This window comes from Engystomops pustulosus, chromosome 8, assembly GCF_040894005.1.
Source record: "Engystomops pustulosus chromosome 8, aEngPut4.maternal, whole genome shotgun sequence".
NCBI lineage: Eukaryota > Metazoa > Chordata > Amphibia > Anura > Leptodactylidae > Engystomops > Engystomops pustulosus.
This window is the reverse complement of record NC_092418.1, coordinates 80,387,741-80,498,837: the sequence shown is the minus strand read 5'-3', so window position 1 is coordinate 80,498,837 and position 111,097 is coordinate 80,387,741. Positions and strand designations below refer to the sequence as shown.

At 40.9% G+C, this 111,097-nt stretch overlaps 3 protein-coding genes across 16 annotated transcripts; 2 read left to right on the top strand and 1 right to left on the bottom strand.

The window, feature by feature from the left end:
* The first annotated feature begins 23,422 nt into the window (after positions 1–23,422).
* Positions 23,423–87,062, top strand: MLPH (melanophilin). 11 transcript variants are annotated; one of them, XM_072121441.1, is made up of 18 exons: positions 23,423–23,695; positions 61,322–61,464; positions 64,774–64,995; positions 65,885–66,021; positions 67,429–67,467; positions 68,719–68,807; positions 69,518–69,643; positions 69,787–69,988; positions 72,667–72,893; positions 75,583–75,666; positions 75,744–75,923; positions 77,767–77,943; positions 79,484–79,639; positions 79,716–79,808; positions 80,858–80,953; positions 81,968–82,025; positions 84,353–84,444; positions 85,215–87,062. In XM_072121441.1, exons 2-18 carry the CDS (start codon positions 61,355–61,357, stop codon positions 85,236–85,238), a joined length of 2,112 nt encoding a protein of 703 aa, XP_071977542.1. In that variant the 5' UTR covers positions 23,423–23,695; positions 61,322–61,354; the 3' UTR covers positions 85,239–87,062. The 11 variants fall into 11 exon arrangements, with proteins under 11 accessions (XP_071977542.1, XP_071977547.1, XP_071977545.1 ...); XM_072121446.1 differs by lacking the exon at positions 23,423–23,695 and adding an exon at positions 51,290–51,348 and having other exon boundaries at positions 72,748–72,893; XM_072121444.1 differs by lacking the exon at positions 23,423–23,695 and adding an exon at positions 51,290–51,348 and having other exon boundaries at positions 79,484–79,591; positions 80,861–80,953.
* A 4,181-nt stretch (positions 87,063–91,243) lies between these two features.
* Positions 91,244–98,537, top strand: PRLH (prolactin releasing hormone). Of its 3 annotated transcripts, none has more exons than XM_072121438.1 (4): positions 91,244–91,371; positions 92,612–92,767; positions 94,218–94,259; positions 95,917–98,537. In XM_072121438.1, the coding sequence occupies exons 2-4, from the start codon at positions 92,620–92,622 to the stop codon at positions 96,081–96,083; spliced, it is 357 nt and encodes a 118-aa protein (XP_071977539.1). In that variant the 5' UTR covers positions 91,244–91,371; positions 92,612–92,619; the 3' UTR covers positions 96,084–98,537. The 3 variants fall into 3 exon arrangements, with proteins under 3 accessions (XP_071977539.1, XP_071977540.1, XP_071977538.1); XM_072121439.1 differs by having other exon boundaries at positions 91,258–91,371; positions 92,584–92,767; XM_072121437.1 differs by having other exon boundaries at positions 91,275–91,371; positions 92,581–92,767.
* Positions 98,538–98,663: 126 nt separating this feature from the next.
* Positions 98,664–108,530, bottom strand: RAB17 (RAB17, member RAS oncogene family). Of its 2 annotated transcripts, none has more exons than XM_072119732.1 (6): positions 108,450–108,530; positions 107,958–108,089; positions 106,777–106,928; positions 104,037–104,162; positions 100,346–100,439; positions 98,664–98,859 (listed from the first exon to the last, which is right to left on the bottom strand). In XM_072119732.1, exons 2-6 carry the CDS (start codon positions 108,085–108,087, stop codon positions 98,738–98,740), a joined length of 624 nt encoding a protein of 207 aa, XP_071975833.1. In that variant the 5' UTR covers positions 108,088–108,089; positions 108,450–108,530; the 3' UTR covers positions 98,664–98,737. The 2 variants fall into 2 exon arrangements, with proteins under 2 accessions (XP_071975833.1, XP_071975834.1); XM_072119733.1 differs by having other exon boundaries at positions 108,002–108,089; positions 108,450–108,485.
* Between the last annotated feature and the right edge of the window lie 2,567 nt (positions 108,531–111,097).

The following is a 111,097-nucleotide window of genomic DNA, read 5'->3' as shown; positions in this document are numbered from 1 at the left end:
AGAATTCCAGAATATTTCTCATAAGTGTCTTCTCACTACTCACCATAGACACTCAATGGTAAAGTGAGATAAGCGACACTATCTTCCCGATAGCATTGAGTGTCCAGAATACCTCTCCCACCCCCCTCATCCTTCAGCATCCCCTCATTCTGCAGTCACTGTCTTCCTTCAGTGTGAAGAAGTCGAAACTGTCCAGAAGGAAGCTGTTCAGAACTTGGCAAATACTATATTTCTTAACTTGTCCTGGCTACTGCTGTGAAAAAGGAAAAAATAAGTGTAAAAGCAACAAAAGAGCAATATGTGGACTTTGTAGTTAAAAAATGCATCTTTAGCAGTATTCCCACAGATTATAATTAATAATAATTCTTTATTTATATAGGTCACACAGATTATTCAGCGCTGCACAGACCTTGCCAAATCCGTCCCTGTCCCCAATGCCGCTAACAATCTAATCAACCTACCAATATGTTTTGGGGTGTGGGAGGAAACCCATGCTCTGGATGGGACTTAAACTGCAAGGCTGTAGTGCTAACCACTGAACCACCGTGTGTTATTTTGCCCTTATCCTTATATAAGGTTCAAGGACTAGTAGTTCAGTTTATTAAAGTGCTAGGGAATCTACTGGACCTTTACTTCAGGCTGAGTGGATGCATTAGCACTTTCCACTAGCACATGAGCACTTGTGGGTTCAACCCTCTCCATCTACTTGGGGTGTAATCAGAGTGGCCATATTCTTGGCTTTCTACCAGGTTGTTGTTGACTATAGAGAAAGAGTCCATCTGAGAACCTCACTAAACCATCTAATTGGTAGTAGCAATAGACGTTGTGTACACTGGACAGAAATTTTTTTCAGGCTTTTGACCTGCACAGTCTGTGAATTCCTCATTTACGGGAAATCTTTTTTTTTTTTTTTTCCTGATCGTATGGATAAAAATCTTGGCATATTCTTCTGGACTTCTTTCCTCTCCCTCCTTCCGTTCTCCAGTAAGCACAGTCCTGTTCCCCTCTGCTGTATTTTATTAGGGATCTATTGGCACTGGAGGAAGAGAAGAGATTGAAGGCTCGGCAACTCTCACTCTCTCCTATTTTGGCTCTCCATAGTTTTTTGCTTGACCTAAGTGTGAGGGCAAATATCCTGTTCCAAAAGGATGGTCCCAAAGCAGAATGAGAGGTGGTTTTTGTAATTTGTATTAACACAAAAGTCCAGCAATTTAGTTAAATGGACCTTCTCACTATTCTCACTTGATTAACATACAGATGTGTTCACTCATATATTGGCTTCAATTTGGCTAAGGGCTCCAGTTTCTCATTAAACTAGTACAGGATAATGTGTCATAGTACAGTACAATTTAGAACAAGCTAGCTACCATTAGAAAGCCTGCAGTTCAGAAAACAGCCAATAGGAGGGCGCACCTACAAATACTGTATATAGAATATCCCTTCATTGTCAACAAAATTGAACATAATTCTTTGAGGAGAATTCTTACTTGATATATTTCTATCCTAAGACCTATTCTATACTTGCTATAAATACTAACGTCAAGGTACAGAATGAGCTGCAGGCACTAAACTCACCCACAACCCATGTCACCTACCTAACAAGCCTCACAAACCCTAATGGTCAGGGACTTCTGGTGTCTACACTTAATGGGTGCACAGGAAAGATGACAAAACACAGAGGGACAAACAACAAGGAAGACAGACAAGCAAAGTTAGGCAGAATCGGATCAAATCCTAGATTGTGGTGAGGTACATAGTCGAGAAGCAAAAGATAGTTGAGTAAATATACATAGAATAGCGAAAGCAATAGCAATAGGAAGGGAAATTGACAACAGAAGACTGTAAATAACCAGCAACTTGTGAAGAAACTAGGTGAATATATAAGGGTAAAACAGACACCGCCCCCAGCAGCTGACTAGGTTGACCATCCATCACTCAAGCCACAGCTGAACACAAACTGAACTAAAATCACAACCTAGCTGTCAATCAAATGCAGCCTGAAGTATAGTTTTCAAGCACAGAAGCCTGAAACTAGATCGAAATTCAGAGGGGTCTGACACCTACAACCTAGTTTGTGTGCAGGCATGGGCAAATGAAGGCTCTTTACCAGCCCAATCCCCCCTGCCCCACCCCAACTACTGCGGTACAGGAAATGCATGTTCATGTGAGAGGAATCTGAGCAGACAGGAAGATATGCCTGGCCATAGAGGGATATAGTTTATGGTCGTATCCAAGGACAACCAAAATATACACACAATCAGGACTGATAGAGACAGGTTAGAAGTATGTTTGTGAAATGCTGACGTGTCTGCGCTGCTCTTTCTTCAACTCTCAGCCCCCACATTTGTGCTCCTGTACAGCTCATCCCTCGTCCACTGATTACAGCTCACCACACTGTAGGCTTTGTTTCTGTGAAGGAGCAAGAAGGTGGGGGCTGAGAGCTGAGGAGTGAGCAGCACATAGAAGCCATGTGTTGTTTTTTGAAATGCATCCAAACCAAAGCCCAACCCCTGGTACTAAACAGAGGATTTTGTCAGGGTGCCAGGTAAGTTGAAACACACAATAATATTGTAATGCAAATGCTTATAGAATGCAAAAAGGCAAATTTGTAATGCAGGTGTGCTGGGCTCCTGTAACCTGTCTTTAGTGAAAATGAGGTCCCTGGTGACAGGTTACCCTTTCACCAACTAAGTTGCTGTGAGTGACCTTCCTAGCCATTCCCTACAGAGAGAATGAGTAATGAATTGTGTAAATGGGTACTTCTACTCAAACAAGTTATCTTGTGTGCACTGGATAGATAATAAATTGCCAATTGGGTGGGGCTAATCTGCTGAGAAGTACCAAGTACAGAACTCATCTATTCCTGTCAGTCCTGTTATAAATGACTGGCCATGGAGATGGGGGCTGGTAGAGGTCCCAGCAGATTGACCTTCTCTGATTTCCTATTACCTATATAGGTTATTTCCTATCCAAGAAATAGGAGACATGGATTTATTTGACCGTAACACATATATAAAAAGTTCCATACACAAGTACAATAAAAATATTGTGCTTATATAAATGCAAACTGCAAAATGACATTTTACCATGGTTTTTCAGGAAATCTGCAGCTGATCCATGACATAAGCTAATAAAAATAGAATTTATTTATTGAGCAGTAGTAATAGTAATTACCATTGTTAAAAGATCATTATACCTAGCACCCACTAACCCCACCCTAGATACCTATTATAGATTAATGTCTCATATTCCCAATCCTTGCAACTTTATACAGACATAAAATAGTCCAAGGTAAAGAGATTTATCTGTGAAGAAACTGCCATTGTAAATGGAAAGAATATGACAGAAAGCCAATATGAAACCAATTAACCCTTCTAGAGGAAGTTCGAAGAACACCCCACTTGAAGCTTTTCTCGGTAAACATTTAACAAGAATACACATAGATGTCCCAGTGGGTCGTCCTGTCAGGCAGACTTGGTAGGAAGACTTAAATTACTGTAATTATAGGGAATTCTATTCCATAGATGTCATCCCATAGATGTAACATGGAATCATATAATGTACCTGTACAACACCTATTCTAAACCTCAGGACTGTTAGGATTTATGTATGGATCCTGTTACATCTAGAGATGTAAATATAATAATAATAATAATCTTTATTGATATAGCAACATCAGATTCCACAGTGCAAATGATAGAGGGCATATACAAATATAATATTACATTACATTACAGTACAAACAGCCATATGGAACAATATTTGTGAGGGCCCTGCTCACAAGAGCTTACAGTCTATGAGGATGAGGAGGTGACACAAGAGCTTACAGTCTATGAGGATGAGGAGGTGACATAAGAGCTTACAGTCTATGAGATGAGGAGTGACACAAGAGCTTACAGTCTATGAGGATGAGGGGGTGACACAAGAGCTTACAGTCTATGAGGATGAGGGGGTGACACAAGAGCTTACAGTCTATGAGGATGAGGGGGGACACAAGAGCTTATAGTCTATGAGGATGAGGGGATGACACAAGAGCTTACAGTCTATGAGGATGTGACACAAGAGGTATAAGAGCTTGTATAATGGTCCAGTCATTCTTTATAAGGGAACAGAATAAAATAATTTAATAAATAAAATTGTTGCTGCTTGAACCAGCCATCAGCCTTCAACTTCAATGCAAAGTCCAAAGTCAATGGGACTGCAGATAAGCTTGGAGCTTGGTATCTATCTGGTGTTTGTTGGATAACAGACAGGAGGACATAGGATGGGTTATTGCATTGAGAGTTTACATTTCATGCAGTTAGCGAGTGTGATAGGCTTGCCTCATAGGTGGGTTTAAGAGCATGTTTGAAAGTTTGGAGGTTGAGTAATAGTACGGGAAGATGATCCAGAGAATTGGTGCAGCTCAGGAGAAGTCCTAGAGATGTGAGTTAGGGGTTCGAACTAAGGAAGATATTAATCTAATATAACTGGCAGATCGAAGAGCAGGGGTTGGGTGCAAAATTGTGCAGCGTCTTGTGGATGAGGATCATTATATAAAACTGTATGCAGTAGGAGATGGGCAACCAGTGGAGTAACTATATTTTAAGCCACATTTATATGCTCTGGAAAGTCTTCATTTATGCATGTACTGTAGATACTAAAATGTACATTACAGGATTTTTCCCTAGTCTGCCAATTGTGGCTATGATGACAATAGTCCTGTCTTGACAACTCTGGTCAAAGTTCAATCCCATGTGCTATTTCTTAACTCCAAATAAGTCACGTTTGGATGTTACCATAACTATCTATGACCATCTCTGCAGGGTGAACATAGGGCTATTCTCATTTCAGCTGCAACAGTTCAGCCCTATTGAATCCAAAGCTTGGTTGGTGGGGTCCAACTTCTGTGGTCACGATGACAAAGGACAAATATTCCCACATGTATTCACCTGGAATGGAGAACAGTTGTACTTGCACAATCCCAAACTGCATTCCCTTCTATAGGACTTCTGCAATTTGTTAATCAGTGCTATATAAGAATGGAGTAGTGTTCATGTATGCTCACCACCATTACATCATAGAGAGAGGATAAGCCCTTTTATGTGGAAAGTCTTATGCCGTATTACAGGGCAGTAGTAATTTGTCAAACAGACGCCCAAAGTACTCTGCTGTATTAAGTCACCTTGTAGCTAGTCTTGAGGACAAATTTTCAATTTTACCTATACCAAAGTATATCTACAACATCTCTGTGCACCTAAGTAATTAATGCCATATTATCATTGAAATCCATCTTACATTATCATGAAAATCATGGTTTTCATGGCTTTGCGGCACTGTGTGTCCCCCCTGTGTACCCTCCATATGAACTTTGAATAAAGAAGCTTACTTTCACGCTTGGTGAGTGCCACTTCGTTTTCTACTCTTATGGATTATGCTGATTCACTTTTGGAAGTTCGTGCACAACCATAGTGATACAAGCGACTACCTCCGCTTATACCCACCCACTGTTCCCTCTGACTGACAGCGACCCGCTGACTTTAAGCTGGCTGTGCCCGCAGCATCCTTCCTCTACATAAAACATTCATATAATATGTTCTTTACAGTTCTTTAAATCTCCCCCAATATGTATATATTATACACTGCACAACCTCCACTCTAACGTGTGTCTGGTTTGGTGGCTGGGCCCCAAGACACTGTGGGCCCCATAGCGGCTGGTATGGCTGCTACCACTGTAGTTATGCCCCTGGTACTGCACTGGTATCATAAAACTGGAGTCTCTTCTATCTTTACAAACTTTACATGTCATGGAATCTATTTGATCATTTATTTAACTTTTCACATATTTGGCAATTGATTTCCATTCTATCCATAAGTCAAATTAGTCAGTTTTATTGGACTCTATTCTCAAAAGTTATGCAGTAATGTTTTGCTTAATGTTTTGTTCCTTTCCCTTTCCAACCCAGTGAAGGATGCTGAAAGATGGTTCATTGCAATATATTCTGAAAACATCTGCCTGAATTCAAGCATAACTGCTGAGAACGTTGAGATGGTAAGAGTGGGTACCGCTAACTAGAAGCATATGATCGGCAACTGTAAAGCAGATGACAAGAACAACATATGTGGTAGCATAGTACACAGTAATGCAGCTTTCTGCAGCTCCCCATGTGTCCACAGACAGACTACAGACTACAAATGACTGCAGGGTGTATTTCATGTTATTCTATAATTATAGACCTGCCAGGACATTGAATATCAGACTGTGTAATGGCTTCATACTGGAGGTAGCGGCCTTCTAACATATGTGATGCCTAAGAAACATAATATTAAGGCTACATTAAAGAGGTTTTTCATCAAGTGGTCAAAGAGCTCTGCTAACCTATAAGTGATAAAGGGTTAGATATATAGCAGGGAAGATTGACACTGGGACTACCCAATCCCATGGACAATTATCTAGAAGTCTCAGCCAGATGATACCAGACCATAAGTGGGGCAGGGGATACCCTGGAGTAATAAAGTGGTGCTCTATGGGGAACCAGGGAATAAACAGGTTTTTATTAGAGATGAGCAAGTATACTCGTCCGAGTATACTGCTCGGTCGAGTATTAGCATACTCGGACCGGCTCGTTACTCGGACGAGTATCCCGCCGGCTCAAGATCGAGCAGTAAATTAATAAAATAAATTGAATAAAAGTATTTTTATTGTAAAAAAAAAATATTACACATGTTTGCAGATGTTTTACTTGTAAGAACACATTGAAATAACACTATTCTTCACTTTCCAGGTGTTCGCGCGTGTCTCCCGCTAGGTTCGGAGATGTTCGGAACATCTGGAATGTGAAGAATATTGTTCTTTCAATGTGTTCTGCACTTAAATGCTCCTGTGTTCACTGTTTTTAATGTTTTAATTCTATTCTTCACTTTGCAGCTGTGCGCGCGTGTCTCCGAACCTATCGGGAGACACGCGCGCACACCTGCAAAGTGAAGAATAGAATTAAAACATTAAAAACAGTGAACACAGGAGCATTTAAGTGCAGAACACATTGAAAGAACAATATTCTTCACATTCCAGATGTTCGTGCACATCTCCTAACTTAGCGGGAGACACGCGCGAACACCTGCAAAGTGAAGAATAGTGTTATTTCAATGTGTTCTTACAAGTAAAACATCTGCAAACATCTGGAATTTTTTTTTTTGCACTGTTCTTTTACTGTTCAGTTTTATTAAAAAAATGCTCGGGTCTCCCATTGACTTCAATGGGGCTCGTTATTCGAGACGAGCACTCGAGCATCTGGAAAAGTTCGTCTCGAATAACGAGCACCCGAGCATTTTAGTGCTCGCTCATCTCTAGTTTTTATCTGAATTAAGATTACCAAAATTTTTTATATTTGCCAAATGCCATAAAAATTAGAGAATTAGACTTTTTAAGGCAATTATTTATATTTGCCATATGCTATAAACATAAAAGAATTAAACTTTTTAAGGCATTTTTTTATAATTTTTATGTCTAAAAATACATTATGTATATAGTATGTACATAGTATTTAATAGCATTGCCCGGAAACTGTGACTTAGGTTAAACATTTTGGATATCCTTCCACAAGATTCTCACAATAGTTGGTAGGAAATTGGGGCCATTCCTCCATACAGAACTGGTGTAGCTGAGCCATGTTTGTAGCCACCTTGCTCTCACCTGCTTCTTCAGATGTACCCATAGGACTGAGATCAGTGCTCCAAAACATTGGGGCACATTTACTTACCCCGTCCAGTCGCGATCCAGCGGTGCGTTCTCCGACGAGGATTTGGGTTCTCCCGGGATTCACTAAGGTCCGTGCGCCCGATGTCGCTGCTGTGCCGAGGTCCGCCAGAGTTCACCTTCTTCTCTTCGGTGCATTGAAGTGCGTTTCAAGCGACACAAATTATCTTTTAAATACCGCATTTTTTCGGAATCCGTCGGGTTTTCCGACGGCCATGCCCCCCCCCCCATTTCCGCGCATGCAAGCCGACGCGGATGCAACACAATCCGATCGCGTCCTCCAAAAACCCGGGGCAATTCAGGGAAAAACTGCGCAAATCGGTATTATTCGGGAAACCCGACGATTCGGCCCCTTAGTAAATGAGCCCCAACGTCTTTGTTATCCTTAAGCCACTTTGTAATCGGTTTGGCAGTATGATTTGGTACATTGTACTTTTGGAAGAACCATTTCCACCCAAACTTTAACCTGGCTGAAGTCCTGAGATGTCAGGATTGCATAATGTTCTTTCCTCATGATGAATAAGCATAAGCAAAGCTTCACTGGGCGACTGGGAAGGGGGAGTCTAAAAAATAATATGTACGTTCCTGTACCAGTGGCTCCGCCACCAGTTTCACCATTTATACTCCTAAATGGACCACAAGTCACTTGAGTGCTGCAAAGTACACCAAAGCAGGGTTAGTACATTTTACTTTTTTAGCTTCCCCCTGCCTGGGCACCCAGAGGCTTTCCATTGAACTTGTAGGATTGCCTTAACAGATATTGGGGTTGGAGCTTGTGTTTGACAAAAAAAATCTTTGTCACAGACTTGCCGGATATCACCATCCAGGGGCATTTACTGGTTGTCAAGCAAAGATATGTTTAGGGGCTCCTTTCTAAATGTTAGAATAGGGAATCTACAACAATGGCATTAAAGAGCATCCCGCTTTACTGCAGTTATGTCTAGGGGGGCCTTTCTTATGTACTACTCTGCTCCAAATGACAAAACACTCTATTGTTCCCTGCTCTTCTATAGCTGTAAGTCATATATAAACTGCCTGCATTTCCAGTCTATACTGGCATCTGACACCTTACCCTGGCATGTGGCATGCCAAATTTATTTGGCTCTGTAAAGTTAAAACGCTTACACCATAATTATTTAGGGAAGGCCTTAGGGCTCAGTATGTTTTGCAGTCTTTTTTTTGGGTTCAAGTAAAAGGTGAAATAACAGAATATGAAATCCTGTGGTGGTACAGCTTTTTACATTCTATCTGAGGCCTAAGATTTAAAACATTACAAGAAGCCATCAAGATTATATTAATTTCATTTTACACTTGAAATCAGAGTGTGCGGCGGCCGGCACACAATATGATGACAGCGGTGGCCGGACCAAAGAAGAGAAGAACTGCGGGGGGCACTGGAAAGGTGAGTTTTGACCTTTTTTTTTTCTTGACTCGAGTATAAACTGAGTTTGAGTTTTTCAGCACATTTTTTGTGCTGAAAAACTCGGCCTATACTCAAGTATATATAGTATGATGAAAGCAGTATCGATTGCATTTTTAATAGATGTCTCAACCAGGGTCACCTGATGGCTAAAATTTTTAATGGATTCCATAGTTACTGTGCCAAATGACTGGGGCAAGGCAAATGTGGTGCCAATTTTTCAAATAGGGCTGTAGGTGTTCACCACGCAATTACAGACTTTCTTTGATAGAAAAATAAAGGAGTATGTAGCATCAAATAGTATAATAAGTGATAGCTAAAATGGTTTTATTGAGACGCAAGTTGTCAAGCGAAACTGATTTGTTTTATGAAGAGGTGAGCAGATGACTAGGGATAGGAGCTGCTGTGGATATTGGGGGTGGAGAGCCCACGTGAATCTCCCTCTTCCAGCCAGGCAGTGAGTGCAGCAGACCAGGGTGGGAATCACATTTAGTATGAGCAAAAATTCTGCCAGTTCCGATCTGGTCTACAGATATGTTTGAGCCCATATTTAGTAAGAGGCTAGCGCCTCATAGTGAACAGTTCTGCAGGAAGCCAGCGGGGGAAGGGGGGTTAAGACTAGAGTTCTAAATGCCAGTCTTAATGAATTCCCCCATGGTGTTCTTGGACTTTGCAAAGGCATACAACACCATCCCACATGTGACCAAATGAATGAAATAAGGTCCATTGGTGTTGAAAATACAATCTGTGGTTGGATTGAAAACTGACTGAAGGATCGTATCCAGAGAGTTGTGGTCGATGATTCCTACTCAGAATGGTCACCAGTTATGAGTGGTGTACCGCAGGGCTCTGTGCTCATCCCACTATTATTTAACGTGTTTAGTAATGATATAGAAGAAGGGATTAATAGCCTGAGAGTATTTTTGCAGATGACACCAGAGACTAATAATCGGCATACAACAATGTCCTTGGGGGAGTAAAGTCTCTTGTTGAGAAGGACCTGGGTGTAATAGTGGATCATAAATTAAATAACAGCAGGAAATGTCAATCAGCTGCCTCTAAAGCCAGCAAGATCTTGTCATGTATCAACAATGGCATGGACTCTCAGGATAGGGATGTAATATTACCACTGTACAAGGCACTGGTCCGGCCTCACCTGGAATATGCCATCCAGTTCTGGGCTCCAAGGTATGATAAGAGGTATGGAGGGTCTCAGTTATTAAAAAGATCAAATGTATTAATTTTATTAAGTATCAAGAAGAGACGACTTAGGGTCTACATGACTACTTTATATATTAATCTGTTATTATATTTTACATATTTATATGGATACATTCAGTTGAAGTATAAGAAAAAGAAGGTCTGCCCTCTTTGACTTCTAGGGTCTTACTCTTTTGGTCACAATAAAAAGAAAAAGTCATAAAGATTAAAACAAATTTCTTTGTGTGAGATACATAAGGACATGTCAGTTTTTTTTCTGTGGTTTGAGTTTACTCACTTTTTTTGAAAACAGACACACACAACAGTGAAATGCTTAAAACCCTGACGTAGGCAGATAAAAAGGGCAAATACTCCCAAAAAGGCGCAAAAAATATAAAAATGTGCAAAAAGAAAAGAAAAAAATAGTCAAAATAAAGATACATGTCCCCCAATGAGTCCTATTTTTTACATTTTGTCCAGCACATCCTTTATCTAGAAATAAAAAATATTTTGGCTGACATTTAATGATGCTCCATATCTAATCCCATATGGTTTGCATTCATTCTATTGGTATAAACATTTGCAAGGGCATTAAAAGTGGGTCTAGAATCAATAAAACTTTTATCACGTTTAGCATAGTATACTTTACAGGGGGATTAACATCAAAGCACATGTCACAAACAATTACTATCTGATCAATAACTGGAAGCAGATGCCATAGTATATACAATCAAATTCTATATCATTTAACTTTTATCACGGCTGTGCACTAATGGGTAAAATCCTCCTGTGAAAGAAACTTGAGCCTGGTCCTGCCAGCGCAAAATGAAAAAACCTTTTATTATAATTCTTCATTCTAAAGTCACTTTACAGCAAAATGTTCAGAGAATCCTATTCACTATAAAATTCTCTTCCCACAGAAGAGCAAAAATATCTAAAAGGTTAAAGAGAATCTGTCATCAGTTTTAGCAATAATATACTGCAGGCATTGCTAGGTATAGGCCGTGGAGTGCTATTTAATCGTTCCTTTGTGTGTGTAGTAAAGAGCAGTAAAAATTAAAAATGAACTTTTAATCCAGGTTTTGCAGATCCTGCAAGTGCTCTGAATGGGTCTTTTAGCCTGAAGAGCTTTCTGTTCTTATGCAGTGAACTGTTCCACAGCCCCTCCCCTCTGCTCTGAGTGACTGCTGTAAGTATCAAACTAAATCCTTATACAGCTCCTACTTCATGGTAGAAAGAAGGGGTTTGGGAGCAGGACAGTGCAGAGAGCAGAAAGCCCCATCCACAGTCCTTGCAAGAGCTTCAGAACTGGATTATAACTTTACTTTTTACAATCTTGTCACTACTAGCAATATACACATAGGGGCATATTAATCAAGGCCTCTGCACATCAGTGACGTAGAAGCCCTGAAATAATCCCAAATGCTAGCGTATTGCTAGCACTTGCAATTATTTAGCCCTCTCAGCCACTTTCACACCAGTGGGGCATGAAGGGGCGTGAAGGGGGGGGGGGTGGCTGAGTGGAGGGTGTGGCCGTCTGGGAGTGGGCCAGTGCGAGTCATACGAGTGCTGGCGTATGATAAACATCCCTCATTGTTCAGGATTCAAACCTCACCAGGAATTACGTTTTAGGTCAGTGATGGCGAACCTATGGCACGGGTGCCAGAGGTGGCACTCAGAGCCCTTTCTGTGGGCACTCAGGCCATCACCACAGGACAGACCAAATCCTCCTGCGGTCCCAGGCAACTTGCTCTCAGATGATGCTCTCAGCGCTATTTTAAAGAGACACTTTATTGGCTGTTTGGAACGGCAGGAAAAGGGAGGTGGTGTTGACAGAACTGCGTCATCTTTGGAGGTCATCCTGCTGGACCCACCAATCTTCCTCTACAGAGAGACCCTCTTTCTTTCAACTGTATTGGTGGCCTCAGGGGCTGATACGATTGAAAGATGTGGAAGAAAACGTAGTAATAAGTTACTGCTTAAAATACTGGCACTTCACAGTAAATAAGTGGATTTTGGTCGTAGTTTGGGCACTCGGTCTCTAAAAGGTTCGCCATCACTGTTTTAGGTTTTGTTCACATCTTGATTGGAGAAATCATTAGACCCCATGATAATAAGAAACTACAAAATGTTAAATGTTACAATAATAGTGACAGGCAAGATTTATCATTAGGCGGCTCCTTGTGACAGTTCTATATCTGTCCACTGCCCGTCAGATTCATTAAAATGGCTTTGGCCTTTTAATAAATGTTCTTATTTTCTACTTGTGTCTGGGATTTTTCTTTCAAAAAGTCGCAAATAAGATACAAAATGCATAAATTCTGTGAGAAGAAGGTGAGCCTTAACGAGGGCCATTCATCTACATCACTTATCATTAAAGGGAATGGCCACTTTTAAATAAATCTGTTCCATTAAACATGTCTCTGCATGTACCTGTACCTTTGCCTCAGCATTTCCCTGTTCTCACCACACTGCCCTATACATATATAGAAAACTTCATGTCTCTCAGTGCTCCATCCTGTCCTCATGGCGTCTTCCATTGTGTCTCTCTCTCACAGTCTGTCTCACTGACTAAGAAATAGGAAGAGGGAGGGGGAGCAGGATGAGTGATAATATCCTGCTGCAGCCCCTCCTATTCATCAGACATGTAAACAAAAAATCACACAGCACAAAAAGCAGGAATGTTAAATTACTTGATTACCATTCAGGGTTTATTATCAAGGTTATATTATGGCAGTAAAGACACATGTGCAAACTTTGTAAAAGAGTGGCCAACCCCTCTAAGGTATAAAAGCTGTGACCCAATGAAAAATATTTTATAGTAGTGTATGAATGTATGCAAAACATTTATGTTAACCTCAATCAGTATATTTTATGAGTATAAGGGTACTTGACAAAAGTACCTGCATGTGTTCCTTCCTATATCTGTAAATAATAGCTGTAGCTCCTCCCCTTTCTGAAGACCTAAAAACCTGATGATGCCAGGAAACATATCAGGGGAGATTTTTCTCTGGGACAGTAGAGAACTTTAGAGTTTGAGTTGACCATTTAGGTTTCCTCTGTCTGAGGACAGCTGGGAATTTGGGGATGCAACATCAGAAAAAAATTGCAGGACATTGGGACCTGCTGGTGCCGGCACTGTACTGTGTTATCACAGCCCAGCCCGACCACTACGACCCAGGATTGGAAAAGCTTAGGGAGTATAATGCCATCTATCTATCATCTGTGACCATTTACAACTAAATAAATAAAACTAAACAGCAGGATTCATAAATGTGGACGTGCCAATGGCATTTGGGAGGTCTGTACTTCTGCTGGGTGATTCAGTTGCTCCTGGGATACTCAGACCTTGGGTGGCTGACCGAATCACCTATTTTATAATCTGCCATTGGTGATCGTCAGGACCACCATTAGAGTGGGAATATTGTGACTCTGGGTCCCCCATTCAATGTAAAACTGTGACGGGAGTTACAATATTCTTCCCTTGATGTTGGCTTTCAAAAAATGTAAAATTCACACTACGTCACAGATGTGAGCTCAGCCTCAACATGTTTACTTATTGGAACAAGACCCTATAGGATTTTGTGTCTGTACACAAGTGGTTAACAACTAAAAGAAACTCTGCAGATTATCCAAATTTGCCATAAAACAATCTCGGGATGAGTCATATTGTCCAGGTCCTTCTGAAGTCCATTATTCTTCTGAAGACAGTAGATAGATTTGGAATGTTCAGTCCGCCCCCAGTGTCTCCCCATCCTCCTCTATGGTCTCAGTTTCCATCCGCAAGGTTCTGGAGCAGCCTGTGGCGCAGGTCCAGCAGCCAGCTGCAAGACATCAGACTGACACATAGTGAAGGAATAAGGGGATGGGGGGGGGGGGGTGAAGGAAGATAGCTGCACCCTTGGGAGGAACTGAGGCTCATGAACACAGTAACTAGAGGGTTACTCTACCACCTTACCCTCACATCACTTGTAAACACCTTCTTCAGCTGGATCGGTTCCCACATTTTAATAGGATAATGGTAGCCACAGGATAATAGATAGTTGGTAATCCCTGCGCTTCTCTCCTGGACTTGCACTCTCAGCTTATAATTGCAGAGGAGCACAGAACATAAAATAATAATAATTCTGTGAAATGTTAATGACGTGGAAACATCTGGCGGTACAGCTAGAATCACAACGAGCATCCTGTATAATTTACTTGGATTCATCATTTCATCATCCTCTCTGTAAACTGCATTCCTTATACTGTATACTTGACACCTCCCACCATACAATTTTACATTGTCTGTTACAGATTCATCCTTTTATCACCACTTTCCTGAACCTAACCATTTTCATCCCACATCATATATTCATAACATCTGTGGCTGGTCAGCTGAGCGGGGGTCTGTCGGTCCGATTAGGCAACTTTTTCATGTTTGACGATAACAGCAACAGAATGGGTTAATCTTCTTTTCGGACATATGTTTGTCAGTAAACTGTTCATTAGAAGTTTGGGATTTAGGGACATTTCAAGCAGGAAATAGGATGGAGCCAAAAACCTCATGCTAACACTCCCTCCTTTGGAGCCCCCCGATGCTATGATACTCTTAGGATATTGTGTATATCATTTGGAATTGACTAGAAACAGAATTATCTTTTCCTACTATTTCCCATGCTTCCTAAATCAACACATATTGAAGAATCTAATCTCTACAGCACAACTGGACAATGCGGTAGATGGAATTATTTTGGAAAGCATGGGCTTGAGAGCAAGGATGTAACCACAAGTATTCTTTAAGCTCCATAATAAAAGTTAGTGTAGGGTTACACTTGGTTAAATCCATTGTTAGAAGCGGCTGGGAGTTTCAGGATTTAGGTGGTGATGACATTGTATTTGTAAATCTCAACTAATGGGAGTACAAGAGTGCAAGGTCCTTGACGAGACCTCAAAAGACACAACCATCCCACTGTGCCGCCATTAAAGCATAGCTGACATCTGATGGGACATATTTAAAAGAGAGGGACCCCTAACCCCCATTGCAGTTGCCATGCTTACTAAACTGGATCATATGTGCTCATTAAAGGGGTCGTCCAAATGTTAATAAATAATATATATGTGGCTTGAGGGAGGCTATCAAAAAATAAACTCACATTTGCCTTCTCCGGTGCTCCCGTTGTCCGGAGCCACTGCCTGTCTGTCCCGTGCCCCTATTTGTACACAGAAGCAGACAAAGAAAATTTCCAGTTTCGGCTTGTGAGGAGTTTTCCAAGCTTTTATTAGCGCGTATTCAAAACATCCAATGTAGTGTACAAATAATTCATAGAGGTCAATGCATTTCAGGCAATAAAGTTGCCCGTAATGACTAAGGCAGGAATGCACCACTCCAACAACGTCCGCTCGCCACCGGTTCCCTATCCCTGTGGCTGATACAGGATTAGTTCTAATATGCATCTGGGGCAGTGATGGGTGGTCATGCCAGGCAGGTGTGCCAGGTGAGCGAAGGTTGTTGGAGTGGACCGTTCCTGCCTCTGTAAACAAACAGGTGCACGGCACCAACAGGCGGCGGTGGGGAACAACACCAGAGGAGGTAAGTATGAGTATTTTTTTTAAACAGCACATTTTTCATCTGCTGCTCCATTCATTATTAATAATAATAATAATTAAAAAAATAACTTTATAGTCCTCAAAGAGGAAATACAGTTGTTACATGCTACTCCATAAAAACCATACAATAAACAAGACAGACATTAACACATGTATAGACACAATCTCATAAAACATAAATCATAAGAAAATCCAAAAAACACTATAACCCCATAATAATCTATTAATTTATATACAGTAAGCATGACTACCTATAAGCGTTACCCTCAATGTGCAGTCTAATAGAAAATGGGACGGAACTTCATTCTGTTTTGCAGTTCCAGTGATTGTACCTACCGCTGATTCCTCATCACCAACTCCCAAGATTCCAAAGGAATTCCTACCACAGACCCGGCCTTCTTAATCTGCTGCTAAGTCTAGATCTATCATGAGTTGTGATTCCTGCACCCCACGCTGCAGCAGCAAAAACATCACACTTTTCAATACCGATCGATAAAAGCTATATAATAGTTAGCTACAAACATTGAACGATCTAAGGTAACGTAGATGATATAGCCTGCTTTGAAATTTCTTGACCTGTTGGTTAACGTGAAAGTGCCAATCAAGTTTCTGGTCAACATAGTGTCACAGGTGCTCCTGCAACCTATCTCCCGGGTCGCAGGCGCACCCGTGCCCCTTCAGTAAATTTAAAGGGCCAGCGCGCCATTAACTGGGACCTGACCATGAGAATGTCTTCCGTTAAGGTACCTCGACCTCGGCTGCCAGCGCGGGCTAGTCGCACCTGTGGAACTACCTGGTGGTACCCTGCCGCAGCAAGTCCAACCCGCTTTGCGGCAGGCTCTGGTGAAGACTAGGTGCCACATAGACTCCGGTCCCAGGTGTTGGCTAGTACCACCTCCCGCGGTGGTCCAGAGCATCCACTAATCCCGAACCCTGACACATAGACCGCTTACTATTAGTAGTACTTGTATTCCGAGACTTGCTCAACAGCAGAATCGTCTATACAAATGGGAGAACACACAACAAACTTCACCAAACATAAAATTGATCGGAAGCTTTTTTCGTTTTCCCAATATTCAGCAGTAGACCGTTTGCCTCACACTATTTTGCATAACCATTTACTGTGTTATATTCTGGTTAGGAGAAAACATTCAAACCTCGGCAGTAAAATTTGTGTCAAATGCAAAGCAGTGTTCACACAAGCCTTCATTGTTGATTTTTTTTATATCTGCCAAGTAACATGGAAAACACTATGACGGAACCAGAAGCCTCCAGACTTATAATGGGGTCCATCGGACTTCTAAGTGTCTGTTGTGTGATGCGTAGAATTCCATTTTTCTGCTCCTATTATGGAATAGAAAAACAAATCTACTAAATGGATTCTACTCAGTATTTCTCAATAGGAAACGAAGCATTTTTGGTAGTGTTTATCTAGAAATTTGCCATCTCAGAACTTGGAAGAAACAAACTTTAACTGTTCAGTTGGGAGGAGACGTGATTTCCTCTTCAAGAAAAGCCGCCAAACTTATATTCATCCTAAACCGGCGAGAATATATCTGTCCTCCGCACTGCTGGATGATCTGGGAATGATAGCTGCCAGGCACAACGTGATCAGCGTCTACTTTCACAGGCAGTGCGTGAACTATTTTATTGTAATTAGACATGGATAGAACTGATTTTGTAATATTTCGTAATATCACATAGGTCAGTAATCTGATCCATACACATAACTCCTGTTGGGTTGGTGCCTCTGCGCACATATTTGGAGTTCACTGCAAAGTATCATGGTTCTGGACTACACCTAAATCAAGAGTGCTACTTGATACCTTAACCAGGATGGATTTTCATATTAACATTATGTTTTCAGGATTTTATAGCTCAGGCACAAATGGGGGAGTGGAGGGTAATTTAGTAATTTATGACCTTGATATTTTAGATTGAAAGTGTTTCCCACCTTAAAGAGTGATTCCCATCTATCACTAGGATATTCTGTTATTTTATGATTGCAGGGGGATCAATCTCTTGTATCCACAGATCCTAATGATGATTGGCTGTCTGAGCAAATTCATGTGTAGAACAGCATCCAGTCAGCCAACAAATCAGTGATAACTCGCATATAAGTAGGGATGCATGCCTGATGTTTATCTTATCTGCCAGAATCCAATTACAGATAATGGATTGGTGCAATGTTTCCACCGTATAGGTCAGTGGTGGTGAGCCTATGGCACGGGTGCCACAGGTGGAACTCAGAGCCCTCTCTGTGGGCACCCAGGCCATCACCACAGGGGCCCCGGAGGAAGCGCAAAGAGGCTCCATCATGAGCATAAGGTAACGCGAGTGGCATATGGGACATCACCAAAGAGGACAAAAGGTATCTTCATGGATTCCCAGACAGCCAAGGACTTGCCGCACTCAGTGCTATCTTAAGAGGGTTGGCAAGAAGTTGAAAAACTTGGCTGCTTTCTTCCAAACACAGCTCCACACCTGACCATGGTTTTTGTCGGTATTGCTACTCTGCTGGATAGCGATGAATAGAGCTGAGTCCCAATAACGGTACAAACCATAGTCAGGTGTGGCACTGTTTTTGGAAGAAATCAGTCAAATTATTCAACCTCTGGACAACCCCTTTAAAGCAACAGCGCTCTCTGGAGGAATTGGAAGGGGTAGCTCTGGCTCCTGAGATCACAATTCTTACTGTTCAGGGGAACCTGAATTTGTCCTCATTCTTTTTTACTGTACTGATGTCCTCAGGGTACTGACCTGATTGAAAGCTTTGACAGAGAAGGGAGCAATAGGTTTACTGCTTTAATTGCAATGTTGGCACTTTGTGACAAATAAGTGGGTTTTGGTTGTAGTTTGGGCACTCGGTCTATAAAAGGTTCGCCATCACTGGTATAGGTCTTTATCAAGCATAGTGTATGCATACATAGTGAACAAATACACTCACCGGCCACTTTATTAGGTACACCTGTCCAACTGCTCGTTAACACTTAATTTCTAATCAGCCAATCACATGGCGGCAACTCAGTGCATTTAGGCATGTAGACATGGTCAAGACAATCTCCTGCAGTTCAAACCGAGCATCAGTATGGGGAAGAAAGGTGATTTGAGTGCCTTTGAACGTGGTTGTTGGTGCCAGAAGGGCTGGTCTGAGTATTTCAGAAACTGCTGATCTACTGGGATTTTCACACACAACCATCTCTAGGGTTTACAGAGAATGGTCCGAAAAATAAAAAACATCCAGTGAGCGGCAGTTCTGTGGGCGGAAATGCCTTGTTGATGCCAGAGGTCAGAAGAGAATGGGCAGACTGGTTCGAGCTGATTGAAAGGCAATAGTGACTCAAATTGCCACTAGTTACAACCAAGGTAGGCAGAAGAGCATCTCTGAACGCACAGTACGTCCAACTTTGAGGCAGATGGCTACAGCAGCAGAAGACTACACCGGGTGCCACTCCTTTCAGCTAAGAACAGGAAACTGAGGCTACAATTTGCACAAGTTTATCGAAATTGAACAGTAGAAGATTGGAAAAACGTTGCCTGGTCTGATGAGTCTCGATTTCTGCTGCGACATTCGGATGGTAGGGTCAGAATTTGGCGTCAACAACATGAAAGCATGGATCCATCCTGCCTTGTATCAACGGTTCAGGCTGGTGGTGGTGGTGTCATGGTGTGGGGAATATTTTCTTGGCACTCTTTGGGCCCCTTGGTACCAATTGAGCATTGTTGCAACGCCACAGCCTACCTGAGTATTGTTGCTGACCATGTCCATCCCTTTATGACCACAATGTACCCAACATCTGATGGCTACTTTCAGCAGGATAATGCGCCATGTCATAAAGCAGGAATCATCTCAGAATGGTTTCTTGAACATGACAATGAGTTCACTGTACTCAAATGGCCTCCACAGTCACCAGATCTCAATCCAATAGAGCAGTGATGGCGAACCTTTTATAGACCGAGTGCCCAAACTACAACCAAAACCCACTTATTTTACCCTGATGTGCCATTTTAAGCAGTAACTTATTGCCTATTCTTCCACTTCTTTAATTGTATCGCCCCCCCCCCCCCTGAGGCCACCAATACAGTTGAAAGGGCAAATTCAGACTCTCATTGAAGCTTCTCTCCAGGGTCTCTTTGTTTAGGAAGAATGGTGGGTCCAGCAGGACGACCTCCAAAAATAATGCACTTCTGTTAACCCCTTCTCACTTTTCAAGCAGTTCCAAACAGTCAATGAAGTGTTGCTGTAAAATATTGCTGAGCGCAGCATCTCTTAAATTGCCTAGGACTGCAGGAAGATTAACTGGATTTGTTCCTGTTTGGTGAACTCGGTCCTGGGGTGATGGCCTGTGTGCCCACAGAAAGGGCTCTGAGTGCCAGTGCCATAGGTTCGCCATCACTGCAATAGAGCATCTTTGGGATGTGGTGGAATGGGAGATTCGCATCATGGATGTGCAGCCGACAAATCTGCGGCAACTGTGTGATGCCATCATGTCAATATGGACCAAAATCTCTGAGGAATGCTTCCAGCACCTTGTTGAATCTATGCCACAAAGAATTGAGGCAGTTCTGAAGGCAAAAGGGGGTCCAACCCGTTACTAGCATGCTGTACCTAATAAAGTGGCCGGTGAGTGTATATTCCCATCCCCTAAGTGACATCACATCCTAGTAATCAAATTAACATGATCCCACCCACAATTATGCAAAAGAAGTCAATGTGTGAATACTCAAGTATAATTATACATCACAAATATATATTTATATTTGTATATGTATTTATAATACCAAGATCAACAATATAAATATGCAAAGTAAATACATTCATGCAAATATTCATCTTTATAATATAGCAATATCGAGATTGACATGCGTGTCAGCTGATCGTCCAGTCAGCTAATCCACCTGACCATCTGATAGATTGCTTGTCTAAGTGCACTCTGCTAGATGCTCAAATGTGAGAGATTTAAAGGGAGTCCATCACTTTTTTAATTGTTATCATATGCTGTCTGCATGTTGTAGAGACGCTGGGCCACATTTATTAAAGCGTTTGTACCAGTTTTCTGTCTGACTTTGGACTAGAAAGAGCGTAAAAACTGCTTGCACATGTATTTATAAAGTGTTTGCACCAGTTTTGTATAGTGGCTGCAGTGTGTCTGACAAGATAGAAAAAAGTTTGCACCTAATGTGCACCTAAAGGGGCTGTTACTGCTTAGTCGAAGCAGTAGACGTGCGCCACAATACTGTCCAACGTCCGCCACAATTCTTCAGTATGAACAAAATGCACCCAAAAAAATGGTGCATTCTGCCAGATTCATGAAGAATGTGCGCCAGATATCCTGAATCTGGCTCCCTCTGCATTGTACACAGGCAAACTGCACATAGTACAGTTTCCACTGTTTTTGATAATTGTGGGCCACAGACTGTGATTTTCAGCAAATATATTATTTCTGTTTATTATGCCATTTACATGAAATTTAAAGTTCAATCCTTAAGATCCGTAAGGAGACAGCTAGTGCACCCAGGGCTTGTTCTTAGCACTCGGAGCACTGCTATTCCTGCCTATATGACTTCACTCTTCTTCCAGTGTCGCCCCATGCTTCTCACAAGACAAATCCCCTGATTATCCCACATAGAGGACAGTGGTTCATGCAGGATAGCAGTGCTCGAAGTGCTAAAGAGTTGACCTTGGTGCATCACCTGCCTCATTAGCATACGGATTAAAATAGGAATTTCTCAAAAACGGCATAGTGGTCAGAAATAATAAAGGTATTTTGGAAATTCTACAAAATACTGATTGTAGATTATAGTTCTTGGATACATGGTAGACTCCTACTTCCATTTAAGGAATTTATGGCATTGCACCTATCTTAAAGGGAACCTGTCACCAGGCACTTCATTTTCACTAAAGACAGGTTACAGAAGCCCATTACAGCTGCAAAGAACAACACATGACTTGTCTGTGCAGCAGATTTCTCAGCTCTTGGCCCCCACCTTGTGCTCATGTACAGATCCTCCCTCTTGCTCCATCACAGAGCTCACAGCCTGGTGAGCTGACATCAGTGGGGGAGGGAAGAGCTGTACAGGAGCACAAGGTGGGGGCCAAGAGCTGAGCAGCCTGCAGCACATACAATTCATGTGTTGTTTTTTTTAAATGCATGCAAACCAAAGCCCAACCACTGGGACAACACAGAGGATTCTGTCAGGGTGCAAGGTAAGTTTTAACACACAATTATATTGTAATGTAAATGCTTAGCAAAAGCAGAAATACATATGTGCAATTCAGCTGTAATGGGCTTTTGCAACCTGTCTTTAGGGAAAATTATGTCCCTGGTTACAGGTTCCCTTTAAAATAAGGGGCAACTCATTGGGGGTCATTTACTAAGGGTCCGATTCACGCATTTTCGTCGGTTTTCCCGTATTTTTCCGATTTGCGCAGTTTTTCCCTGAATTGCCCTGGGATTTTGGCGCAGACGATTGGATTTCCATGCAAGCGGATTCGGAAAAACTGCGGTATTTAAAAAAAAGTGTCGCTTGACACGCACTTACCTGCACCAAGAAATAGAAGGTGAACTCCAGTGAACTCCAACATACCTCGGCGCAGCAGCGACACCTAGGGAATATCGGCGCACGGACCTTTATTTAACCCACTATCTTTTTTATTCCATGAAGTGTACAATATTTGAGAGTATATTTCACATCAGCTGCATGACAAGGGCTTTGGGTTTTCAAGATATATGTGGATTCCAAAGCTGGTAAATACGTTCTGGTATATCATGTGAATGTACCTTAAATCTCTTAGATACCGTGTTTCCCCGAAAGTAAGACAGTGTCTTACATTCTTTTTACCCCCAAAAGTCCCACTATGTCTTACTTTCGGGGTATGTCTTATATTGGAAAAAAATTTTTGTTTTAACCATAAAATTAACATTTATTAACAGGCTGAACAGTATGGTATTCACCACCAAACAGTTTTATAAAAGCAAGTGCCAAGAATTATACAGTGTAATGGGTGGTTATACAGTGTAAGGGAAGAGGGGGGGGGGGCATTATACAGTGTGGGAGGTTATACATTGTGAGTAGGGGCATTATACAGTGTGGGAGGTTATACATTGTACATATATACATGTAGGTGCATTGTACAGTGCCAGGGGGGATGGGTGTTTTAACACAAACCATAGAACTGTGCAAGCAAACACACTGACACACACTACATGCACACATTATAAATGTAAATAAACATGCACACAATGTTCAACTATAGATCAGACATCACACCTACATACACACTACACATAAACACAGAACATACATACTTTTCAGTGTCACTGACTGCTGGGCTGAGTAGAGGCTGGTCCAGGCTGACATGTGCTCCCCTGCTCCTCTCCCCCTCCTGTTACGACTGATGTAGCAGAGTTTAGCAGCTACACAGGAGGGGGAGGAGCTGCTCCAGTAACACAGACGGCAGCAGCACACAGCAGGCAGCTTCTCCCTCGGCTCCATGCTGCGGAGTCCACACTGTGCAGCCCTGTCTCCTCTCTCCTCATGTGACCGGAGCCTGCACGGAGTAGCTGAGCTAAGGTCACATAATCTTCTATCAGCCAGGAGCTACAGCAGTGACATGAAGAGGCTGCAGCACCCGGCTCCCGGCAGCTCTAACTATGTCTTACTTTCGGGGTACGTCTTACATTAGCCTACCCCACTAACACACCCACTACGTCTTACTATCGGGGGTGTCTTACTATCGGCGAAACACGGTATGTATACCCTTTTAGACTATTTGAAGTAGAATTTTCTAAACCAATCATTTCTTATACGTAATGGTTATTAACATCTTAATGACACAAGGAGAAACTTCAGAAACCTAAAAATTAAAAATAACTTTACTCTCTTATTGTGAGACTGCATACAGCTCCAGCCACAGACCTAGTGCTTCCAGTCCTGCTGGCCCAGAGGTACTACTACTTATAGTTGTTCTGTATGTGACAAACACTATGTAACAGCTGAGGCGAAGGACAGGCTCTAATGGCAGCAGAAGCTGTGAACAGGGAGAGCTATCTCTGCAGCTGGGGAAGTCCCTCCTGATCGGTATGTACTACTGAACACTGTCAAACTGAGATTCCATGGTCTGAATTTGAGAGATTTTTTTTGGGTAATAGATTTTAATTATTTCTCCTTACAGGCCATTAAACTCATGTGTTCATGGCTGATTGCAGCGGCAAAGATGACATCGGATGAAGAAATCTTAGTGTAGAGGCCTATTCCTGTAACTGCCACTCAGCTGTCAATTAAGGGAATGCGATATTAAAAGCAATAATAAACCCACACTTCCATAGGATATTTTAACCGGTTCGCGACCGCCCGCCGTGTATTCACGGCGGCGGTCGCGTCGCGCTGCATGGAGAGGGCTCACGGGCTGAGCCCTCTCCATAGCCGGTAAGTCTTTGCTGCATATTGCAGCAAAGGCTTACCGGTAACATCCGCGATTGGTGCTAGCACCGATCGCGGGTGTTTTTACAGCGTGGGCTGCCGGCAAAGCTGCCGGCAGCCTCAAACAGATAGCGACGCATGGGCGCCGCCATCTTACCTGGGATCGCCGCTCCCCGTGACGTCATCGGGGGGCGGCGATCCGTCTCCATGGTAGCCTCGGGTCTTCCGAAGACCCGAGGCTATTTCATTTTAACCCCTTCATTACAATGTGCTGATAGCACATTGTAATGAATGAGGAAGAAAATCCCCATATACTGCCATACTGTAGTATGGCAGTATATGATAGGATCGATCAGACAACCTAGGGTTAAAGTACCCTAGGGAGTCTGAAAAATAGTATAAATAAAAATAAAAAAAAGTTTTAAAAAAAAAAATGATAATAAAAAAACCTAAAATTTCAAATCACCCCCCTTTCCCTAGAACTGACATAAATATAAATAAACAGTAAAAATCATAAACACATCAGGTATCGACGCGTCCGAAAATGCCCGATCTATCAAAATATGATAACGGTTTTTCAATGCGTTTAACCCCGTAACGGAAAATAGTGCCCAAAGTCGAAAATGGCACTTTTTTGCCATTTTGAAAAATCTAAAAAAATCTATAAAAAGTGATCAAAAGGTCTTACAGTCCTAAAAATGATATCATTGAAAATATTATCAAATTTCGCAAAAAATTACACCACACATAGCTCCGTACACCAAAGTATAAAAAAGTTATTAGCGCCAGAAGTTGGCAAAATAAAAAAAAATTTTTTTGTACAGGATTTAATTTTTGTAAATGTATGAAAACATTATAAAACCTATACAAATTTGGTATCCCCTTAATCGTACCGACCCAAAGAATAAAATAGACATGTCATTTGGGGCGCTCAGTGAAAGACGTAATATCCAAGCCCACAAGAAAATGGCGCAAATGTGTTTTTTCACCATTTTCATTGCATTTGGAATTTTTTTACCGCTTCCGAGTACATGGCATGGTATATTTAATACCATCATTATGAAGTGCAATTTGTTACGCAGAAAAAAAGCCGTCACACAGCTCTTTATGTGTAAAAATAAAAAAGTTATAGATTTTTGAAGGTGGGGAGTGAAAAATGGACATGAAAAAACAGGAAAGGGCGCGGTCCTTAACCGGTTAAAGATCTCTGTGCTATCCCTCTTTCAGTCATGTATCATAGAAAAGGCGGACAGGGAGAGACCAAAAGTGCTCATAGAGTATTAGTTTGTAATAATGGTGAGAAATGGGGAAATTATAGGAATGAGGCTCACCAGATGTAGTTGTGCACGTACCACAACACTAGTGGAAAGCATAGGGGGTACTATATGGTGCTGCCAATTGGCTGGATCTTCAGAACACAGTAGCCACACCAGTCTGGATCAAGTAAAGTCGGTAAAGGAGTTGTTGTCGATGTGGCGCACTCAGGTAGAGAACGGAAGTGATTGGAATCTTCATGCTAAATTTTTTTATTTACGAAATCTAAATAAAACACAACGCGTTTCGGAATCTCAAAGGATTGCTTTTTCAAGTGGGATGAGACTGTGAGCTCAGGTCTTTCGGGCTTGCATGAAGATTCCAACCGCTTCCGTTCTCTACCTGAGAGCGCCGCATCGACAACAACTCCTTTACCGTCTTTCAGTCATGTATAACCATTTGAAGAGGGGTTTCCCTACATACATTTAGTTAATGCAGCAAATGTGTAGGGGAACACCTCTTTCACAATGCAAATGGAAACACCCAATTGTCAATTTAATAATCTTTTTTAAGAGCAATAATAATAGAGGATTAGTAGAATGGAGAGAAATTCTTTAACACTGTTATTTCTTTAGTAATGAATGTATTTACGGTAATAAAAAAACCTGTCCAACAACTCTGCAGCATGAAACATACCTATATATACAAAGAAGCAGCACATGTTCTGTTCTTCACAATATCATTTATTAACAGTTTTTTTTTCTATAGAGAGATTTAAAGGAACGACAGGCCATTCATACTCGTTCTAGATGCGTATTGCTCATGTAGACAACAACACAAAGTATTTATAGTTGTAGTAGCCATAGTCACTGCTACAGGACCCCAAGTGTCAGAGGAGCCGGCAGCCAAGACTATTCAACACACGACAGTGATAAGTAAAGGAAATGTAGCGGTACTGTATCCTCAGTCCTCTTCTTCCAGAGTAAACATCTTTGATGGTGGTCAAGAGATAAACATTGCAGGCACTTTGGACTGTGGTTTTATCAATTTTGTATCTATTTTTTGTCTTGGGACCTCCATAAAATAGAAAAAAATAATCTGGGGGTCACCGCCCATCAACCTTTGCAGACCCTCTAAATTGACTTGTCTTCTGCTGGACCTCTGAGATCCAATATTGAGACTTGTGCCCACCGACAAATCCTCTAGTCTTATGATGGACAGTCCTACACTGATTTTAGGTGCCCTTTAACATTATGGTACATTATGCTTCCTTGTGGGGGTGAACACATTTAAATAATGACTAGTTTCCCGGCTGACTTGATATAATATAAAGAGTAAATATGTTCTGGCATCATGTGTTTACCACCAGGATGCACTGTGTATGGGGAGCCTTAGGCCACAGAAATGCAGTGACGTGCCTTTCAATCTGCTTTTGAGGATGGGCGCCCATCTACAATTATGCCTTTCCTAGTTACTAACCTGTAGTAACCCTTGTTCCCCTATATATGAGCACACACTAATAAGAGACTATTCCGTTTCAAAATATGCAGATATTTTGGTTGAATATGTTCAGAACATAATAATAGCAGTATGACTGTGGGGTACATGAAGTTCTGCCACCATGGTATCCCAAATGGGTTGGGCTTTATGGTCTCTTGTGTTAAACAGAAGCTTAGATATTTTTTTCCAGCTGTGCAAAGAAAAAAAAGTGGAAAATTATTAAATATAGCATTGCCATGGCGAACCATAGGAAAGAATGTGTGTAGAAGGTATAACTAACAGCGACACAAATAACGTCCAATCCAAAGCAACAGCGACTGAACTTTTGCATGAATTTTTTTTTTAAGTTGTTCTATAATGAAACATTATGAACATACCTGATTTTCTTCTGGAATCCAGACCCCAAGCAATGAGTACATTTTCCAGTTCACTGACAGCTATGGAAGGATGGAAGCACATGTGAGTCACAATCCCTCCTTGATCCCACCCAAAACCTATTAAATCTTTCCTGGCACCTGCAGGTTCTGAATACAAAGCTCCGTAGTGTGGAGGGGAAAGCCTGGACCTCGGATTTGTCACAGAGTTTCCAGTGATGTTATGAGACCAGTAACAGTTTATTCAACCGTCCACCAAACTCCTCATCACTATGTTCTTCTAAATGTTACGTGAGTCACTGACCACATGATCAACGCTGTTTATGAGGAAAATCCAAACTATAACATAGTCTTGTAAGAATTCAGCATCTTTTGAAAGTGATTGTTCAGTAGTTAAATATTATGACTGTTGGATCTAAGGAGACATCATTTTTCAAATAATTTAATTAAATTCTCCTGCATCCAGCTATTGCTGTTACACACTCTTTATAGCGCCCCCTGCTGTTCTTTTGGTCCCTCGAAGAACATTAAAGGAAAACTACCACCACGGATCCACCTATTAAGGTAGATCCAGTGGCAGGTTCCTCTAATGTACAGTAGTATAGCCCTTTTTAGGGCTAATACTTTCATGGCCCAGAACCTTTATACATTTTAATTCCCCCAATATGCAAATTTCCTAAGAAGAGGCCACTGGAGTGTGGAGTAGCCGGAGCTGAGGCTACACGGCGCGTCTACTCCACACCCCAGTAGCCTCTTGTGTTCCGCCTACCAATGCATCTTCAGTGGGCAACTACGAGGAGCTGTGCGCTGAAGATGCATTGGTAGGCAGAACACAAGAGGCTACCAGTAACCTCTTTAGGAAATTTACATATTGGGGGAATACAAATTTATAAAAGTTCTTGGCCACGAAAGAATTAGCCCTAAAAAAGGCAATACTACTATACTATATACTATGTACTACCTGCCACTGTATCTACGTGTGACATCACTTTTTGCAATAACTCAGTATTGTGTGCATTATTACTGTACTCTGAAATTTGTGACCTAATTTTCCCTATTCTTTGACATGACTTTTTTTCTATGCTTCTACTGTAACATCACTATGTGCATTATCCTTCTACTGTGACTTATTGTGTGCAATAACACTGTATCATGACATCACTGAATTTATTATCCCTGTACTGTGTGCATTATACCTATACTGTAAAATCACTGTAAGCAATCAGTCCTTGTCTCGCACTCCTTAAACGGTTAGGTGCTCTGGAAGGGTTTGTACCCCATCAGACATCCAATGAAAATTCCAGGCACAAAGATTATAAGCAGAAAATGTGAAAAAACCTCTTTATTGCAGCTATTACAAAAAAATTTAACAATGCGACTTACGTGTCAGCCTTTGTCAAAATATTATTAATAGTCCGATATTGATTTTAATATCGGGAGTCCGGAGTATCTTTAGAGCTCTCAAAATACACGGTTTTGAAGCATCAGTAAGAATTTGTCAGTGTGTTATTAGGTTTATTCCCAAATGAAAGGTGACTGATTTGAATTGGGAAGCAGACACGAATCAGACTTCTCAAAAACATGGTCAAACTACATCAAGTGATGCCATGACAGTTAGAAAAATATAAAATTAATTCTGTCCATCCATTCCAAAAATAATGCATGAAAGTTTACTTGGACATACTGACTTGACTTCAACTTGGAAAATGAGGTTCAATATGGATACATGTAGGGTTATTCACCTGTGGACTTTTGGGACAGAAATGTAATATTATTATGGTAGAAAACAGTGGGATACGCCTGTGCCACATGAAGTAGGGACCCGTCAGGAATCCACCCAATGGGGCAGATTTATTTAACCCGGTCCATTCGCGATCCAGCGGATGGTGGATTCGGGTCTTCCGTCGATTCACTAAGGCAGTTACTCCGACGTCCACCAGGTGTGGCTGCTGCGCTGAAGTCAGCCGAGGTCCACTGGAGTTCACGATCCATTGCCGGGTGAAGGTAAGTTCGTGTCCAGCGACACTTTTCTTTTTTAAAATGTGGCGGTTTCTCCGAATCCGTCAGGTTTTTCGTTCGGCCACACCCCCCAATTTCCGTTGCGTGCACACCGGCGCCAATGCGCCACAATCCGATCGCGTGCGCCAAAAAACCTGAGGCAATTCAGGGAAAATCGTCGCAAATCGGAAATATTCAGGTAACACGTCCGGGCACTTCTCTTTCATAAATGTTCGATTCTTAACTGGAGCATAAAATCCACTTACAAGATTACAAGACAAAAATCTAACCCTTGAGACTAATAGTGACCTTAAAGAAACATTTATTCATCTCCATCAAGCCTTTTAGTCTTTTCTTACAAGTTAGATGGACTACATTTCCAAACTATGATAAATAATAAGAAACAAGTTTCCAGGCGTAATTTCTCCATATTCTCCAGTATATGTTTATCATAATGGAGACTGTAGACCTGGCTATGCTTGGAAGGTACTTAACAAATCCAGCAAAAGAATATAACGTCCGAACAGGCACAAGTGTGTCCATCACGTCCTTTTCAAGACCATTGGAAAATAATGTCAGAGACACATATGGAGAGCAGATGACCCGTCATCACAAAAAGGATTTAGAGAGCCTAAGTAATAAGATGACGAAGGAAAAAAAAGTAAGGATGCATCAAAGGCCTCCAGATGTGAGGAGAAAAAAAGTGACCTCATCTGAAGGCACATGGCGCCTGCAAAATTTCCAGATGTTTTAAATACATTTTCTCTGTCCTAAGTGAAGGACATGGGTGCCATCAGGTGTTAGATCTGTGCGCCTAAATCTTAAACTGTATGGAGATGTTATGGACTGCTGACACCATGTAGAGAAGATAATAAGAATGAATAACTGCTTGGTGGGAGTGTCCTTCTGTTTGTTATGTATCAATGGAATATTCCACAAGGATAAGCTCTGACCCCCACAGTAATGATGAGCTCCCCATTCAGAATTTATGTTAACTAGCCAAGGGTGCATGTATGTGAGGAAGGGGAATATGGAGGAATTAATAGTTAGCAGGGTCAGCTCCAGGTTACAGTAGGCCCCTGGGCGACAGAGCCTCAGTAGCCCCTTTGGCAGAATTCAAAATTCAGAAACTAAAGTCTACTGTCCTAAAATATTCCCTAGATTATCATATCCAACAGCATCCTCATGGTTATTTTATATACAGCCCCCTCATAGTTATTTTAATTTAAGCCCCCATCATATCCTATGGATTCAGTAGATACAGCCCCCTCACCCCCATGGGTTCCTTATATACAGCCTTATGTGGGCCCCCCCACAGCTCTGGGCCCCGTCACTTGCCCAAGTATGGCCAGCATTGGCGCCGGCCCTGCTAATCAGTCAGCTACAAAGTATTGGGGTAGCTGTGTACTAGTAGCTGAGTATTTAGCAGAAAAACCTTACTAGCCACTATTTGTACACTATTTAAAATAGAATAACGAATTAAAAATATTTATTGGTCTCTATGGATTTTATGAATCAAACAGGAGGCATTACTTGGAACAACAAGGACAGCTCTTAGTGTTAGGTTTAGAAAACTTAGTCATACCTTGTTATAACACATTCATTTATAGCGAAGCTCAATGTACTCAGACTAATATATGGAAAATCTTATTATGCTCCTGTTTTGGTGCCCAAGCAAAAAGAAGCAGAAACATGACTTATGTATAACACACAATATTCCAACATCTTTGGCTGCGTTGATCCCTAACATAACTGTACCAAAAACTAGTGAAGTTATTCTATTAAAACTTCCACCCATCAAACGTCTGCTGTTTATTTTCTGTTTATTTGTCTATGGTTAGAAACCTGCTCTCAGTTTAGGCAGTCAGAGCCTTGTCTTCAAAGCTTTCCATGAACTCTCCAGTACCTTTGATCGTTGGCAATTGGTCTATGTTTTATTTCTCCATAGTCCCAAAAGTCGGACACTTTGTTCTAGGATGATTTGCATTAATGCTGTATTTACACAGATTGGAACAATATGTAATAGGCTGTCCATTTGTTATATCCACTTGTACGTTGGCCAATATGATATCACCATTGTCCTTATTAAATTACAACCTGACATAGCTAAAAACAGACAATCTGCAGACAGTACAAGTCAAAACTTTAAAGATACCTGTCTGAGAATATGGTTTTAATGAAAGGCTTTGATATAAAAACATCCCTCTACAATGTGCCATTGTCCAATCAGTCATTCAAGTTTGAGTGGGAGGTGCTTAGACTTAAAACTGTATAAGAAAGGAAGCACTTAACCCCATGGTCACGCCCATGGTAGACTTAAATGGTAATTTGCATGGAATTGAATATTTAGATTTCTCTGTATTCAGGCTTTATAGAAGACACTTGGTCCTATGTCTAATGCCATGTGCCAGGGCCGGTTGTAGATGAAGTGGGGCCCTGGGTAAACTAATAGTGGGGCCCCAAAATAAAACTATTTTATGACCAGTCACAGTCAGCAAGAGGCTCCCTTTAGTATGGTAAAACAATCTGTAATATGGGAGGATTGTATAAGACAGTGATGGCAAACCTTTTAGACGCAGAGTGCCCCAACAACATCCAAAACCCACATATTTTTCGCAAAGTGCCGATGCAACAATTTGTACAGTAACTTATTACTCCCTGCTCTGTCACATGTTTAAATTGTATAGGAACCTGAGGACACCAATACAGTAGAGAGAAGAAGAAAAAGCTTTGGTTATCATTGCAGCTTCCTTCTAGGGTCCTGGGCTGCCTTGGACTGCAAGAGGCCTTGAGTGCTGCCTGGCAAACTCTGCGGTGGATTGATGGCAAGAGTGCCCATAGAGAGGGCTCTGAGTGCCACCTCTGGCACCCGTGCCATAGGTTCGCCACCACTGGTATAAGAGATAGATAGATGATAGGGAGATTGATAGGCAGCACCGTGGATCCGTGGTCAGCACTACAGCCTTGTAGCGCTGGTCAACATCTGCAAAGAGTTTGTATGTTCTCTCTGTGTTTACGTGGGTTTTCCCCACACTCCAAAAAATTACTGGTAGGTTGATTAGATTGTGAGCCCCATGGGTACAGAGACTGATTTGGCAAGCTCTGTGAAGCACTGCATAATCTGTGTGCACTATATAAATAAAGGAATTATTATTATTATTATGATAAAAGATAAATATGAAAGATGATAGAGATTTCTGGATGCAGAACTATAAAGTAGATTACGCATACTGTAGATACATATGAGAGATAAATACAGTAGAAGAGAAAAAGTGAGATATATAAATGGTCAGATTATATGAGGTAGATAACTAGACAGATAGATTTGTAGACAGGAGATAGATGATAAGCATCTTCACCGGGGAATTCAACCAAGGGGTATTAACCCTTTCACCGCCAGGAATTTCTGAATATTTTGTCGCGTTATTGACCGGAGCAATTTTTACAATTTTGCATTAAAGAGTTTATAGACAAAAGCGCCTTTGTGCAATTTTGATTCAAACACAAACATTTTATAAAAAATACTTAAAATTTGACTCTGATGCCAAAAAAATGTGCTCCAAACAGAAAATATTTACCTTCACATATCCTAAATGTAATAAATGAACATGTATAGAGTTCACAAATGTCCAATATGCATATGTTCACACAAATAAATCCACACAATATCATTAAAACTGTAATAACTAGATATCTGCTTATGAAATAAAAGGCAATAAGAGAGAAAGTGTGCTCTTAGATAGTTCTGCATAGAGAAGGGTTAAAAACATGAATATTAGTTGATATTATCCCTTCTCAAAATGTAGTAACATATAAAGTGAATATTTCCATTATCTGTGAGGTGTAGCAGCTCCTGTGTGCAGCAAATTCTCCCTGCAGCCTGATGGCTAAGAATCTGGAGGGGGCTACACTGCAGGGGGCTGTATCTCTGGCTCTGTGACACATAGAACCTCACTTCTTTTTCCTATGAAAGAAGAGAATCTTCTAAGCGTCAGGAAAACGAAGATATTAACTGTTAAACTGCCGTCAGGAGTGATTTTTATATATAAAAATGGCACCTGATATTCTCACTTTAAACCTGAATATCTCTGGATCCCTGGCACCTAGAAACAAAATTCAAGATTCATTTGAAAGAAGAGATTCTCTTGGGCAATTGCCCACTTTGCCTACCCATAGCGCCGGACCTGCCATGTGCAACAGTTTTTTCGAACACTACTGCAGTTTATACAAAGGCAACAAAACAAAAAGTACCTTACAGCTAGAAAGATAACTAGGGCAGCACCTGTGAGGTATCACCAGGGTGAGAGCCTAGGACTCTCAAATAGACAAATCAAATACCAAAACACAAAGAAAAGAGAGAAAATTATAGCAACAATGGGGGTCATTTACTAAGGGCCCTATTCGCGTTTTCCCACCATGTTACCCGAATATTTCCGATTTGCGCCGATTTCCCCTGAATTGCCCCGGGATTTTGGCGCACGCGATCAGATTGTGGCACATCAGCGCTGGCATGTACGCGACAGAAATCGGGGGCAGTGCCCAAACGAAAACCCGACGGATTCGGAAAAACCGTTGCATTTAAAACAAAAAATGTGTCGCGGAGCTTGCACTTACCTTCACTCAGCCTGGCTCAGTCTATTCCAGTGTGTTCCAGGGAACTTCAGCACAGCAGCGCCACCTGGTGGACGTCAGGGGAACTGCCTTAATAAATCCCGTCCGGCCCCGAATCCAGCGCAGAGAACGCGCCGCTGGATCGCGAATGGACCGGGGTAAGTAAATCTACCCCAAAGTGTAGATTTACATGAACTGACTATATACATTAATATACATGAATGTGTATATGTATGAAAACACATGGTAGAGCTTCAGTCCATCTCCCCAACATGTTTTCTCCTGATGCAAAAAACTCTATATTTTTCAGTCGCTATTGCAAAGGGAGACACCTAACATCAATACCTGCAAGCAAGCGACGGCCGAAGTGTAAAACTGGAAAATCAATCCTGGTAGCAGCAATGGAAAATACTATATTTTTCCAGAAACACTGAAAAAAAGTTAGCAACTAAAAGCATACTGACACAAAAACACCTTTTTCATGTAATAGAATTAATAACTTTCATATTTTCATTTAATTTCAACTGAGATGCCAATATTACAGGTAATTTTTCATTGAACCGGTGTAGTAGGCGGAACCGTACGCCAAGTTTGGATCAACCCCCAGCCATTAATGCCTTTAACTATGTAACAGCATTTAAATTGCCAGTGCCAGCGTGCATGCAACCGCAGGTAATTTAAATTGCCGATGGCAGTTTAAACAGTTAACAAAGATGATCAGTGCCAGACAGATTTTTTACATTAAGGTTTGGACAAACTCGGACAAAAATGAATTTCAATGGGTCCATCCAGACCAGATGATACACCTGGCTGCCTGGCCTCTGTGTGTTCTGCAGCTGAACTCCCCCTCATACTGTAAATATAGTCGTATAGGGCAAGGCTCCTAATTTCACCAAAATCTGGGAAGAACTTTAAAAAAAAAAAACTGGGAAAAGCTATTGACTTCAGTATAAGCCCTAGGGTAGGACTAGTGTAATAAAATGTCCAGTAGCAGCCGCAACTCATTAATGAATTGTCCACAGCATAGCCCCCCTTTAATGTCCACAGCAGATCCCCCTCTTAATGAAATGTCCACAGCAGATGCCCCCCTTTAAAGAAATGTCCACGTAAAATGCCCCCCTTAATAATATTTCGACAGCAGATGCCCCCTTTATTTAAATGTGCACATCAGATGCCCCCTTTTACATAAATGTCCACACCAGTGCCCCCCCTTTACATTTCCAAAACAGAGATTTCCCCCACCCTATTAATGAAATGTCCGCAGCAGATCTCCTCTTGAAAAAAAAAACTTCTTCTACCCGCGGTGCCGTCTTCTCCTGCCCTCATGCAAACACCGCATGACGTTAAGCGGCCATGCCACTGCCATGTCATAGTGTATGTGCCCATTGGTTATATTAAGATCTGCCATTGACACCAGGGCTGGCATTACTTGCTGTTTAATCTCTTTACGACCTGGCCTTTTTTTTCTTCATTTCTATTTTCACTCCCCACCTTCAAAAATCTTTTTTATTTTCCCATGTACAGAGCTGTGTGATGGCTTGTTTTCTGTGTAACAAATTGCAGTTCATAGTGATGGTATTGAATATTCCATGCCATGTACTGGGAAGCGGGAAAAAAATTCCAAATGCAGTGAAAATGGTGAAAAACCGCATTCTTGTGGGCTTGGATTTTACCGATTTCACTGTGCACCCCAAATTTCATGTCTAATTTATTCTTTGGGTCGGTACGGTCACGGGATACCAAATTTGTATAGGTTTTTCATAATGTTTTCATACATTTACAAAAATTAAATCCTCCTGTACAAAAAAAGCTATCTTCTGTCCCTAATAACTTTTTCATACTTCAATGTACGGAGCATGTCATTTTGTGTGACTTTTTGATGATGTTTTCAATGCTACCATTTTAGGACTGTACGACCTTTGGATCACTTTTTATTGAATTTTATATATTTTTCAAGAAAGCAAAAAAATGCCATTTTGGACTTTGGGCGCTATTTTCCATTACGGGGTTAAACACAGTAAAAAATACCTAATGTTTTTGTGATTTTTACAGCTTTTTATATTAATATCAGATCTAGGGAAAGCGGGATGATTTGAATTTTTATGTTTTTTTATTATAATTTTTTTAACCTTTTTTTTACTTTTATTTTTACTGTTTTTCAGACCTCCTAGGGTACTTTAACCCTAGGTTGTCTGATCGATCCTATCATATACTGCCATACTACAGTATGGCAGTTTATGGGAATTTTCATCCTCATTCATTACAATGTGCTGATCGCACATTGTAATGAAAGGGTTAAAGGGAAACAGCCTCGGGTCTGCCTCGGGTGACATCTTGGGGAACAGCGGTCGTCACCATTTGCAAGCGGCGATCGCGAGGAAAACACCCATAAACTGTGCTAGCACCGATCACGGGTGTTACCGGTAAGTCTTTGCTGCGGCTATGGAGAGGGCTCAGCCTGTGAGGGGTTAAATCAGATCTTGGCTGCTTCCTTCTCTCAGTGCCAGCTTGGCCAATCGCAGTCTTCATTTTGATTTACCCCTCACAGACAATTTTTCTCAATCAGGTACAGAATGTCATGATGATTTCACCTAGCCTAGACTACACGACGTCCCTAAAAATAACACTCACTTACACCATTGCATCTCCTGGAGAGCAATTATGTGCTAAAGTGCTCCGAAATAATATATACTTTTCATAAATGAGCATCCCTTATAATATACCCCTCACAACACATCCGTCCATGCTGTGCCTCCCACACATATCAAAGAAAAAACATACATATGAAACTCAAGCATACACTTGATTTATTTTTACAGTTACGGATGTCACCGGATCTGTGCCCCATACATACAGTACAGCACAGCAGAACCATGGTCAGGCTACAAATTATCATATCATAAATTTTATCCAGTGAATTCATTCCAGCCAAGCCACAGTTGGTCTGGATAATAGCCATCTTACATAACCTGCCTTCTCCAGATAGGAAATAGAAAAAACACAAGCAGATGACGTCAAAAGAGAGTCCCGTGAAACGCCTTTTATGGTTTATGAAATGAATGCTAATTTTTAACAGTTAAAATGAGTAAAAAATTTTTGGGATGGCTGCATGTTAATGAATTATAGATACCTGATAACTTTCCCTCTCTTTTGGCAATTCAGCTATACGTTACATTCAGAGTTCATATATAGTGCAATTTATGATATAGCGGGCTTTTATCCAAGATTTTTGGTTAATAGTAAACTCTACTGAATTATTTCCCACCTCTCTTAAACAAAGAGCCTCCCCATCAGCGTTCGGCTGTTACCTAGTAACTGTGGCTACGTTTGCCAAACCTCTGCAGTCACACCCGTTATAGCGGGAAGTGATGATAAAAATAACTTTTCCTTGCTATTTCCATAATTGCTTAAGCTTCATAGCTTTTTTTTTGCCTAAGAAGCTTTTCCAAGCTCCTCTCATGCTTCCCACACCCATATTCTCACTCCGACACCAGACACTGTACCCCAGTCACATTTCTATCAGCTGAGGACTGCTACCGAGTGACATCAATGGCTGAAAATGTGGAATTCTCTCAAAATATTATAAAGTGTATAATTCCGCTACTAACGGATTACACTGCTCAGCGAACCTTTTCTCTCTCTCTCTCTCTCTCTCTCTCTCTCTCTCTCTCTCTCTCTCTCTCTATATGTATATATATATATATATATATATATATATATATATATATATATATATATATGAAGTCCTTAAAATACATTCAACACAGTGTATGTCATGGAGTTTCTCAATAATGTTTTCTTAAACGTCTATAGAAAATACAAACCAATAATAATAAAAAATAATACTTTAGTCCTCCCAAAAAACGGGAAATGACTATTGCACATGTAACTCCATATTAATATTGTTATTATTAATAATAATATTAATATATTATTACAGTAATATCTGAAGCACAAGGGGTTAAATGTTGATCCCCCTATTTATAACCTCACAGCTCAGCTGCTAGGAGACTGTAAATATTTGATGCTGATCCACAGACTCGCTCTGGCCCTTTTAGAGACAAACTGGATACAGATGTTTGTAGAAAATATATTCCAATTGTATTCTGAGATTCTGGCTGTTACTTGAAGTCACCAATCTTTACTGCTTATGGCACCTTTTTAGATCCTCTAGAATTGTTTTCTCGGTTTCCAACTTTCTATTAATAAATCTCCACAAGTTGCCCATTTTGAGCTTTATCAGGACTATAAGAAATGTATTAGCCTAGCGTTATATTTCTTAACGAAAAGTTATGTGGTCACATAGAGAATGCCTCTAACTGACCTTCTGTCACGTCTTCATTGGTGTCCTCCCCTGTCCATGCTAATAGGTTTAGGAGATGTTGAGTTTGATTCCTTTCATTTTATCCATCAGTCTGAACTGGGCTCTAGTGGCTGACTGGTCTGATATCTGCCGCACCCTTCACTCCGTGTGCCTGTGAGTGCCTGCTTCTTGAACCTGCGGCAAGGCCTAGCCTCTACACTCTTTGCTTGTCAAACTTCTGTCAAGCCTTGTCTACACTTGCTCAGTTTGTGTATTTTCTAACCTTCTGGTATTCGATCTCTGGTCTGTATTTCTTGCTTCTCAATTGGATTGCAATTTTGTCATTATTTGATCCTGCTGTTGCTGACCCAGTTCGTCCACTTCCCTTTATTGTGTTTTTTTGTTTTTCATGTTCTGCGTGTGCACTAAAACATAAGCAGGGCTCGTCTTCTAGTTGTCTACCCTCTACTTAGGGGAGGCCAGGCAATAGGAAGGGACAACTAAAAACTGGGTTTAGTATTAGAGCGAACTGTCTGTGTCATCCGTCTGTCTCCTGAGTCTGACTTACACCTTCATAATAGATCTCCAGAAGAAAGAAAACTTATGGATTAGAGCTATTTTTCATACCTTTCCCAAGGAGTTTTGCCTGTAAGATCCACTACAGTCATAGGTTTTCCAAAAGTAGAAACAATACCTTCCAATAGATACTTCATCAGCATCTCCAACAGCCAACCAGAACATTACTCTGCATGAGAAGCAAACTTTTTAAAACATTAATAGATCTTTTGTGGGAGCACATTGACTGAAGTCCCACTAAATATTTGTTGACAAACAACCCACTGAAGAGTAACTTGTCTCCACCGTTCTCCTATTGCAGAGTTGGTGGGGATGATAGCGATTGGGCTAGTTGGAATACCGTGGCTTTAAGAACCTACCTCTCACTTTTCATTATGTATGCACTTTTCGCTAAGTTGCATGTGTATGAGGAAACCAGCAGAGATAGATGTCAAACAGACAGTGGTTTGGCCAACAGGTATCTAATATGTAGAGAAGCCTTTGTAGGGTTACTACCTTTCATTGGCACTAGAGTTAACTTCTTTTTTCTGGTATAGTGCTATGTTTCTGACAATTTTGGGTGCGCAACACTATTTAGAAATCTCAGACTACTAAGGTTACACAATGTATGTAAAATATGCCAGCACTATAAAACTAAAGAAGCCTAACAAATAGTGGGTTGAAATATTCAATTCCCTTGAACTTTTCCTAATTTTTAAGTGTTGTGGTCACAACATTTAAAAGTATTTTATTAATATTTGATGTCATAGGCCAAGCAAAATGAAAAAAGACAGGCACTACCTATATTACACAATAATGTGAAATCCGTGCATCCCATAGAGACATGAACCAGCAAAGAAACAGTCGGATGCATTCATGGGACTCACAAAATACATCAAGTAAGTTTATTGAGAAAAATCGATGAAACAAACATGTAGCATACGGGACAATATAACAACATTTAAAGATACACCCATGTGGTATATATAGCTACCAAGGGCCACCCACCAGAAGACAGAAACAGGTCAGATAATAGTACAAAAATTTGGATAGAATGCTATGACTGAGAAGCATAATAGTTCAAAACACATAAAAATATTTTTTACTGAAGCCCATTTTTTAATTATGAAGAAGTAAAGTTTGTGTTTTATATTCCAATTTTGACATCTTATGTATTTTCCTTATTGGAATTGTTTTTGTACAGTTCTTTTGTATTCACCCTCTGTACACTAAGTTTGAAAACCTCAAAGTTTTGTCAGGGAATATGAGTAAACAAAATGCATCATAAAAAAAAGGAACACGTCAGACAGCTGAGGGATCGAGGTGTGACATACTGAATTTCTAGGTTAGGTTTTAACAAAAATAGCACAAACCCAGCACAATTCTCAGGGCGCATTTGTTAACCTACCACCACCTACCACAACTATTAACCTACCAAGATATAGTGATCCACCGAGATAAGGAAAGAAATGATTAGACCACTGTCATGATACTGGGGGTCTCCATGGGCAGAATCTTTCTACAGGGTGATAAATAATAATGTTTTCTACAAAACTGGCCATAATGGAAGAGTGGAAGAAGAAGTCATGTTTGCAAAAAGCTATGAAGGGGACACATGAAGCCTATGAAAGAGGGTTGCTCCAATACTGGACCAAAATTGAACTTTGACCTAAATCCCAAATCGCATGTGTGGAAGAAAGCCTGTACTGTCCATCACCCTGAACACAACATCCCCACCATGAAGCATGGTGGTCAGGGGCGGACTATCATGGGCCATGAGCTGTATGAAGGTTGTGCCCCCCCCCCTAGTGTAAATGCTTAAAATGATTTGATAATTACTAGAAAGATATGGCGACTGAACAAGCTTACTCATACTCCAGGAGAAAAAAACTTACAACGTAAATATGGCACAAGAAAATAGCTTACTACAGAAATCCAGTATTAGAAACTTACTACATATATACATACATACATACATACTTACATACATGTATCACACCCTTCTGATATCATATTACTTTTGCGTCCCACAAAAATCGATTCAGCTTTTATAAGGTAAAGAGAGGCAGTTCTTCAAATGAGAGGTACTTTTATTTTACCTCATGCAAAATTTCAGCTCCACCATATATCCTGAAGCGTTAGAGAAGCCATATGGTACAGCTAAAACATGGAAGGAGGTGTAATATAAGAAGCTGCTGATTGTTATTCAAAATGAACAACACAGTAAAATTCCAGTATTTTAAGCATATTTCACAAATTGTATATATTCTAAAGCACAGAATAAAAATCTAAATGAGCTAATTATAAAAGAACAATTATCAAAATTAGAGAATAAAATTATAGAATACCTGCAAATCATTGGTGTTACTCTGGCCTATTTAGGCTTTAGGTGTTTGCCTTGCATTTTATATGCCCCTAGCATATAGATAGCCAAGCAAATGCCTCCAGTATGTAGGTTTGCCAGCACATACCCCAGTATAAAAGTAGCCCAACACATGCCCCGAGTATATAAGTAGCCCTGCACATACCCCAAATATAAATAGCCCAGTCCATGCCCCCAGTATATTAGTAGCCCAGCACATTCCCCCAGTAAATAGGTTTGCAGCACATGCCTTCAATATATAGTTAGCCCAACACATTTCCCCAGTAAATAGATAGACCAGCGCATGTCCCCAGTATATAAGAAGCCTAGCACATGCTCCATGTATATATGTAGCCCAGCATATGTCCCCAGTAAATAGATAGACCAGCACATGCCCCCAGTATATATGTAGCCCAGCACATGCCTCCAGGAAATAGGTTTGCAGCACATGCCCCCTATATATAGTTAACCCAATACATGTCCCCAGTAAAAAGATAGACCAACACATGCCCCAGTATATAAGTAGCCCAGCACATGTCTCCAGTTAATATGTAAATAAAAAAGAATGTATACTCACCTATACGTTTTCCTGCAGTCTCCTTGTTGTTTTCATGTTTCTTCTTACACAGGATGCTGCCAGCGTGATGACACTGCTGCCAGTGTCCTCTCTATGACCAAGGTGGTGTTGACAAGGTCACTGCTCAGGCGCTACCTGGGTCACAGAAAGGTCCCAGGCAACGAGGATGTTCAGTGTTCAACCGTATGTACATCTTAAAGACGCACATATCTGTGATTTTGAGGGTCTGGACAGTTCCCCCTAGGGTGGAAGGTGAGGCAGGCGCCCTAGGTGATCGCCTACTTTTGCCTAGCACTTGGCCCAGCCCTACTTTATACCTTAAAAATACCTGATATTTTGTGTTCCTCATGAAACATGAAACATAAATAAAAAATATACCGTATATGCTTGAGTATAAGCCAAGTTTTTCAGCACAAAAATTGTGCTTAAAAAAACTCAACTCAGCTAATTGAGGCAATAAAGAAAAAAAATCACCTTTCCGACGCCCCCTGAGGTCCTCTTCCTGCTTACAATGCTCCAGAGTCTTGGGTCCTCCGTAGTCCACTTTGACTCTTCTTCGGGTCATTCGGCTCCTCTTCAGATCCCCTCATGATGCCGGCGGCCTATAAACAATGACGTCGGCAAGCAGCCGAAGGACTGGAAGAGGACCTGAAGAGGCACCAGAGCATCCGAAGAAAGAATAAGAACGGTAGGGTCTTCAGAAAGGGGAGTACAGGGTTAATTTTTTTTAAATTAAAGTCTTGGCATGCTCGGGGCATGGGCTGGCCGGCTATATACTGGGAGGGGGTTAGGCATGCTATATACTACAGGGGCTGACAGGCTATGTACTACAAGGGGTGGTAGGCTATATACTGGGGGGGGGGGGCAGGCAGGCAATATACTATAGGCGCTGGCAGGCTATATATAATACAGGGGCTGTCAGGCAATATACTGGGGGGCAGGGACTGGCAGGCTATATACTGGGGGGACAGGGGCTGGCAAGTTATATACTGCAGGGGCTCGCAGGCTGTATACTGGGGGCAGGGGCTTCTGGGTATATACTGGGGGACAGGGGCTGCAGGCTATATACTGGGGGACAGGGGCTAGCTTTATACTTTCTGGAGGCTGTGACCAATGCATTTTCCACCCTAGGCTTATACTCAAGTTAATCGGTTTTCCCAGTTTTTTGTGTTAAAATTAGGTATCTAGGCTTATACTTGGCACATCTAATACTCGAGTATATACGGTAATGGCTGTTACCTTTAATAAAGTAAGCTAAGTTCAAGGGGTATAAAAAGGAGTCATACATTGAAGAATTATTGTTAAAAAAGAGACATTAAGAATTGATCCTTCTTCTGTTTCCACTCTGAAGATTATTCAGTCAGCCCCTTTACAAATGAAGGTTATTGGCCTTGAATGTTCTTTTTTTCTTTTTTTAATTTAATGAATTGTTGGCAGTAAAAGTTTGCAACTCTTTACCAGATTGTTTATGCTAAATGATACTCTGAAAACAGTTTAGAAACTTGATCTGGTCTGATCTAGAAGCAGTACGGGTTTAACAAGATCTGAGATTATTAACAAATATACAAGAGTAACCTTATATAAACAGTGCCAGATAAAGGGTTTCTACCTGTGCCCAAATGACCTCAAAACTAAAAACATTTTGTAGAATAAAGAATTTTAAAGCTCGTAGACCACATGTAAAGGACTTTAAAGTCATTAAGAAATCCAATGAGGGCTGCTCATGCTGATATTTGTCTCACACACTTGAGGGTTATTCAGGGACTACAGCACTGGAACAGATACAGCAGGAGTGGCGTCTACAAACTTACGGGCGACATTCTGCTCCCTCAGGTCCAGAACAGCATGACTTCTTTGACCCATTGAAGCACATCTCCACAATGTTCTCCTAAACAATCACTTACTTAGTGTCACAAGGATAACAAATATTTCCCACACTATGCTCCTAAATAATATATGCTTGGGCACCGTGGGGCATAAATGTTGTGTGTGAGAGGCTCCATAATGGTGATAAAGCACAGAGATTGCAGGCTGGTATACATGAAGGAAATAATGATGTCAACTAGGGGGAGACACATAACATAGGCAGTGGATAGCAGAGAGAGGTCATCTATCATAAAGTTTCCTCCCATGGGTAGACACATTTGGCAGTAGGAATCCTATTTTATAATAAGTGTAGACACATGGATGCTGCTTAAGATGCTGCATTGGCTGGGACAAGGTTGCAGAAAGGCTCCTGAGGACTAAGTCCCTTCTAAATGTCACAAGACTTATCGCTAGGTCCATTGTCAGGGTGTGGCAACTATTAAGATATACTACAATCACCAAGGAGCATGGGCTATGTACAGGCTTTTTATTCAAGTACAACCAGTACCAGAATTCCTGATAGTAGATTAATACTCAACTCCCAGTCTCTTCCCGCTTTGCAGTAACGGGTCACTGCTAATATCGCGCATGCGCATTGATACAGCCGACTGAGTAGAATTGCGCTGCAGATTTGCAGAGAGCTGTTGACGTCAACAGCTTTCTGCAAGCTCTGCAGGTGATGCCCGGCGACCCGGGGGCGTGCATAAATTATATCACAGCCGAGACCAGAGAGGCTCTGCAGAGCACTTTAGGCTCAGAAATGAATATTTGAAAAACATCTTTTACTCAACAGATACCAAGATAAAATTACTGCAAAGTAAGTGAGTACTAATCATCTATCTTCATGGAATCTGATGGTAGATGCCCTTTAGGTATGCTGCACCCAGGTCTGGAATGTTCAATGAAATTAACAAAACCTGAAAGGATACATAATACAATAACACATTTATTACAGTAATACATTTCTTGTAAAAATGGATAAGCATAAGACCCTGCCATAGCAAGTAAGGACCACACATTAATTCCTCAGTGTTTTCCCCCAAAATTTAGGGCGTGAGTGCCCAGCACCAATATCAGACTTTTGCCCACAGTAACCTAATATATTGCAGTACAGCACGTGGGGCGTGGTAAGGGACACAGCAAATATCTCTGTAAATCCAGAGTGAAATTTCAGTTTAGCAAAGGGATCCAGGAAAGAAGTGGAGAAAGAAGTGGAGAAAGTCTCTTATATACACCCACGTGTAGCTGTAATGCGCCCAGTATGCAATGTACATAGACAGTATAGTATCTATGATACTGCCACAACAGCAAACAATTCTGCAGCTGCATCTACTCCGCTTTGTCTGGGCTCCCTCTGGTGGCTTCATGGCCTGACATTGGGTAGATATTTAGAAAATAGGAAGTTATTTTACTACTCTCCAAACTACACAATTCACAATCAGTAATCAGTCTAATCCTTTTCCTGGCATCATCCTACCAGAACATTCCTCGTTGCAGACAGACATGGGGCTCTTTCTCATATTTGGAAAAATACAGAAAGTTTGGAATAAACAATTTACAGTAGTGTTACTGATGTATTCTAGCTTATCTGTGGCGTTTATATGTTCTCACATGTACAGTGACACATATGGTCAAGGTTTACAATGTGTAAAGGAATTTTTTACTTATATGTCTTTTACAAAACCTGTACAGTAAACTTTTTTTCATTTTTTCATGACATCATGGCTTAATGACATACTGCAGCTGTTTTTCATTATGGTGAGAACAGAGTTTATAGTCAAGTTGTATGGCCTATAGTATCCTAATAGTATTACTGTCTTCTTAAAAGAAATCTACCATTTGATTTGATGCATTATGAACCATATATACCATAAGACTGCTGTAGCTACCCTGATGCAGGCACATATCTTGTTTAATCCCTGAGCTGAGCATTTTTGCTAAAAAAAAAATTATAAAATTATAATAATGAAGCTCTGTCTGGCTGCAGTGCTTTTCCTCTCACATCAAGTATGACTGCTCGAGAGAATGATGTAATCACTGTGTAGTGCCTGACAGGAAGAAGTAATCAATCGCTGCACCATCCCCTGTCTGCTGTATATTAGTCCTGTATGAACTGTTCAGAAAGCTCTGTGCAATCAACAGCAGGTTGAAGCAATCCAGCTTCCCCAGGGTCCTGAATGTTATAATTGTTTTATCAGCAAAACCACTCAGCTGTAGCTGCATCAGTGTAGCTACAGCAGTCTCAAGGTATGTTTGGTTCATAATGCATCAAATCAAATAACCAAATTAAAGCCCTCTAATATGGACTTATTTAACCTACAGATCTCTAGAAACTGGAATTAACTGGGCGACACAGGAGCTTGGAGCTGGAGCAAGGTCAGTATTTGCTCTTTTTTTTCTTACCCCTGCCATAGCCCTCTGGTTATTTTCCACAATCCTGGAAAACCTGGAAACACAATACTGGAAAGGACTATCCTCATGTCCCATTCATCCACCTACCACCCGTTCTAGCTTTATAGGTAGAATCGTGGTGGTAGGTTCCCTTTAAGTGTTGACAGAACTATCTTTGGAGGTTCTCCTGCTGGACGCATCATTCTTCCTCTACAGAGAGACCCTGGAGAGGAGCTAGCGAGAGAAGTCTGAATTTTCAATTCTTCTTTCAACTGTATTGGTTTCCTCAGGGGGGCGATACAATTGAGAGATGTGGAAGAACAGGTAGCAAAAAGTTACTACTTAAAATGCCATGTTGGCATTTCACGATAAATCAGTGGATTTTGGTTGTAGTTTGGGCACAATGTCTCCAAAAGTTTTCGCCATTAGGGTGGGTATCATACTGTATGGGCTGAGCTGTATGAATATTTACTTCCTACATATGATACTAGAATCAAGCTTATTAAGGAATGGAACATGTGCCCTTTTTGACTGCTTTCAATTTGTGGTTTCAGGACCTTTGGAGGACCTTTAAAAAGGACTCTTATGTATATATGAATTGAAAGCAGGAACAGATGTATGAGAATTTCATGGATGAAGACCCTTCAGAGTCTAAACTTTGTTAAGTGGATTGAATGGCCATGGGCCCACTAGAAGGCTTGGGCCCTAGAATTGCCAATGCAGATGCATTGAACATTTTCTTAGTTTATTATATTATATGGTCTATGCTGGCTATTACTTTGCAAAGTAATTGCATTGTATTTTTGTGGGGTTTTTTCATAATCTAATCAGAAATTTTTTTTGTGGGTGTGAAATGGTGGATTTATCTTTTGTATCTTTTCTATAATCCTGGCGAATGTACTACTACAATTATTTTACTCTTCTTGCAATAATTTTGCAATTGTCCGGATTCAGGGGTATTGGACCGTCTGTACCACTGTGAGCAATGACGTCTAAGTGGCACCTGGTATTCACCAGACCCCGCCACAAAAGCGGGTTGGACTTGCTGCAGCGGGATACCACCAGGTCGCTCCACGACCTCACGGTGGCGGCCAAGGTGAAGTACAGAATTGTGAAACAGATTAATGGTCGGGGACAGGCAGGAGGTCAGGACAGGCAGCACAATCAAGGTTAATGGCAGAGCAGAAGGTCAAGGCTGGCAGCAGAGGAACGCAGTCAGGAACAGAACTGGGGTCACAGCAGGAATTCACCAAACAATCACAGGGCATAAGGAATGAGCTTTTCACAAGGTAAAAAGATCCGGCATGGGACACACAGGGGCGAAAATTTAATAGGAAAGGTGGGCAGCCAGCGCCAATTATCGGGGCGCTGGCCCTATAAATTCCAGGTTCTCAGAGGGAGGTGACTACCGGTGGAACGTGAACAGGTAAGAAGGGCTGCTGAGGGGACACAGGGAGCAACACGGGTGCGCCTGCAACATGGGACATGGGTCACAGGAGCACCTGTGACAGCGATTTTTTTTTTTTAATCTGAGACACGACTTTGATATTTATTAAAGATGGGCAGCAGAGCTCCAAAGGCAGACAAAGGACTATCACAAGGAGCCGCCCAATGATAAATCTTCCCCATGTCTCTAATCACTCATCTTTTTGATAGCTTCAACCTTATTATTCAGAGGTTCTTTGATGATGTCACTGGTTAACAAAGTAATTCTACTTTTCTTTTTTCTGTTTGCACATGTTCTTACTAAGTCTGACTACTGATTTTGAGGAAACTCCGTACTATTATGTACTTTTAAAATATAAAAGGGCTAAAAAAATGAGAAATACGTTGCAATATACCAGACAGAAATAAAGTGGGACTGTACGTTAGTTTGATGTGGGTTTATTGGTGATTTTTTTCTGTTTTTGGCGCAGATTTGCTCTTTGCATAGTTCTTCATGTGCACTCAGGAGTTCATCATGTACTGGTTTCTGCCTTATTTATCTTTATATTTCGCCTGCTTCCAGATGTTTTCATTTGAGTAACTAATGAAAATGTGCTAAAAGAAATCTAATCCCCTCCAGAAGTAGATAACAGTTTGGTATGGTATGGGCAAAAATGTTTGACTTCAAGGGAAGTCGCTCAATCACTGCAGACCATGAAAATATAAAAGTGAGATTTAACTATATGGCAGCCCCCACTCCCACCACCTTGAGAACTGAAAGGCAAAAATAAATGTGAACTATGGCTGACTAATAATAAATGAAAAATGTTTTCCTTCTGCAGGCAACACAAGATGAAGTATACGTCTGAAATCCATTTCCACCACTAGATGGCAAACTACTTCTAGATTTTACAGTTCTGCATTCTGTGTTGGGATCATTTTACTAGAACCTTTAGGATGGTTTATTGCTTGTTGGAAGTTTTACTGAGAAGAAACATGAGATCAAAATACACAGTCGCTCTTTACTAAAGAGATAACACTGATGGGCACTAATGTTATTATGATTATCTATTTTCATGGATTTACTAATTTACCTACTGATGTTTCATTCTAACATCCATGAAGGTCATGTGTGTGAGCATCTTAACATGCCTCAAAATTGGCTTGTCTTCTGCTGTATCTCTGGTTTCCAGTATTAGGTTTGCACCTCATTTAGGAAGCAACGGCGAAACATACGTTGGGGTGTTGTGATGATTCTTTTGACGCCCCCAGTACTAATAGCATGCAACACCCTGGTGGGTACTTTATCAAACAGAAATTTGCAAACCTGTTCCCAAAACCCTTTAAACACAGGACAGGACCATGGTAAATGGAGGAAAGTACCCAAGGTCTCAGAGAACTTAGGACAGAGGTCCGGGATCCCAGCATGAAATTTGCTAACTCTTCCAGTAGTTATGCAGGTATGCTTGATGGAGTATGTCAACCTGAGACCATATGTCCCCAAGGTTACGGGAGACCATTCTTCCTCCGTCAAAGGACCTAAGTTCATTCTCCCAGCATGCCCTTCCTGGAGCAAGTGCTACCTGGGGCTTCTAGGAGGAGAGGGGGAATGGGAAAGGAGTTATCTACCAGCTGGCCACCCGGGAACTTGCCACATCACTTGTGATGTGATTGTGATGAAGGTGGAGCAGGTGGAAGTAATTTGGTAGGCCCTGGGAGTCCTTCAGCTGCTGAAACAAGCAAAGTACTCAGTTGGTACAGATGTCCCCCATATAAAACACCCCCCTTTGCCCTCCAACTAGCTGCATTATGCACTAAGGAAAGTTCAGGAAGTGCTGGGTTATTCCACAGAAGGGTATACTTGTCAAAACCATTGGCTTAATAATCAGAGCGTACTCTTACCTATGGCAGAAGGAGCTGGCACAACACGGGAGATGATCCCCTGGTCCTCCCATCCCCCCAAACAGGAGATTCTCAGGTAAAGTAAACAGGCCAGAATGGGGACCAATAAGGAGTGCTATAGTGCATGATTTCTCAAGGTGAAACATCCAAGGGAAGTGAGATAACTGAGCTGCCCAGTAGTCTAGCTTCAAGGGGTTTTCTTACAAACAAATGTCAGGCCCTATCTGTGATGAGGCCTCCACAGATCACGAAAATAAGGGTTCAGTCGGATTCCTCTTCGCTCCGTCAGACTAATGGAGCAGACAGCCACGCATCAGCTCCATAGAGATTAACAGAGCAGAACGGGGGCTATTGGGTGGCTATTCTCGCCCTGCCTCCCCCCAGACAAAGAGGGCTGTGCAACTATGGGGTTTCTGAAAGAAGTAAGGCCCGTTCCCCACTTGCGAGTGTGATGCGATGAACTCGCATCACACTCGCAACGCAAGCTGCCGGGAACGCACGGCCTGAACGCTGCACCGCGGGAGTGAACTCAGCATGTCAGTTCACTCCCGCGGTGCAGCGTTCAGGCCGTGCGTTCCCGGCAGCTTGCGTTGCGAGTGTGATGCGAGTTCATCGCATCACACTCGCAAGTGGGGAACGGGCCTAACAGTATACAAACTGGGGAATGAAGCAAAACATACAGGATTTTGGGCTGGCAAATCATCTTGACCAAATTCCCATGAAGAGGAAGGGAGAAGGAGTCTTGACCATGCCCCTGTACGCTGTCGCACCAAGGCCAGTAGGGGGAACACATTCAGCAAGTAACAGTCTACAATGGGGTGTGTAACACATACTCCAAAGTCAGTTTCTAGGCAATTTGTTGCACAAGATGAACCCCAAAAACTCATATATAAAACAAATATGCACATATAAAACAAACACAATAATTTAACCCCTTAATGTTGATGCCATTTCCATTTTTCCAAAAGTGCAGGTTATAGCAAGTTCCCAGGCTTGGGGTCACGCCTACTTGACATGGAGCTGGGGTAAGGGAAAAAAATAATTACAGTTCCTGGCCAAACGCCTAGATTTGTGACTATTTCAGGGCTTGAAAACTGTTGTACAAGTTCTGATAAACACCCCCTTCCCCCCAAATCTGTTAATGCATTTAATTTCTTCCAATGGATTTGGGGTATTGCAGATTGTAACATTACCAGTCCATGTGCTATAAATCTAGCATTACAATGTGTGCTATTTATTCCGTATCAATCAGGAAACAGAATAAGAGGAATACAGTCAGTCCCCGGGTTACGTACAATATAGATTCCATAGGTTTATTCTTAAGTTGAATTTGTATGTAAGTCAAAACTGTATACTTTATAATTGTAGATCCAGAGAATAAAATTTTTTTTGCCCCAGTGACAATTGGAGTTTCAAAATTTTTTAGTGTAATTGGACCAAGGATTATCAATAAAGCTTCATTATAGAAACCTTACAGCTGATCATTGCAGTCTGGGGACTAAAGTAACATCTAGAGACTTCAACAGAGGTCACAGTGGGGAGAGGTGTCTGTCTGTAACTAGGGGTCATCTGTAAGTCGGGTGTCCGCCTGTACTGAAAAGTACTAAAGAACTTTGTTCTACAGTATATAAGTTTATTCCGCACTTACTGATTCAAACTCAGTGCCCACTTTGTGCCTGGCCCTATATGCATGTGATAAGGGCACCGCTGCTGCCTCTGGGCTGCCTCTGGCTATGGGAGGTGACGGTAAAGGAGGGCAGGAGTATGTGACAGCAGGGCTGGGTCTGCCCCCCTTCACAAATACACACAATCTTGTTAACACAGAATCCAACTCTGACACTCCAGCTGCAGCCAGAGATCAGGTAATAGCCCCTTGTAGCCCCTCTTTTCTCTTACACTCTTTTACATTTTCTTTAATATTAGCAGTTATATGTGTTGCATCATTTATTAAACAATGGCTATCTGATACTTTTATATAATATTTTGTCTGATAAGATCTATTGTGAGAAGACAATGAGTGACATGTAACAAGTCTGCACATACTGCAGATAGATTGTGTATAAGATATAGCTCTTAAAGGGGAAAGACTGCATCTTGTTTCGGAATTTGGTTTTGGCATCAAAGCCCCATCTAAGACATAAGCAATAGGATCTTGTGCCCTATGAAAAATACCTGAGTGACTATATAGTAGTACCTCTTCTGTTTCTAAAATTAATATATTATCCAACACCTTAAAATGTGTGTATATATGTAAAGGATTCTGTATTATCTAGTAATTTGGCTTAATAAAAGACTGGCCTGGGTACATTATCCTATTAGTAGGATTCCAGCGCTCCTACCAAAAACTGTTGTAGGGATTTTACTGCTCGGAGTCCCTAGTCCCATTGTCCAGCTCTATAGAGGAAAAGTAGGGACAGTATAGAAATGTAAGAATTCGCTTCATGTTCCCTCCTTATCCTTAACCATTCTGATAGTATTTGGTAGTTCCCTAAGTATAACTTGTATCTTTATCACAATCTGTAACTTCAATCTCCAAAGAGTTTGGTGCATTTGTTCTCTTGATGGTAAATTAGATTTTTAGAGAATGTTTTTGGCCATATTGCGGTTGTTCTAAACTGTATCACAGCCGCATACAAACCATATGGCAAACCTGTATAGTTGCATAGGGGTCCAATGGTGCTCATTGTCCTCCTAAAAGGGGTTTTCCCAAAAAAATAACAATTTACAGTTCAGGGGATAAGTGTCTGATGGCTGCATATAAAATGACAAAGATCTCCAATGATTTTGTGGAAGAGGAGCTGTCCCATGTTTGCCCCCCAGTATATAGCCAGAACCCCCTTGTCCCCAGTATATAGCCTGCAGCCTCTGCCCCCACCGAATATATAATCTGCAGCCCCTGCCCCCCAGTATATAGCCTGCAGCCCCTGCCCCCAGTATATAGCATGCAGCCCCTGCCCCCCAGTATACAGCCTGATGCCCCCTGCCCCCAATATACAGCCTGAAGCCCCTGCCCCTCAGTATGCAGTCTGCAGCCCCCTGTCCACAGTATACAGCGTGCAGCCCCCTGTCCCGAGAATATAGCCTGCAGCCCCCTGTCCACAGTTTACATCCTGCAGCCTCTGTTGACAGTATACAGCCTGCAGCCTCCTGTCCACAGTATACAGCTTGTAGCCCCCTGTCCACAGTATACAGCTTGCAGCCCCCTGTCCACAGTATACAGCCTGCAGCCCCCTGTCCACAGTATACAGCCTGCAGCCCCCTGTCCACAGTATACAGCCTGAAGCCCCCTGTCCACGGTATACAGTCTGAAGCCCCCTGTCCACAGTACACAGCTTGCAGCCCCCCAGCCTGCAGACCCTGCCCCTCCAGTATACAGCCCCTGCCCCCCAGTATACAGTCTACAGTCCCTGCCCGCCAGTATACAGCCCCTGCCCCCCAGTATACAGCCGGCAGCCCCTGCACCCCAGTATACAGGGAGCAGCCCCCTGTCTCTAGTATACAGACTGCAGCCCTGAGGAATGCCCAGCATATGAGAAAAAAAAAGTGTACTCACCTTCCGACACCCCCCTTCCCAATCAAGGGAGGTCCTCTTCTAGCTATCGATGTTCCAGCTCCGGCTCCCTGTCTTCAGGTACTTCCATTGTTCTAGTTGTGTCGTCAGCCGCTTGCTGACTTCATAGTGGGGGACATTTACACAAAGTGTCGGTGTCTGCATTGGCTTTGTTACCGGCCTGCTCTCGGTAAGAAGATACACATTTAATATTGTGGAGCTGTGCACATACATTTCTGGTGCGGAGACCATTTTCTGTCCCTGGGACCAAAATCTATACCGAGGCAGCAAACATCCTAATGTGAGTGCAATAGCATTCTTTTGGTCTACTTTCCGCCAGTATACAGTACCCAAAAATGGCTGCGACACATATTAATTGTGTCTGAGTTTCCACTCTGCCAAAGCCACGCCCCTATTCGGAGAAGAGTCGGAGCAGGCGGAAAAAGTCTTTTTTTTTCTGGCACCGCCAGCTAATAAATAGTTCGGAGAGCAGAACATGCGGTGAGAGCGCCACAAACTGGCGGAAATACCATAGTAAATGTCGCCCAGTGTGTGCCGACAGCGGTGCTTAGACTAGAATGTCAGTGAGCAGCTGACGTCACAGCTCAAGCGACGGCACCACGCGGAGACAGAGAGCCGGAGACCGAACATCGATGGCTAGAAGAGGACCTCCCGGGGAGTGTCAGAAGGTGAGTACACTTTTTTTTATAGACTCAAGTATAAGCTGAGTTAGGGCTTCTCAGCACAATTTTTTGTGCTGAAAAACTTGGCTTATACTCAAGCATATATGGTATTCTAATGAGACAGAATGGCTCCTAGAGAAGTTAGCAGAGCCTATCCATGATTTCACAGCTTTCTCCTCCTCCAACCTGCTCCTTCAGTACTTCCCACCTCCCTCTGCCTGATCTCACAGAGTGGGAGGGGGAAGCCTGTGAAGCTACAGCACAGGGGGGCCTGTCAGGCTCATTAGCATCATTTGCCAGCGGTGCCAGCGGTGACTGTCAGGCTTCAGGTTGCAATCACCGCCTCCTCGGACGGCCCCTCATGAATATGCCAGACTGCTGGTCCGGTCTGGCATTCAGGCGGCTAGGTAATACAGTGTTTGCTAGCTTTATCGATATAAAGCTAGCTATTTAACACTGCTATTACTGGTGTAGGGTTTGGGAGCTGCCCACTTTAGTAAGCAGCTCCTGAGGGTGACAGGTCCTCTTTATTGTTTATGCAGGAATTTTCTAGACATGTTCTGTGACCAATGCTTAGCTGGACTTACTGGGAATTTTCTGCCACCGTTTTAAAAAATACTTCAAATTCTAAAAATGTTCTTATGTCTTCTTATAAATGAATTGAATATTGTTCATAAAAAACATCCCCACCAAGAGGAAGAAGGTCAGTGTAATACTCAGCGGGGTTTAGCATTACATCCATTACTTCCATTATTTATATACTTCTTCTAGCCATGGTCTTGCTATCAAAGGGTGTCCACCTCTAAATCTGGATTTTCATAATTTTTCAATGTGGTTTCATCTGTAGTCATCTGCAAACATCACATGCTCTTTATAGTCCTACTGTCCTAAATTTGTGGCATGAGTTACTTTGATCACTTCTTTATGGAACCAGCATGAGGCATAATTTGTGGTTCCCAGTGACATAGTAAATAAATATATGTTTCCCTAAAGCCATTTAAAATAAGATTTATATACAGTTTGACCACCTTTTAGAGACGATATGATGTACTTCTGTAGACCATGCAAGTTAATGCAATACAGTTACATTTCGTAACTCACAGATGACGTTGGATGGAGTCCCACACTTTGCCTTTTTGTCTTCATAACTTCGGCCCGCCATGACTGCAGAATTATAAGCAAACATGTTGTTTTAACTCATTATTATTGGAACACATTTCTACCTATTTCACACACTCATCATCCACGGCACCCCAGATGTGAGACCCCAAACAGTAACTAAGCTTCCCACATAGCAAGAGTGGCCCATACAGGTAAATTGCGCCAACTGTGTCCCCCATGTGATGGTAATGGCCGTCTTTGCCTGCATGAAGTATTGCTTCCCACCCCCTTATATTAATACGCTCCTTAGTGCCCCTTAATAGTAATATTCCTCCTTTTTTCCAATAAAGTAATAATGCTCTCTTATTGGAAAAATGTTTCCAATTTGTAATCTAAATAGAAATATAGACCTTCTTTGTGCCTCATAAAGACAATATTCTCCCCATAAAATATACACCCTATTTTTACCCCCCCCCCCCTCCCCCAGACACATTACCTCTGTGGGCTTCATGTGAAATAATACCCCCCTCTGTATTCCTATAAAAAAAGTAGACATTAACCTCACCTGTCCTGAGCACAGGTGGCATACTGTTATGATGTAATCATGCTGCCTTTTTCCTGTGTCCCTCTTTACTTCTGATTGGCTGCATGCTGTGACCCATCAGAGTGTGTAGCAGTGCAAAGAGCTAATAGCTGTAAGCTTCACCACTGCCTCCACTGTTTTAATTATATGTGCATCTCCTGTAGACTTGTATACAGTTAAAAATAGCTCCGGACAACTGCAGGCCCCCCTCCACTCTGGGCCTGGTCGCAGTCGCTTGGGTTGTTATGTCACTGCTGATTCCTGCATATATTGACCTCCTCCTGGCAGCTGAGATATTCTTCTCCTAGAACAGGATGTCTCCAGGATCTACCTGCATTTTTAAGACTGAGTGATTAATTTAGAGCTGTGAAGAGATTTAGCTGAGCTATTAGCCACCACTTAGCTATCTTAAAAAGCAAACTGGAAAGGGGAAAGGCAGCTGGAGTGTATAGCACAATATGCAGTTACGGCCTTCATGGGTACATAAAGTAAGCCACTGTTGTTTTAAATTCACTTAACACTGGCTTCAGACAGTAGGGGAATGGAACCGAATTTTACCCATGTAACTGTTTAATGCTTTAGGAAATTTTGATCAGTTTCGGACACCCCTAAATATATGCCCATGGGTTTTTTTTTCACTACATTTTTTTTCCAGGATTTAAACATTGTTGGCAGAAACTGGAACTACACTCTGGTTCATTGCCTTCACATATGTATGTTACTATGTTTCACCTAGCCAAACTACGATAGTTCTCTATACTGTGCTGATGATATGCAAAAACATTGAGGCAGCGCTGTCCACAGTTGGGTGTTCCTTTTGGCATATCATGTCACAAGGCTTGTAATGCTTTCTTGATGTAAAGGGGGCTGCCTTTCAAGACAGCACTGAGGAAAAGCTTTCCTTATCCCACCCTGAGAAACAAATGTGTATATTTCCTTCACATGGATGTTAAACGCTGGAATGTTTCTGAACTCAGTCTCTTATGACAGTGGAGGGAATTCATTAAGACTGGCATTCCCCTCATCAGCGCTCCCATGACCATATCTAATTAGAAGCACTGGCCTGTAGAATTTTCTGCTATGGTTTACACTGCCCACCCCACTTCATGCCCGCTCCCTGCCCCAACATCCCCTGAGCAGTATTCAGGTCGGAGAAGCCAGGAAACTGGTGGGGAGGTGTATGTGCCTTCTGGCATTATGACTCTCCCCCATTGTGTGAAAACTGGTTGACATGGTGGCTTTAAACTTGGGTTACAGTATTTATGGATACTACAGTTCCCAAGGACTGGGGCAGTCCAAATGGGTCACTCGTCCAGAGGTCAGAATTGAGGTATTTTCTGCGGATGTACTGCATACAAATGTTGAATTCTCCTCTCTCAATCTGCAGCCATAAATAATATTCTGAAGATTAATAACCCATCAGCATAACAATTCCGCTTTAGAAAACCCGTCCTGTCTATTCCTGGCCATAAAATGCCTTAGTCCTACATTTATAAAGGGTTTTAGACAATTTTAGACAATGTTATGACTAGCACATGAAAGGGGGCATGCCCTAAGTGGTGTCCAAACTGTACCAAGTGTTTGTCAGAATCTAAACCCAGAAATACAAGGTCCAAAGTTAGATTGAACAATTGTAAAGAAATGCAGATTTATTACACAGCATCAGACACTGATGAATCTGGAGCAGTATAAGACTGTCTCATGATGTTTGATATTGTGGGGAGGGGGGGGGGATGTTGTGAAAATACTTCATTAAGAAATTCTGCTTAGTTTTATAAAGAAACAGACTGCAAACTGCCCGTTAGTTACATTGTTACTTTTACGTTAAAATGGCAAATCTGTCTACAGGATTGCAGACGAGTCTCTCCCTGGCTGTAGTATGCTATGTGCAATATATTCCAACATCAAGCTGAAAGTGACAGGGTTAATCCTCCCTTTTCAGAGCTGTTTAACAACACATTGGGAGATAAGATGTGAACTCATGCAGCCTCCATAGCCGCACACTGTAGAGGCTGGAATATGGAAGGAGAAGCTATGGGAAGGAGTAGCTTGATTTTATTTACAAACTGAGCAGAATATGTTAATAAAGTATATTAGAAATTTTCACCAAATCCCCTCATATAAAATAGAAAATTATCTCAAATGACCATCATGGCCATTTACTAGTCTGAAAGTTTGCCAATTAGCTTGTCTGAAGATTTGCCTCAATATTAATGGCTTATCCTAAGGAAGGGCCATTAATGTTTTAGTCTTGGAAAAGCACCAGGACTAACAAGCAGCAGTGGCCTGTGAACTTGTTAATTGAGTTTACAGCAGTGATAGTATGTGAAAGGACTCCAGTAAACCTGTGAGTGCTGACAGATTTGCAGGCCAGATGCCAGCATGTAGTCTGACGTTCTCCACACTATAGCATGTTTCATGGGATTTTTGATCTTCAGAAAAAAAAACACCCATTGGCCAACTGGAGAATGACTTTTGTAAGTACATCTACCATTTGTAAATCTACCAGAATAAATCTGATGATTGCCTATATAGCAGTCATGTGATATACTATTATTGCCAAAATGGCTACTTTTAGTTGTAGGCAAGTTTTTATAATTAAAGGGTTTTCCAATAATAAGAAAAAGGAACTGCATATATGTAAAAAAGTTAAAAAAAATGTACAAATAGTCAATTACTTATCTCACATCTGGTCACATCTGAAAGAATCTGGATGAAGGTACATGACATTACATGATATTAACCCTCCCAGACCAAAGAACTGCAACTAGAAATGACCCCCCAGCAGAGACTAGTACATGTATGGAAGACAACCATAAATTTACAAAGGGTAAAGGTAGTTCTTTTTTAACAATAACATTATATCACAATACAGCTAGTTAGCAGTCCTCAAATATATTCTGGTAGATTTACAATAAAGTATAGCTACATATAAAAGTAAATCTCTAGCACTATTTCAACTAATATATTAGAATACTGGATACTTGACAATTACTATACAAACAGATACATTCTAGAGGCTCAACAGACTGAACACATAGACACTATTTAGCAAAGAACCTGTTACAATGCCCTCAGGATATAGTGACAGTCTCGTAGGTGGCTCCTTTTGGAAAGCACAAGCTTAAAGGAAATCTACCATTTGATTTCATGCATTATGTAGCAAACATACCTTGATAATGCTGTAGCTACACTGATGCCGAAACATATATTGTTTAACCCCTGAGCTGAGTGGTTTGCTTAAAAGAAATTATAAAATTATGAAAATTAAGCTCTGTCACTCCTGTGCCTGGCTCCAACGCTTCTCCTCTCACATTAAGCATGCTCTGCTCCAGAGAATGATGTAATCACTGTGTTGTGTAAGACAGGCAGAAGTAATCAATTGCTGGAGCATCCCCAGCTGCTGTGTATGAGTGATCAAGCTCAGGTTGATTAGTCCTGTCTGTACAGTTCAGGAGCTCTGTGTGTAATATATTTATGTAAGTACCCAGATTTCCAAAGGTCCTCAAAGTTATGATTGTTTTTTCAGCAAAACCACTCAGCTCAGGGACTAAACAAGATAGGTTTCTGCATCAGTATAGCTGCAGCATTCTTAAGGTATGTTTGGTTCATAATACCCATTATGTAGATTTCTAATATATTAGAAATAAATATAAAGGCAGTTCCTGACTTAGGAGGACTTGTCAGCAGGTTTTGACCACTCTAACAATGTCTGCTGATAAAGGGTTACAAGTCCTCCCCATATTTCATAAAATTAGCTGCCAGTATGGCACTGTATCTTAATTACAGACATTTTTCTGATATGCAAATTAGCTTTTTTGACTCATGGCACCGAGGCACTGCCAGGCTTCTGTGGACTGAGATTTGGATGTGTGGCCCCCCAAAAGGTAAACCTGATGCTCATTATATTAGAAAGCTGCAAATCATTCCATTATACAATTATATGTACAGACGGTCCCCGACTTAAGAACACCAGACTGTACTTTAGCCTTGGGCTACAATAAACAGCTGTAACGGTTATAAAAAGGTGTATGCAATGAAGCTTTATTGTTAATCTTGGTTCTTATGAGAATCCAACTTTTTAAAATCCAATTGTCACAGAGACCAAAAAAAAAATTGGCTGGGGTTACAATGATAAAGTATACAGTTCCGACTTACATACAAATTCAACTTAAGAACGAACCTAGAGTTACTAGGTTACATACTGCCTGAATGTATAAACTCAATTTTCTACAAAACTACATTGTAAGTAGGCATCTACAAGGTATGCAGGCTTTCAGGGAAAGATTCCCAATACATGGTACTATTATATTGATGATGGAGGTAGTTGGTGCCCTTTGATTGGAATGAATTATAACAAAATATAGGGCTATTCCGCGATTTAACCTACTGCATGGCTTGATCTCTAGGTATAAGAATAGAGTTGATCTGATGTATAAACCTACAGATATTTATGCATAAGAACATTTAGGTTACTTAGATGATAAAGAGGTCGGCCACATATAGATAACGTTAGCAAAGTAAGTATAAGACCCTTATGTGGTCTTCCTTATTATACTGACTACCATATGTCATCATCATAGGAAGTCCAGAGTCATACAGCCCAGGAGTCATGTGACCCCGCCCAAAAGGCAGACTTTCACAGAATAAGTATACAGGCAGTCCCCTACTTAAGGACACCCGACTTACAGACAACCCATAGTTACAGACAGACCCCTCTGACCTCTGGTGAAGCTCTCTGGATGCTTTACTATAGTCCCAGACTGCAATGATCAGCTGTAAGGTGTCTGTAATGAAGCTTTATGGATAATCCCTGGTCCCATTACAGCAAAAAATGTTTAAACTCCAATTGTCACAAAATTTATTTTGTCTGGATCTACAATTATAAAATATACAGTTTCGACTTACATACAAATTCAACTTAAGAACAAACCTCTGAACCCTATCTTGTACGTAACCCGGGGACCACCTGTAGTATGAATGATCCTATTAGGGTCGTATATTTGTCCTGTTAACATTTACTTTAAGTGTCAAACCCCTTTAAGTTGTTAGTATTAGTTGTATTGTATCTGAGAAGTCATTTAACATTTTAAAAACCCCTATATTTTACCATGGTGGTATCACATCTATTGTTCTTGCTTGAAAAGTGCCCCTGTGACACTCGAAACATTACACTTGATCAGTGACCCTGTCCTGTATCTCACCACTGTTACTCTTTGTTTTATGATTTCTGGAACAAGTGGGATTGCCCAATGCAATGTGACTTTACTTATCCTTTAAGGGACTTTTTATCAAATTTAATTACTGAATTTTTGTCTAATGTAGAGTCCCCTGACATGGTAAAGGTTAAAGGCAAGAATAACACACACACTTTTTCGAGCACTTGGTCTCAAGGATTGTGTGACAAGGACGGTACATGAAAAGCAGAGTGTTTTTAATATACGTAATTGGAACTGACAATAAGACCATTGAGAAAAGTCGGGTTGTCCCGGGGCACATGCTATCTTCAGACATCAGCCCCTTATAGCATGACCATCAGCTGACTGCCTTGGGCACAGGCTCCTTCATGAACTGTCTCACGCTTATTAGGAGAAATGAGTCCTTTACAAAGCAGTTAAAGCAAGAAGCTAACATTTTACATAAAGTAACATCTATATATGCATTTTAACCTTTAACCTTCTCAATGTGACCCGCTTCCATGGCTTCTACACTATATAATTATCAATAACACACTGCCATGATGCTGCATTTTAAGCAGCTGTCAGCACTGATTGTATCAATTCATTTCCTGTTTTCACATAGTCGGTTTTATCATATGTCTTCAGAAAAAAATCATCTAGGTCAGATTCTGCTACAGTGTTATACAATGATAATCTGCACATAACTATATCTCATGACTCTTCTCCTTGGTCTTAAAGATTTTGCACCCGCTGCATACTGTATCTACCACCATGGGGAAGAAACTGGACTTGTCCAAGTTGAGTGATGAAGAAGCTAAACATGTATGGGAGGTTATTGAAAGAGACATGAATCTCCGTAAGAATGAAGAGCACAGACTTGAGTAAGTATATCATAAACCCAGGGGAATTAGTAGAGTGGTAGCAGCCATAGCTGCCGCTATGGGGCCCGGCAGTGTCAGGGGGCTCCATTATCCGACCTGAAGCGTGTGCACCATTATATACTGTGTATATATTATATACACAGTATATATACACATTGTACAGCATAATATGTATATAACATATATGTAATGTATGTATGCTTTATATATGTTTATCTGTGATGTGTATATGGTGTGTATATATGCTGTACATCTGTATATGACACATTGGGGCTCATTAAATAAGTGTCCGTTGGATGCATTTTTGTCGGGTTTCCCGGCGATTTCCGTTTTGCGACGAATTGCCCCGGGATTTTGGCGCATGCGATCGGATTTTGGCGCATCGTTGCCGGCTTGCCCGCAACAGAAATCGGAGGTGGGCCGACAACCTAACGGATTCGGATAACGTGCAGGATGTACGCGAGACACGCACTTACAAGCCCCGGGAAGAAGCAGGTGAACTCACTTTTTATCACAAACTTAATAGGTCTTATTGATGATACTCCCTACATGGACATGTACAAGTTCTGTACCAATGTAGGGTAGACCCTCAGAATCATCATGCCTAAGGTATCCAGACCTACTTTATCCCATAATTAAAATTATAGAATGAATGTAGCAGGAGCACACGGATATAATTTGTATATCATTCAAATGAGTTGGGTCCTAAACCCTAAACCCTTAGGTCATCTGTTATATGATATAATGATATGTGGCATATTTCTTAATCTCAGATTTTTTTAGTGCTTAAAACTCCCATATGTTAATTTAAGCTTACTAAGGATAAAGTGGCTCTACATTACAATGAAAAAAATACAATGTTTGATAATGATGACTTTTTCCATCTGTCAGGTTGTACAGTATATCAGTAGAACTAGGGCTTTGCATTAAGCTGTATAAGGACAATTAAGTAAGTGGAAGAAAGTACAGTAAATACTTCTATTTCCTCTAAACTCATCCTACTAGCCAAACATTATGCGTGCTCCACCCAGCTCAAACCCCAAAAACAAACAGCTCCTGGTATGTGCAGGTAGAAGTTAGTGATTCATCCCTGTGCTGGTAAACAGGGCAGACGCATTCATATAATGTAACACCTTTTAATACAATGCAACAGCGTATATCATTTCTAATACTATAAACAAGACTATCGATACAAAAATTGGGTTATCAAACTGCTCCACTTTGATTTACATATTTATATCATCAATCATAAAATAGTAGATGTGTAACAAAAGGCAAGTGTTATTGCTACCTGTTCTGCCACAACTTTCAATCATAACCAATACAGAAAGGAAACCAATAGAGAAAGGAAAGGAGGAAGGCAAATTTGGACACTCATTGTATCTTCTCTCCAGGGTCCCCATGTACAGGAAGAAATGTGGGGCCAGCAGGAGAACTTCCAAAGAAAATCCGTCCCTTTCCACACGTTCTCACTCTTCCTGCAGTCCAAAGCAGCCAAAGATGTGTGGCTTTAACATAGTAGAGAGTAACATATGTTGAGTTGTTTGGGACTGCAAGAAGATTCCTTGAGTCCTGGCTGGTGAATTTCTATGCCTGGGTTAATGGCTTGGGCGCCCACAGAGAGGGATCTAAGTGCCGCCTCTGATACCGGTGCCATAGGTTCGCCCCTACTGGTATAGTGTATTATCAGTTGTAGCAACAATTCTTTTAAAGCTATACGTGTGTTGTTCTTAGGGCTCATTCAGACGCATATACGTCTACACAGAGGGAAATTTCAACAAAACCACAAGAAAAAGAGTGCATTCAAAATGGCTCAAGGGGTATTGCAAAAACATCAAATTTTATTGGTACAAAAACAAATAATCCACGACAAACTAAAAACATTTAAAATACAAAAATGTACATACCAAAACAATGTCCAGTGACCTGGTGTCGGTACACCGTGACTGCCTGCTGTCAATCACTCAATAGTGATGTTGTACCTCCCCAAAGAACAACCCTCAGCCTGTTCATTGCACACAAGATATATATAAAGTGCTAAAAGTGCTAAGTACAAAACATGAAAAAATATATATATATACTGGTGACGATACAGAGGTAAGCGCGACAATGATCAAGGGGAAGAAGAGGTTCAGAGGATGAGAAGTTACCACATGAAGGTCTGCATGTTGTAAAGGGAGGTGAGAAAAGACAGAGGCACTGGGCTCCCCACGCGTTTCGTCGCCACAAAGGGCAACTTCCTCAGGGGTGTTTTGTATTACATAGAGGGAAATGGCGGCATGGGGGTGGTGTGGCACCGATCCGCGCCATGCACAGGGAAGAGATAGAGCATTATCTGCCTTTCCCTGTGTCTGCAGCCGTGACCCGCTATTTTCTATGGAGGGGTCACCTCCTCCTCCTCCTCTCAGGTGCACGGCGGTATGTGCCGTGTGAATGTACCCTTAGACTGCAAACAACGGATCTGTGATGTGTGTTTGTGGTTCAACTCAGTTTCTGAGCCGTATGTGATTATGTATAAAAGGATGACATAGGGACTGTATTTGCAGATTCACAAAACAAAAACAGAAAGGTGCCAATTGATGTCACTATTTTGTTACAGTAGAAAAACGTGGATTGCACATTGGCCCACATTTAGCAAAAATAGTGCAAACTGCACTTGGTGTAGTGTACAGGGTGCACCAGATTCAGGAATTGTGAAGCAAGTTCCTTATGAGTTTGGCGCCCCCTGCACTGCTCAGGAAGCGCGCACCATTTCTTTTTTTGGTGCACTTTGTTCATGCTGCAGAATTGTGGTGCATGGTCCAACTAAGCAGTAACAGCCTCTTTAGGTGTACATTTTTTCTGTTTTGTAGAGCCAGACAGAAAAGTGGTGCACTTTAATAAATTTGGGCCATTGAATACAGATGATCCGCATACGTAATACAACAGTTTGTCATCTATATTATTCACATTTCCATATACTTCTATGGGAAGGCACAGACCGCAAACTAGGACACGAATAGGACCTGCTCTAAGATTTCTACAGCCTCCTCACAAAACTGTGAAAATCATATTATGTGCAGGGGTCCATTGAAATTAATGTAGTAGTTCAGAAGACATGGCACACACAACTATTCTTCTTTATTTTATTTAAAATTGTAATGAATGTGTCAGTGTGCCATCCGTAAAAATAACCAAAACGATAACACAGATAGAGACAACTTTCATGTGCATGTAGTTTAATAGTGATGGGCTGTGTCCATAGCTAGGAAGGTGTGGAATTATATCAATGTAATCAGAACTTACATATTAGTCTCCTTAATTTTCTAGGGAACTAAAAGAAAAGCTGGAAAAGGAGAGCAGTAAGCGAGAGCTCCTGTGTAACCAGAGCAGTCTGAACAGTAGTCACTGTATTCACTGCCTGCAGGCCTTCCAGTTCCTGATCAACAGCAAGCGCCAGTGCAAAGACTGCCAGCTCTATGTCTGCAAAAACTGCAGCCGCTACAACAAAAAAGAACAGGGCTGGGTGTGCGATACTTGTAGAGCCTCCAGGTAAGTGACAGTCCTGTACCACTATGAATAGCCGCAATTTCTTCTACATTAGACAATAGTTTCAATACCACAGTGTAAATCATGTAAAATCAAGATAAGCCATGGTGTACCTATTATAGAGGCAGAACACTGGCATGGAGCCATTGGCAGGGAGCTCCTGGCAATGAAACACACTGTGACACTGTCATACCTCCCGCAGCTACCAGGTGTATTTCATGGAAATTTGGACCTCTTTCACTGGGTTCAAAACCATTTGCAGGCATTATTATTCATTTTTAGTATCAGCCAATGGTTCTCATTTTAACAGACTCAACAGAATGTCTGTTTACTGTCATGCAGAAAGGAGATAAGCAGCTACCAGGTACCTGTGGCGACCCTTATCTCCAAAATTTCCTTCTTTTATACATCAGCAATGTTGATATTAGGTGATGCCCCTTGATCAATCAGATGTTTGTCTTGTGACTTTAGTTAATGAGATATTAGCCCTAATATGGATGGTAAAGGTTATGATTAGTAGATAATAAAAATATATATTCATTCCACTTTAGAAATCTCCGCTCTGGTGCATAAGAGGAATGTAATACAATACAATCTGATCTGTGCGGTGACGGTGTAGAAAGTATTTCCTGCAGAAAGATTCCTGTTCTCCCTGCTCTACAATAAGCAAAAGGGACATGCGGGCCAGGAATGTTTGCCAGTATATTATGTATACTATATTATGGGCCTTGTGCACAATAACTACATTGTATTAGCAAATATGTTCTGTTTAATCAGTATAAAGAAGTGCGCTGAGCAGAACTCTATAGGATTCAGAAATTTCTGTAATGATGATCCCCATTTACGTACTATGCCCTGTAACATCTGCCTACCACTGTTATATTATCCACAGAATGGTGAAGATCGGCTCCCATGAATGGTATTACGACCATGTGCGCTCTAAATTCAAGCGTTTTGGCAGTGCCAAGGTGTTACGCTCCCTGTATCTGAGGCAGCAGTTTGATGGCAGAGGAGGATCCAGCTTGACAGGTATGTCTGTCCGAAAATACTTGTTCCATAAGAATTAGTTGAATTTGTAGCAAAATATTCCCTGGGAATGCCTACATCTACAATACGTGCCAACAGATCCAAATTTTCTGTTCCAAAATGAGCACAGGTTTATGCTAAAGCCCAAAAGAGAGTGTAGTGGTGAAGTTTGGGGCATGCACAAATTTTGTTACAAAATTGTTGCTAACTTGTGATAGGTCAACATCTGGAGAATGTTACATCTATATTTGGGGGTTTATGCAGCCAGGGGTGGATTAAGTCTGTCATGGGCCCTGGGCTTATGAATTATTATGAATTATGAATATGAGATTGGAGGATGCGTCCCTTCTGCTGCTTTCAATCTGTGCTTTCGGGACCTTTGGAGGACCTTCAAAGGTCCTGAAAAGGCTCTTGTGTACATGTGACTTGAGAACATGAACAGAAGTACAAGGATTTGATGAATGAAAGTCCTTCTAAGTATAAAACTTGGTGGGTGGGTGTCCATGGGCCCCTTAGAAGGCTTGGGCCCCCGGGCTACCACCCAAACCACCTATCAGGCTTCTGGGGTAGTGAACCCCCTGGACCACCGTGGACGATGACACAAGCCGACACCTGAGACGGGAATCTAAGTGGCACCCGGTCTTCACGAGAACCCGCCGCAAAGCTGTCTTGCTATGGCATGGTACCACCAGGTTGTTCCACAGGTGCAACTTGTTCACGGTGGCAGCCAAGATCAAAGTACACAATTCGCAGACAATCTCGTGGTCGGGGACAAGCAGTAGATCAATGCAGGTGGCAGAGGTTCAAGGTCAGGGACGGAGAAAGAGGTCAGGGATGGCAGCGAAGGAGCAGAATTGGGAACAGGTCTGGGGTCACAACGGGAGGTCAACACTAGGGAAGGAAACACAGTAGGAAGCTTTTTCATGGGCATGCAGCTCTAAGATCCGGTGGGGGATGCCGGCTTTTCAAGATTCCCGAAAGTGGACAGTTCCAATCAGCGGAGTGCTGGCCCTTTAAACCTGCACGTGCTAGAGAGCGGGGACACGCGTGCTGGCCGGCCGGGACGGGAGCAGGAACATGGAGAGGTAAGTGGGCCCAGACCGGGGTGCCGCCACGGAGAGTGCCACCGTTGTGCCTGCGATCTAAAATGTGGATCGCAGGGGCATCCGTGACACCACCTATATTATAATCCGCTACTGTATGCAGTATCTATGCTATTGTATCTAAATGATGGGCACCTCTTCAGAACCCATGGGTCCAAAAAACCTGACAGGTTCCCTTTACATGTGCTTGCTAAATAACTCATTATAGCGGGTGGTTCATGTGATCACTGTTATGATGAAACCTGCCTAAGGATTGTTATAGTCTGAATGCCCAGCGGGTAACGTACATCTATTTATTTCTATACAGGACTTCAGGACAGAGTACAGAGCCTGCCTGATATTAATCGTAAGTAAACTGTCCAGTATTAGAAATATATTCACATAAATAAGCAGATAGCAACCAATCACAGCATGAGTTTCAGTTTCCAAAAAAATTAAAGCTACATGGTTATTGGCTGCTACGTGCAACACAAATATACAGTTTTTCTGTTCCTCCAATCAACTATCAAGAAGCATTGAGCCAAACCTGTAACCTACGAATCTATTGGTTGTTGCGGTTTTGCCCTTTTCCTTTTACATAATGATTTAAACATCTTAGCAGTGTATTTGTATCATACATTAAAGTGAATTTTTCTAAGTGTAAGACAATATTATTGGCAGTTTCACTTGTATTTTTGCCATGACAGCAATTTATTGACCTGCGGTTTGCTTTGGTGCATATAAAGACTAAATTATCTATCTTTATTCATCTATACATGGTAGTTTATGCTTCATTTTCTGATATATATACCTGTGAATTTATTTTGATCTGATAAACTTAATAATATTAATAGGCTTATATTTTTAGCTTATTTACTTTGTGCCCCCTGGTGGTCATAGGTAGTAAATCATAATGTTTTAGACTCTCAATTTATACATGTTAGATAAGGAAAAATCCTTATTTTATTTCACAGAGCTCTTCATAATCAGTCTTTTATACGATTAGCCCTGCAATTAACCCTTTACTGTACTATAGTAGCACCAACAGCTCTAGTATAAAATCTAAAACACAATTCTCCAATTATCACCCCTTGTGTCAGCTTCCTCATATAGGGCTCCTATAAGATCTTGTGCAATCTCAGTCTCTGTGCTCCACATATTAAAGTTTTACTTCTGCCAATACACACAACAAGAGCTCTTGTGTCCCACTTTATAACATCTCTGTAAAACCTAGTATGGAGGAGCTTCAGTTATAACAAATTTTTGGTTACAAAAATTTCCATGCATTTTTAGTTTTACCCAATTAAAAAAAAAAAAACTTTTTAACCCAAAAATGCCTGGCTCTTTCGCTCCCATCATTCACACCAAATAGTCTATGGCAATGGCTGCTCTGTGATTAATCCCACTTGAAACACAGATTCCTAATATAAAACGTACACTTTCAAGTGGGGCTTTGCATGAAATGAGGTACAGCACAAGGTGGACTTTCTTCCGCAGACCTGCTGTCCTGGGACATCATTTCCTGAGAATATGATGTTATACCTAGAAGCAGCTATTCTATTACAGTCCAAAAAAACACATGTATTTCTATAAAATAGAATTATGTCTCTGACACCAGGAGAATATCTGCGCCAGGCCCGGGCCGGAATGTTTGCTGATGAAGATGATGATGTATTGGATGGTGCAGAAGCCCAGCGCTATAGTATGGTAACCGCATGTCTGTCCTCATCAACAGACTGGACTGTATTTTGCTTAAATCATATATCAAGTTATGGGTTTCTAAATCATTGATCACCACTACAGCGCACTGTAGCTTACAAATTATAAACCCATTGCCTTTCACCTGGAATAGAGGAATTTGATGCAGAAGACCCATACATGCCAGTTTTTGTAGATTATCTGGATGCATAAAATGCACCTGCCTAAATTACTAATTAGTCATTAACTTTTTTTAAAACTTACATTATATAGGGGAAAGTTTATTTGGACCCGCAATTCCTACTTTTTCCTGTACCTTGTGTATGTCTGCCTTATTTTTCAGCCCCTTATCACTTTTGTTCTGGAGACATCTACTGGACAAGAGGTCACACAGCAGTCCCTTGTTTCAATTCTTGGGCTCCCTCTAGTGGTGGCAACAGTAAAACAGAATGTTTTCTTTAGAATCTTCATACGTAGCATTGCAGTTCTAACCGCTATAGGTTATATTCATGAGTACACAGTAAATTATTTAGTAACATCCATATATTGATCTGTGGGGTTCAGTAGAAAGTATCACACTGTCAGTGGTTTAGATCATGATGGAAACCCAACTTTCGCAGGAATCTATTCTGTTATTGATAAAATCCTTGTGTATGTACAAATTTTACTTTTCTGCTATTTCTTATTACTTGACTGCACAATGAATTTCTCTCCTGAAGATGCGCAAGACCAAGCGTCTGCTGTCCGTTCATCCTTATGACTTTGACAATGATTCTGAGTACTCAGCTCAGTCACGTAGACAATCAGTGCAGCTTTCTCCAACTCTAGAACAAGATGTTTTCCAGGTATCTTCGGGGGTTTTGGGGTCTATCACTTTTTATGATTCAAACAGTCTTTGGGTAATGGGTCGAAATGTAAAGCTTCTTCAGTACAGTAGTTCATCAGAAAGCAAAGCTTTAATATTATTGATGATAACTTCTTCCACCAGTCATTTTCAGAGTTTACCAGTAATGGGAAAGATGTTGCACGAAAAGAATCACTGATGGCTGAAGCAGAGCTGGCGTCTGTGTTCCACCAGCTACTCCAGGAGCAAGGACAGAACGCCCCCAACCCAGACCAGGAGTTCAGTACTGAAGTTCGCTTGACAATGAACTCTCGACGCCGTAGTCTGGAAAACATCCGGAGGTCCAGTAAGTACAAGCTGAATACAGTGGATCCTTAGCAGAATATACGCTACTGCAAAGTTAATCCAGCTAATAAAACATAAGAGGTTACCTCATATGGATACTAGTTCATCACTATATAGAATCCAACGGTAACTCAATCTTCACAGACACTAACTAACTGTTGGAATAATGTGAGCAGCAATATAGACAAATATATAGATTCCATAATCTAATGTCTACAGGGATATTAAAGGGGTTATCCGGGTTTAAAAAATTTCTTATGGCCGGGCTGGGGAGGGCTATTTAAACACAATAAACATGTACTTACCTCCTCCGGTGCTGCCGATGTCCCGCGCCGCGGCCCGTCTTCTCCGTGCGCCGGTTTCAGTACAAGGGCGCACAGGGAGCTTCCAGGCGGCTGGAAGCTCCCATCCGACACCATCTCCCAGCGCTTACAGCGCTGAGAGATAGGGACGGATGGGAGGAGCCGTCCACATCGCGGACCGGAAGCTCCCTGTGCGCGGCTTCCGTGCCCCTGTAAGCAAACAGGGGCACGGATCGAAGGGACCGCGGCGCGGGACATCGGCGGCGCGGAGGAGGTAAGTACATGTTTATTATGTTTAACTAGCCCTCCCCAGCCCGACCATAAGAAATTTTTTAAACCCGGATAACCCCTTTAAATGTAATACACATATAAAGCTCAATTCAAAAGGATGTTGCAGTATGTAACAATATTGTGCACACATGGATAAATCTCAATCTAAAGACAAAGTTAAACAAGTTAAAGGGGTTTCCCAGGACAGATATGGATTTAGGTTAAAAATATACTGAATATATATGACATGACTCATACTCAATATTGATATTTCAGTTTTTCTTGTTGATGGGGTGAAGAGTGTACATTAATGAGCAAAAAAAAATTATTTTTTTGAACTTACGAATTGGCTGCAATGAAACAAAGTGAAAAATTTAAAGGGGTCTGTATACTTTCCGTACCCATTGTATGTTTGTTGTGTGTTTGGATATATTGCAATTAATTGGTCATGGAACCTATATTTGAGCGCTGTCCCAGGTTGCATTACACACAAACAGTTTAACAAACCTAGACATGAATCTGATATTCCACATACAGAACAGGAACCTGGAACAGTCAGTAATAGTATCAATACCCCTTTGTATAGTAAGAATGCTCACGGCTCCTGTATCATTCACAAACTAATATGAGATATTAATTGCTATCACCGCATATCATGGGTGATATTTATCTTATGATTTGCCCGCAAATGCATTTTTGCAGCGTGATACATCAAGAGGCTTCCACCCTCTGCTCGGACAGCCTTGCCACCCGCCCCTTATGTCGCACCTTAAAGGTGGCGGATTAGGGCTAAAAATGACGTGGCACAGAGACCCTGATAAATATACCCCCATATCTCTATATTATAGACATAAAAAGATAGATATACAAGAGACAAAAATGCATTGTTCTCCCTAATATTAATGGTTAGCACCAGGAAACCAGCCCACCTAAGACCTAAAAGTCTACATAAGTCACAAATATGGAGACAGTGTAACCTGTATTGCGCAGCTCTGTTCCTTGTGAATTAGGCGTTTATTGTGTTATTGTTTTTCACACATAATCAATAGATATCATGAAAGGTTCTTTCTGTAAATCTATTGCGTGCATGTGTTTCTGCTCCTTTTCTCAGCACCACATATAGTTAACATCAGAAATAATTCACCATGTGGTACCTCCATGTGATATTAGGGTTGATGGCTTTGGAATGAATTTGAACAATTGAACACATGGATGTGCTTTTCACAAAGCTAAAGTCCTTTAAGGGGTATTACCAACTTTGGTTTTTATCCCCTGTTCAGTCTAGCCTGTTGCCCCTTGAGCATGCATGCTACATCTCCATTCAGTAGTATGGGAGTGTTGAAAATTGCTTAGCACAGCGCTTGGCTTTCTCCAGCATTCTCATTGGCAGTGAATGCTGGAGATACCTGAGCGCTGTACATGCCAGTTTCAAGCAATGCAGTAGTATTGCAAGGAGCAGCATAATCCATGCTAGACCCTTGACTTCATTCAATTAGTGAGAACCGGACCCCAGTATCATGACTTATGAGGCCCCCCAGACTCCATCGATCAGATTGTCATCCCCTATACATTTTATAGGAGATAACAATGAAAATTTGTTCAACACCTTTACATTTGGTTAAGGTTGGCAATTTCTCATGACCAAATTGATTACAATATTTCAAATGCTAGCAAAACACCTAGAAGTGGACATACATAGGATATAACTTGTTATACCATGAGGTGTAAGATAAAATATTGTCTTGAAAATCTATTCTACTTCTAACACACATATCTGGCTTTCTCTACCCAATAGGTGTGGTAAAGAAGGACACATCTGAACTTTTGGTTATGACGTGTGTAATAAATGAAGATAATTTGTTGATATTAATTATTCTACATTACACTATTACATAACAGTCCATATAAGTTAACAATGTCATCGTAATGGTGGATCTTTTCATAAACTTTATTGGATTTTCGGCTGTAGCGTTGACATACTGGTTTGGGCATTTAGACTTTGTCTAACCATAAACATCATTTCTTATTTTAGCAAATATTTTCCATTGTAACTGCTTTCAATAATGCCCAATTTCCCCTCTTTTACCCTCCTCACCTGATTCTCCAGACCTCCCTTGTTTAACAGAATCCCAAAAACATTGTTCCATCCCTGATTCCCAACTAACTCGCACCCGCTATTTCCCTAAAGGCAGCCCCTTCCTTGTAACCAAGGGATCGCAGTACTCTGGTGACATGGACACTTCAGATGAAGAAAGGGGGGCTGTACCCAAAGCTCCCCCCAGACGACGGAGCCGAGCATCATCCCAGGAAAATATCCACCACTCAGGCACACAGGTAATACCTGCACCTAAAGGATTCCCATGTGCAAACGTCTGTATGTACCAGAGGTGGAAAAGATTAGGTATTTCTATAAAACAAACTTTTTGTTACATTGTCTAATGAATGTTTGATTATGATCCAGTCACCGCCATGAACCAGGTATGACATGGGTATAATGAAGCTGAGAGCGGGCCGGGCACGATATGTTTGTAGATGATGTCAGTAGGTCTTTTTATTCAGTCCTTACACACTAATTAAAGTGGTGGCTCGGATTCACTTTTGATGTAAATGATTTCCCTTTTTTCTCTTCCCTCTTTAGCACTTCACTTCTTTATATGATTTTGTTAATTATATTTTCTGTGTCTTGTTCTTGGAATGAGAGCCTCTTAGGAAGAAAAGAAAACAGTGTTATGATTGATTATCATTAGATGAGGTGTTTGATGGGCACCCAAGGTGAAAAAGAAAGATATGTCTGTGTATTAACCCTTTATTCCAATATCTCGGCGGAGAGAAGAGTGTTTTAACTTAGAGGGGTTATCCATATGTTCTCCTATGGCTGTACTATGAGTTGCAGTCTAAAGAAATCTAGTGTTCAGTTCCCCGTAGCTCCACTGCTTGGGAAATGAAAGAGGTGTATATGCTGTTACATATTGTACCTGAAATGCCAAACATAAAGAATTTTTTTTGAAAGATTTTAGAAATTTCAGATTTTTTGGCTTTTATAAAGTTAATGGTGAAGAATTGACATAAGGTCCTAAAGTAGACTGGTCACTAATGGGTTTGAAGTGTAGTTTTGCACCTATACCAAGTCCTAATGTTCTTGGACTGTTGTAGCCAGGTCCAGTGTAGCCAGGGGCATATGGTCTAATCTTCTGCATAGGAGAATGCCTGTCGAGAGAAGGGATTTGTGAACATTGTTTGTTCCAGAGCAGCAGTACAGGTCCAGTAATGACTGACTTCTTAATTATCAGATTTTCTTCTATTAACACATCTGTATTTCTAGCAATTATGCAGATGACATAACAGTGTCACACAGTTCCATAACCTGAAAGGGTGTGATGTACTAACCAAATAGAGATCCATGTAATGGACGGGTGTACAGGCACAAAGTACATGGATAACAAAGTGACACATTATAAAAGGTGCTACCGGAAAATACTGGAGAGGCTGTTATTATCTAATAAATCTTCAATATCATAAAATGGAGCAAAGTTGATTCCATATCAATGTAATATATATTTGTAATATATATTTTGTTAACACTATGTTGAAAGCAATGAAATTAGGCAAATCTACTTTTTCTCAACGCATACGTTAACGCAACGTGTGAACGCACCCTTAGAGGGTCTGTTAGTTGTTTCAGAGTCCAGTACTACAAAGAGTACACTAATTGAGAAGTTGAAAGCTAATTCCCTTTGGGTGCGGTCACACGTTCAGTTTTTGAAGCCAAAAGCAGGTATGGATCATCATGGGAGAGGACATATCATCAAGAAGTGCTACTTATCCTCCATTTTACTCCACTCCTGGTTTGGGCATCAAAAACTGCATCTGAAAAACTAAACATGTGGATGCACCCTTAGGTCCGTTCTTGGTGCTATTTTAAATGCAGTGAAATGTGTTTTGCACATTTTCCATGTGTTTGGCTGGATTGAATCTGTTTTCCTTCATTTCTGGAAGTGTAAACAACTGTATTAACATTTTTATAGTTGCTTAAACTTCCACAAATGAAGAAAAATGGATTCAAACCAGCCAAACACATGGTAAATATGCAAAAAGCCCATCTCTCTGAAATGTAGAGGGCAAAATGGGGCGGGTAGTAGATGGTGGAAAGACAAGAAGTTTAGTCTTTGAAAGATTAGGGGCTTATTTACGAAGGTAAGCAGATTGCATTTCCGTAGAACTTCCTGACGTTTTTGGGGATTGCACGGCTGGGACAGGTATTTAGAAGGGGATTGTGTCGCACCGGGCCGTCGGACGATCCAATGGATTAGGACTGAGCGCGGGATATAACTTTCAAATTCGGTCGCCAGACAATGCACTTACATTCCCCAAGTAGAAGAAGGTGAACTCTGGCGGACCTGAGCGGGGAAGCGGCACATGCAGGATATCAAGCGCACGATCTTAGTGAATCGCTGCAGAGTGCATGATCGTAGGAACAATGCACTTTGGGTGAACTCCTCGGACAGGTAAGTAAATGTGCTCCAAAGTGTCAAGAAAAAAGAGGGCATGATGTTAGAGACAGCAGAGAAACAGTCACAAGTGTTCTGGATTAAGGCAGGGGTGTTGTTACATGCAGAAGTAAATATCAAAATTTTATGTGACACTCCACTGGTCACTTTGCCCCAAACTGACATTGTGCCATTAGTGACCCAAACCTCTATTTTCCATCACTGAGCCGATTGCTAATCTAAAGTAACAACCATTTTTTGGCAATAAAGCTACATATCCAAAATTCCAAATTTCAAGCAATAAATCATGGCACAATAAGTAATGTGCATATTAGTAAGTACCGTAGTATGTATGCAATATGTTGCATCAGTGACATTTGTGGTATCTACATGGTGTTTTGGTGCTGGAGATTATGGCGATTCCTGGTGGTGGTTAACACATCTACGCTGTCCTTACTTTCATAATATCAGGTAATCTGGAGTAATCTCTTTTGGTGATGGGATCTGTCCTATGAATCCTTTTCCTTCTTTCACAGATTACTGATCTTAACAAACGCATGTCTGTTATTGAACGCATGCTAAACCGCTTAGAGGAAAGAATCTCTGTGCATTCTGATGAGGTAACCCCAACTCATAACCAATAAAGTAACAACTTGACATGTACCAATTTCTAATCTGACACAATATAATGGTTCAGTCCACAGGTCATGCAGTACATACCGATGCCGACATAGAGGAAGAAACACTTAAAAGAAAGCTAGGAGAACTTGCCAGTAACATAAGTGATAAAGGAGGTTCCTCTGATGAGGAGAGAGGACCAAAAATAAAGTCAACAGTGAAAACTTCCGAAGAGAATTCTACTAATCCGACACAGAAGGTAAATCACTGAGAATTACTGTGATATTGTCCGCTTTACATGATCTTTACCAATGACACTATCTAAAGTACTTTATGTCACTGAGTGCCGATTAGTTACATTCAAGTTCCTCTGTGACCTCCAAAATTTTAAAGGCAACCCATTATACTCAACCTGTACTTCTATATGCTAGTTACATGTTATGGATCAGGAAGAGCCGATCACATCTTCAGGTAGCATGTTATAGAGCAGAATGATCTGAGCAAAGTGTACATATTCTCCTACCTGCAAGTAGCATGTTAGAGAGCAGGAAGAGTTTAGCAGATTTTACATTGTTTCCTGTCTACTGGTAACATGTTATAGAGCTGGAAAAGAACTTAAAACATTATACATAGGGGCACATTTACTAAGGGTCCGTCGGCCGCATTTTGTCAGGTTCCAAAATATTTCCGATTTGCCCTGAATTGCACAGGGGTTTTTGGCGCAAACGATCGGATTTTGGCACATTGGCATCGACTTTCATGTGACACAAATCGGGGGCATAGCCGTTGGACAACCCGACTGATTCAGACAAACCGCGGAATTTAAAATTCAAATTGTGTCGCAAGATCATCACATACACCAAGAAGAAGATGGTGAACTCTGGCGGACCTGAGCGGGGAAGAGACACATTCAAGAAATCGGGCGCACGCTGTTAGTGAATCGCGGTAGCTCCGAATCCTCCTCCGAATCGTTGGACATTCCGGATCGGTGGACGCAACGGGACGGGTAAGTAAATGTGCCCCAACGTGTCCTATCTGCAGGAAGCATGGTATACAGCAGGAGGAGCTCAGCAGATTGTACATATGTCCTATCGGCGGGCAGCATGTTATAGAGCAGGGAGAGCTTAGTTGTGAATGAGCTGGAAATACAATATACAATATATATTAAACATTTTCCCAAAAAAAACTCTAAATCAATCTTCTTATATGTTCTTGTACTATAACCTGACAATCCAGACTGGATTGGGTAAACAAAATACTGTACTGTTCAGGCATTTTTTTGTAATCAATCTTTAAGGTCAGGATTGGGAATTAGTGATTATACCTTTAAAGTACTATGAAGTGCATTGGCTTCTTCTAATAACAGAGGAACTCGAGGTTTAAAAGCAAAGGGGGTAAAAGAATTTAGAAGTGTTTAATTGCAGTAGGGCCATTGTATATGTAATGGTTAAACTTAGGATTAGGTTTATTTTTCATAAGGAGCGGAAACTGCGATAAGGACCTGCTAATGGGAGCTCTCTCTCGATCCTAGTAGTTTTTTTCCGTACAGTAAAAGATTCATCATGAAGATCAAAGTGCCACTCGAGAAGGGCTCCATGACTGGGAATGAGAGCTCTTGAGGAGCTGTGCCAACATGGACAATTAGCACAGCCTCTGCCCTTTGTGCCCTACCTAATACAAACCCTTTTTCATCCATTAGGGATGACACGTTAGTAGGAAGTTGCATCTTGAGTAATAGGGACAGCAACATCTCTTTCAGTCTAATGGATCTATTTAACAGTTACTAAAAAGGAAGATGAAACATGGAGTACGTAGAGTGTTTGTTTAAGGGTCATGTGTCATATCATTGTCATTACAAGACATAGTATATACTCAATATGCACAAGCATTCGTGTTTTCTTCCTCTTTGCCCCATATTCTGCATTACATTTGACGTCTGTGCTATGAAGCCTATATTTTTGTTGGTAGTCAGCATAGTTATTTTGTCTTAGAGACCGGGATGGCAATGGAAAATGTTGTGTTGTTGATATAAGAAAGTTACCCAGACACATGATTGCACTTGGGTACGTAGAACTTCTGAAGGTAACTTCTCCCATCTACAGAGGACAGCAGCTCAGGCTCTCTGTGACATCACGGCTAAAACATTGAGGACCATAAATGCCACTGAGAGAGCCATGCAAGAAGCATTTGGTGGGGAGATCCAACAGCCCATCATGCCTTACACCAAGCCAGGAGCCAGCAGGAAGGCACAGGCCGAGTTCCAGAAATTAGAGGAAAATGTAAGAAATAGGATGTAGTGGAAAAGTGATAGTTTTTTTACGCATTTATGACATGCTAAAATAGACATTGTCATTTACAAAAAATTCAGCAGAAATCATAAGTCATGCAAATAAATATAAGTAGCTCCTCCACTGGAACTTCCAACTCTGATCATTCACTTGCATAATCATGACTGTGATATGTGAGACAAGGAGCATTATGAGGGGCATTTATTAATTTTGTCCCAGGGTGGTGCTGGAACTGTACTATATTTGTCAGTGGGATAAATGTTTATGACGCACATTTTTGCAAGCAGCACCAAAATTTTGCACTCAAAAATAGAAGAAGTTGAGAGTGTCGGAAATATTCTGGCGCCGACACTCCATAAATTAAGGCCCAAGAGGCGCTGAAAGGAAAAAATACAACACCAATATTCTGTTTGAAAGGCCATAATAAATAACCCCCTATCTGTCTACAGCTGCCTATAGAGGTCTAGAAAGGAGAGGAGAAGACATCCCCAACCTTTGGTGCATACATCGTGAGAAAATTAAATATTTAAAAATGTAGTCTATATTAAAATGACCCAATAAAGCCTTATGTTGTCAAGCAGCTTAACACATTCCAGATAATGTTTCTTTCAGGTCATTTCATCATCCAGAAGATCAACTTTAAAGTGAGCTGTGAATTAGTTGTATAAGGTCATAGCTGCAGAGAGCTTAGCACTGAAGTCAAGCTCCCCTCACCTCAGAACACCCCCCCCCCCCCCTGCCTGCTTTGACTGGGATCAAGCATCAGGCTTCAGAATGGCCTGTTGGTGATATCCCTAGAGGCAGGGCCATGAATCACAGCTGAGGTTAGGAGAGCTTGACTTCAGCGCTAAACTCTTCACCATCTTGACTTTATACAACTTATGTCACTTTAAAATTGATTTTCTAGATAATGACACCATGTTGGGCCATGAAAGACACATGATTTGGAAGGTGGTAATCTATTTGACAACATACTTATAGAGAGAATCTGTCAGCAGAAATTGACCTAATAAACCATTATGGTCCAATCAAGATTTTATTTTTTTTTTCATTTTTCATAGATGAGTTCCAGGAATCATTCCGTTGTATATTAAAGGTTTGTTTTTTGTGGGATGAGTTGTATTTTTCAATGGCAGTATTTCTGGATACATCTAATTTATTGATTAGCTTATATTATATTACTTTGGAGATTATAAATGTTAGGAAATGTCCAAACAGCACCCCTGAATTTAAAGAAAAAAAAAAATTCCACCACTACACTGAATACAAAAATCTGCCCCAGAGGATTTGTTTAGGAGCCTAAGTTCCAGATTATGCTAAACTGTGCAGATAAAAAGTCTTCCATACAGGACTTTTTTATTCATTAGAACAATGGAAGTCAGAAATGAACTTAGCCTTAGGCACACAAGGGCTCATATATAGCGTTCTCAAAGTATATGTTAGATTTATTTGGTTAAAGTAATATGTCATCTCTGCCAGGTGAATCAATGTGTCCCTTCTATAAATCTTTATGTAATGTCTTATCCTATAGGTGTACATGGTAGCAGATAAGACATACGGACTTGAAAAGAACCTCCATGATCTGGAGGAGAGAGCACGTCAGAGTGGAACCACAGATTCTGAGCTTTCAGAATTAGAGGTCAGTGTGGCATCTGCTATAGCACAAGTTCAGCAGGCAGAGAGTGAGGTGAGAGGCAAAGATCCACTCTTTCCATTTTTGATGCATTTTCCTTTTTAATTCATCTCATCTCTGCCATGTTCAGGTGTCAGATATTGAATCCAGAATAGCAGCTCTGAGTGCAGCAGGACTTACTGTGTCACCATCAGACAAGAGCAAGAAGAAGTCCAGCTCTCGGGTAATATAGAACTGAATATATATGTAGATCCTGTTTCTCCAAAAATGAGACCTACAATGAAAATAAGCCCTAGCCTGATTTTAAAAAAAATTAGGTCAATTTTGAAATATAAGCCTTATTCAAAAATAAGCCATATTTACAGTTCATAAAATAGTGTCCAGACAGCATAACCATCCTAGTGCTTGCAAATGGTAGACAAGGTGTACATTTTTATAAAGTGTTTCCTATGTTATTTATATTAATGATCTGTCCATAGAATACATTGCTAATGTCATATCATGGGGGGTGCTCTCGTCTTTTTAATATATTTTTTTTAAATTCGAACATTTCTGCCGGACAGGTGAAAAAGTGTTAAAAATCTATCGGTCAGGACAATACAAAGATACTTATTTTTTTCAACATTTCTTATTATTATAATTATTAAAGGAAATCTACCACCAGGATGAAGGATTGTAAGCCAAGCACATTTACATACTGGTGTGTGTCCCCTATGGCAGGATCTGCTCTTCCTTTAGCTTTACCAATTATGCAAATGAGCCTTAGGGGCTCTAAACTCGATAGCTGTTAGTTGAGCCAGGAGCCCCTCAGGCTCATTTGCATCATTTTTAAGGGCATAAGAAGCTAAAAGAAGAGGGATCCCATGCCAGAATGTAAGTGTGCTTGGTTTACAATCCTTGATCCTGGTGATAAATATCCTCATTATTATAACTTGTTTTGCAAGTTCTCTCTGGGACTTTACTTCAACTACTACTTGAGCTTCCAATCATACACTGCAATACATATGTTTTATAGTGTATTATTTCTGATACTTTTAGTGTCCCTTAAGATGCTGTGATTCTGACTGACTGTGAAATAAGCCACTGCCAAAGATATTTCACAACCCCCCCCCCCCCCCCGTAGCACCAAAGGATCATCATATTGAAATATATCTTGCCCTATCCTTCTTTTGGGCAAAATCAGTTGTATGGCCACGTTTTACCATAGGTATTTAAGGAATATTTGTAAAATGTATTCACTAATGTGCTAAAAAAAAAGTCTGTATCATTTAGCAGATGACTCCCCCTGCTTTATCCAGAAGTACCGAGCCAGTTTTGTCCTCATTCCCAGAGACATATAATCTGACTTCAACACCCAGTGAAGCCAAGGTAAGCTCTTCCTATATCACACCATTTTCTACCCCCGATCCCACCAAAAGACTAGATCAACTAAAAACAGGAAGCTAGAGGATCAAACTACTCATTGGGTTTACTTGTACTTGTAAGAGGTCACAGGTCTACATAGGTGCTATAAACACATAGGGGCAGATTTGCTTACCCGGTCCGTTTGCGATCCAGCGGCGCATTCCCTGCGGTGGATTCGGGTCCGGCCGAGGTTCACTAAGGCAGTTCCTCCAGCGTCCACCAGGTGGCGCTGCTGCGCTGAAGTCCGCTGGAATGCCCTGAAATTCACCGGCCTATTCCTAGTGAAGGTAAGTGCAATTTTCGCAACACATTTTTTTTTTTAAATGCGGCGTTTTTTCCGAATCCGTCGGGTTTTCGTTCGGCCACGTCCCCCGATTTCCGTCACGTGCATGCCGGCGCCGATGCGCCACAATCCGATTGCGTGCGCCAAAATCCCAGGGCAATTCAGGGAAAATCGCCCGCAAATCGGAAATATTCGGGTAACACGTCGGGAAAACGCGAATCGGGCCCTTAGTAAACGACCCCCATAATGTATAGGAATTAATTACTGTATATTCTCAAGTATAAGCACCACTCAGATTATACGTGAGTATATAAAGAAAATAAGGTTAGTACTCACCCTCCGGCGCTGACCCCCGGCGTCCTCCTCTCCCCACAGCACCTCTTCAGGTTCCTGGATGGCAGATGCCGGTCTATGCAATCTGCCAACACAGAAAATATGACGCAGCAGTGTGGTCGCTTCTTGACTTTTTATTACCAATTTACATCCCACTTCAAAGTTGATTTTCTGGATGATGCCACCACACTGGGTAATAAAGTAACATTATCTAGAAGCTGTTCAGCTGCTTGACAACATACTGGTAGTGGTTAATTAGGTCCGTTTCTGCTGACAGGTTCCCTTTAAGTAGATATACAGAATCATGAAAAGAAATAAAAAGCAAGGATTTAATTCCCCCTTTATTTGCCTGTTTCCCTTAGATTTTGGCAATGCAGGAGGTACTAAGGAAAAAGTTTAATCTTGATGCAGACATGGCCGGTGAGTATAGCATTGTCTAAACTATACAACTTTTACTTTTACCCAGATTCCACTTGACCACCATTGTCATCATTAGGGGAGGGGGAGTTAGGTGAAAGAAATCGCAATCGTCCAGTAAGAGGCTATAATTTAAGATTAGTATATTCACAATATTCTGCAGTACCGTTTCAGGTATGAATAATCAGGTTTCTGGAATAAATGATCAGGTCCCTTAGGGTCAAAAATCCCCAAGGGGCCTGAAATTTAAAAAATAAAATTGTAAAAATTAAATGTCTGAAAAAAATATTTTAAAAAACTTAAATAGGAAAAATGTCAATCTTTCACAATAAATCATGTTAGATATCCCAGCATCCTCACATGCTTGAACTTTCAAAATAAAGCTATACAATTAAAAAAAAATCTAAGTGTCCCAAAATTTTATAAAAAGTGATCAAAAGGTTGTACAGGTCGCCGAATGGCATCAATGAAAATGTCAGCTCATCTTGAAAAAAATGACACCATACACAGCTCCATACATTGCAGATATAACAGATCAAAAGATTGAAGTTTACTTGGTCTTGAAAGGTCAAGGGTCATTTCACTCCATGGGTTTTGGTATGTACTCTATTTCTCATCTTGAAAATCCTTTACAAAAACCCTCTCTTGTTGTAGTTAATTAGAGACATCTCTATATTTTAAGTTACTCAAAATATAGAACATGGAATCCACATTGGAAAACCCAAAAAGTTTTAAAGGGGTTTACATATTTTTTCTCCTTGGACCTCATATTCTGTGACATGCTTTAGTAGCTGTTGCATATTACAAGTTTCTTTCCCTATGATGTGACATGCAGTGAATGTCTTTCTGTACTCGGAGATAAAGAAGCTTCCTGACCCAGGGTTTGCACGTTGATGTAAAACCTGAGTTATGGAATGACTTGATGGGTTGACCTAAAAGGCTTTAATTAACCTCCCTATGATGTTTTAATTTCATCGAGTCTTATCTCTACAAGATTACCACTGTCCTCTCTTCTGTATATTTCTCCATCATTTCTTTATGATAATCACTAGCCAGAATGAAGTCCATCATTGAATTATATTGGAGACAATCAGCTATGACAATACAACCACTAAGGGGACATAAGAAGTTGATATGGTGGAAGCAGTAAATATGGGCAGGTGTAAAGATTGAGTGACTTGGACAGAAGCCAAACAACAAAAAATAAGAGAGTATATTATGTTTTAGTGAACTCAAACAGACTATTGATTAACATTGTCAGTGTCACTGAAAAAGAAAGAAACACAATGGGGAAGACTTATCAAAAGTGTTACAAAGTAAACCAGTGAAGAGTTATGCTGGTAATTGTGAATGATCAATGGGAACAAGGGACCTGATCTGTTTGATAAGATTTTCAGCATAGTTTAAAGGGAACCTGTCATCACAAAGGTAATTTTTCAATGATGACAAAAAAACAGCTGGAGCTGTACAGGAGCACAAAGGTGGGGGCTGAGAGCTGAGCAGTCTGTAGCACAGACAAGTCACATGTTGTTTTTTTAAAATGCAGCCAAACCAAAGCCCAACCCCTGGGATTACACAGAGAATTCTGTCAGGGTGCAAGATAAGTTATAACACACAATCATATTGTAATGCAAATGCTTGGAAAAGGCAAATGCTTACATAAGGCATCCTATACTCATTCCTTCTCCTCCCACAGCATCTCTCCTACTCCCCAGTCCCCCCCCCCCCATACACATACACACTTACGTCACCTCACCGCAAGCAGTTTAATGTATACATTTAGTAGGGTATTGAATTTATATTTGGATGCACACTAATATGGAAGCACATTAAGATTCCACTTTCATAGTAGCAAATAGGTTAGGTCTACAGACGGAGTATTAAAGAAATCCAAAGGGTAAGCACTGGTTTAAAGCCATCACAGCCTACTTCCAGTGCTACTCTCCAAGGGCCTCCTGCACCTTTCTTGCAAGAAGATAGAGCGGCCATGCTACTGCTTAATATTCCTACATTGAGCATAAATGAATTTAAAATGGACCTTAGTTTTTGGTTTTATTCATCTAGTTTTACTGTGTGATGCTCTAAGCAATGTTTCTTTTTGATCCTGGCAAACAAGTCAATGTCATTTTGACAAACAAACATCAATGCTGTGCACCGATTCACAACCATAATAAAAAAAATAGTGATACAATTATTGCGAGTAATAGTGATACTAGAGAGAAACAATGGTAGGGACGTTAGATAAGAGGTCAGATATTGAGGTAGTCAGTAAGCCAAAAACATTTACTAGAGATCTGGATTATCACAGTTGTCTCTGGTCTTGTTCATAGATGGCTCCTTCGAGCGTAATGCACTCTACCGCGGTTCCCTAACACAGCGTAATCCAAATGGGAAGAACAGAAAGCTGGACCGTGTCTTTGCAGTAAGAATTATTTAGATAAACTTAAAGGAAACCTACCACCACGAATCTACCTATAAAGGTAGAACGGGTGGTAGGTGCATGTTTTGCATGTATTGCATGTATTGGACATGAGGATAGCCCTTTTCATGCTATCTTTTTAAAATCTTTATTGCCCTAATATGTAAATTTTCTAAAGAGGCTACTGGGGCATGGAGTAGCCGGAGATGAGGCTTCACTTCGCGGCTACTCCATGCCCCAGTAGGCTCTTTGTTCCTCCTACCATGACATCTTTGGCGCGCCCTCGTCCGAGAAGTTGCTCCGGCTTCAGAGCAGTGGCCGTGCAGCCAGAGCTACCAGGAGCTACGCGCCCAAGATGTCAGGGTAGGAAGAACAAAGAGGCTACTGGGGTGTGGTGTAGCCGCGACGTGTAGCCTCAGCTCCGGCTACTCCACGCCCCAGTAGCCTTTTTAGAAAAGAGGATTAGCTCTAAAAAGGGCTGTCCTCACGTCCAATACACTACCTACCACCCGTTCTACCTTTATAGGTAGATTTGTGGATGTGGGTTCCCTTTAATAATGATAAACTAAATGTAATTTGTCCTCTCCCTTGTGTATATTACTACTGGGTCTATTAGTCATCATTAGCCTGTAAATGGAATATTGAACACCCAGGACCCAGGAGCTGAACTTGTGAATTCTGGGGATGTGTGAATGTTGGGTCATAGGTTATGTATCAAGAAAGTAAGAGTCATTATACAGCACTTCTGTCATTACTATGTACTTGTCTTGCAGAAACCTGTTCTTAGCCAGAGATGAAACAAGGATCAAAGCCTCCTTCAATTGCCATGGCTTCTTCTGCTTCATATTTACCAGAAACAATAAGTCCCAGCTTACAGCAGCAAACTTTATGTGCATAGCCACGTCTTCTATCAGTGTCTAGAACTAGGATATATTCAATCCCTACTAATAAATATGGCCACTATGGTCCTGTGTAAAGATGCAATCATATCTAAACTGTATTGTAGAAGATAAATGTTAGACTCATGACCTATAGAGAAGAAAAGATATGAATTTTCATCTAAGGAAGAGGATATATAGATGATGTAAAAAAAGCAACAGAAATGACGGAATGCAAATTGTTTGTAGCCAAAAGGATGGCAAAAGTTGGGATTGAAAGTGAACAGTGAGACATAGGTTGTAACTCTGTCCTTTTACTTTTAGGAATGGAAAGTAGCCATTAAAGTTTACATTATGAATTTTGGGCCATTTTGAGTGTTCCTTCCCTCTGGACACTGTAGCTAGGAGAACCAAAGAAAATAATGTTACATTTTTTCATCTTTTTTGTCTGTATTTGTATTGTGTCTGTGTAGCCATTACATACTTATAATCCAGGAATATCAGTGGGATGACATCCTATATATCCTATTTGTTACCTAAACATTGGTTAAACCTGCCTATTTTAATGGAGCAGGCAAATCGAGTACTGTAAATCGGTTTCCCAACTCGCACTGGGGGAGTTGGATTTAAGGTAGGGAAGTAAAAAGACTCTAACAGGCCATGGGGGATCCACGGGGGATTCTGGAAAATTAAATATGCAAATACGTTTTCCAGGATGTGGTAAGGAAAACTTTGCCTCTTGGCTACTTTGCAAAGCAGCCAAGAAACACCCGGGAAAACATATTTAAATATTTCATTTTGTTTGACTTAAAGGTGTTTACCCATGTGTTTAACCCCCTTAACTTTACAATTTTATTCAGTTTTAGTTCCTATAATTCAGTGATGGTCGGTGTAAAATCCCAGAGTGTGGGCGGGAACTCTTTAAGCAGAGACTTCATGATTCCTCTCTCTGTTATGAGATGCTGTGTGCTGACAATGTGCTTAGATTATCAGGGTGTAGGGTTTAACTACACTTTTATTTAGATTTTGAACATTCATTATTATCTGACACTTAGAAAAAGAGAGATGGGATGGATCAGAGGTATGAGATGATGGGCAGAGATCAAACTGCAGTGTGCAGACACCAGAAGAATCTGCTCTGCAAGCCCATAATCAGAGAATGAGCAACTAAGAACAGTCTTTCTTTTAGACAGCTCGATAAAATCTGTCCCAAGGACTGATAGAGACAGGTTGGAATTATATTTGTGAAATGCTGAATTAGAGAATGTGTTATTTTGTTATCCTGAGTATATTTAAGAATCTTGTCTTTGTGGGAATACCCCTTTAAGGAAAACAATACATTTATTCTTATTATTAGTATAAGAAGGGGGGAGGGTCAGGCTGGTGTTTGGACACCTGCTCAAATATCTCAATTGTTTAAGGTAGTTTAAAACAATGGAAAATATATACTGACCTCCCCACCATAAAATGAGGCCATTGGCAACAGCATAAGTAGAGCTTTTACCGCACAGGATACAACCATAACCATAAATAGTTACAAGCTCATACTGGAATGTGGTCATATCCTCTTTATATTCACTGCCATCTTGTTTTCCAGCTCCTCTAAATGAAGATTTGGTGCAACAGTGCACCTTTGTATAAGGAATTATGCAATAGGAGAGTGATATGTCAGACATGTACAGATTGGAGCACATCATTGTATGTTTAATGGATTGTTAATATTGTGAATGTAGAAATAAAAAAGAGACAAAAACATGAAAGTTGTTGTTAGTTCTTATACTTGATGCATGCCTCACTTCACTTTCCTTAATTCTTTCCTTGATTCTTGGTCCAAAATAGTTGGACCAAGTATAATTGTTCTCCCCAATCTACAATGAGGAATAAGACAAAAATTTGTTTGGTGGGGGCCCTACATCACGGAAATGGGGTAACAATTCCACCTATGGTAACTGATGGAGCTGCAGGAGAAGAATATGCACAGAGGGGGTCAGCTATCTCCACTATGAGATGTCTGGAACAAGCCAACATGATGCTCATCTATTTCTGGCACTTCTGTAGATATTGAATAAAGTTGCAGGACACCAGCTGTACCTGAGATAATACTGTGCTTTCTTTTCGCTAATGCATGGATAGTGCATTATGGAAAGTGCTTTGGTTGTAAGTCCTTAAATAATGTCAGACTCTTTATACAGCCTCCTGGAATGGAGACGGCGGCTTAACAGAAGTCAAATAAAGACAATAGTGGTGGCTCCCACCAGTGATTCTTCTTTCTTGGGAAACATGGGCTAACGGCGATAGGCCGTTTCGCACACTCCTGCGCTTAATCTAGCCGTGATTAAGTGTAGGAGTGCGCAAAATGGCCTGTTGCAGTCAGCTCGTGTTTGGCTCTTACTGTCGCTGCAGTTTTATTCTAACCCAGGCTAATTGCAGGAGAAGGACCGGGTCTGTCAGACACAGCCGGAAAGCCTAGCGAGAAGGTAGAAGCAGTTTATTACTGCTTCTGTCTTCTACTTTCTTCACTGCTTAATGCTGAAGTAGTGCCAGGCAGTGAATGCAGGAGCTTACATTGCCGCCGTCTCTATAAACCCAGTGGCCACATGACTGCCGGGTCTGTAGAGGTTAATCAGAGCTGCTTAGTCAGCAGTACAGTACAGCTGTGAACGGTCTTTATTTTGTAAAAACAAGAGCATAAAAGAAAAGCAAATCCTGCCAGAGGGGGCACACACACACACCTGTATGTCAGTGTGCTTGGCTTACAATCCTTCATCTTGGTAGAAGATTTCTTTTAACTATCCCTAGTTTTATGGCCCTTAAGTCAATAAGTCGATACTTTGCTAAAAATTCTACAGTCATAAAAGTCTTTTAAGGCCTAATCACAATAGTGACCTAAGCCTAGTGATTACCAGCCTGCTTACATATCCTTGAGGAGCACACTGCCAAATTGTGGCAGTGTACAGTTGAGACTAGACCATCTTAAAACTGCTTAGATTAAAATTGTTTTGACTAATTTTATACTTACTTATTTGGCTTAATTCATAGCAGCACAATGTGCTAAAATTATAACATTGTGGCAAACTTTTTGGCTCACAGTATATTAAGCACCTTACAAAAAAAGGGAATTCATCAACTACGTAATAAAAGTTAATATTTTTATTTTATCAAATTTAAAAACAAACCGCTTACAAATAATCTTAGAAAAATTGATCCCAAGTATAAATGGAGCAAGACAACCAACAACAACAGTCCGGTATTGCAATTTTACAAGTATTAAAAAAGTCCTATGTTTCTGATCTTAATTTATAACGACATCTCTGTCATATTAGTCCATTGCTAGGTCCTTATTTTAGAGAAGTGTATCAAAGGTTATTACCTTACTGCTGTGGCTGCCATCTGCCCCTCGTTATAAATTAAGATCAGAAATATAGGACTTTTTTAATACTTGTAAAATTGTAATATCGGACTGTTGTTGTTGGTTGTCATGCTCCATTTATACTTAGGATCAATTTTCTAAACTTATTTGTAAGCGGTTTGTTTTTAAGTTTGATGAAATAAAAAATATTAACTTTTATGACGTAGTTGATGAATTCCATGTCTACAAATTGCCTAAAACACTACACTCATAAATGTGGCTCATGCTGCACCATTTCTGGTGCATTTAGCTGAGTAAAGCTTCCACAATTGAGGGGGCACATTAATTAACTATGGCCAGACTCCTGGTGCCAATTGTGTAAAAAAATCAATTATAAAATGCCTTGGGCCACATTTATTATGGCTTTTATACCTTTTTGACACTATTCTGACTAAAAGGTGTGGCCTATGGAAAAGGGACATGGGGGTGAGCGTGGCAGGCCGCAAGTCAGTGGCTGGCAGTGTGCTGGATACATACATACTGGGGGGCAGTGTGCCTGAAACATATATACTGTGGGCAATGTCTTGGATACCTATATACTAGGGGGGCAGTGTGCTGGATACCTATATACTAGGGGGGCATGTGATGTATACTGGGGGAGCAGTGTGCTGGATACCTATATACTGAGGGGGCAGTGTGATGGATACATATATATATCGGGGGGAGGCTGCTGGGCATTTCATTACTCAAGAGGCTGTGACCAATGTATTTCCCACCCTAGTCTTATATTTGTGGTATAATTGGGAGCCTCAGCTTATATTAGGGTCGGCTTTGACTGGAGTTTATATACAGTAATTGATGTTATTATTTTATTTGTGAGGAGTGGACAAGAACTTTACCTATCTTCTGAAGGATTGAGAAGCAGATATGTAACTACAGTGTGCCCTCAACAAGAGAATGCATTGGCATGTCATTACGATGGCCAGATGGAGAAAAGGGCACAGATGCAAAGTATCAGGGGGACAGGCATGGAGTGGGGACAGGCAATGGAGTCAAGCTGGAGGTAAGCAGCTAAGGATCAAACTCTGGTTAATTGTAGGAAACATAATACAGAATCTAAGAGTCACAACGCCAATGAGAACAACGCCAATATCAGGACTTGGTGGAAACAAGCAAGGGATCAGGCCAGTTTCTTCTACCAGGTGCAAGCCCAGTGGAAGAAACGGGAGTGTGCTGGCTACCTATATACTGGGGGGAGGGGGCTGCAGTGTGCTGGTTACCTTTATACTGGAAGGCAGAGGGGCTTCACTTTGTTGGCTATCAATATACTGTGGTGGGCTTCAAGGGGCTGGCTACCTATATATTGGGCGAAAAAGGGTGGGCTACAGTGTGCTAGCTACCTATATACTGGGTGCTGGCTACCTATATACATACATATATGTGATATGTAAATGATGTATGATGTGTATATATTCTGTATGTGTGTATATATGTTGTATTTTTGTAAATGGCACTGCATGTGTATATGCTCAAGGTGTGCACATGAGAGTATAAATATGTGATTGTAACTCGCATAATATAGAAATAAGGGTAGGGGGGGGGGGCATTCAGGTGTCTGCTATATGGTCCTGCCTCTCCAAGTTGCGCCCCTGCATAGAACTGTCCCAAGGACCTAATGATAAATAACATTCTCACAACTTGGCACATGCTGAGTAAAGCTTGATGTGTTTGGGTCATGCTTCAGTTGGGTCTGAGCTTGACAGGGCAAACTTTTCAAAGGCAAAAGGTCCAACTCACCTTCTTACAAATATTTGTGCTATTCTTACAAAGTTTGTGCTATTTACAACCTAATCAGAATAAGGAAGAGGTTATGCTATTGTACTTCTATATTTATAATACATGGAGAGCAAAACCTCCAATTAGATCATAGATTTTTCTGTTGTTTTTGTGACTTTCCTGAATTAGTAAATCTCACTGTGTGTGCATCTTTATAAGCTCCTGTCAGGTAGCTATTGAGTCTTCTTCAAGCATAATAGTCATTTATCATACAATCTACTGACAATAGGAAGTTTTTCATTAAAAAAACATCTAAATGTAACCCATTTACATTGCTTTGTAAACTTACGTTACTACAAGTGACCAATCTAAGGCTGCACAATGTGATAGGACTGCTTTCTATGTAGTCTGGTATTGCAAGTGGCTCCTCAAGGGTCTTTTTTCAGTTTTACATCCTTTTTTTAAGCCTTCTTCAAACAAAATATGTACTTTCTTACTGCAACATCACTCTATAAAACCTTCAAGTACATTTTAAGAGTTATTGCTATTTGGAGAATATACAGGAATACAATATGTTCACGTAGGTGCAAATGAAGTCACATGGAGGTGTAGCGAACATCTTAAATGCTCATTAATACTATGTGATGAGAAAAGACCTGGCCTTTCCCTTCTTTTTATTAAGAACTAAATGGAACTTGAAAAGATAAGAGTCACATGTGAGTCATTAAAAGCCACTGCTTCAGTTGGTTAAAAATAAATTAACATAATGGATCTAGGGGGTAGGTAGATGAGAGGAGGATGTGAGTTGTGATAGAGGGGCAAGGGGCTGCTACTGACGTCAAGCCACAGACTGCTAATATAACCAGATTGTGAGGGGAGCAGACATAGGAGGACAGCTGGGGAGAGAGTCCCCTGTCACCAGAAACCGTGAGTATGATGGCTACTTATTTTATAAGGTGGATATACAACAACACTTAATTGTCCTCCTACCAGACATTAACGCTGCAATATGCCCACATCTATACACCCACCTAAGGTTTATGTATCAATTGAATTCATTTTCTTTATTATGATTATGCATTTAATCACTGAGCCAATTCCCCCATATATGTGATGAGTAGGAAGTCAATTGTTTAGACTTTTATATTATGGAGTATAGTTAAAAGGATGATACGCTCGGCACTTACGGTTTTGCTACTTTCTAAATACAGTCACTTAAAATCTGTTGCATATAATTCAGAACCTCTCCAGTGTGTACAAGGCGTGAGAATCTTCCTTCCAAACTGGAAATCTGTTTGATATCAAGAGCAATAACAATTTTCACTTAAAAGGGAAACCTACAGGCTCCCCCTGATAACACAGCATAATATCTGTACAGTTACCATTACATAGAGAGAATGCATTCTCTGCAGATTGGCAGCTCCTCAATTATTATATAAGATATCACAGATTAATATCTATACAGTTACAGGCATGAAATGCATTCTCTGCAGATTAGCAGCTCCTTAATTATTATATATGCTTATAAGTATTATGGCAGCAACATCCCCCGATATGACTACTAACCAAAATAAACAGTCCTACACATTCACAAACTTATGTTCCTTCATTCTCATCTATTTGCTATAACAAATACATAAATGAATCTCATTAGAACATTGATAGATTTCTAAACACTTGTAGAAAGTTCAAGCAGCAAACAAACGAAGGTGCAGGTGGGTGCAAGCTCGCTGAGACCAGGCTCCAGGTCCTTCATATGTAATACACGAGAATCAAGCAGCACTCCAGGGCGTCAATGGTTAGGTGAAGAAAGTGAAAATCCTTTATTCCATGTTCAGAAGTACAACAAGGTACAGCAGCAACGTTTTGGCTCCAAGGAGCCTTTTTCAAGCCCTAGATTTCTAGACATATATATAGTAGTTGGCGACAACTACTGGTGGCATATGGAGATTTATACATAGTGGTGTTAGATAGATAAATAGATAAATGATAGATAGATATTACATATATATGTATATATCTCACCACTATGTATATATCTCCATATGCCACCAGTAGTTGTCGTCAGTATATTTTTCTTGGAAATTCTTATCTGGATACATGTTACTGGATACATATTTGTCTACTTGACTCTAGAAGAAGACAACGGCCTGTCATTGTGTTGCAGACTGCCTGATGCCCTGCTGCTCTTCACCAGCAGTCAGAGGGTCTACAAACCGTAGAATGAAACTGGTGTGTGCCTCTATTTCTTGCTTGTTGCTGCTGTGCTTGGCCATACCTGAAACTCAAAGCCGAGTACTACAGCCATCCCTCGACATTCGAAGTGAGTATTCACAGTTACTACAGGAGGAGGATTTATCATGGGATCTTGCCAATAGCTTACTATACAACTATTGTACAAACGCTTAAAGTATAGATCAGGTTACACAACAAATGTGTTTTTACTATTTCCCTACTATGACGATGGTGATGACATGCCATCAAGTTTAACAAAATCATATTTTATTCCAAAAATATGCAGCCACTAAAACAAAAATATGGCCTCTACTCCACCACATTACAGATAAAAAGCTAGAGACACAAGTAAGATATGGACTAATGAAGCCTTAAAGGGGTTGTCCCAAGTTTTCCATGTACAAAAGTAGCGTCGGTAATTGCAGAACATAGCACTTCCTTTCCTGTATTATTTACAAAGGAGCAACCAGGCACATGCGTGTCCTGCCACTGCATAAATAAGTGAGAACAGGGACTTGTTGACAGGCATCCCCTTATTTGTTTAGGGTCACAGCAGTTGGACGCTGGGGTTTAACTACAATGGTAGCAGCCATGGCAGCTGCTACAGGTCCCAGAGTGTCAGGGGGCCCGGCCACCTGACCTGCCACACTAGAGAATGGAGCAGGCGCAACATTATATACATATTATACTGTACATTGTACTGCATAATATTTATATAACACTGCACAATTTCCACAGTACACAGCAGAGCCGACAGCTCAGACGAGAAATGTTGGGGAGGAGGAGGGGGTAGCAGGGCTAGGGATCTCTCATCTCTTCTTCCTGCAGAGTACTTCCCCCATGTGGTCAGCAGCTACTGGGCTGCATAAAACAATAAATGTGGCCTGTGACACCCCCTGGGATAAGTGAGTATATAAATGTTTGTATGAGTGTATAAATATGTGTGTGTATATGCTGTATGTGTGTTTATGGTGTATATATACTGTATGTTTGTGTGTATAGTAGGGGCCGTCTGTATAGGCTATATGTATTTATATGCAGTATGTGTGTATATGTTGTGATTTTACTGTATGTATGTGTATATGTGGTGTGCCTAAGTATATGATGTGTATGTATATGCGTATATATGTGTGTGTGTCTATATAATATGTATATACTATGTTATACAGTGTATAAATGTATATATAAGTGCATGTATGTGTGTAGAAATGTATGTGTGTGTATAACAGTATAGAAATGTAAGTATATATGGGTGTATAAATGTGAATGATTGTATAAACATGTCAGTATACAAATATATGTTTTTAAGGGGAACAGGGGTCCCATGCAGAACTCTGCTATGGGCTCTAGGGTCACCTGGTTATGCCCCTCGTCAGACCCTCACCAACCATTTTGTTATCCCCCTATCCTGTGGAAATGGGATAGCCTAAAATCTTCAGGAAACCCCTTTAACAGTTAAATTAAACACTTTTTTATAATATTTCTTCAATGACTATGAAGACCACACATCCACTCAATTTTTTTTAAATCTCTTTTAGGTCTATTCCCTAAAATGTCAACAGCTGCACACAGAAGAAGCGGTAGGTCTATCAATTTATAGATATGTTTCTGTGATGACTATGATTAAGGTTCATATGTTAAATGTTTATATGTTTCCACAGAAAAAAAAATGTTTAGTATCTACCAAATTTCTCTGGATACATTTACCCATTTTGCAGCTTTACTGTATCATTCTATAGATCACAGTTAAGACTACATGTGGCATTTATTCTTCACTTTTATGGAGGGTAGATTTATTTATTATGGATTAACAAAAATTCAATATTTGTTGCCATCACTTTCATTCCTTATACAGTTCTGTTCAAATGTTTTGATAAGGGTTGTAATAAATTAGGAATAAGAATACGGTACTTTTAAAATAAAAACTTATTTATGTCAATTACCAAACTGAATAAACTAAAGGAATCTAATCCAAATCAATATTTGGTGTGAGTAGCCTTTACCTTCAAAACAGCATAGGTACACTTGTACATAGTATTTTAATGAACTCGGGATGGCTGCTGTTCCAAACATCTCAGAGAACTAACTGCAAATCTTTTGTATATGTTGGTTCATTTAAATTCCTCTGGCTCTTCATGTAACCCCAGACAGACTTCATGTTGATGGATCTGGGGTGGAAAATGTCATCACATCCACAACTCCTTATCCTTCTTTATGCATTAGATCGCTCTTGATTACATCAGCCTAGGGCCGGTGCCAGCACTGGGCATACCTGGGCAAATCGCCGGGCCCAGAGCTGCTGGGGGGCCCACATAAGGCTGTAAATAAGGAATCCATGTGGGTGAGGGGGCTGCATCAAATGAATCCACAGGGGGTGAGGAGGGATTTATATAAAATAACCATGAGGTGCTGTTTGTGTTGATAAACTAGGGAATATTTTAAGGAACAGGAGACTGTTTTAGTTTCTGAATTTTTAATGCCACCACTGCAAAGGGGCCCACTGAAGCTCCTGTTGCCCAGGGGCCTACTGAAACCTGGAGCCGATACTGCATTAGTTGTATGTTTTTGGTTATTGACCTGCTACAGAATATAGTTCTAATCCTATTATTACCACTTGCACGTCTCTTTTAGAACAAACAGTGATTAATATTAATGTATTAATTAAATTATTTATGTGATTTATTTGACTCGCATTACTGCAAACTGCAAGTAGATGGCAGCATCACTTTCCTGTACAAGGCAAATACTTACTGCTATTAATATTATTTATTGGGTACAGTATTTTTAAGATTTTTTTAAGCAATGTATATTAATATTGGTAATGCAAGGGGTTATGCAGTAAATAGGAGCTGTATGGCAGTGCCTGAGCTCTTTCTAAACAGGACCTTCAATGCAGTAGCTGTGGGAAAATTATAAGCATATAATATAGAAGAAGGGATTCACAAACACCAGAAAATCAGTTTCATTCATTTGAACTACGTTTAAAATTGTGCATGGGCCCCAAACATAGCAAAAGTACTGCTATTCGTCCTATATGGGCGCTGATAACAGGCCTTTGCCTCCCAGGGTGCTCAGCAACCTCAACTTCTGCTGTTTGTGTCTGTCTTTAAAGAAGTTTTTAAGTTTTCCCTTCTCTTTCTCCATTACTTTCTTCATGTAGTAGTTGGAATATATGACATGCTCTCTTTATATAGCAACAGGTGTATTTATTGCTGTCTTCCTCATTTGTTTCTGCAGATCCTGACATAGACCCATCATGGTACACCGGCCGTGGCATACGTCCAGTGGGCAGATTTGGTAGAAGAGGCACTACCTGGGAAGACACTCAAAAGTCCATTTACAGACCATTGGGACAGACATGTGTCCCAATAGAAGACAGCTCTGAGCTGAATGATGACATCTAAAACGGCTCATGTGGTGGTCTCCATCATCTTTCACCTATGTACTGTATATATTTGGGAGCTAAACAGCCCTCTTCATTTTACTACAGCCAGAAGTCTCTGTCAGAGGCATCTACATTACACATTTGAAGAATATATCCATAATCTGGGTTTGGTTGGCTTTAGATTCCCATTTCATGTATACAATATGTAACTATTTTTTTACTTACTTTACCTAATGATTCAGTAACACTGACATTGTGTAGAACTGTATAGGGAAAGCATTCAAATTCATCTTTATCTCCGGTTTTTCTATTGTCTGATATATTTATTATAAAGAAAGTAACCCTACAATAACAACATATCCTCAACAAGCTTCTGATTTCTAAGACGTCAGCACAACAACTTATTATGGGACTGAGGGTCCTGGTCCCCCCATTTCAATAACCAGATAGTCTTATATGTGTACAGCAAACTTCAAGCAGTCTTTAAGACTGACACAGACTAAACGTTTTTATATACCTTATCAGTCTTATAGACTTTGGAGCAGCATTGCAAACTTATGACTGCCCCTCAAATACAATATTGTCATATTTTCAAAATGGCTTTAGTGAAATTAAATCCTGATGTGCAGTATACATTCATATTATCCTGTATCTTCCTGCCTGTGGTTGTGGGGAGGCATTCATGTTGTTCTGCATACATAGACACAATTGGGGATATTTATCAAGGCTTCTGCCTCTATCAAGGCTTCAAAGTTTCAAGGTCCTGAAATGCTCACTTATAGCTAGCACTTGCGATTATTTCCCTCAATTCGTCACCTTCACGCCAGTGGGACAAGAAGAGGCGTGAAGGGGGGGGGGGGCATGGCCGGCGGGGAGTGGGCCAGTCCTGGCACAGAGGGCACTCACTGCGGCCAACAAATTTTCTCATCTGAAAAGGCAGCGGCTGCGTTTATTTCCTGCCTGGCATAGAGAAAAGCTCTGCGCAGGACCCCGCCGGATACATCTAGAGGTCGAAGCCTTTTTATGTATCCGACTGTGACAGAGCAGCGTTGGGGCGCACGAACGCTGGCGTATGATAAATAACCCCTCATGGAACAATTTACTAAGACCAGCATTTTGTGCTCCATTCTCGACCCCTTAATAATCCTGAGGCATCACTTATAACGGAATTTATATCTATGCATTAGATTTGAGCTATAGCCCGACCCATGTGTCAGGTATTCCTACCAGGGCCTGCAATGTTCATCTAAATCCTATTTAAAAAATTTACCAAAAAGTAAGAATTGTAAGAGCAAAGTGCTCAAGTTGGGCAGGGCACCAATAGTATGGGACTATTTTGCTCAGAAGCAGACACTACCAAAAAAGAAATATAATGAGCATATAGTACTAAAAAATACAAAGTTTATTGAGTCCACTTAAAAATAGAACATTAGACAAACAAAGGTGGTTTCATGGCAGAACCATATAGGTGCCGGGCAGCAAGCACATAAAATAGGCAATAATACATAGTTTTATAAAGTGCATAGTGCAAAGCCTAAAGTGCAACACATCATAGAAAAGTCAAAATGAATGAATAAGGCGCACACATAATGTAAAAGTAACAGAATATCCACGAAGACAGGACGTAATGAGGCGCATGGAGGGGGACGCTGCCCAGCACCTCCCCAAAAAACAATGTATTATATGCCTATTTTATGTGCTCGCTGCCCAGCACCTATATGGTTCTGCCATGAAACCACCTTTGTGTACCTAATGTTCTATTTTTTAGTGTACTTTTTGTATTTTTTAGTAATATGCTATATGCTCATTACATTTCTTTTTTGGTAAGTGGTGAGCAGGATGTAAAAGCCACAAAAAGTTGCATTTAATGGGGTTCACAAGAAAATTGCAAGCTTTTCATACCTTGTATCATAAATCTGCAAGAAGACTCTTATTTCTAGCACATCTACCTGGATTATACCTTCGAAAAAAGAAAGTCATCCATTTATTTAAGCTCGGTAATATCCTTTATTGGATGTACACAACAGATTAATGTATTTCGCCCAAAGCCATAGTTGACCTATGATCAGATCATGACTACAGCTTTGGCCTATTGCGTTGCTGGTTGTGTACAAATGTCTCACAATTCCCAAAGTTCTGAGCACTCAAAGTTGTTCATATTTATTCATTCTGAAAGCTTTGTGGGACCCATTTCTGAACTGGCCCCAAAGAATTAGTGTATAGCATGGTGCCATTATTATTAATGGGAATACAGACTATACTTTCCATCTCCCCAATACAACAAAACCAGACAAAACACTCCCAGTATGAACAGACCCTTTGACTAAAGTCCCTCCTAACACTGACTACCATGGATGTACCATAGTGTTTTCCATTCATTTTCTATTTCCCTTTCATGTACTATATACAAACTGTAGTAATAAATGCTCTGTCTTTTCTTCTTTCAAAATGTAATATTTTATACCAATCAAAATAAAAGCAAATTGCTTTTAAAAAAGTTTTGACTCACGATATCACGAGAATATAGGGATATATCATTTTTATTATTTCTTTATTAATATTTTTATTAATAAATTTTTTATTAATATTCTGTACACATATTTGTGTTGGCTATTACAAGTCTGACCAAAAGCAGAGGTTATATTCCACCCAAATATTACAGTGACTCCACTTTTATAGGGAAGTGCAGCATCTATGCCCCTCACTCGGAGAATGTGTTTCTTGAAGAGAGATGCGAGAGTCTCCTCTGTGTTGATTCTCCTCCTTTTGCTTTTCCAATGTCAGTAGTTTACTGGCTGCAGATAGATCACATAGGACATTGATGAGGAAGATACACAGGAAGCATCGGAGCATTAAATATAAATGTACATTAGGTGGTAAGTAGAAAACAGGGGAGTGTAAAGGATGTACTTGGCGTGTAATGTATGAAGGCTTCCTGAGCTGAAGAGGCATATAAAGTGGAGAGGAATGATCCCTGTAGACTGCAATATCACATCCATCCAGGGGCTTGACCTGACACTATTGTGCCCCAAAGAAAAAAGTTGTACCAAGTCTCCCCCTGTAATTTATTATTATTTGTAGCACTAGTTTCCTCATATAGGGAAAATCCACATTATGGGCCCAGCAGCCTCCATGCTCCATAGAGGTTATCACTACGTCCATTATATACCACAGTGCTCGCTGCCATTGTGATCCCATACAATATTCATATTCAGTATATATGTATTGTACACATCCCACACACCCAGAGATGACAGGTACATCCAAAAACCAACATGGTACTGAGCAGAGATATATCAAATGTACTACACAGCATACATAATATATGTGTAGAGCTCTGGAGAATAAAGCTGTTACAATGTTTTATTTATTTCTGCATCATTCTCTCTCACACTCTGGATATATATACATGTATTAGAGAGCAAGTTAGCTAATTATATTATTTGTTTGTTAGAAGGAATCCAATTACTTGGAAGAAATCTATAGAAAGCTTCGAGAGAAGTCAGTGTTCATCAATGTTTGCTCTTAGAGGAAAACAAACAAGGAAGGCTATATACTAAAAGGGGCTGGCAGCCAGGCTATATACTTAAGGGGTTGGCTATATACTAAAGGGGGCTGGCTGGCTATATACTACACGGGGCTGGCTGGCATGCTATATAGTAGACGGGGCTGGCAGGCTATATACTAAAAGGGGCTGGCAGCCAGGCTATATACTTAAGGGGTTGGCTATATACTAAAGGGGGCTGGCATGCTATATACTACACAGGGCTGGCTGGCATGCTATATACTACACGGGGCTGGCTGGCATGCTATATAACAGACGGGGCTGGCAGGCTATATACTAAAGGGGGCTGGCTAGCAGGCTATATACCAAAGGGGGCTGGCTGGCAGGCTATATACTAAAGGGGGCTGGCAGGCTATATACTAATGGGGATTGGCAGCAGGCTATATACTAAAGGGGGCTGTCTGGCAGGCTATATAATAAAGCGGGCTAGTTGGCAGGCTATATACTTAGGTGGGCTGGCAGGCAACATACTACAGGGGACTGGCTATATACTACAGGGGGATAGCTGGCTAAATACTATAGAGGGCTGGCAGGCTATATACTACAGGGGGTGGCTGGGGAGGCTTTGACCAATGCATTTCCCATCCTCAACTTATACTCAAGTCGATAGGTTTTACCAGTTTTTGGTGGTAAAATTAGGTACATATCTTTTTGGAGGGTATATTTTCAATTCTAAAAACACTTAGTGAAGTCAAATACTGTATTATAGGACTCACCCACTGCTTCAAAAACTTCATTCACACCGCTTCCTGTCTTAGCTGAAGTCTCCATAAATAAAAGCTGTTTTTGTTCAGAAAAAGCTAGTGCATCCTAAGAGTAAAATTAATGATAATGAATTAGTGATGAAAAAGTGGGACAATGGGTAACAATGGGAATCTGGCGCCCCCTGCACTGGCCGACAGCGTTCACCAACTTTTTTGTGGTGCACCTTTAACATAGGGCATGCAACATACTTATGTCTGACTTTGCATAATAAATCTGGCCAACAATCGTAATGACCTCCGGAACGCCCCCTAATTTGTGTCGAATGAGGCCATTAAAACAATTCAAGACACCGGGTTCTGGTTACTGTCAAGATGGAAGGATTGCTTAAAAAATTATATATGTTGGTTTTAACAGCATACAGTATTTCCTTCTCCACAAATGTAATAACCTTAACAGATAAGGCATATTACTGTTCTAAATCACAGCATTTTTGGAAAAAATAATAATTGCTTAATCATGATGTGAAATACTTAACTCCTCTAAAAGTATGGAGACTCTCTGTATGAGTAGTCATGCCACCTGCTGATTATGTCTGTTATATAAACCAGATACCTAACCCAAACAATACAGAACTACTATAGTTTTTGGATGGATTGATTATATATAAAACAAGCCATATTGCCAAGAAAGCAGCTAAACATGGCTATGGATGAAGCTTGTGTTATCTACCGCCATCTGCTGATCTAGAAATGCACATGTGTCTCCTATTGCATTTCAAGGGTGAGTTTACACATTCAGTTTTTCAGATGCAGTTTTCGATGTCCAAACCAGGAGTGGAGTCAAAAAAAGAGATGGAATAACACCTGCTTTTGGCTTTGATAACTGCATTTAAAAAGGGAATGTGTAAACACACCCTAAAGGTATAGTACATATAATGGTTAGGCATTAAAGGGAACTTGTCAGCGGAAATTGGCCTAATAAACTACTACCAGTATTTTGTCAAGCAACCGAATACCTTCCAAATCATGTTTCTTTCATGACCCAGTATGATGGAATCATCAAGAAAATCTACTGTGAAAAGAGATGCAAATTTTGGTTTTATCAAGTCAAGGAGGCGGAGATTTTAACACTGAAGTCAAGCTCTCTCTTCCTCAGAAATCCCCCTTCACTGTAATTGATGGTCCTGCATTCAGAGACATTATTAACCAGATCTCCTGAAGTCGGATGCATGATGTCAGTCACAGAGAAGGAGGTGTTCAGAGCTCCCCAGCTTGACTTCAGTTTTAACCCCTTCCCGACGCGCGCCGTACTAGTACGGCGCGCGCCGGGTCCCGGTGCATGGAGAGGGCTCGCGGGCCGAGCCCTCCCCATAGCCGGTAAGTCTTTGCTGCATATTGCAGCAAAGGCTTACCGGTAACACCCGCGATCGGTGCTAGCACCGATCGCGGGTGCTTTCACCGCGATCACCTCCGGCAATGGCCGCATGGGCGCCGCCATCTTGGCGCGGATCTTCGCTCCCCGATGACGTCACGGGGTGTGGTGATCCGTTGCCATGACAGCATCGGGCCTCACGAAGTCCCGAAGCTGTCTCGTTTTAACCTATTCATTACAATGTGCTATCAGCACATTGTAATGAATGAGGAGTAAAATCCCCATATACTGCCATATTGCAGTATGGCAGTATATGGTAGGATCGATCAGACAACCTAGGGTTAAAGTACCCTAGGGAGTCTGAAAAATAATTAAAGTAAAAGTAAAAAAAAGTTTAAAAAAAAAAAATTATATTAAAAAAACCTAAAAATTCAAATCACCCCCCTTTCCCTAGAACTGATATTAATATTAATAAACAGTAAAAATCATAAACACATTAGGTATCACCGTGTCCGAAAATGTCCGATCTATCAAAATATAATAACGGTTTTTCACTGCGTTTAATCCCGTAACGGAAAATAGCGTCCAAAGTCAAAAATGACATTTTTTTGCCATTTTGGAAAATATAAAAAAATTCATAAAAAGTGATCAAAAGGTAGCACAGTCCTAACAATGATAGCAATGAAAACGCCATAAAAAGTCGCAAAAAATGACACCACCCACAGCTTCGTACACTAAAGTATGAAAAAGTTATTAGCGCCAGAAGATGACAAAATCAAAAAAAAATTTTTTGTACAGGAGGTTTTAATTTTTTTAAATGTATGAAAACATTATAAAACCTGTACAAATGTGGTATCCCTGTGATCGTAGCAACCCAAAGAATAAAGTAGACCTGTCATTTGGGGCACACAGTGAAAGCTGTAAAATCCAAGCCCACAAGAAAACGTTGCAAATGTGTTTTTTCACCATTTTCACTGCATTTGGAATTTTTTTCCCGCTTCCCAGTACGCGCCATGGAACATTAAATACCGTCACTATGAAGTGCAATTTGTTACGCAGAAAATAAGCCATAACAGAGCTCTTTATGTGGAAAAATAAAAAAGTTATAGATTTTTGAAGGTGGGGTGTGAAAAAAGTCGTTAAGGGGTTAAAGGAAACCTACCACCACAATTCTACCTATAAAGGTAGAACGGGTGGTAGGTGGATGTATGGGACGTGAGGATAGCCCTTTTTAGAGCTAATCCACACATCCCTGCTATTTTTTTTAAACTTTAATACCCTTATATGTTAATTTTCTTAAGCGGCTACTGGAACGTGGAGTAGCCGGACATGAGGCTACACAACGCGGCTACTCCATGCCCCAGCAGCCTCTTTTTTCCTCCTACACTGACATCTTCGGCTCGCAGCTCCTCGTAACTGCGTGCCCTCGTCCGGGAAGCCGGCGTTCTGAGCATGCGCAGAACGACCGGCCCGCGGCTGCGCAGCCACTGCTCCGAAGCCGGAGCTACTGTGCAGAACTCCGGCTTCTCGTCGAGGGCGCACGAGGAGCTGCGCGCCGAAGATGTCAGGGTAGGAGGAGAAAAGAGGCTCATGTCCCACACATCCACCTACCACCCGTTCTACCTTTATAGGTAGAATCGTGTTGGTAGGTTCCCTTTAAACTCTCCACCTCCTCCACCACTTTATACAAACAATTAACAACTCACTTCAAAGTTGATTTTCTGGATGATCCCACAACCCTGGACCACAAAATAAACAAAAACTAGAAGGTGTTACGCTGTTTGACAATATTCTGGTAGTGTTTTTTTTAGGTGAATTGCTGATGACAGGTTCCCTTTAAGCTTGTGTGCCTTCCTCTATACATTCTGTTAAGACACCTTATGTTCCTTACTTATATGAAATGATGTGTTATGCTTTCATCATCTATTTTTACTGTCTTTATTTCTTTCCTGACATTCTTGAGCGTAGAAAGCTCCAGTGTCCCATGTCTCATATTGTACCATGGACCGGATATACAATACCTATGGACTAAGAGGTAACAGTGGGTACCCTACTACCTACACAAATGTTAGGTCTGCCTTGTATGTCCTCTGGCTTGTGTACATGGTAGGTAGATTATATTATACAATATATTGTCTCATAGGCACATAAACAATTTGGGTCTGAAGCTCTAAACCTGTGCAGCCTAGAAGTAGGTACTTGTAAAGACCATAATCTTTTCTTTAGTCCTGGCTTCTGAGGGCATTTTGGCACTAATGCCCATTATAATGATTCCCTGAATAATCAGACATTATACTGATACTACAGGTTCTTGCTTTGCGGTTGCTTTACCTCTATGGAGACCTTTCTGTTATCATGTAGGTCACTTTTATTTCCTACTAGTGCGATAACCATCTTTCCGTTAAGCACATATTTCTGCAGCTCCTGAAGCCACAGCTGAGCTCTGCTGAAAGTCTCCTAGTAGGAATAGAGAATAGAAACAAATGTAGTGATATGTAATTTCATTCATCATGAGCCTCAAAAAGAACAACCTGTCACCGATGCACAATTAGTATTGGGGTCAAAACTATGAGCCTACGTTTCCACATTGGGGCTCATTTACTAAGGGCTTTGCGCTGCACTTTTGTCAGACTGTGCACGTTCTTCATTGCTAAAATGGTTATACACGTATTTAAGAAGTGTGTGCGCTGGGATTGTGGTGCACGTAACCCATTTGTGGCACAGCTGCACTGCTTCCATGCGACACAAATCAGGGGGCGTGCTGTCAGACGGTCTGACCGATTCGGACCAAGCGCCGTATTTAACTTGAAAATTGTGTCGCACGCCGTATGTTAAAGGTTCACCACAAAAAAGATGATGAACTCTGTCCGACCAGTGCAGGGAAGCCACACATTCATGATTTCTGGCACTCCTTCTTAGTGAATTGGTCACACCCAGCATAATACACAGACAACGCACTTTTAGTGAACTGTACGACTTTGTAAGTAAATGCGCTTGGATTGCATTTTGAAATGCATTTGAAGTACATCAGGGAGGAGCTTCTCCCACACAGAAGTATTTACACCTAAACATTTGGATTCAGGAACTATGTTTTGTTATTCAACACTACAAAATACATTTTACAAGTTCCTGAACGTAAGTGCTTAGGTCTAAACAAAATTTATTTTTTTTTAAAAATCAACATTTATTCAAATATAATCATATCTTCATCTTCTGAGACATCATTCTAACTCTCCAAACCCCGAATTCCATTGTAAATTTCTTGTAACTCTCTGCATCAGGCAAAGATAAATGTGTTTAGTACATAGCTGTTTTCTTATGCATTTTTGCCTGATGCATTTACAGGACATTTCAATCGAATGCATCATCTGAATCCAACCCAGATGCTGCCAAGTGTTTCCTGCCGAATGTGACATGTACAGTGCAGAAGGGGCATAAAGGAGACCTCCAGTATTTGTCTATGGACACGGGCAGCTTATACGCTGGGAGCTTTCCTGGCGTTTACATTGGCCGCGTACCAAAAGTGAGATCTGAAAGACGCCTAATAATGTTTACTTTACTACAACTCTTTGTAGTGGGGTGTTAGCGTTATAACAGCTCCTGTACCCACCTCATCACTGTGCAGCTGGTATTGGTTTGGTATTTTTCATAATTCTGCTCATTGGCCCACATTTACCAAGGTCCCAGTGCCAGTTTTCTGTCGGACTTTGCACATTCTTTTCAGTGCAAACTGTTTGCACAGGTATTTAAGAAGTGTCTGTGCCAAATATGTGTCACACACGACCCTCTTGTGTCGCAGCTGCACTATTCTTCACCGGACTGGCATTCTGGTGCACAGACGGACCGTGCGCAACATTTATCATACAAAGTCCAACAGCAGTTTGACGCATGCCCCATGTTGAAGGTTAGTACACTTTGTCGGGGCAGTGCAGAAGGGGAGCCCCATTCATGAGGAATGGGCCCCACAATTCATGAATATGGTTCATCCTGCACACCTCACAGGCAAACTGCACAAAGTAATGGCTGCACGGTTTTTAGTCAATGTGGCCCATTGTCTAATAGTATTTCGATATAGGTAAGAAGAAATTAATCCAGCACAAAAGTTGAGTCCAAACACTCCTTGCATTATTTGATATAAGGAAAAATGTATTTGATAAAAAGGAAAAGATTAATTGTTAATTTCTGTATATGCGGAAAAGAGGTGCTGCTGGGGCGTGGCCACAGGGCGTGGCTTGGGGATTGCATTTTGTCCCTCTTGGAAGATATGGTTTCTACATGCCACAGACATGGAGATCGGGAGGGGGAGTTGCATATGAAAATTACACTCCTGACCGTGGATATAGAAACGCAATTCTTGCGAGATATTAAAGGGATTCACCACTTTAAATTGACACCTGTATTGTGCTTTAAGGTCCCACAGTTCAGAGGATATAGCTCTTTGTAACTATGGCTTAGTTTTAGGGCTTTAATTTGGGCTCAGTTCTTCTATTACATTGCTCAGACCTATTTACAGAACAATGACTGCAGGAATTATATCTGACGCTATGGCAGAGCTGTGGATGTTCGCCGTAATCTTACACAGCATCCACCGATCTAACTATACTCATGATCTAACACAGTGAATTAGGCCACAGCTATCCACACCTGCACAGGATTAATGATCTTCTTCCTCTGGGCGAATGTTACAGTATTTGTACTATGACATTAATAGGAAAATCAGTTTAAGGCCTGGAAACACATGGGGCGAGTTCACATTAGGTTAGCTGCCACGTACTGGTCAATGGCTAACCATCTTTAAAGTGCCATAGCAGCACTGTCAGTGATATATGTAAGTTACTTATGGTTAGGGTTTTAGACATGCAGCATTTAACTTTATCTACAAACTAGTTGAACACTTTCCTACCAGTTTTTTCCCAATGTCCCATTTTGCAGCCAGCCAAACTTGCTGTTTTTCAGTAAAATCTCTCAAAAGCAGTGTGTTAGCCCACAAAAAGTTGTTGTAGGCTAATCACCTTTGCAGAAATTTACAAATAAATGTCCCCAAATATCAACCCCGACACAAATTTCTTACCTTAGAAGTAATATCATACACCAGCAAAGCGGCCCTGGCACCACGGTAGTAGAGATGGCATACACTGTGGTATCTTTCCTGTCCAGCAGTATCCCATATCTCAAAATGTAAATTTTTGCCTTGCAGATTTATTCTTTGTGTGAAAAAGGCACCTACAGAACAAAATAAAAAAACAGAAATAAACCTCTTTTGTATTCCATGGTACCAGTTTACCTTTAGCTTTAACAACTAGCCACGGCTCTAATACAAGAAATTACATTTTTCTAGCACTTTTTCTTAGTGTCTACCTCAGATTTTGGATCACCTGGTACCCAGAGGTATAATAGTATCACACATCCAAAGTGCTTTGAATGGTTATCAGAAGGAGAAGCAGGTAAAGGCAGTCCCCGGTTTACATACAAGATAGGGTCCATAGGTTTTTCTTAAGTTGAATTTGTATATAAGTTGAAACTGTATATTTTATAATTGTAGTTCCAGTCAAAAAAAAATTTCCCCAGTGACAATCGGTGTTTCCAAATTTTTTGTTGTAATGGGACCAAGGATTATCAATAAAGCTTCATTAGACACTATTACAGTCTGGGACTATAGTAAAGCATCCAGAGACTTCACCAGAGGTCACAGTGGGCAGAGGGGTCCGTCTTTAACTAGGGGTCTTCTGTAAGTCGGGTGTCCTTAAGTAGGGGACCGCCTGTACTTTCTGCCATGGAAAACCACAAAGCGTATCTGAGGTGACCCGGAGAAATGTAGTGGAAATGGGGCTATGAGAAAGACATCACATATGGGGATGCATTTTCAAAGGTTCAAATCTCAATTAACAGGAAGCTTCATTTTTTACGTCCTGTGAATAAGAATCGGTCCAGGGTCATGTGATGTTACACAGGTGCATGGCTCATTATAACACGCAGCTCTGGTTACTGTAATGAGCCTTGTACCTGTGTGACATCACATGACCACGGACCGGTGCTTACAGGAAGTAAACAATGAAACTCCCTATAGAATGACAGCAAGCAGAGATCTAGAAAACCGCAAGGAATTGAAACAGAAAATACATTGGAAATTTATATAACTTTTCATTACACAAAATATATGAATTGTTTGCTGAAAGTGGAAGACCCTTTTAACTTTCATTCTCCTTTCTTCTTAAAATATGATCAGTTGTGGCATATAATCAGAGAACTTACATCCTGTAGTAGAGACAATTTCACGGAAATCATCCCTTATATACCTGAGAACCAGGCTGGATTTCCCCACATCCGTACTCCCGAGTAGCACCAGTTTGAAGGAATCCGTTGACTCCTCATGCGGCAGCATCCCTATAATAAGGCACAGTATGAGCACAGTACAGGAAAGGAGGAAGTGGAAACCATTAGCATTACATTATTTGAGGCCTACTTGTTGTTCAGGTGACCACCTCACCTAAACACTGCATGAGAAATAGAACTGATCACCCGTGTAAAACCGGGTCACAAGGGAAGAATATTAAACTTTTTTTTTATAAAGTCACATATAGACAATATAGAAGTGAAAATGCATCCATCACGGCGGTATACATAATAACAAATGTCTTTGAGCCTAAGGGCTGTATGAAATCTCTTTTCTTGGCACATGATTCATGGCTTGTATGACTTCTCATGGTCTAGGGCTTCCGAGATCCGTACTGATTGTCAGCTCACCTGTCCCGGTCACCTGTCGCCCTCAGCACATTGTGTGGTGGAATGGCCGATGACTCAGTGTAAACTCACGAACAATTCTCCCCATTGTGACAGGTCCAAAGTCCAAAAAGGGAGGTACAAGGAAACTGCAGGTATATCTTCATAGTTAAACATGTAAACTGTATAATTCTTTTTATACATAATGCTTCAATGCTTGTAAAATAAACACCAGAAACTCCACACAGATTTGGTGGCTTATTTTGTTACAAAAATCTCTGGCCATTATCCAAGTCCTAAAGAGAATCCTGTGGAAAAAAATTATCTGAATAAATGCCATATACAGAAAATCGTGTACAGTAGTTTTGAAAAAAAGAACCTACAAAGAATCTACAAAGATACTCTGAAACAAAAACTCTATTTGTGCTATATCTGATCCGTCCCAGTAATTTTTGATCTAAAAAATAAAAAGTTAACAAAAATATCAGGTGTTCTCTTCCCACTTGGAGGCCTTTTGCATTTTTATTTTATTGTTTCACCCTTCCAAAAAACGTAACCCCTTCAGGACGTAGCCAGTTTATATCTTCAGGCTCAGCCCCATTTTTTGTAATCTGACATTCGTCACTTGGCTATAACTTTTAAACACTTCAATTAATCAAATTGATTTTGATCGGTTTTCTGTATTTTCAAGGAGATTTAACTTTTTGGGATCAATATTGTTTCCAATGAGATTTGAAATATATAAAATTCAAAACCCTCTATTTGTCACTCTATTTACAATTTTGGACACCTCAAGCTGTCAGAAAAAGATTTTAGGTAGCTAGTTAAAGGGAACCTGTCAGCAGAAATTGACCTAGCAAACCACTACCAGTATTTTTGCCAAGCAGCTGAACACCTTCCAGGTTATGTTTCTTTTATGACCCAGTATGATGGCAGCATCCAGAAAATCCACTTTGAAGTGAGATGTAAACTGGTTGTATAAAGTCAAAAAGGCAGAGATTGTAACACTGAAATCAAGCTCTCTCGTCCTTAGAAAGTCCCCTTCACTTTTATTGATGGTCCTACATCCAGAAACATCACTAACATCATGTTGAATACATCATGTTGAATACAGGGAAGAAGATGTCAGAGCTCCCCATCCTAATTTCAGTGTTAAACTCTTCTCCGTGACTTTATACAACAAATTTAAAGCTCACTTCAAAGTTGATTTTCTGGATGATGCCACCACACTGGACCATAAAAGAAAAAAAACCTAGAAGTTGTTACGCTGCTTGACAATATTCTGGTAGTGGCTTATTTTGCCAATTGCTGATGACAGGTTCCTTTTAAACCTTTGCGGTCTTCAAAGTAAGTAAAACTAAATAGAGGTGAAGTTTAGAATGGTCCGATTTTGTCAGTAATATATTAATTTAGCCGTAACATTTACACATTCACAAACATAAAAAGCAAAGACCCATCTTAAAATTTGTTATTAAATTTCTCCAGAGAATGGAGACACCCCCCCATGTGGACATTACTTGTAGTATGGGTGCACATCGAGGCTGAGAAGGGAAGGAGGGCCATGCACCAGCCAATTTGAAGTTGGTTTTTTGGCACACTTTACTTAATACAAAATATTTGTTTTTCCGTTAATGTTGCCATGCGAGGGCTTATGTTTGCAGGGGTGAGATGCATTTTTTACTGATACCATTTTGGGGTGGTTATCTGGAAATGGCTTGGATCCTCTCGTACCTTTGAGACCAAAAGTGACTTCCAGGGGCGGTAAGTTCAGAATCTCTGTTCCCTGAATGCTCATTGCTGTACCACCAATGCTCTCCTTTGGGTTTGTGCGGGTTCGGTTTGCTCTGTCTGCCATGGCGAATGATGTTGATATTTCACCCCTCATGCTGGTAGCAGTAAGTAGCTGTCTTCTTCCTTGGTATGCAGAGTATGGCTTCCCTTAATAGGTCTTCACTTACCTGTCCTAGGAGGACATTCCTTAACCTGAGGAAAAGGAAAGAAAAAAAAAAAGGATAAGGAAAAGGAGGAGGTGAAGGAAAAAGCAACTACTAAATATGAGATGTGGCATTTGCAAGGTAAAACTTTCTGAATCATACCCTAAAGCAGTGATGGCGAACCTTTTCGAGACCGAGTGCCCAAACTACAGCCAAAATCCACGTATTTACCGTGAAGTGCCAACATGGAATTTTAAGTAGTAACTTATTGCTACCTGTTCTTCCACATCTTTCATTTGTATCGGCCTTTCCTCTCTGTAGAGGAAGAATAATTGGTCGAGCAGGATGACCTCCAAAGACATTGCAGTTCTTTCAACAGTTCTCAGTTTTCCCACAGCCAATCTAGTGTCGCTGTAAAATAGCACTGAGAGCAGCATTTCTTAAGTTGCCTGGGACTGCAAGATTTGGTGGAGTTGATCCATATTCTGTCCTGGGGTGATGGCCCGAGTGCCCACAGAAATGGCTCTGTGTGCCACCACACAGGCTGTCTCCCAGGCACAGAGTTTGCCAGACATGGCATCTTCCTGCAGTCTCAGGTAGTCCAAGTAGTGCCCTGCTTTTGTAAAGTGACCCATCCTGTAATGCTTGGTCCTGTCCAAAGAGTGAAAAGGTGTCGGATTGGAGCTCCAAGATTCTGGTAGAAATAAGTTTGTTACTGCCTAAATTGCTGTTTTGGCA

Bases quoted from the DNA above. Each gene is read 5' to 3' on its own strand.
- PRLH (XM_072121438.1), top strand. From the start codon at position 92,620: ATGCCCTGCTGCTCTTCACCAGCAGTCAGAGGGTCTACAAACCGTAGA. The intron at 92,768-94,217 runs GTGAGTATTCAC...AATCTCTTTTAG, and splicing joins GCCATCCCTCGACATTCGAA to GTCTATTCCCTAAAATGTCA. The intron at 94,260-95,916 runs GTAGGTCTATCA...TTGTTTCTGCAG, and splicing joins AGCTGCACACAGAAGAAGCG to ATCCTGACATAGACCCATCA.
- MLPH (XM_072121441.1), top strand. From the start codon at position 61,355: ATGGGGAAGAAACTGGACTTGTCCAAGTTGAGTGATGAAGAAGCTAAA. The intron at 68,808-69,517 runs GTAACCGCATGT...TCTCTCCTGAAG, and splicing joins AAGCCCAGCGCTATAGTATG to ATGCGCAAGACCAAGCGTCT. The intron at 84,445-85,214 runs GTAAGAATTATT...CTTGTCTTGCAG, and splicing joins AGCTGGACCGTGTCTTTGCA to AAACCTGTTCTTAGCCAGAG.
- RAB17 (XM_072119732.1), bottom strand. From the start codon at position 108,087: ATGCTGCCGCATGAGGAGTCAACGGATTCCTTCAAACTGGTGCTACTC. The intron at 106,929-107,957 runs GTAAGTTCTCTG...TTTGTTCTGTAG, and splicing joins AATTGTCTCTACTACAGGAT to GTGCCTTTTTCACACAAAGA. The intron at 98,860-100,345 runs GTGAGTCCTATA...ATCTATCTGCAG, and splicing joins TGAAGTTTTTGAAGCAGTGG to CCAGTAAACTACTGACATTG.